The sequence below is a fragment of the Argopecten irradians genome, chromosome 1 (genome assembly GCF_041381155.1).
Source record: "Argopecten irradians isolate NY chromosome 1, Ai_NY, whole genome shotgun sequence".
Taxonomy (NCBI): Eukaryota; Metazoa; Mollusca; class Bivalvia; order Pectinida; family Pectinidae; genus Argopecten; species Argopecten irradians.
This window is the reverse complement of record NC_091134.1, coordinates 34,831,901-34,940,356: the sequence shown is the minus strand read 5'-3', so window position 1 is coordinate 34,940,356 and position 108,456 is coordinate 34,831,901. Positions and strand designations below refer to the sequence as shown.

Here is a 108,456-nt window from a genome sequence, read left to right as displayed (position 1 = left end):
TTGTTACTGATAATTTTTTTTTTGTCGGCGTTTGTTACTGATAATTTTTTTTTTGTCGGCGATGAAACATATTTAACTAAAATTGAAATATCTCAACTTGACAAACTTGAAATATCTAACTAAACCTTGTCAATCATATTGATATTCTTTACCATTGGTGAATCTTCGAGCTAATGTCAACATAGATCTTTACTATTCCCAAGTAAGTTATGTAGTGTTTTGGAGATTTACTGTTTGTTGTATATACCCAGAATAACTTCTAAATGACTTAAGTTTCCTCACTGATGTTTTACCAAAGAGTTTATATGGTGTAAGTTATATGCAGCTATTTTAGAAATGTACATAGAAGATTTTATATTTGTGTCAATTGATATATATTTACTTATAACTAATTCCGTGTATATTTTTTTTAAGAATTAATATTACTATTTTTTTTAATTTCATCGGGGTATAAAAGAAATTTTGTATGCAAACTGTGTGGGATTCTCACAAAAGGTTACAAACAAAATTTATTTCATAACCCGATGAACTTAAAAAATATTAATATCAATGCTTATAATTAATTTTTCAGACTACCTAATAACATAAAATACGTTTGATTAAACGTAAGATTCTATTGATTTTCCAATGGATTACTTTTCTAAATCAATACGCAACGTCGACGCCTCTATTGTGACGTCATAACGTCGGGTTTACGCGACGTTCTCGGACTTTTTTCTTCATAGTAGCATATTTATGTATTACGATTTAGAATAGCTTAAATGAGTTTTGATGAATTTGCGTTGCGAGCGCCCGAAAGCGCGATATTTTGGTGTTTGGGGGTCCGGGGGTCTCCCCCGGAAAAAAAATTACGATTTAGAATGGCTTAAATGAGTTTTACGAGGTATTTTAATGATTATAAAGCGTTCTTAACATGGTAATTTTTCGATTTAGAAATGATAATTGTGTCGCCATAACATTATGCAACCCTACTCGATCTGAATATACCGGCTTCACACCATCGGCACATTGTTGTGTAACATAAAAAAATGAATTAATTGTCTCGCTAAGACATATAAACAAATTGATCTTTTAAGAGACATTTTTTTTAAAAATAGTACATATAATCCCTTGATGAACACTTAAGTCTAGTTCTTGTGTATTGAATTTTTACTATTTAAGGTTTGACATTATGTGCTTGAACGTTTAAGGAAATGCGCCGCGCAGCGGAAAATTATCTAGAATGAAGTACGAAAAATGTGCAGGAGGACCCTTTTTTCTTTTTCAAATAAGCATTTTTTTGAAAATTTCAGTCGGCGAAATGGAGGGGCAAAAAGACATGTTTGCCCCCCCCCCCCGTCCTGGCATTTTTTGAAAATTTCAGTCGGCGAAATGGAGGGGCAAAAAGACATGTTTGCCCCCCCCCCCCCCCCCCCCCCGCTTCCTACGCCCCTGTTTTTGGTGAAAACATATGAATGATTTGATTTCAATTAGCTATTCAATCGAATTCGTTGACAATGACGGCAGAAAAAAAAAAATGGGTATTTAATTAAAAAAATATGCAACTGTTGCGAGAATAAATAATATTCGTTTGTGTGAAAACTGTAAATACAAGGCACAGATTTTATTTTGTTGAGGTTATATGAGGGTTAGCCCGAGAGACTCTGGCCCTGACACCAGACTTAGACATTATGACAGATAGCTATAGTCTGGTGTCAGGGCCAGAGTCTCTCGGGCTATATGAGGGTATAATGATAATGGAGCACTATTATCATTATACCCTCATAACTTCAACAACATATAGACTTTAAAAATAAAAATAAATATATTCCTTAAATAATTAATTTTCTTGGTTTTCATACAAAAATCTGGCTTTCTCACCGGACAATACTTTTTTTTGTTTGCATAACATCCACTATGAAAATAAATCCGAGAATGGTACGAAACCGCGACATTGACGTTGCGTATTGATTCGGAAAAATAATCCCTTGAGAAATCGCTAGAATGGTACATAGAAAACATGCTTTATCAAATAGATATATTTACACTTGCTAGGCTTGGTCACTATACGCTAATACTAGCCGATTTTGTTTACCATAACTGCATGGTAACATTGAACTTTGAACTTGCGTATGAAAATGTTCTGTGCAACGTAAAGGACTACTTTTTTTAAAAGAAACACATGGCTTTGTTTACATTTTGACGCAACATTACGTGTATATTGTTGTTTTTCATAGAATTTTGGAAAAATGTAAACAATATAGGGATTGGATTTCGTTTTTTAAAACCATTAGAGCAATTCCTCGTTAGCTAACGCGCCCCATAGAATATATTCTTCGAGGAATTGCTCCATACAAGCATGGTAAACATCATCCTCGATACTCCAGGGGTTCCGATCACTTACGATCTCTACACCCCTGGACTATCTCATAGTAAAACTGGAAGCAACTGGAAAGAACAGGTAATTTAGTCCTTTGGTGTACATCAAAAGAACCGTATAACGGTACACTGTGGTTGACTGTGTGACTCTGATGTTAGGCGTCGCTCTCTCTGTAGTCTTCAAAGGAAATCTTTGCTGGCCTGTGATTGGTCAAATGTTTTCAGCTGAGCTGCCTTCAATTTCACTATGAGATAGTCCAGGGGTGTAGAGATCGTAAGTGATCGGAACCCCTGGAATATCGAGGATGGGTAAACATAAAAACGAAATCCAATCCCTATATGAAAATTAATTATACGCATTGATGTCATTATTTTATTTAATTTGATTGGGTTATGAAAATACATTCGTTTACAAACTTGTGTGAGAGTCCAAAAATGTTTCAAGAACAAGAGGCCCAAGAGCCTTAACGGTCACTTGAGTACAGATCAGATATAGAATGAAACAAAGACATATAAACACTATGTACTTGCCCTTGATGTCATTCAGTGATTGTACAAATTTGAATTTTTAATCTATGAAGAATATTTCCTTCCATCAAACTTGTGAACTCAGAATTTTTTTGAAATTTTAGTCATTTTGACCCTGTTTTGTCCCGCCCCTCTGGTCCCGCAGGGGGTCAGCGAGGACTGATATGGATATTAAACTTATTTATCTCAGGCTATTAATTACCTCTTATCAAGTTTGACTCATTTCCTATGAAAATTGAGCAAAAAGATGTTCATAAATGTGTTTTTCCTATATATATAAACTAAGAAAACTTGACCCCTCCCCAGGTGGTAACACGAGACCCTGGGTGATATAATTCACAATTTAACAAAACACCTTAAGACCTTTCCATCTACAAAGGGTATTTGATTCTACCAATCCCAGAATTTTAGAAGATTTTTGAAGTTTTAGCCTTTTTGATCCTTTTATGCCCCACTCCTCTGCCCCCAGGGGGTCAACCAGGACCAATATGCATATGATGTTAAAATGCTATCCTAGGCTAATAATTCTAACCAAGTTGACTCGTTTACTCTGAAAATTGAGCAAAAAATGCCCATAAATGTGCTTTCCCTATATAAACTATAGTAAACGATATTAAAAATAATGCTTGAACAGCATTCTCCTCAATCAGGACAACTGTGTGTATTTAAAATGAAAGACATCCGTGTAGGTGAATCAATTGCAACATTATCATTGTAGAGAAACAACGAACGACCTTCAGATCTGGAAAATAATCTCAACCAAATGTTTTAGGTCAGGGAGATCTACATGACGTTTGGGTTTAATCACAGGGAACCAGGCATAAATTTTCTATACTAACATTATTATTACATCAATATAAATATAGATATATTATATACAAAAGAAATAAAGACAATAACGACTGATCATCAAATATATAATATATATTATTAAGAGAAAAAGAATATAATCAACCAACGGCATTTCCTTTCTCGCTAACGTTTTCAGGCCTTTCATCAGGCCATTCTTCATGGCGAATGTTTTATTTACTTTAGCTTTAGAATACAAGATGACGTCATTTAGTAAATGAATGATCGTCATAATAGACAATAACCTCGCAGTGGAGGTAACGGCATGTGTCAGTAAATATAGGTAACAGGTATCACTTATAATTATTAAATTATTATAACTAATCAATAATGAACATATAAATGACCATTCACACAATGGTTTAAATAATTATTATACAAACATAAAAAAGAAAATATGTTTGTAAAAATTATTTAAACCATTGTTGAATGGTCATTAATATGTTCATTATTGATTAGTTATAATAATTTAATAATATAGTGATACCTGTACCTATATTTACTGACAATGCCGTTACCTCCCCTGCGAGTATTGTCTATTATGACGTCATCATTTACTATGACGTCATATTGTATCTAAGCTAAAGTAAATAAACAATCGCCTGAAGATGGCCTGAAAGGCCTGAAAACGTTAGCGAAAAGGAATGCCGTGTTGATATATTTTTTTCTTAATATCTACTGATGCACAACGTCTTTTAAAAGTTTAAGTATATATATATATACACACACACATGTATATATCATATTCATTTTAATATTCATGAAGAGCCATCAGGATAATGGCAAAGTACTAGATGAAGGTCGTTGATATTCTATTTTTATATATTCAACTTCTACATGTACACTAGCCCGAGAAACTCTGCCATGGCCCTGACACCAGACTTAGACATGATGACAGATAGATGTCTGGTTTAGGACATCTACATGTATCTGTCATAAGTATAAGTCTAGTGTTATGGCCAGAGTATTTCGGGCTACACCAGACATCTATCTGTCATAATGTCTAAGTCTGGTGTCAGGGCCAGGGTATCTCAGACTACACCAGACATCTATCTGTCCTAATGTCTAAGTCTGGTGTCAGGGCCAGAGTATCTCGGGCTAGCGTACAGTACATGTACACGTGCTTTTTTCTCGATATATTACTGCGTCGCGACCAGTTACCGTGACTTTTTCGAGGTTTTTTTTACGATTTTGTCAAAACTAGCGCACAGAAGGCGTTGACAATCGACATGAATTATCTTTAATCCAAGATACTTCAGTAACAATAGTCGTTATTTAATTTTGATAACATAGATTTTCATCGGAAGCCATTTATTTTCACCGCTAACTGGTACAGTTGACGATACCGACAGTACCAGTTTACCGTGATTTCAAAATAGAAAGGAAATGCACTTTTAAAAATCTGCTTATTGCATCAAAACTTAGTTTGCGTTTCATTAGACCAACATCTATTTGATATCTTTTAGTGGAATAATATACTCAACAACATTATAGTATATAGATATTGTTGGGTTAGAAATCTGCGACAGGTCCCTAGGTCCCTGTGGGTTTGATAAACTAAATAGATATACATTATATGTAGAAACCACTTAGAAGACGCTGAAATAATGATATAAAACATGTTGCTTGACGACAAGACAGAAAATGTATGCATAATACTATACATACGCTTCATACAATTCATTGAATATTAATTGTAAGAAACAGATTGATAAACAGGTGCATATGGAAAGACAATAATTCTTCATTGTATGCATTAATAAGTTGTTTGGTCTGAATTATAAACGACAAACACTACATTGTTTCCATAATCTTTATTGCACTGGTCCTTGTAGTTTTCATATATATTCTCCCACCATACCACATACTATAATTGTCTCTTGTCCATACATTGTCATTCCCAGTGGCATACTGGTATTTCACATCCAAGAACTAAGCCATACAGGGTATCTATTGAGAGTTTCCAAACTACACATATACTGTTATTATCTTTCTCTAGGAATTGTATTAAAATTAAAATTCCATCAAAAGAAGAGCAAAGAGGCCACCATTGCTGACTAGAGACAAGGGACTGGACCTATCACCTGTACATGTGTAGAACTCAATCCTAGTGTCATGCTATTCATTCCACTGACAATTCCTTAGCCTTCTGAGCAATATTCCACTCAAAGAAATCCTCACTGCAGCAAATATGACATCCAAAGGGCTTGTTCTTCTCTCGGTGATCCACAAGACATCTGCAATCATGTCATAAGGATAAGTGGATTCGATATTATAGCAGAACAGTGACTGCAGTATATTGATTACACAATGATTAACTTCTTCTCTGAAGATGTACAACTTAAAAACCATACTGTAAATCAACTTTCTTTAGCATATGTTATTCACTTTCGCAAATTTCACGATCACAGCAAGTTTGTGAAAGTTTAACGGAATGAATGTATCTAAAAATAACTTGTATTGATACATACATCCATTCAATTTTTAGATTTGCACAATTTAATCTTCACAAAACTTGTTTTCAAAAAGAAATTCCAAAATTTATTAGATACATAATATAAATTGTCTCTATTCAAAAATTTTCAGCTCGGTAGCCTTTGTCTGAGAATTAATCCCAGTCTACTGATCAAATCACCATCTTGCTATCATCTTGATTTTAAAGCTTTGAAATAAGGTAAAATTTATTAGCTGTGAAATAAAGTTGGTGTAAGGTAGACTTACAGGTTTGTATTGTTATGTGGCTCTATTCCAATTATTGGGATCAATTAAAGGTCTAATTATAAGTTTCCACCTGACCATTATTCATCAAAAGAAATATCTACGGAAAGTTACTCAACATATTCTTTTGTGTTTAATTTATAAGGTATTGGCCAACATATTTTTTGTGTTTAATTTATAAGGTCTTGGCCTATCATTTATCACCACCGTTATTCATCAAAAGAAATATCTACGACAAGTTCCTCAACATATTTTTTGTGTGTTTAATTTATAAGGTCTTGGCCAATCATTTATCAAAGGGAAATAACTCTATGAAAATAAATAATTTTGTCATAATTACAAATTTTAGATGACAACTGTAGAAAATGAGACAAAATTTACAACCTTTCATCTATCTTATAAGTGACATTATTCTTGCAAATATGTCAACATAATAATAACACAAAGGTTTCTTAAAAACATTAATAACATCAGAAAATATATACGAATGGCCTAAGATGAGGTTACAACACAAAATATATGCAAGATTTTCAGCGTAATGTATGAAAACAGTGGAGGGTCATTTCGCTGTTTTGCCGTCTTGCGTAGTGATAATCAACTACCACGTGGTAATTAAGATGACGGCGGGAAACATAAGACGACCCGCGTTATGAAAAGTTACATTTTATTTATTTCAATTAAATTATTCAGAAGGTGATGATAAATGTAGTATTAATGGTAAGTTAACAACTTTTGCGACTCCACCACAAAATTATCAATCTCATTTTACATCCAAATTTTTAAATATAAAAAGCCGTTTCGGAAAGGTAGTGGGTCTTTAATAGTTTTTTTCTGTCCTTCTTTTTACTTCTACTTGCATATATTCAGACCTAGTCGTATGAATCCAAAATAGTATAAAGACTTTACATCAATATTTATGGAGTTAGAAAGGTGTATAGTCTAAAAGTCTTTTCAAATCAAGTTATGACTTACCTGTGGTCCTGCTAACAAGTCTTTTTGGTGCCCGTCTGTATATAACAGACGTTACTGGGTCTGTCCACTCTGTCCCCATCAAAATGATACCCCCTTAGTGTCTGGTTCACTCCAATTATAACTGGCATTGATACCCAGCACTGAAGTCAACTGGAAATATACTGTACATATATACATATGTATACATTATTATTCTGTTAACATAGCGATTACTAGATCTCAATGCTATTTTTTAATCAAAAAGTTTTAATAATCAAAAAGACATCTATGTGTCTCCTTCAAGGCCACGGAACAAGAATATTTTAATGTGATTTTTGTGAAGTTACAATCATCAAAAGGTGGAACTAATCAATGATCAATTATACTTTACCCATGTCGTCAGGGTTTTCTCAAAACCCTCCAATTAATGAATAACTTGTTCACAAGGGAAGCAACTCTGACGTAAACGGAACCAAACATGCCATGATGGTATACATCGATTGAACATCTACATGATTGTAAACTCCTGTACCTGTTTAAATTTGGCTCTTATCTGCTGTACAAGTTCAAACAGCTGTGGGTGTGTAGGGTTTGTCAGAGGGAATTCTTCAATCAGCTTCAACACTGTTTTGGGCTGTTTTCAGTGGCCTTCAAACAAAACATGAAATGGAAAATTTTGTATCAGTCAGCATAGTTACAGTCACCATGTAGAGTATAAAATACTTATTGTGGGGTCCTGATATGTCATATACAAATGCATGTACATGATAATACTTCATCCAATTGAACAAGAGATCCCAGAGGGATCTTGGCGCCCACCAAAGAATGATCTATATCTGACAAAGGAAAGATGGATCTTTTCTCTACTTTTTAAACTTTTTCAAACATATAAAATTTGAGACAGATCGCTTCAGTACCTTTTGTGAAATAGCGGTAACAAACTTCAACTATCAAAATCCAAGATGACTCCTTGGCGGCCATCTTGTTGATCAATCGCTCCCAAATCACAATATGCACAACTAGGGCCCTAGGGGAAACCTACATGTGAAATTTGAGAAAGATCCATTAAATACTTTCTGAGAAATAGCGATAACAAACTTTGAATATAAAAATCCAAGATGGCTGCCTGGCAGCAATTTTGTTGACCGATCGGTCCCAAATCACAATATGCACAACTAGGGCCTAGGGGAACCTACATATGAATTTTGAGACAGATCCCTTCAGTACTTTCTGAGAAATAGTGATAACAAACTTTGAATATAAAAATCCAAGATGGCTGTCTGGAGGCCCATCTTGTTAACCGATCGGTCCCAAAATGCATAATGCACAACTAGGTCCTCTAGGGGAACCTACATATGAAATTTGAGACAGATCCCTTCAGTACTATCTGAGAAATAGCCATAACAAACTTAACTATCGAAATCCAAGATGGCGGCCTGGCGGCCATTTCGTTGACCGATTGGTCCAAAAATGCAATATGCACAACAAGGGACCCTAGGGGAACCTACATATTAAATTTGAGAAAGATCCCTTCAGCACTTTTTGAGAAATGGGGATATCAAACTTTAACTATCAAAATCAAAGATGGCCGCCTCGGCCATCTTGTTTTTCCTATCAGCCTCAAAATCTGTATGGCACAAATAGGGACCAAGGGTAAAACTCCATGTGAAGTTTGAACAAAATCCCTTCAGATAGTTCTCAAGAAATATCGATAACAAACTTCAACTGCCAAAATCAAAGATGGCTGCCTGGCGGCCATCTTGTTTTTTCCGATCAGCCGCAAAATCTGTATGGCACAACTAGGGACCAAGTGTACCCTCCATGTGAAGTTTGAACAAAATTCCTTCAGGTATTTCAAAGATAGGCCATGGCGGCCAATATCGATAACCCCCAACAAAACTTTCAACTGCCAAAATCAAAGATGGGCTGCATGGCGGCCATCTTGTTTTTTATCCGATCAGCCTCAAAATCTGTATGGCACAACTAGGACCAAGGGTAACCTCCATGTGAAGTTTTGAACAAAATCCCTTTAGTAGTTCTCAAGAAATATCGATAAACAAACTTCAACTGCCAAAATCAAAGATGGCTGCCTGGCGGCAATCTTGTTTTTCCAATCAGCCTCAAAATCTGTATGACACAATCTAGGGACCAAGGTAACCTCCATAGTGAAGTTTGAACAAAATCCCTTCAGTAGTTCTCAAGAAATATCGATAACAAACTTCAACTGCCAAAATCAAAGATGTCGGCCTGGCGGCCATCCTTGTTTTTCCAATCAGCCTCAAAATCTGTATGGCACAACTAGGGACCAAGGGTAACCTCCATGTGAAAGTTTGAACAAAATCCCTTCAGTAAGTTCTCAAGAAATATCGATAACAAACTTCAACTGCCAAAATCAAAGATGGCTGCCTGGCGGCCATCTTGTTTTTCCGATCAGCCTCAAAATCTGTATGGCACAAATATGGACCAAGGGGACCCTCCATGTGAAGTTTGATCAAAATCCCTGCAGCAGTTTTTAAGAAATAGTGATAACAAGCATTGTTTACGGACGGACAACAGACGACGGACCACGGACCACGGACGCAGGGCGATTTGAATAGCCCACCATCTGATGATGGTGGGCTAAAAAGGCCACCAAATATAAAAATAAGGGGCCGCGGTGGCCGAGTGGTTAAGATGTACCAACATATTACCACATGCCCTCCACCTCTGGGTCGCGAGTTCAAATCCGATGTGGGTGCAGTTGCCAGGTACTGACCGCTGTCGGTGGTTTTTCTCCGGGTACTCCGGCTTTCCTCCACCTAACAAACCTGGCACGTCCTTAAATGACCCTGGCTGTTAATAGGACGCTAAACTACTCAAACAGCAAATATATGTGTTGTCGTGGTTGTGTATATTGTACACCTGAATACACAATATTTTTGTTCAAATTTTCTTCAATGCAAGTTTGTGCTGTCATTAGTACATATATGCTTTGCAATAAGGTAAAGGTAAGTATATGTGTATGTAATGTAATGGATTTTGTAGTAAATATATATATATATTATATATACATACATAAAATGAACAAAAATCTTCTAACAGTCAAGATCATAAACTTATAATTAGAACAAAGAGGCCCATGGCCTTAACGGTCGACTTGAGTTCGAATATAGAATGAAACAAAGATATACAAACACTACATACTGGCACTTGAAGTCAGTCAGGGATTTGAAAGATTTGGCTTTTTTTTTAATTAAAAGAGCTTTAATTTTGCTTCCATCAAACCTGAGAACTCAAAAGAATTTTTTTTTTTTTGAAATTTTAGTCATTTTGACCTTATTTGGCCCCGCCCCTCTGGTCTCCCAGGGGTCAGCAAGGACTGATATGGAACTATATCAGGCAAAGAATTATAATCATTTTTACCTCATTTCCTATGAAAATTGAGCAAATAATGTTCATAAAATGTGTTTTTCCTACATTATATAAACTAAGAAAACTTGACCCCTCCCCACGGGGGGTAACATGAGACCTTGGGTGATAAAATTCACAATTTAACAAAACACCTTAAGACCTTTCCATCTGGTATTTGATTCTACCAATCCCAGAATTTAGAGAAGATTTTTGAAGTTTTAGCCTTTTGATGATCCTTTGGCCCCACTCCTCTGCCCCCCAGGGGGTCAACCAGGACCAATATGCATATGATGTTTAAATGCTATCCTAGGCTAATAATTGTAACCAAGTTTGACTCGTTTTACTCTGAAAATGAGCAAAAAAGTGCCCAAAAATGTGCTTTCCCTATATAAACTATAGATAAACGATATTAAAAATAACGCTTGAACAGCATTCTCCTCAATCAGGACAACTGTGGGTATTTAAAATAAAAGACAACCGTGTAGGTGGATCAATTGCAACATTATCATTGTAGAGAAACAACGAACGACCTTCAGAACTGGAAAAGAATCTCAACCAAATGTTTTAGGTCAGGGAGATCTACATGACGTTTGGGTTTAATCACAGGGACCAGGCATAAATTTCTATCTAACATTATTTACATAATATAATATAGATATATTATATACAAAAGAAAATAAAGACAATAACGACTGATCACAATTATATATATATATACACACACACATGTATATATCATATTCATTTTAATATTCATGAAGAGCCATCAGGATATGGCAAAGTACTAGAGGAAGGTCGTTGATATTCTATTTTTATATATTCAACTCTACATGTACACTAGCCCGAGATACTCTGGCCCTGACACCAGACTTAGACATGATGACAGATACATATATGTAGATGTCTGGTTTAGGACATCTATCTGTCATAATGTATAAGTCTGGTGTTATGGCCAGAGTATTTCGGGCTACACCAGACATCTATCTGTCCTAATGTCTAAGACTGGTGTCAGGGCCAGGGTATCTCAGGCTACACCAGACATCTATCTGTCATAATGTATAAGTCTAGTGTTATGGCCAGAGTATTTCGGGCTACACCAGACATCTATCTGTCATAATGTATAAGTCTAGTGTTATGGCCAGAGTATTTCGGGCTACACCAGACATCTATCTGTCCTAATGTCTAAGTCTGGTGTCAGGGCCAGAGTATCTCAGGCTACACCAGACATCTATCTGTCATAATGTCTAAGCCTGGTGTCAGGGCCAGAGTATCTCGGGCTAGATTACAGTACATGTACACGTACTTTTTTCTCGATATATTACTGCGTCGCGACCAGTTACCGTGACTTTTTCGAGGTTTTTTAACGATTTTGTCAAAACTAGCGCACAGAAGGCGTTGACAATCGACATGAATTATCTTTAATCCAAGATACTTCAGTAACAATAGTCGTTATTTAATTTTGATAACATAGATTTTCATCGGAAGCCATTTATTTTCACCGCTAACTGGTACAGTTGGCGATACTGACAGTTACCAGTTACCGTGATTTCAAAATAGAAAGGAAATGCACTTTTAAAAACCTGCTTATTGCATCAAAACTTAGTTTGTGTTTCATTAGACCAACATCTATTTGATATCTTTTAGTGGAATAATATACTCAACAACATTATAGTATATAAATATTGTTGGGTTAGAAATCTGCGACAGGTCCCTAGGTCCCTGTGGGTTTGATACACTAAATAGATATACATTATATGTAGAAACCACTTAGAAGACGCTGAAATAATGATATAAACATGTTGCTTGACGACAAGACAGAAAATGTATGCATAATACTATACATACGCTTCATACAATTCATTGAATATTAATTGTAAGAAACAGATTGATAAACAGGTGCATATGGAAAGACAATAATTCTTCATTGTATGCATCAATATGTTGTTTGGTCTGAATTATAAACGACAAACACTACATTGTTTCCATAATCTTTATTGCACTGGTCCTTGTAGTTTTCATATATATTCTCCCACCATACCACATACTATAATTGTCTCTTGTCCATACATTGTCATTCCAAGTGGCATACTGGTATTTCACATCCAAGAACTAAGCCATATAAGGTATCTATTGAGTTTCCAAACTACACGTAAACTGTTATTATCTTTCTGTGGAATTGTATTAAAATTCAAATTCCATCAAAAGAAGAGCAAAGAGGCCACCATTGCTGACTAGCCAGGGCCACCATTGCTGACTAGAGACACGGGACTGGACCTATCACCTGTACATGTGTAGAACTCAATCCTAGTGTCATGTGACTTTCCATCTACATTTACATGTGACACTACACTGACACTGACCACTTCTCAGTAACACATTTCGATGGAAAAGACCGTGTTATGCAGTCAAAATATAATACTAATGTACTATAATATGAGTAATGGAAAATTGAACTTAATTTATCTGATATATATACAAATTTTAATGTTCTCTTAGACTGAATTGTCCCTTTAAAGTTTCTCTTTTTTATTATGGAATTGGACATCTCTTCATTCTTCTTATAATTGAAATCCTGACTATGAAATTTTAAAATTGGAGGTCAAATCAAGATGCCATGGTATTCATTCCACTGACAATTCCTTAGCCTTCTGAGCAACATTCCACTCAAAGAAATCCTCACTGCAGCAAATATGACATCCAAAGGGCTTGTTCTTCTCTCGGTGATCAACAAGACATCTGCAATCATGTCATAAGGATAAGTGGATTGGATATTATAGCAGAACAGTGACTGCAGTATATTGATTACACAATGATTAACTTCTTCTATGAGGATGTACAACTTAAAAACCATACTGTAAATCAACTTTCTTTAGCATATGATTCACTGTCGTAAATTTCACGATCACAGCAAGTTTGTGAAAGTTTAACGGAATGAATGTATCTAAAAATAACTTGTATTGATACATACATCCATTCAATTTTTAAATTTGCACAATTTAATCTTCACAAACTTGTTTTCAAAAAGAAATTCCAAAATTTATTATATACATAATATAAACTGTCTCTATTCAAAAATTTTCAGCTCGGTAGCCTTTGTCTGAGAAATGAATCCCAGCTGTCTACTGATCAAATCACCATCTTGCTATCATCTTGATTTTAAAGCTTTGAAATAAGGTAAAATTTATTAGCTGTGAAATAAAGTTGGTGTAAGATAGACTACAGGTTTGTATTGTTATGTGGCTTTATTCCAATTATTGCAATCAATTAAAGGTCTAATTATAAGTTTCCCTGACCATTATTCATCAAAAGAAATATCTACGGCAAGTTACTCAACATATTGACCGTTATTCATCAAAAGAAATATCTACGGCAAGTTCCTCAACATATTTTTTTGTGTTTAATTTATAAGGTCTTGGCCAATCATTTATCAAAGGGAAATAACTCTATCAAAATAAATAATTTGTCATAATTACAAATTTTAGATGACAACTGTAGAAAATGAGACATAATTTACAACATTTCATCTATCTTATAAGTGACATTATTCTTGCAAATATGTCAACATAATAATAACACAAAGGTTTCTTAAAAACATTAATAACATCAGAAAATATATACGGATGGCCTAAGATGAGGTTACAACACAAAATATATGCAAGATTTTCAGCGTAATATATGAAAACAGTGGAGGGTCATTTCGCTGTTTTGCCGTCTTGCGTAGTGATAATCAACTACCACGCGGTAATTAAGATGACGGCGAGAAACATAAGACGACCCGCGTTATGAAAAGTTACATTTTATTTATTTCAATTAAATTATTCAGAAGGTGATGATAAATGTAGTATTAATGGTAAGTTAACAACTTTTGCGACTCCACAAAATTATCAATCTCATTTTACATCCCAATTTTAAACATAAAAAGCCGTTTCGGAAAGGTAGTGGGTCTTTAATAGTTTTTTCTGTCCTTCTTTTTACTTCTACTTGCATATATTCAGACCTAGTCGTATGAATCCAAAATAGTATAAAGACTTTACATCAATATTTATGGAGTTAGAAAAGTGTATAGTCTAAAAGTCTTTTCAAATCAAGTTATGACTTACCTGTGGTCCTGCTAACAAGCCTTTTTGGTGCCTGTCTGTATATAACAGACTTTACTGGGTCTGTCCACTCTGTTCCCATCAAAATGATACCCCCTTAGTGTCTGGTTCACTCCAATTATAACTGGCATTGATACCCAGCACTGAAGTCAACTGGAAATATACTGTTCATATATACATATGTATACATTATGATTCTGTTAACATAGCGATTACTAGATCTCAATGTTATTTTTTAATCAAAAAGATTTAATAATCAAAAAAACATCTATGTGTCTCCTTCAAGGTCACGGAAAAGGAATATTTTAATGTGATTTTTGTGAAGTTACAATCATTAAAAGGTGGGACTAATCGATGATCAATTATACTTTACCCATGTCGTCATGGTTTTCTCAAAACCCTCCAATTAATGAATAACTTGTTCACAAGGGAAGCAACTCTGACGTAAACAGAACCAAACATGCCATGATGGTATACATCAATTGAACATCTACATAATTGTAAACTCATGTACCTGTTTAAATTTGGCTCTTATCTGCTGTACAAGTTCAAACAGCTGTGGGTGTGTAGGGTTTGTCAGAGGGAATTCTTCAATCAGCTTCAGCACTGTTTGGGCTGTTTTCAGTGGCCTTCAAACAAAACATGAAATGGAAAATTTTGTATCAGTCAGCATAGTTACAGTCACCATGTAGAGTATAAAATACTTATTGTGGGGTCTTGATATGTCATATACAAATGCATGCACATGATAATACTTCATCCAATTGAACAAGAGATCCCAGAGGGATCTTGGCGCCCACCAAAGAATGATCTATATCTGACAAAGGAAAGATGGATCTTTTCTCTACTTTTTAAACTTTTTCAAACTTATAAAATTTGAGACAGATCGCTTCAGTACCTTTTGAGAAATAGCGGTAACAAACTTCAACTATCAAAATCCAAGATGACTCCTTGGCGGCCATCTTGTTGATCAATCGGTCCCAAATCACAATATGCACAACTAGGGCCCTAGGGGAACCTACATGTGAAATTTGAGAAAGATCCATTCAATACTTTCTGAGAAATAGCGATAACAAACTTTGAATATAAAAATCCAAGATGGCTGCCTGGCAGCAATTTTGTTGACCGATCGGTCCCAAATCACAATATGCACAACTAGGGCCCTAGGGGAACCTACATATGAATTTTGAGACAGATCCCTTCAGTACTTTCTGAGAAATAGCGATAACAAACTTTGAATAACAAAATCCAAGATGGCTGTCTGGCGGCCATCTTGTTAACCGATCGGTCCCAAAATGCATAATGCACAACTAGGTCCCTAGGGGAACCTACATATGAAATTTGAGACAGATCCCTTCAGTACTATCTGAGAAATAGCCATAACAAACTTTAACTATCGAAATCCAAGATGGCGGCCTGGCGGCCATTTCGTTGACCGATTGGTCCAAAAATGCAATATGCACAACAAGGGACCTAGGGGAACCTACATATTAAATTTGAGAAAGATCCCTTCATCACTTTTTGAGAAATGGGGATATCAAACCTTAACTATCAAAATCCAAGATGGGTCTTGTTTTTCCTATCAGCCTCAAAATCTGTATGGCACAAAACTAGGGACCAAGGGCAACCTCCATGTGAAGTTTGAACAAAATCCCTTTAGTAGTTCTCAAGAAATATCGATAACAAACTTCAACTGCCAAAATCAAAAGATGTCTGCCTGGCGGCCATCTTGTTTTTCCGATCAGCCTCAAAATCTGTATGGCACAACTAGGGACCAAGGGTAACCTCCATGTAAAGTTTGAACAAAATCCCTTCAGTAGTTCTCAAAAAATATCGATAACAAACTTCAACTGCCAAAATCAAAGATGGCTGCCTGGCGGCCATCTTGTTTTTCCAATCAGCCTCAAAATCTGTATGGCACAACTAGGGACCAAGTGTACCCTCTATGTGAAGTTTGAACAAAATCCCTTCAGTAGTTCTCAAGAAATATTGATAACAAACTTCAACTGCCAAAATTAAAGATGGCTGCCTGGCGGCCATCTTGTTTTTCCGATCAGCCTCAAAATCTGTATGGCACAAATATGGACCAAGGGGACCCTCCATGTGAAGTTTGAACAAAATCCCTGCAGTAGTTTTTAAGAAATAGTGATAACAAGCATTGTTTACGGACGGACGACGGACGACGGACCACGGACGCAGGGCGATTTGAATAGCCCACCATCTGATGATGGTGGGCTAAAAAGGCCACCAAATATAAAATAAGGGGCCGTGGTGGCCGAGTGGTTAAGATGTACCAACATATCACCACATGCCCTCCACCTCTGGAACGCGAGTTCAAATCCGATGTGGGGCAGTTGCCAGGTACTGACCGCTGGTCTGTGGTTTTTCTCCGGGTACTCCGGCTTTCCTCCACCAACAAACCTGGCACGTCCTTAAATGACCCTGGCTGTTAATAGGACGCTAAACTTATCAAACACCAAATATATGTGTTGTCGTGGTTGTGTATATGTACACCTGAATACACAATATTTTTGTTCAAATTTCCTTCAATGCAAGTTTGTGCTGTCATTAGTACATATATGCTTTGCAATAAGGTAAAGGTAAAGGTAAGTATATGTGTATGTAATGTAATGATTTGTAGTAAATATATATATATATTATATATACATACATAAAATAACAAAAATCTTCTAACAGTTAAGATCATAAACTTATAATTAGAACAAGAGGTCCATGGGCCTTAACGGTCACTTGAGTTCGAATATAGAATGAAACAAAGATATACAAACACTACATACTGGCACTTGAAGTCAGTCAGGGATTTTAAAGATTTGGCTTTTTAATCTATAAAGAGCTTTTGCTTCCATCAAACCTGAGAACTCAGAAGAAGATTTTTTGAAATTTTAGTCATTTTGACCTTATTTGGCCCCGCCCCTCTGGTCTCCCAGGGGTCAGCAAGGACTGATATGGATGTTAAAATGCTATATCTCAGGCTAATAATTATAATCAAGTTTTACTCATTTCCTATGAAAATTGAGCAAATAATGTTCATAAATGTGTTTTTCCTATGTAAACTAAAGTAAAATTGACCCCCTCCCCAGAGGGATATGTGATACCCCGGGGTCATATAATTCACAACTTTTATAAAACCTTAAGACCTTTCCATCTATAAAAAGTATTTGATTCTACCATTTCCAGAATTTTAGAAAAATATTTTTTTAAGTTTAGCCTGTTTGCCCGAAGGGGGTCGGCCTGGACCAATATAGTTATGACGTTAAAATACTATCTCAGGCTAATAATTCTAACCAAGTTTGACTCATTTCCTATTTGAATTGAGCAAAAAAATGCTCATAAATCTTTTTTCCCCATATAAACTATAGTAAACTTGACCCCCTCCCCAAAGTATTTGATTCTACCATTTCCAGGATTTCAGAAGAAGATTTTTGAAGTTTTAGCCTATTTGACCCCTTTTTGACCCTACCCCTAAAGCCCCTGGGGGTCAGTCATGGAAAATTTGTTCAATGGCTATCTCATACTGATAATTCTGACAACATTTGATTCATTTCCTATAACAAATGACCACATAATGTTCAAAAATGTGTTTTCTCTATATATATAAACTACAGTAAACTTAACCCCCTCCCAAGGAGATAACGAGAGACCCCAGGGTCACAAAATTCACAATTTTTGTAAAGGACCTTTAGGCCTTTAAATCTATGAAGAGTATAGATGTTAGATAGCCTATTTGACCCATTTTGACCTCACCCCTAAGGCCCCTTGGGGTCAGCCATGGAAAATTTGTTCAATGGCTATCTCATTCTGATAATTCTGACAATGACCAAATAATGTTCAAAAATGTGTTTTCTTTATATAAACTATTGTAACCTTAACCCCTCCCCAGGGGATAAGGAGAGACCTCAGGGTCATATTTATAATTCACAATTTTTGTAAAAGACCTTTAGGCTTCCTATCTATGTACTATGTAGAGTATTTTAACCCCCTCCCAGAGGATAACAAGAGACCCCAGGTTCATATATAATTCTCAATTTTTGTAAAAGACCTTTAAGGCCTTTCTATCTATAAAGAGTATACGATTCTACCACATCTGTGAGCGCAGAAGAAGATTTTTGAAATTTTAGTCAATTCTACCCCTTTTGGCCCCTCCCACAGCCCCCTGGGGGATGGGGACCATATAATTCACAATTTTGATTGGCCTTATGCCTTAGAAAGTTTTTGCAAAATTTCACTGAGTTTGCCTCAGCAGTTTTGGAGAAGAAGTCGAAAATGTAAGACACATGACGCACGACGATGGACAAAAGGTGATTAGAATTAAAGGTCGTCTCAAGTCCTAAAAATGTGATATTACATAATACCTATGAAACATTATCAGTAGTTTGAACTGTGAAGCTTACTTACCTTTGCTTGCCTTCAGGGGAATCATTCAATTTCTGCAATATTTTTTGGCAGAATCCAACATAAAATCCCAGCTACAATAAAATTAATAAAGGAGTAAAGAATAAATGTAAATGTAAGGCAAAATAAACGCATATATACATGCATGTACATTGTAGGTTATGTGACTACCCTAGAGAACAGTTTTTCCTATAGCGTAACTGGTGTTTACTTAAAGGTTTTGACCCAAAGAGTAAACAGTTGAGCCAATATTATATATATACATTGACTTGTCACTACCACCATTATAGATGTCTGATGATAGGTTATGTGCCAACCATATACACTGTGTAACACATACATATTTGATTCTATTTGGATGCTGTATGATACGCTCCAATACAAGATCTAACAGCTCTCCATTAGGAATCACCTAAGCATAACATCTGGTCTAGAATCAGAACATCACCGTTTCTACTTCGAAGAAAATTGACACACCAAAGTTTTTATAGGCAACATGTAACAATGTTGTTTGGCTAACCATACTTGGGGTCGTGCTGTGGTAAGTTATTAAGATTTTAATTAGATTAATTGTACAGTGACTTATAATTACCTCAGATCCAATACCTGCCCCTTTCTCCCATCCTAACTGATACCCATCTTCCAAACCAGTCTTCTCTCCAATCTTTTGTCCAGCAGCGAAGCCTTGACTCTGAGATCTATATACAAATATATATATATACTGTATGCATGAATTAAAAGTTATTTATCAACAAGCATTGGTCTTTTTTGTTTTGATTTTTTTTACTTTAGATAAATAGTATAAAGTGATGAATATGTATTTATATGATCAACAAAATGAAAGAAAATCTAAAACACATATGTTGACTGATTGAATTTTGTTTGAAAGGACTAGATATGGTAATGGCTCTTTTTGGCCCCTCAATCTACCAAATTTCAAATAGAGTATTTAGAAATTAAGTTGCTGCGTTTGAAATATTGAATACGCCCCAGATAAAAACTTACCGGTAATGATATTTTTGTTAACAGAAAGTATGTTTTTGCTATATAACCATGGTAACTTTGCATAAATTATGCAAATTTGAAAATTTGTTCAATTTTTGCATATTTTTTGATAGGTTTTTCTTTTAAAAGCAATAGAGTACAAACTTTATATTCTAAGGGAATTACAAGACACGAAGAATACACCATTTTGAGAAATATAAAGTTTGTTCTAGAATGTGCTCTATGTTAACTAGATAAAAAACTGCATAAAAAGGCCAATTTTGATGAAATTTTCACATTTTGCATAACTTATCTACAATAAAAATGGTTGCCATGGCAACTAGAACTGCTATATTACCTAATAACACTATGAAATATGTCAGGTATGTATGTAGTTAATATTTGAAATGCAAGATTAACATCTTAAAATAACAGACTTTGAAAAATAGCGAATTTGGGGGCCACCAAAGACCCTTACCATGCCAACGTTTGACTTAAAAATCATGGCCAAATACTTTTGTCAAATAAAATGTCAAAATTTGGTTAATCCTTTGATGTAATGATCGAAATGTTGCAAATATGTTGTGTATGTTTGTTTAAACACAGCTAAAAAAAGTTGAACAGCAAGTGCAATGCAGTGCACTAGTATATAGCTATGAATGTTGGCCCTAATGGCAATGACGTTTAAAGGGATGCAACTAGAGCTTTCACATTTCGAGATGAAAGAGAGCGTAGTAATTTCATCAAATAAAGTTCGGTTTATTACAGTAATATAGTGCCGTTTTCGACAAATTTCGTTTATTCGGAACAACCGGTTCGACCGTTTGTAAAAATCATTATTTCAAGTATAAATCCTGACGGACCTCCAGTTTATGATACAGACCTGTGAGGGCTTTGTGGAAGCTCGTCTGAAAACAATATAAAATCACCAAGTCCATCTTTAATTGATAAACGAACAACTAGGTTCAATCAGTCAAACCGTATAATCGAAAACGGCCTAGCATTGTTACGGCCATACATGTTTTAAGTAAGAAATAAAAGATGGAATTAATGCTGACTAAAGATTGACACCTAATGTATAATTTCTACATGTATTTGTTTGATATGATCTTAGTGAAATAATGGGACTAATTCACATTCCACGTGATACCCGATAAGGTTTGTGCGGGACTAGTATCTCCAGTGGTGATGGAGCGTAACTTGGTCTCTGTAATCTTCCCGCTGAAATGACGTTATCCCACGATAACGTCATTCCATCACCAATAGAAACTATAGTCCCGCACAAAAGTTATCGGGTATCACGTGGTACGTGAATGAGTCCCATTAAAAGGTAGAATATATTTAGCTATAAATAATAAATTCCTGCTATGAATGTTAGGCCTAACAGCAATGACGCTCAAAGGGAAGCAAATTGTTTGACAGAGTACGGATGACTTCGGTAGAGGCAGGTGTACCTCTTCCAAGCAAGCCGTTGGTTCCCTTATCCTTTTATTATGAGACTTTAATTTTCTCACAACCAACGCACGTTACAAGTCCCTGTGTCCGTCAGTGAGTCAGTCGACTCAACTTTCGAAACAAAAATGTGAATAGTCTATTGAAAGCAAGCCTAATAGAACGAAAGATATATATACTGAGTTCAAACCTTTCTTCAGACATAAAAATGTCATGGAAAATGTCATCATTTTCTTCTTGCCCCTCCATGACCTAGCGTTACAGTAAACAACTCTCGTTCGTTGCAAGCTTGTCATTGACAACGACTAATCGTCGTTCACTAAAATGTATCACTTTCTTTATCACCATTAGTGACAATTATAAGAGATGATTGAATATTTTTTTTTTATATTTAGAGAATTTGAAAATGTTGTTGTGAGTTCATTTTTACCGTTGTATTATATGAAAATACAGGAGAAAATTCAAGCGTTAATGAGACACAGATTTCAATTTCGTGTGGCCTAAGCGACATCCGTCTCTTTTCAAGAAACAACAATCATGAGCGAAGCGGAGAACACCGATAAACCGGGATCACATGTGGCTTCAAAACAATCAAAGGAAACACTTGATGTCGACAAGGTAAATATTTGCAAACAATTTGAGTGGGAAAAGCGTACTGTAGCTCATAAGAATAATTTTCGCTCTATGTCAAGAGACTCGAGCCACAGAGTGCGAACGGGGGGCGGGGGGGGGGGGGGGGGGGTTCTACACAGACTAAAATGACGCTACCCAAATTGGAACACCTTTTGAAGATAATTGTAAAAAAATTCTTACTTGTGTTTGAATCTAGATTTTTTTCTTAATATCCACAAATAGATGCTTTTATTTTTGATTTCATGACTTGTTTACTTGTCAGTAGTGCACAGTTATATTTAGAGTTTGGAAGCCCGGTCCAGCCCTGTGTTTCAGCAAGTTTGAGTACCCAAAATGGAACACCTCCTCAATAAAGTTTGATTAAAACTGCCCATACAAGATAAAAAAATGTTTGAATTCAGCAATCGTTTTTCTTATTTTAAAATATATGGTGTGCTTAGGGTTGTCGAACGATGTCGTTTCCAAAAGTTTTTCAAAATTTCATTATTTTCATTTTTAAATTCTGATAAAGAGCAACTGGAAACAAAATGACATATGAAAATTGTCACAGATATTCATCAGCATCTTAGTTTTTGTTCAGGACAGTTATCGTTAGTTTAGATTGTAAACTGAAAATTCTGTATCACATATTTTAAAAGTGTTCCATTTTGGGTAGCGTTCCGTATCGTTTTGCTGTACAAATATATGTATTGCTAGTCCTGTTAATATTGGTCGCTTAAGATTACAGCGAAACGTAAAACATATGTAATAACTCAAATGACGTTACATCTGTCTTAAACGCTTATTGAAGTTATCTTAAAGGCACACTATACGTAACGTTTCATTTTTTGTGTGTGACTTTGTGCCATTGCTTATAATTTGATTCAGATAACTCACTCAGGTACTATAGCTAATTAGGCATAGATTTCCATAATTTTACTTACTTTTACAATAAAACATATTGACTTGTGGCGCAGTGATGGAAAAATAACCTCAAAAATCTAACCTGTGGAGATGAGTGTAACATATGAAATTAAATTATATAAAAGAGGAAATATAACATCAATAGTTTCTTATTACTTATACCATTTGAGAAATGTTTTATATGTTTAATTAATTTTAACAAAATGGGCTAATAAATAGTAATAAAAGAATTTGTGCCGTCCAGTAAAGTCAACATACATAATGTATATGTAGTAAACATGGCTTTTAAAATCACTAAGATATATTATAAACACAACATATACATTTATTACAAATCACTTTATTAATTCATATTTTGTTTATAAATCATACTTTGAGTTACTTTGCAATTTAGATTATAACCAAGAAACTAATTATTCTAAATATGAAATGTGTTTGCAGAGAATGAAAGTTGGCGGCGGAAACTATGCGCTGGCACCAGAAACATATACTGTACAATATGCACATATGTTTCTGGTAGAATTGAATGTCACAAACATCTAAAATGTACCTACATCTACATGTATACATAGAAAATGTACAAATATACATACATACATACATACAAAGTAGGCTTACTCAATAACGCTACATGTACTTTGTAGTATCTCATTTAATATAAATATACCGTAAGTATATTTTTTTTAGTGCAAGTGTACTCGCTTTATTATTTTTATTGTTGGATGTAGAGTCTGTGTACATCCGCTATATACGCAGATTCCAGCTGCTCACGCGATACTGGGAGTCGGTGTATTACACTGTTTAAAGTCCCATTATGCTTTCACCAAACTTGGCTAAAATATACATGAACATCCCTTATGAAAGGTTCTTCATTTGGTTTCTTTCCAATGAAGATTATTACGCAATAATCAATTAGCAAAGAATTCTTAAAATAGAACGGGTTGATTTGCATAGTTAAAAATACCTCGTGTATACGTATATGTTCGATACCCGGATATAGTAAACAAAACAAGCATGGCCGAGACAGAGGGCAGTTTTGAGGAAACGGTGAGCAATACAATGTTCTATAATTGTTTTAGTATATGATACATTAGATTTCACAGATTATAAATGTGTCCTGTCAAAGGTTACATATAGTTTATATAAAGCTTAATACAAAAATACGTATAATCGAAAAATAGTGGATGTAAATAGTGAAATGCACACATGGGGCACCATATGGGGTATTTTATCGTACAAATATAAACACGTGGCCGTGTCAATTTTGGTGATGATCGGTTGATTTTCTTTCCTCTCGTGTAATAATTTGAGATAAATACAGTATTAATCCAAAACTATAAATAGAAAAATAAATACCATGATACTACTAATCTATTCATAATTTGAGAGTAAAGAGAGTACAGTATATCTAAATACTTAATTAGAACATACAGAATGTACGTAAAGAGGTGGACTAATAGCTCAATTACTATATACATGTATTATAACTTATACATGTACATATAGATGAAGGGGCTATATACCATGCAATACCTGTCGAGATTTCATTTCTGTATAATTAATTGATTAAATGTTTCTAGATTACGTTTCGTGTATTTATAAAAGGATAATTATACATTTCATCAGAGTATGCGTGTATATACATCAAGTAGTGATTACCAGGTGCATGAGTCTTAATTATCGTATGGGCATTTTTAAATATAGGCCAACAATTTTATGTACACGGAGCGAATTAACTAATCAAAGACTCGTATTTATATTAGTACAAACGTCAGTATATATTAGAGTGAACTAAGGGGATATAAATATTGTCAGACAATTGGAGTTTCATCATTAAAAAGACACAACATATATTATTTTGACCCTTGATACTACCTGGTGGACTATCATTTGCCGTCGGTACGTAATTCTTACATGTACGTAGTAAAAAGGAAAAGGGAATTGAAACTGAAATTTCTCTTCGCTGAACGTGAATTATGTTTATTAGCATTCAGCCCATTTGTTTTCACAGGAAAAGTTCGATTTATGGAGCAAGTCTAAATGTTTATGCCATAAATAAAATATGTGAGAAAAAATAAGTTCGTGATGCTTGCTAGGACTTTACCAGTCTTATTTAAACGGATATTTTCCTCATTTTCTCTTCTTTTAATGAAGAACTGATCCCATCCTCGATACTCCAGGGGTTCCGATCACATACGATCTCTACACCCCTGGACTATCTCATAGTAAAACTGGAGGCAACTGGAAAGAACAGGTAATTTAGTCCTTTGATGTACATCAAAAGAACCGTATAACGGTACACTGAGGTCGACTGTGTGGCTTTGAAGTTGGGTGTCGCTCTCTCTGTAGTCTTCAAAGGAAATCTTTGCAGGCCTGTGATTGGTCAGATATTTTCTTCTGAACTGCCTTCAGTTTTACTATGAGATAGTCCAGGGGTGTAGAGATCGTATGTGATCGGAACCCCTGGAGTATCGAGGATGGACTGATCCAGGTTATCTTCGCTTGATGAAATGTATAGAAATCATTAACGGACTGTTTTTATACTCCATTTCTTAGTACTATTCAATCAAACCAAACTATTTTACATTTTGTACATGCATTCCTTTTACTGTCCCGTGCATGCAATGAATTATGAGATAAAAATGAATCATATTGGCCTAAATGTGGTTCATGCACTGGTGTTTGGCTCTATAGACATTTTTCTCTCTTTATATATTGACACAGTATTGCATATACATTTGTACATGTATATATATATATATAGAGAGAGAGAGAGAGAAAAAAGTCTATAGAGCCAAACACCTTTGGTTCATATACATGTATCTTTACATGTACCATAAACATATATTATGTATATATGTTTTTGCATGTAGTAATTACAAAGTTCATAATAATAATCTTATGCTACAATGTGGATTGTACTCAGTTAGTAATTCATGATCATGATATCTTGTCATTGATATATCCGATAATGCCGATATCGTCGTTGACCCTGTTGTCTCAAACACTGGTCTAAGTCTTCGATGGAGTAGAACATGTAGGCTTTCCAGACTTCGTATGTATGTATACATCGCTGTATTATTATAAAAAGAAACAAAGTGTAATATCTATATAGCAGGTAACGACATGGCGTGTTTGTGTTTACTTTCATTTGTTTACGAGTTTGGCGAGTCACCCCGTGGGAGGCCTCATCAGGTAACACAAACGTACATGTGTTCGGTTTCGATGTGTTCAGTTTTGATGTACATTTCAATAAAGCTAGATTAGACCCTATAGGCATCTATAAATCTTTATTACAAAATACATAAGATCAGCAAATACCATTGTAATTATAATTTGGTTAAATGCTTGCTTTCCATTCAAGAACAAACACTTTTTGAATAGTTTTAGCCTAGTTTTATATAGAAACTACATGTAAATACATGCATGTACAACGTGTATTTGTAGGTCCACGCGTGGAATGCGTGGGTTCGTAACGTGCAGTCGATCGAGATCGAGCAATGCAACTTGACCGCTAAATTGTCGTTGTTTGAAGGAACGTGCACGTGGTGAAGAACGGACCCATGTGTGTTCGCTGACACGTATTTGGCGAGTCATCAGTGCGTTCGCCATGCACGATGTTGAAGTTTGTTAGGGTAATTCCACTTTTTTTGTGCCTACGCATGCGTACTAGATTGTTTTGGCTCTGGGGCGGAACTACGGATTTCCCCCTCTCCGAAGAGGGATTTTCTATTGTTTTTTAAAAACATGGAAATGTTGGGCATTTTTATTAGCGGATATTTTCATAAGGATATATGTTCTACTATTCAGCAAAGTTTGGTACTTTATGACGATATTTTTCACCCCAAAACATAATGGGGCTTTAATAGATTTCGCTGTGACACCAACCTTTCAAAAACTTATACTAAGATAAACTTATCAGCGTTAACCTACTATAAATTAAGAACAGTGACATTACACAGTGCTAAAGGCATTTGTTTTGTGTAAACTTTAAGCAGCGTATCATACAAACTCTTGCATCGGTCACGATATTCTAAGCATCTGATCGACTTCAGAAACTTCTGGAACAATACAACGCAAATCAGGTTTAAGTAGTCAATAAAAGAAAGTGACGAAATAACTTTTTTAACGCATAACTTTTAGTACAGGCCACATATTTAATTTATTTCATATCGTCCTAGGTGTACATTCCACAATCACTTACTAAATCCTGTGACCATAGTCCACATTTGCTGCAGTTCTAAGAAATATTTCTAAAATCACACATCCTTGCGTAAGAGATCTAATGTACCCCAGAAAGGCGTTCAAGCGAGGCACAGGTAAGTCGAGACTGGACAGTGTTCTAGTGGACGACTATTTTGAACAACGAAACAAGTCTATTGTATCAATATCTATATAATAATAAACACACTTCTATGTAACAAAGAACACACTTAACAAAGTTCAAAGGTATTTCACATTTAAAGTTCTGACGAAATAAAGGAAAGTATTTAATATGAATCATGCACGGCATGGTAAGAGCGAAGCTCTACTTGTTTATTATATTTTCTAATTCACGTAGAAGACATAATTTAGAAATAAAATAACGTACTTTAAACTATTAAAGTGTATTATAAAATAATTGTCTAACTAATATTAGTCTAACTCAAAGAAATGAACTCAAAGATTCGGATTTCTCTGTGTCCATGCAAGGCCTGAAGTGCCGCGTATGCGAATCCTATGATTTCGCGCCATTTGTTGACGTGATGTGACGTCATGGTTCCTTGTGATCATCTTCGCTTGGTGGATATTTTGACTGCATTCCATAGCTTTTAATTTTCAAAGAGTTATTATTATCATTTAAAAAATGGTTTTAAATTTTTAGGTCATCTGACCCAAAGGGTCAGGATGACCTATTGTCATCATGCACCGTCCGTCGTCGTGCGCCGTCCGCCGTCCGCCGTCCGCCGTCCGTAAACTTTTCATTCAAACGACTTCTTCTCAATAACCGGAAGGCCCAGGGTACTCATATTTGGCCTGTAGGTTGCTGGGATGAAGGGCTACCAAGTTTGTTCAAATGAATGACCTTGACCTTCATTCAAGGTCACAGGGGTCAAATAGGCTAAAATCTTTAAACAACTTCTTCTCAAACACCAGAAGGCCCAGGGTACTGATATTCGGCCTGTAGGATGCTGGGACAAAGGGCTACCAAGTTTGTTCAAATAAATGACCTTGACCTTCATTTAAGGTCACAGGGTCAAATAGGCTAAAATCCTTTAAACAACTTCTTCTCAAGAACCAGAAGGCCTAGGGTACTGATTTTGGGCCTGTAGGATGCTGGGATGAAGGGCTACCAAGTTTGTTCAAATAAATGACCTTGACCTTCATTAAAGGTCACAGGGGTCAAATAGTCTAAAATCCTTTAAACAACTTCTTGTGAATAACTAAGAGGCCTAGAGACCTGATATTTGGCCTGTGGCATGCTGGGATGAAGGGCTACGAAGTTTGTTCAAATGAATGACCTTGACCTTCATTTAAGGTCACAGGGTCAAATAGGCTAAAATCCTTTAAACAACTTCTTCTCAAGAACCAGAAGGCCTAGGGTACTGATATTGGGCCTGTAGGATGCTGGGATGAAGGGCTACCAAGTTTGTTCAAATAAATGACCTTGACCTTCATTCAAGGTCACAGGGGTCAAATAGGCTAAAATCCTTTAAACAACTTCTTGTGAATAACTAAGAGGCCTAGAGACCTGATATTAGGCCTGTGGCATGCTGGGATGAAGGGCTACCAAGTTTGTTCAAATGAATGACCTTGACCTTCATTCAAGGTCAAAGGGGTCAAATAGGCTAAAATCTTTAAACGACTTCTTCTCGAGAACCAGAAGGCCCAGGGTACTGATATTGGGCCTGTGACATGCTGGGATGAAGGGCTACCAAGTTTGTTCAAATGAATGACCTTGACCTTCATTCAAGGTCAAAGGGGTCAAATAGGCTTAAATCTTTAAACGACTTCTTCTCAAGAACCAGAAGGCCCAGTGTACTGATATTGGGCCTGTAGGATGCTGGGATGAAGGGCTACCAAGTTTGTTCAAATAAATGACCTTGACCTTCATTCAAGGTCACAGGGGTCAAATAGGCTAAAATCCTTTAAACAACTTCTTGTGAATAACTAAGAGGCCTAGAGACCTGATATTAGGCCTGTGGCATGCTGGGATGAAGGGCTACCAAGTTTGTTCAAATGAATGACCTTGACCTTCATTCAAGGTCAAAGGGGTCAAATAGGCTAAAATCTTTAAACGACTTCTTCTCGAGAACCAGAAGGCCCAGGGTACTGATATTGGGCCTGTGACATGCTGGGATGAAGGGCTACCAAGTTTGTTCAAATGAATGACCTTGACCTTCATTCAAGGTCAAAGGGGTCAAAAAGGCTAAAATCTTTAAACGACTTCTTCTCAAGAACCAGAAGGCCCAGGGTACTGATATTGGGCCTGTAGGATGCATGGATGAAGGGCTACCAAGTTTGTTCAAATAAATGACCTTGACCTTCATTCAGGGTCAAAGGGGTCAAAAAGGCTAAAATCTTTAAACGACTTCTTCTCAAGAACCAGAAGGCCCAGGGTACTGATATTGGGCCTGTGACATGCTGGGATGAAGGGCTACCAAGTCTGTTCAAATAAATGACCTATGACCTTCATTCAAGGTCACAGGGGTCAAATAGGCTAAAATCCTTTAAACAAGTTCTTGTGAATAACTAAGAGGCCTAGAGACCTGATATTAGGCCTGTCGCATGCTGGGATGAAGGGCTACCAATTTTGTTCAAATGAATGACCTTGATCTTCATTCAAGGTCATAGGGGTCAAATAGGCTAAAATCTTTAAACGACTATGTTGTATTGTACTATTAGTCAGATGACCGTTAAGGCCCATGGGCCTCTTGTTGATTACTCCTATTATGCATTTGCATTAGGTAAATTTATATTTACTGGGGAGAGCAGTACCGGAGCAACGCAGGTTAAACCGGAAGTACGAAAAAAAATTTAGCTATCCATGCATGCTTTGGTCATTGATCTCAATATGTACTTTTGCTTACGTACATGTTACCGGAACAGAGCTTCGATTTTCGACGCGCTTCGCGCGTCGAAAGAGCTTCCCTCTTATTACAATACACCAAGGGTGTAAACCATCTCCTTGCAGTAGTAGAAAAGGAAAATGAGGGAAAGTGCAACATACACGGGGGCACCTGTTGCCAAGGATGATTTCATATTGGAAATAAAGGTTAGGAAGTACTTAGCTAGAACGAATATACGTACCCGGCCTACTATACCTTTCGGCCGGGTACGAATTGGTCCCTATGTGTCATAGTGGAGCAGTGCCTCCGAAAAACACTCGGGCACAATTTTCTATACATGCGTATACAAGAATTTGCATAATATTTTTGTCCAAATTAAACATAACTATCATTCTTAATACATGTATCTACCGTACCGCCCACAAGACGTCAACTTCATAATTTGTAGACTTGCCATATAGATTCTCTTCAGAAAGGCCTTCATATGTATATGTCCAAAAATAATGTTTTGCTGAGAATTACATATTTTTAGCTCACCTGGCCCGAAGGGCCGGTGAGCTTATGTCATGGCGCTGCGTCCGTCGTCCGTCCGTCCGTCCGTCCGTCGTCCGTCCGTCCGTCCGTCCGTCCGTCAACATTTCCTTTAAATCGCTACTAGTCATAGAGTTCTGCATGGATTGTAACCAAATTTGGCCACAAACATCCTTGGGGGAGGGGGAACAGAACTTGTATAAATTTTGGCTCTGTCCCTCCCGGGGCAGGAGGGGCGGGGCCCAATTGGGGAAATAGAGGTAAATCCTTTAAATCGCTACTTGTCATAGAGCTCTGAATGGAATGTAACCAAATTTGGCCAAAAACATCCTTTGGGGAAGGGGAACAGAACTTGTATAAATTTTGGCTCTGGTCCCCCGGGGGCAGGAGGGGCGGGGCCCAATAGGGGAAATAGAGGTAAATCCTTTAAATCGCTACTAGTCATAGAGTTCTACATGAATTGTAACCAAATTTGGCCACAAACATCCTTGGGGGAAGGGGAACAGAACTTGTATAAATTTTGACTCTGGTCCCCTGGGGACAGGAGGGGCGGGGCCCAATAGGGGAAATAGAGGTAAATCCTTTAAATTGCTACTAGTCATAGAGTTCTGCATGGATTGTAACCAAATTTGGCCACAAACATCCTTGGGGGAGGGGGAACAGAACTTGTATAAATTTTGGCTCTGTCCCTCCCGGGGCAGGAGGGGCGGGGCCCAATAGGGGAAATAGAGGTAAATCCTTTAAATCGCTACTTGTCATAGAGCTCTGAATGGAATGTAACCAAATTTGGCCAAAAACATCCTTTGGGGAAGGGGAACAGAACTTGTATAAATTTTGGCTCTGGTCCCCCGGGGGCAGGAGGGGCGGGGCCCAATAGGGGAAATAGAGGTAAATCCTTTAAATCGCTACTAGTCATAGAGTTCTACATGAATTGTAACCAAATTTGGCCACAAACATCCTTGGGGGAAGGGGAACAGAACTTGTATAAATTTTGACTCTGGTCCCCTGGGGACAGGAGGGGCGGGGCCCAATAGGGGAAATAGAGGTAAATCCTTTAAATTGCTACTAGTCATAGAGTTCTGCATGGATTGTAACCAAATTTGGCCACAAACATCCTTGGGGGAGGGGGAACAGAACTTGTATAAATTTTGGCTCTGTCCCTCCCGGGGCAGGAGGGGCGGGGCCCAATAGGGGAAATAGAGGTAAATCCTTTAAATCGCTACTTGTCATAGAGCTCTGAATGGAATGTAACCAAATTTGGCCACAAACATCCTTTGGGGAAGGGGAACAGAACTTGTATAAATTTTGGCTCTGGTCCCCCGGGGGCAGGAGGGGCGGGGCCCAATAGGGGAAATAGAGGTAAATCCTTTAAATCGCTACTAGTCATAGAGTTCTACATGAATTGTAACCAAATTTGGCCACAAACATCCTTGGGGGAAGGGGAACAGAACTTGTATAAATTTTGACTCTGGTCCCCTGGGGACAGGAGGGGCGGGGCCCAATAGGGGAAATAGAGGTAAATCCTTTAAATTGCTACTAGTCATAGAGTTCTGAATGGAATGTAACCAAATTTGGCCACAAACATCCTTGGGGTAAGGGGAACAGAACTTGTATAAATTTTGGCTCTGGTCCCCCGGGGGCAGGAGGGGCAGGGCCCAATAGGGGAAATAGAGGTAAATCCTTTAAATCGCTACTTGTCGTAGAGTTCTGAATGGAATGTAACTAAATTTGGCCACAAACATCCTTTGGGGAAGGGGAACAGAACTTGTATAAATTTTGGCTCTGACCCCCCGGGGGCAGGAGGGGCGGGGCCCAATAGGGGAAATAGAGGTAAATCCTTTAAATCGCCACTAGTCATAGAGTTCTGAATGGAATGTAACTAAATTTGGCCACAAACATCCTTGGGGGAAGGGGAACAGAACTTGTATAAATTTTGGCTCTGGTCCCCCGGGGGCAGGAGGGGCGGGGCCCAATAGGGGTAATAGAGGTAAATCCTTTAAATTGCTACTAGTCATAAAGTTCTGAATGGAATGTAACCAAATTTGGCCACAAACATCCTTGGGAGAAGGGGAACAGAACTTGTATAAATTTTGACTCTGGTCCCCTGGGGGCAGGAGGGGCGGGGCCCAATAGGGGAAATAGAGGTAAATCCTTTAAATCGCTACTAGTCCTAGAGCTCTACATGAATTGTAACCAAATTTGGCCACAAACATCCTTGGGGTAAGGGAAACAGAACTTATATAAATTTTGGCTCTGATCCCCCAGGGGCAGGAGGGGCGGGGCCCAATAGGGGAAATAGAGGTAAATCCTTTAAATCGCTACTAGTCATAGAGTTCTGAATGGAATGTAACTAAATTTGGCCACAAACATCCTTGGGGGAAGGGGAACAGAACTTGTATAAATTTTGGCTCTGATCCCCCGGGTCAGGAGGGGCGGGGCCCAATAGGGGTAATAAAGGTAAATACTTTAAATCGCTTCTCGTCATAGAGCTCTGAATGGAATGTAACCAAATTTGGCCACAAACATCCTTTGGGGAAGGGGAACAGAACTTGTATAAATTTTGGCTCTGGTCCCCCGGGGGCAGGAGGGGCGGGGCCCAATATGGGTAATAGAGGTAAATCCTTTAAATCGCTACTTGTCATAGAGCTCTGAATGGAATGTAACCAAATTTGGCCACAAACATCCTTTGGGGAAGGGGAACAGAACTTGTATAAATTTTGGCTCTGGTCCCCCGGGGGCAGGAGGGGCGGGGCCCAATAGGGGAAATAGAGGTAAATCCTTTAAATCGCTACTAGTCATAGAGTTCTACATGAATTGTAACCAAATTTGGCCACAAACATCCTTGGGGGAAGGGGAACAGAACTTGTATAAATTTTGACTCTGGTCCCCTGGGGACAGGAGGGGCGGGGCCCAATAGGGGAAATAGAGGTAAATCCTTTAAATTGCTACTAGTCATAGAGTTCTGCATGGATTGTAACCAAATTTGGCCACAAACATCCTTGGGGGAGGGGAAACAGAACTTGTATAAATTTTGGCTCTGTCCCTCCCGGGGCAGGAGGGGCGGGGCCCAATAGGGGAAATAGAGGTAAATCCTTTAAATCGCTACTTGTCATAGAGCTCTGAATGGAATGTAACCAAATTTGGCCAAAAAACATCCTTTGGGGAAGGGGAACAGAACTTGTATAAATTTTGGCTCTGGTCCCCCGGGGGCAGGAGGGGCGGGGCCCAATAGGGGAAATAGAGGTAAATCCTTTAAATCGCTACTAGTCATAGAGTTCTACATGAATTGTAACCAAATTTGGCCACAAACATCCTTGGGGGAAGGGGAACAGAACTTGTATAAATTTTGACTCTGGTCCCCTGGGGACAGGAGGGGCGGGGCCCAATAGGGGAAATAGAGGTAAATCCTTTAAATTGCTACTAGTCATAGAGTTCTGAATGGAATGTAACCAAATTTGGCCACAAACATCCTTGGGGTAAGGGGAACAGAACTTGTATACATTTTGGCTCTGGTCCCCCAGGGGCAGGAGGGGCAGGGCCCAATAGGGGAAATAGAGGTAAATCCTTTAAATCGCTACTTGTCGTAGAGTTCTGAATGGAATGTAACTAAATTTGGCCACAAACATCCTTTGGGGAAGGGGAACAGAACTTGTATAAATTTTGGCTCTGACCCCCTGGGGGCAGGAGGGGCGGGGCCCAATAGGGGTAAGAAAGGAAAATACTTTAAATCGCTTCTCGTCATAGAGCTCTGAATGGAATGTAACCAAATTTGGCCACAAACATCCTTTGGGGAAGGGGAACAGAACTTGTGTAAATTTTGACTCTGGTCCCCCGGGGGCAGGAGGGGCGGGGCCCAATAGGGGAAATAGAGGTAAATCCTTTAAATCGCCACTTATAGTCATAGAGTTCTGAATGGAATGTAACTAAATTTGGCCACAAACATCCTTGGGGGAAGGGGAACAGAACTTGTATAAATTTTGGCTCTGGTCCCCCGGGGGCAGGAGGGGCGGGGCCCAATAGGGGTAATAGAGGTAAATCCTTTAAATTGCTACTAGTCATAAAGTTCTGAATGGAATGTAACCAAATTTGGCCATAAACATCCTTGGGAGAAGGGGAACAGAACTTGTATAAATTTTGACTCTGGTACCCTGGGGGCAGTAGGGGCGGGGCCCAATAGGGGAAATAGAGGTAAATCCTTTAAATCGCTACTATTCCTAGAGCTCTACATGAATAGTAACCAAATTTGGCCACAAACATCCTTGGGGTAAGGGAAACAGAACTTATATAAATTTTGGCTCTGATCCCCCAGGGGCAGGAAGGGCGGGGCCCAATAGGGGAAATAGAGGTAAATCCTTTAAATCGCTACTAGTCATAGAGTTCTGAATGGAATGTAACTAAATTTGGCCACAAACATCCTTGGGGGAAGGGGAACAGAACTTGTATAAATTTTGGCTCTGATCCCCCGGGTCAGGAGGGGCGGGGCCCAATAGGGGTAATAAAGGTAAATACTTTAAATCGCTTCTCGTCATAGAGCTCTGAATGGAATGTAACCAAATTTGGCCACAAACATCCTTTGGGGAAGGGGAACAGAACTTGTATAAATTTTGACTCTGGTCCCCTGGGGACAGGAGGGGCGGGGCCCAATAGGGGAAATAGAGGTAAATCCTTTAAATTGCTACTAGTCATAGAGTTCTGCATGGATTGTAACCAAATTTGGCCACAAACATCCTTGGGGGAGGGGGAACAGAACTTGTATAAATTTTGGCTCTGTCCCTCCCGGGGCAGGAGGGGCGGGGCCCAATAGGGGAAATAGAGGTAAATCCTTTAAATCGCTACTTGTCATAGAGCTCTGAATGGAATGTAACCAAATTTGGCCAAAAACATCCTTTGGGGAAGGGGAACAGAACTTGTATAAATTTTGGCTCTGGTCCCCCGGGGGCAGGAGGGGCGGGGCCCAATAGGGGAAATAGAGGTAAATCCTTTAAATCGCTACTAGTCATAGAGTTCTACATGAATTGTAACCAAATTTGGCCACAAACATCCTTGGGGGAAGGGGAACAGAACTTGTATAAATTTTGACTCTGGTCCCCTGGGGACAGGAGGGGCGGGGCCCAATAGGGGAAATAGAGGTAAATCCTTTAAATTGCTACTAGTCATAGAGTTCTACATGAATTGTAACCAAATTTGGCCACAAACATCCTTGGGGGAAGGGAAACAGAACTTGTATAAATTTTGGCTCTGATCCCCCAGGGGCATGAGGGGCGGGGCCCAATAGGGGAAATAGAGGTAAATCCTTTAAATCGCTACTTGTCATAGAGTTCTGAATGGAAGGTAACCAAATTTGGCCACAAACATCCTTTGGGGAAGGGGAACAGAACTTGTATAAATTTTGGCTCTGGTCCCCCGGGGGCAGGAGGGGCGGAGCCCCTCAGGGGAAATAGAGGTAAATCCTTTAAATCGCCACAAGTCATAGAGTTCTGAATGGAATGTAACCAAATTTGGCCACAAACATCCTTGGGGGAAGGGGAACAGAACTTGTATAAATTTTGGCTCTGACCCCCCCGGGGCAGGAGGGGCGGGGCCCAATAGGGGAAATAGAGGTAAATCCTTTAAATCGCTACTAGTCATAGAGTTCTGCATGGATTGTTACCAAATTTGGCCACAAACATCCTTGGGGGAAGGGGAACAGAACTTGTATAAATTTTGACTCTGGCCCCCCGAGGGCAGGACGGGTGGGGCCCAATAGGGGAAATAGAGGTAAATCCTATAAATCACTTCTTGTCCTAGAGTTTTGCTTGGATTGTGACCAAATTTGGCCATAAACATCCTTGGGCAAAGGGGAACAGAACTTGTATAAATTTTGGCTCTGACCCCCTGGGGGCGGGAGGGGTGGGGCCCAATAGGGGATTTTGAGGTTAATATTAAAATTCCTTCAGAAAAGAAACAATGAACCTGTATTCAGAACATTACTTGGCATTACAAACCAGGTGAGCGATACAGGCCCTCTGGGCCTCTTGTATATTGTTCAGTTTTATTGCCTAGTAGGTAAGCAATATAAAACAAGTAAGATAAAAGGCATGCAAACGATATAATATTGGTTTGCATAATCGTTACTTTGCTCCATTAGTAGTAATAGGCACCAATATCTCTAAAGACGACACCAGTTTCTGTCTATAAGTCTTTTGAGCTACAATATTGCAGCTAGTAGTTTGCAAGCACTTATATATATTAATGTCTAAAAGACATATTTCTATTTTTTTTTTTTTTTTTTTTGTATTTATTTTATTTTTCCAAAGTTTTATCAAACAGTTATATAACATATAAACATCATACAACTTTCATTCCTAATACATATTAAGCATGTTTTTTGTTTTACCTTGAGACTTATCAATTTGAAATTAATTATATTGCTATAAAAAGGATTATAAAGCTTAATTTGTATGATTATAATATATTGGTAATTCCCTCCACTAATTAATAGTATGTCTGTATATTATCCTGATACTTGATTAAATGATTTGACTGACTAATTTAATTATTGAATATTTAAAAAAATTTGGCACATACCTATAGATCAGGTTTAATTAGTCGATAAACGTAATTACCAACTGGATAACTTTTTAACTTACTTTGAAATAAGTGGATTGCATACTGCATCAACGTGTAAATGTGTAGACCTTATAACGCTTCGATAATTGATGGTACGGCAATGACGACTGTTTGAAGATGACAGGTATGTTTACAAGACGATTTTCGACTGCTCGATATCATAGGTTTATCTGCACTGACAAATGTTAAAATATACGTCTATCATCTTTATTCTAGGTAATTGGTACAATGTTCGATCATTGTATATGTCTGTGATTACAAAAAAAACTAAAAAGTTACGTATAGTGTACCTTTAATGAATTTAAACAAATTAATGTAGGATAACTTTGATATTTATATATTTATAATTATTTATTGAACTCGTGATACCATTATTCAAAAGTTTGTAATTTCATTAATTTGTAGGTACATTCTGCAAATAGCTGGGAAAAGGTTGAGCTTGGTGATGATGACCGCAAGAAAAAATTCCTGCGGCTTATGGGAGCAGCAAAGGTAATCCAATAATTGCATTAACATCAAAATTAAAAATGCAATTATAATAACATATATATATGTAGTAGATCAGTATCACCCTGGAATCTCCAGGGGTTACTATCATTGACGTCATATCCATACCTGGACTAAGCTATCTCATAGTAAAACTGGGGGCAGCTCAACAGAAAAAGATTGACAATTCACATGCATGCAAATACTTCCTTTAAAGATTATAGAGAGAGTCAAACTCTACTTCAAACCACACACTGTACTGTTATTCTATTCTTTTGATGTACATCAAAGGACCCAAATTATCTGTGTCTTGTGTTGCCTTCAGATTTACTATGACATAGTTATCCAGTGGTGGATATAACGACAGTGATATAAACCCCAGGAGTATCGAGGATGGAACAGAATAGAAATATTGGCAGTTGAGTTATTTCCCACCATATTACATTACATACCAGTTAATCATTATGACATCAATGACCTTTAATAAAATTTTGTATTTTGGACTTTTGACAGACACAACACCAGGGCAGATTTGTAATTGGAGACCAAGAGAAGTCTCATGGTAGAGCAAGTGAGTATTGTTTATTTTGGTATTTAAAAGCAAATACAAAGTACTGATAGTTGATGTAACTTCTTTCGGTATTAATGGTTAAAAACGGCATTACAATAAACCATGTTTATAATGAACACACTAACAACAAAGTCATGGTTATAATATAGTAATCTTCATTTCAAGATTATTATAATATAACTGCAATATGTATATATACAACAAACTATCCCTATGACAAAGACGGTTTACTATATATGTCTGTTACTTCTTTAATTATTAATGTTTACATGGAAAACATTAATTTATTTTTGATACATGATTGAGAAAAAAAAAGAGTTAAAGGGACATTTCAGTCTAAGAGAACATTATAATTTGTACATATATCGAAAAAAAAACCACTATTTCTAATGGAAATTAGATCAGTCAGTTTTACTGTGATATGCCAGAAAAGTCCATGGTGGTGAAATGCGTGTGAAATGTTCAAACTCGCTCGCTGTCCGCCATTACACATTGTGGTCGAATATCTTGTATGCCGAACTCTGTCCCTTGCTCGTAGAGTAATGCTACTTTTGTCTAGAACTGCTCCAATCGCTCTGACAGTTGTGTGTTTGCCTTATTATGTGAATTGACTTGCCTAAAAATCATTTTATCACCTTCTCAGTGGTTATGTAGTTCATTTGTTTAACGTGCATGACTTTAGCTCGGGTATGGGTACAGCGTACATATTGTACCTGCTTAATCGTATTGATCAACGATTTGTAATTACAACGGTATCAATTAAAATACTAAACAATGACGTGGAATTTGTCAATATTTCATGTTATATGTTCCATAAGAAATGTAGAACAATACATTTATGCCATATTTTGCTTCTTGGTTATGTAAAAGAATTAGCCTGAGTGAATTGTCCCTTTAAAACACTAACTGAATCTAATATGTAAAAATAAGAGGAAATGATAAATTTTGTTATTTTATATGTATATATAACTATATGACTGTTATAAAATTATATATACTTTTAATTTGAACTTATTTTTCCTCATTTTTTACAGCAAATGATACAGAGACCATGACAAGCAATCTAGAAAAGCAGTTCACAGGTGGCTTGGAACATAAATTTGCTGGAGGGCCCAGATCTCACATTGGACTTGGATTTCATGGTAGTGATTCAAAAGGGAAAGACTCTGTAGAAGAGAAAAAGTCAGAAGAGAGAGGAGATTCAAAGGCAGCTACAGAAGACAAAGTTGAACCAGATTCATCAAGTGAAAAGGGAAAAGAAGATATCAAAAGTGACGTTACCCCAAAACATAAGTTAGAAGAAACTGCCAAAGATGACAAAGACAAACCACCCATTAAAATGATGAAATTTGTCAAATCAAGTTCCTAAAAGCTTATAAAAGAGAATCTTTGATATATAAGCAGCATTTGAAGCCAACCTAAAGGCAAAAAAAAATTAGTGATAATTGAAACAGAACAATGTATTGAGATATGAATACATGCGTACATATGATTCATTTCCAAACTTCAGATTTTGAAACCAATCAAAGATAGAGATGTTTTGTTGCTTTGAGAATCATGACTTACGGGGGTATGAATTTGATGAATTTGATGATCACTGAAATGGTTTATCACTCGCAAGGAACGCAATTATTTCTTATCAGATTAAATGATAATATCATTTAATTTAAAATGTTATCGATACATCGTCATTTCCACAATGTTGTTCAAAGTTTTTATCAGACGTTGTTTTTCATATAGTCGTAAAGTATACATGCACATGTAGTTAGAAATTACAATTTTTTGTGACTGTATCCAACACATCTTAACCATTCAATTAAATGTCAAACATTTACTTCCATTTCATATGTTTATGGTAAATAAAAAGATATGCAAACAGTCATCTCTTATACTAATATTATAGTGTTAAAGTTTCCTTACATACTGTGTTACGTAGTAGTGACAACTGATGATTGTGATCATTAGATTTGATTGTAACATCATATGCTAATATCCGCTAAATGTTCTAAGCATTAGATCCCATTTTGCTTTCCATTGGTATTATCTGCTAACTTCTTGGCATAAGATCCATCTAGGTTTACTTTTCCATTGGTTATAACTACTAACTGTTCAAGCATTGAATAGCTATTTGGTTTCTGCGGGTAATAGTCCGCTGCTAACTACTGAGCATTATATAACGTTTTGGTTTCCATTGGTAATATTCGCTATCTACTGTGCATTAGATAGCGTTTTGGTTTCCTTTAGTGATATTCGTTCACTGTTCTGAGCGTAAGATCCCGTTTTGGTTTCCATTGGTTATATCCGATAACTGTTCTGAGCATAAGAACCCTTTTTGGTTTCCATTGATAATATCCGATAACTGTTCTGAGCATAAGAACCCATTTTGGTTTCCATTTTGGTTTCCTTTAGTGATATTCGTTCACTGTTCTGAGCGTAAGATCCCGTTTTGGTTTCCATTGGTTATATCCGATAACTGTTCTGAGCATAAGAACCCTTTTTGGTTTCCACTGGTAATATTCGCTATCTACTGTGCATTAGATAGCGTTTCGGTTTTCTTTAGTGATATTCGTTCACTGTTCTGAGCGTAAGATCCCGTTTTGGTTTCCATTTGGAATATCCGATAACCGTTCTGAGCATAAGATCCCGTTTATGGTTTCCAATGGTAATCACTAACTCTTCTGGATTTTATATTCCGTTTTGGTTCCCATTGGGGATATCCGCCAATTGTTCAGAGCATTAGATCCAGTTTTGCTTTTCATTGGTAATATTTGCTAACTGATCCGAGCATTATATCCCGTATTAGTTTCCAATGGTAATATTCGCAATCTATCTGTTCTAATCTGAGCAAAAATGTTAGGTCACATAAATCTTAGTTTGGCCCTAAATGACCTTAGCTATTGATTGGGTTAAAACAAGAGTTAAAGGGGAATCTACATAACTCGATTGTTAATTTAACACGGTAGCAGTTTGAGTTCGTATCTAACTTTAGATATTCCTCGTGGAGGCAGCAAATATATCTTTTTTCAAGACTCGCTTTATTTTATCTCAGCTGAAATGAACGTTCATTTTAGATCATATTTAGACGAAATATGTTTAATCCCCTTTCTATATGATAATTTGAGGTTAATTTCCAGTGTCATTGCTGTTACACGTAGTGCTAAGGTCAACCATCCCCACCACTAGCTGCGATGACGTAGCTCTGAACGACGGACTAAAGATTTCTGACAGATGGTCGGGAACGGAGTGGAGGCAGGGTATGATCATTCGTTCTACCCCACCCCCGGTTAAACTAGTTATATTTTGCACTTCTATGTAAATCAATTTGGCACAAGTGTGTATACATCATATATAACCTAAGGTATTACTGTTAAAGATGCTCCACCACCGACAGGGCATAAATGATATTCATCATTTGAACAATAATTGGCATTTAATCGTGTATATATACGCCTAATTAGCACAAAAAATAACATAAAATAATTTAGTTCGCCTTTGGTGCATGCGCAATCATTACTTCATTTCATATAGGATATAGTGCCACGGAATTTTTTCGGGATGCAATTAATTATTTTTCATATTTTTAACTTGAAGTAAAATAAGAAGCTCAAACTTTTCAATGGTGGTAATGGTGTAAAGTAAGTAACTTTTGTAACTGAAGAAAAATACTAAATCGTCTGTTCCTGTTTTTGATAGTGAAAAAATACCATTTGTCAGCGGTGGAGCATCTTTAACTCGTAACTTGTTATATACATGTAACCCGTGAATTTTGACAAAATATGCGAAAATGTACATTTCGGAAAAACACTTCCACCAGGTTAAAAACATATTTCTATCACCAAATAAGTTTGCTATTATGTTTACTAGCGTCAATAGCAGGAAGAAATATCACCAGTGTTTGACGGGACAGCATGTACACATATGAATAGACATTTATTTTTAAACTGATTGGTTCTATTTCGAAGTCTCTATTTAATTTTTGTATTTCTGTTTTTCAGAATTTCTGTAGGCCATAGATTGTTATTATATATATTTTAATGGCGGACACAGCGTTGTATACTTAAAATGTGACTAATAGACAAAATTGCAACAAAAGAGCAAAATTAGCTTTCCAGCTACATAGTATTAGATGTGTGGTGTCGACATTTGGTTCTTCTGTATAGACCGTTATAGTCATAAATCATATAAAGTGTAATGAATAGGTTGTTTTTTAGTTGAGAAAGCTTTAATTTGTTATCAACCTTGAATATGTTTAATAGTTGTTTGTTGCTAAATTCATGATCAATTACTGTCGTCCGTTTACCAGCTTTCTGCATGTCCTTCAAAATATCAGCCGTCATTGTGCAAGCAAATCGAAATACGTTCGATCTTAGGTACCTTTTATTACACAAAATAGTCGTTAGGACATAGTTATCAGGAAACTGTAGTCTGTGGAGAAGTATGGGTATTTATCAGTTTTAATTTAAAACAAAATTTATCATGTTGAAGTTTTAGGTTACATAGATATATTGGTATTGTATTAAACAATAACTATGGACACAAATTTCTTCTTATAAATAAATAAATCATATCTTGTACTTTCGTAATTTTTTAAATATTTTAATCGCATCCATTCTTTATTTTGTTTATAGGTTCATAGAATAAACAGAGAAAAAAGAAAACTTTAGAATTCCAACTAATTTAAGATTACTCCATATCTTGTAATGTTCTCTACGTAATACTTCTAAGGCCTAAACACTAGTCATGTCCGTATCGAAATTACAAGTAATCCTTTATGATACATTGGATCATTTTAAAGTTTGCTAATTCTTTTACATAACCAAGAAGCAAAATATGGCATAAATGTATTGTTCTACATTTCTTATGAAACATGTAACATAAAATATTGACAAATTCCATGTCATTGTTTAGTATTTTAATATATACCGCTGTAACTATAAATCGTTGATCAACACGATTAAGCAGGTACAAGATGTACGCTGTACCCATATCCAAGCCAAAGTCACGCACGTTAAGCAAATGAACTACACAGCCACGTTTGAGGTGATAAAATGATTTTCTAGACAAGACAATTCACTTAAGAAGGCAAACATGTTACTTTCAGAGCGATTTGAGCACTTCTAGACAAAAGTAGTATTACTCTACAAGCACGGGGCAGGGTTCGGCATACAAGATGTTCGACCACAATGTGTAATGGCGGACAGCGAGCGAGTTTGAACACTCCACACGCATTTCGCCATCATGGGCTTTTCTGGCATATCACAGTAAAACCGACTGATCTAATTTCCATTAGAACTGGCGTTTTTCGATATATGTACAAATTTTAATGTTCTTTTAGCCTGAATTGTCCCTTAAAAGTTTTGTTTTTCAATTTCTATATAGACTGTATCTTTATTCACTCGAATACATTCACAATAAATCAAATATTCATTTATTACTAATTCGGAAGGATGAACTTAATAAGAAAAACAATTCAGAATATGCCCATTTTTTAATATATATGTTTTAGTTTTGAACAAATATTACGCGTTCTGTAGACATATTCATAATTTTAACCATATATTTTGTTGACATTTTATTTCTTAACAACATGACTTCTGTTTTTAATATATAAATGACATTTTTATGAATATAAAGAACAGCTTAATATTTCTTAATCAAAAACAAACATATAAATTTTATTTTATCAATATTGCAACGTTTTAAGTACATATGTACTTTAAAATAATCTTCCATGTTTTATGTTTTAATATACATATTTGTCATAATACATCTTGCACCGGAAAGTTTTTATAAAGTAGTAAAGTATTTTAATTCTAATTTTATTATTTTAATTAAATAGTTAGTTGCTTTACAAAACAAGTGATTATATAAATGATGAAAAGTGATGCTCAGTTCTGTCAGATGACGTAAGTAATGGAATTATTCCGACCTCTCTGAAAATATTCACTTATGTTACGTCAATAGCATTGTTATATTATTTAACGTGTGATTTATCTTTATGGCGTGACGCAACAAAGAACTGAGCGAACCAATTAAAGACGGTTCGATGTAGGGAAACATATTTCCGACTTGTGAGACTTTATAAGGCTCCCGGTGTTTGTTGATGATTCACCTGAGATCGTTACCTGATCAAAATTAATAACTTCGCGAATCGGTGGATCATATATAAAATGGCCGCTATTAGAATTGGACGTGTACGATCCTCTCAGTTCAAATACAAAGTAGCCCTCATTGCAATAGCTATTTTGGTAATTGTTGAACTTACGTGTTTCGTTATATTACATTCAAAACAGGATTTAAAGAGAATTCTTAGATGCAGCGACCGATTGATCTATGGATTTAAACGGAAATTGTTAGGGATGGAAATTAAAAAGGGTTGTACGACACTTAAAAAGCTCATTGAGAAGAGAGAGAACTTGACAAACATAAACAATACCCTACCAAATTGTCCATCAGAACTGCACAATAGAGGTAAGTCTCAACTGTTGTTTTAATGTAAATAAACAATAAGGGTTATATGACAATAATTTAATTTCATATGTTTCACGCATTTTTATTGGTTAGATCTTTGAGGTTATTTTTCCATAGACCAAAAAGTATTTTACGTCTAGTATTATGACGTCATATTTACAAAACAGTTTCACGGATAATTCTAAAAGCGGCAAAATCATTGGCCAAACTGAATTATTGGATACGATATCACTGCGCCCAACTCAATTTGTTTAATTGCAAAGATAAGTAAAATCGCGAAAATTTGCGCCTAACTAGTACATGTGTGAGTTATCTGAATAAAATTAAAGCATTATTTTCAATATCTTTTGGCTATGACTTCATAACCACAAAAGATATTGAGAATAATGCTTAAATATCACGGACAAATTCAACTTTCATGCATACAATAAGATTAGAATTCGGAAAGACAATGTGACCTCATTAGCAACTTTCCCAGTGATACGAAATCGTTTGATAGTGCGACTTTTAAATTAGTATAATAGTGCAAAAAGCATAACGATTAATATTAAAACATTAACAAAAGACGCGTGTTTATTTCATAGAAAGAAAAAAAAATCTTTCAATTTTGTCACTGTTTGAAGTCTATAACGTTTTACTGAATCGTCAAAATATTTGCATTTCTGAACAACTGGTATTTTTTTAGAGTTCTCAATATTAATGCTTTTTATGTCGTGTTATCCCTCAAAGTTGTAATGAACATTCACAGGATATACTCTATTTGTCACACTAAAAAGACAATTTTAATTCTTTATGATGCCCACCACAGGAAAAAGCGGTGAAAATTTTAAACTTGTATGCTAAATACATGTGTAGTGAATAACGCGGCATTTGGTTAGTTAGATACAATCATTCATGGGATTCTAGTACTTATGATATAAATTAAAGGAGAACTACACAACGGGAACAAAATCAACCTATCGTATGAAAGTTGAACCTAACATATAATTTTATTTAGTGAACCTAACATATAATTTTATTTAACTAAGGAAATATTTTTGATCTCTTGGAAGTAATTACAGTGAAATAACGGTGGTCCAAAACGTCGTCGAGTTGAATTTCAATAGAGTTTTGAGAAAGGCCAAACGCCCTGGGCACTTTAAATATCATGTACGATCAGATTGTTTTAAGTAGATACATGTAATGGTATTATATAAATGGAGAAATAGATAGTAACATCTGCATTTAAACAACCCATTATGTACTTCTTGTAAGCAGAGGGAGGAAACTATCTTACATATATTCTATGAATGTGAGCATGTGGATAGATTATGGAGCAGAATTGAAAACTGGATTTTCTCGAAAACTTTTGTGTATATCAACTTTTCAAAATAGAGAATTCCATTTGGCAAGCGTGTCAAACAATACCAAGCTCAAAACACTGTAATGCTGATCGTTAAGTACTATAAATATATATAAACAGCGTGCAAAAGGCAATATGTTGTATATTTAAAGTGTTAGGAAGATATTAAGAATTATCATAATTCTGAAAGGTTTTCCTCCTTGTGCATGGCAAACTAAGTTTATTATCAAATCTGGCTTAAGATCAATGATATGTGAATATAAATGCTAATATTCACATAGAGAAAAAATTACACAAATGCATTGCAGATGCACTACAATTCAATCCAGTATTTTATTACAAAACTGTAATATTAAAAAAAATATTTTAAAAAAATCACGTCTACTGGTGACTGAAACCAAGGCATTCAAAATACATTTTTTACTAAATACTATAACTGAAAAAATGAGAGTGAAAGAGATGTTTCTATTGTATTCGTCTTTGTTTACCGTGAAAAAATCTAATAATAATGTGTTTCAAGTGAAAAAAAATTGCATTTACACATCACGTGATATAATTCTATCTTCCCTTTCAATTTGTCTTTATCATGACGTCAACAAGTCCTACCAAGGCAGTGACATAGACAAAACAGTTATAGTTATACCAAATCAAAATAATGTTTATGTAATGTTCTGAATGCTAACGTTAATGCTATAATTAAAGCATTAACTTTATTCTATAACACACACACAAAATCGTAAATGTGACAAGAAGCAAGTGGAATTAGAGGAATTTTCTTCTTGTTTCATAATCATGTATAGTTCATTGTCTTCAAAGAAACCCGCCTATAACAAAGAAAAGTCGATTGTCCTCACAGTCTCGCTATATGTGGAATGCCTCCCCCCCCATATAATAAGTGTGGATCAAGGAACACAAAACATGCAGCCTTGGAAAAACACTAAAAGTTTGTCCAATAAAATAAATGAATGAATTTGAAGAAACCACCAATGTTAAAAAAATAAGTGTGGATTCTTATTAGGGCTAGAAAAAGCATAATTAAAATCTATATCCAAACTATGACTTGTACCATACAGTAAATGAAAGATATTTATGTAATCAACAACATATCGTCAATTGAACAATCTTAAAGTACGATTCCATTTATCAATTCTATCTTTCGAAATAGAACTCAAATGTACTGCAGCCATGCATTTTACATTTTTTATGACATAATACAACAAATATTTGCAATTTCAGCCATTTACACACGTAACAGATACAAACGCATTAAATATTTGGCCAATGCATACTTGTACAGATAAAGTCACTAACTTGCATTTTACATTTTTTTCTACTTTGATAGCCGTACGGACACAAACAAATTGTACACGAATTCAGTTGTGTAATGACAAGACTAAAAACGCACCACACACTTCCAACACAAATTGTCCATATACACCACCAAACAGAGGTAAGTATGTCTGCAGGTGTAGAACCAGTACTACTAAACTAGTCTACCATAATTACAAAGTGTATCTTTTATTCATGATTTTCATTCAGTACAATTAAACCTACAAATACACTCAATAGACTCTCAAACACATACACACTTACTAAAAAAAACATACACTCATATATCTATCACATGCATATTACATTCACATACATACAAATACGAAGCTTAAATTTCTAGTACATAAGGAGAAACTCCCATACTTGACAGGTTTTCTCTTACCCCAGACAGGGATATTCACAGTTTTACCGGTGTGAGATTTTTCTATCTCACCCTAGGGTAAAGACAAGCTACATGAGATCTTTGCACGTGCCCAACAATGGTATGACGTCACGACAACATTATTATGACGTCGCGATAGTAAACAGTACTATAACGTCACGACAACAATGAAATGACGTCACAAAGACGGCGAAGACGGCGACTCATTGAGGTCACGTCATCCTCGCTTGCATAAGTCACACGTTTATTAGAGACACAAAGTGGTGAACGGGGTAAGAGAAAAAGAATCATTCACCCTCTTTGGGGTGAGACAGGAGATCTCAACCCTCGGAATAAGATTCTTAAGCTGTCAAACACTCGGCACAGCCTCGTGTTTGACAACTTAAGAATCTTACCCCTCTGGTTGAGATTCTCCTGTCTCACCTCAAAAGGGGTGAAAGATTCTATGAATCCCGCGGTTGCTAGGGAAAAGATAACTCTGTCTTTTACCGGGGTAGGGAAAGGACAGCTCACACGCGCTAGACAATGACCTGACGTCATCATTACATGTGGTGTCTATTGTCGACGACGTCATTGATTTTGACGCATTGCGACATTTCTATGATGGCGGCGCTTTTGGAAATGTTTCTATTTAACTGTAGTTTCATCATGTTTCGTTTAAGTATGGGAGTAAAAGAATCTATTATTCTTTCATACCTGACAGGATTATCTCGCGGTTGCTAGGGAAAAGATAACATTATATTTTTCGGGGTAGGGAAAGACAGCTAACACGCGTTTGACAACGATTTCTTCGATGCAAGTGGAGACGCCACTTATTTTAGCGCATTGCGACATTTCTGTGATGTCGACGTTATAAAAATAGTTCCTGATCTGATTTATTTTCAATATATGAGAGAAAAATAATCAAATATGGGTATATCAAGTGGACGGGGATATCTCAACAATCGTGAAAGGTTTTGGACAACAAACCTCGGCAAGCCTAGGGTTGACAGACAAAATCTTTGACTCGAGTTTAGATATCCCTGTCCACTTGACACATCGATGTAAGATTCTATTAATCCTGTAACAAGCAGTAGCATTGACGGGATACCCATACAACATATATTTTTGCCGTATTCGGCTCTAGTGAACAATATGTGAAAGACGAACACATTTGAATCTTTTAATTTTTAATATTGCAGGATAAAAAGTATACAGGATGAGCCTTCGGCCTGTCATAACATCGCCAAAATACAGTTTATGTTTTCAGACACTGATTGTGTATTCTCTGTATATGTATATGTATATAAACAGTAACCAAATTTTCGATACATTGTATTTTGTACACACATGGTTAGGTTTTTTTTCAATATGATTTTATAAATTGTATTTTGTACACACATGGTTAGGTTTTTTTTCAATATGATTTTATAAAATAATATACAAGTAATAAAAAGCATGCAATATTCCATACTTATGTAAAAATGAAGACAATTAACAATAACTTGGTTATGTTGTTATATGAATAATTCATGTTTCATGGGAAGTAAAGTGCAATGTATATATCAGCGAGATTGGTTATCGGCGGTATCTGGCTAGTTGAGAGAGAGTTGCCTTAAGCGAAATTTAATCCGGGTATAGATATAGCGTGCATGTTGTTGTGTTGTTATATTATAATGTATATAATATAGATAAAATCGTATTCAAACAAGTATAATGGTGTATATTTCTTGCAGAAGTGCGTTTACCGTATCGGTTTATGAAATAGTATGCGGCAAGATAACAAACCATAAGCCTTTCTTCGAATTCAATGAATTTAATACATTTGTCGTTATGCGACATATGGTACGTTATCGTTTAAAATATGTATGACTACGTAAACTTGTCGCATACTATTTCTTACATTTTCGTGACTTTTAATTCATAAGATAATTAAATAATTATTTCAAATTACATTTATTTACAAGCTCTAAAATACACTTTAATGTACTTTGTTTGCATCGTCGCCACAACCCGGATGAGAACCATTTAAAAAAACAACATTGATCCGGTTTAATAAATATGTAGATTAATGATGAGCATTTTGTCTAAACAGCTAATAAATCATTATCTTCCGGGTCACATGAGTTACTTGAACTATAGCGATTGCCAAAAATTTGGATAAGAACTTTGTAAAAATGAAATTTAGAAATATAAAAGTTAATTTCCCACTATCCTATCATTGAAATAACTGCAAATTCAATATTTTGTTACCATTATCACTTTAAACTATTGACACATTTAAAGCGGCTATCCTTTGTAGAGGCGCAGCTTTTAGTCCACCAAAGATTTGGTTTCAATCGTAACGATAGACGAAATAGGTAGACTGGGGTCATATTTCGTTTTGTTTATGTTAAACGTAAGTCTACGTACGATATGGTCAATGAACTACAAGAGGGTACATGAATAACCTGTATATTGGTGCTAACAGCTCAATATCCTAAACAGAAGATGTGAAAAAAATAAGCGATGAACTACATTTATATGAACAAAATATTGATTCAAATCCTCCGGTAGAAGAAAACATTTTGTGACAAGCGTCCCAATGAACTAAACATTAGGTAGTGATAGATGACGTACAGTGGTATTGTATGCCTAGAGTGGCAGGGTTTTTATCACTGAATAGACATCAACTTATAATTGTAATATTTACAAGCAAGATAAAATCTTTGATAGCCTTGACTGAATACAAGTTTTTATAAAGAAAATTACTCTTATTGTAATCTGGGAAGGGAAATACGTTTTCATTGACACAAAATCGATGATCATATGAAATTATTCGCAATTAATGACTTTGCAACCAAACATGATAACACATTTTTTTTATTTCGCGCAGAAGATGTGCCATGGATATAAATTACTTATTACTTTTGATGGTGAGGTCAATTGAACGTGATGCTAATTAACCTACCGGAAGAAAATATTCATTCACAATTAATATTCGGCTTCATTAATGTGGGTATAAGCAACAGCTAGTGTTCAACGGCCTTAACATTTAAAGTGCATTATGAGAGCCGCGTTGACCGAGTGGGAAGATATTTCAACATATTACCACAAGACCTCCAACTTTCGGTCGTTAGTTCGAATGTAAGGAATGATTGATTTCTCCGGAAACTCTGGATTTCCTCCACATTCTAAACATGACACGTACTTAATTGACTGTTAATAGTGACGTTCAATTTTTAAAAGCAACCCAAAGCAATAGAAATTTCAAATTACTATGGCCTTAGGACACTGCCTTGTATAATGCCAGAATGGTTTTAGTCACGTCATAAGCACAACATTGACTTATCGTATACGTAGAGGTACATCAATTGAGTGAAAAACAATAATTGGAATGATTGATTGAGTGAAGATCACTAACTCACTGGTCTGGTATGATATGATCATAATGACATTATATAATTGAGTAATACAACACGAAACAACATATTTAACATAATTACGGATGTTGGAAAAAAAGTTTAGAGTTTTGTTTCCATTGTACTCCATTAATATGACGTCACAATATACAATGACTATACTGTCATGACATCATCTAATGTTGTTAAGCATCTGAAGAACATGATGAAAGCGCTAATGCTAAACTAACAACGTGTTACTACTTTTTCTATATGTTTACCGGACACTGAGAATTTAATGTTATTCAACATAATATTATATATACATATTAAAAAATCAAAAAATAAAACAGGTATATAATATTTAGCGCTTTCGCTGCTTCGCTGCTCATCAGCAGATGTTTGATTAATCATCTTCTGATGAGCAGCGAGATGTTTGATTAATCATCTCTTGATGAGCAGCGAAGCTGCGAAAGCGCTAGAGATTACAGACCTGCTTTATTTTTTCTTAATATTTTAATTCCATCACAAGGATATTCTATATTTATTTATTTTAATATATGCATATATTTACCAACTTCTGTATTTAAGTCAAGCCATCCTCGATATTCCAGGGGCTACTATCACTCATTATCTACTACCACCCATGGATATCAATTTGAAGTAAGACGTCTTGTAGAGTTAAATTATATATCTAAGTATCTTTACCATATTAACAGTAATTTTGCTTATCTCTATATGGTTGCGTGCATATTTACTTTTTTATTTATTTATTTATTCATTATAATTTTTTTACAGTTGGTTGCATAAACATACATCCCTATAGTCTACCATTTTCGGAATTAGCAATAATATTAGACCATTTAGAGCCAGGCGGACGTTATTCACCTTCCGACTGTGTTACTAACCAACGGGTTGCAATCATAATTCCATATCGAAACAGAGAGGAACAGCTGCAAAGGACTTTGCTGAATCTACATCTTTTTCTTAGAACACAGCAAATTGATTATGGAATCTTCGTTGTTGAACAGGTAGGTTGGTAATCATTTTGATTTTGATAAATTTCCACTTAAATGTTACTCTGCATTTGCATATCATTTAAAAAAAAAATGTTATCTGTCCGGTCGAGCATATATTGATTGTTAGCGTTTGTAAGTGTAACGTCATATTTTCAGAGAAAACAACGCAATTTGTGCTCATAAAATAATGACGTCACAATAGAAACCTACACGCATGGGAGATAACTCTGTATTATTGAAAGTCATAATACAAGAACGCACGAATAAATGTTCTGATTATTTCGAATATCTTACATTTTACGTGTTGAAAATAAATGAACATACGGTATTATAAATGCGTTGAAAAAATTAGCGCCAATCTACCACAAAATGTGAAATATAAAGCATCCATTTACGGAGAGAAGTAAATGATACAAATTTAATATAAAAAAATCATTGCCGTTTCAGACTGGTTTATCAATTAAATTTCATTAAAATACAAAACTTCAAATGTTAAATGCAAAACCAAATAAAACCCTGACATACTATGGTTAACAAAGGAGCTCAAACTGAGATGTCTCGGTGTCTTAATATCATCTGTTTTGTTAGAATTATTTCCATCTTTTACAGGCGGGACAAAACATGTTCAACAGAGGTTTATTGATGAACATTGGATATAAAGAAGCTATAGAGATATATAATTACACATGTATTGTCTTCCACGACGTCGACCTTATTCCAGAAGATGATCGCATTTACTACGGCTGTGGGAAAAATCCTCGTCATTTATCTGTCGCCATAGATATCTACGATTACAAGTAAATATGTTTAGCGTAAATCTTTTAAAATGAGCTTACTAGTCAAAGTCTGGTTCCTTAACTTGACCGTAGATTTCGTCAGCGAATATGTTGCACTTGCAACTGAATGTGTTTCAATGGCTGGTGTTGGTTGCATCGGTTAATAGATTAAATAACTTGATTATATCAGTAAGTGCTACCATCTTAGCAAGGCAATACCCGCTTTTATCAATATTTCTTTAACTTTTATCGTCTTTTTTTTTTTTACATATGTCATGGTTTTTTTTTTCATAGTTATAGTATAATTGATATCTCTCTTTTATTTCAGAGCACCGATACAATAATTTGATCATTATTTTACGCAGTTTTATCAGTATATTATACGACTGCGCAAATAAATGATTCACCCCTCTCCGAAATTTCTCATAACGATTGTACTTCTTGGTTATACGATTTACCATTCCGATATTTATAGAAAGTTATTAAAAGTCAATTTCATATGTTTTATTCTAAACAATCTGTCATCATTCAAGATCGTGATGCATATATGTATTAAAACATTTTAAATACTCTCTGACTTTCTTTAACAAAAAAAAATCAAAAATAATTTTCGATTGTTGTATGTAAGACATGTATTGCATTGCTTTGTAACATGAAATAAATCTTTGGAATGTTAAAATATAAAATATAAAGACTCATTCAAGGTAAAATTGATTTAAAAGAAATCTTTTACTTTTTGGTATTTTTCAAATTCTATCTTTTTTCAATTAAAGATGCTCCACCGCTGACAAATGGTATTTTTTCACTATTAAAAACAGGAACAGACGATTAAATATTTTTCTTCAGTTACAAAAGTTACTTACTTTACACCATTACCACCATTGAAAAGTTTGAGCTTCTAATTTTACTTCAAGTTAAAAATATGAAAAATAATTAATTGCATCCCGAACAAAATCCGTGTCACTATATCCTATATGGAAGAAATTACTGATTGCGCATGCATCCAAGGCGAAATAAAGCATTTTATATTATTTTTTGTGTTAATTAGACATATATATACATGATCAAACACCAATTATTTTTCAACTAATGAATATCATTTATGCTTTGTCGGCGGTGGAGCATCTTTAAAAAAGAGAATCCAATATTTTCAAAAAAACAATTCCAGGCAATTGGAAAATGTCTTCGGGGGAGTCACTCAATTACCAAGAACTATAATGGAAAAGGTCAACGGTTTTTCCAATCTATACTTCGGATGGGGCGGAGAAGACGACGATTTAGCGGCAAGGTTCGTAATGTCAATTGTATATTAAGGATGTATTTTTCTGAAGTTTCGTTTCGACATAGATAAAAGAAGTTTTCAAATAAAATCTATCAATATCTGTAGCAACTTGCCAGTTACAAATTTGTCAAAAAACTACGTTTCTATTCTGAGTAGATTTTTTATGCAGGGATTTTGAGAAAAGACCTATTAAGCGGCCATTTTGAAAATGTGTCTTTTTTGCTTTGAGTACAGCCAAAGTTTTTACCATTTTTTACTTAAATTGTTTTTATTGAAATTATTATTGCGCCAGTATTTTTAGCTGTATCGAGCTAATTTTTGCTGGAATTCTTAACTAGCTTCGTGGTAATTAAAACATTAAGCATTAATTTGTGAAATGATACATTTTTGTCACTTTATTTTACCATTTAATGGTAATTTTAGCACGTTCATTTTTACTCTAAAATATTGAGAGAGAAAAAAAAACAGATATTGAAATGGGGCAAAAAAGTAAGCACACGGACCCCCATTTTTCTGCCTGATTAAGAGAAACCTTTTCCCTATTGATATGCAAAATGTTTTCAAAAGTTTAATTCTAGAACTTTTTCTATAAAGGGTTAAATCTGGCAAAAATTGCTGGAAATGGTGCATTTTGTAGCTCAAAATTGAGGGGAAGGGGTAGCATGTGTTGTTATTCTGAGTAAAAATATGAGTCTTATTAATCATAGCTGCTATATTTTTACGAAGACCAATGGAAAATAAATTCTGCAAACATCCATGCATATCAAACACTTCATTAGGAAATTTTAGATTTAATCTCTAGTATATATAGTCAAAACGACAAAATTCCCATAAAATCCAATATTTTGTCAATTAGGAATCTTTGATTGACAATAGCTCAAAAACGAGCACACGGACATTTTTTTCTTCCAAACTCTTCTATGTTGTGAACTTCTATTTCAAAATATCTGTATCAGAGAAAAGGTTTAATGCAAGAAAATTTTGACTTCTCAGATGTGTACATCCTTAAGGGAGTAGGCGACTGAGTAGAATAGACGTTATAATGTCGGTGTTAGGTACTTTCTTTTTTTTATCAGTGGTCCAAGTAAGACTTTATTTGGTTTATACATGACATTTATTGTGCAGTGTATATCAGTGTCTGAAGTGTATTTTTCTCCGGCTAATATTGTAATAATTAATTGACATTTCATATTGTATATACCTTAAGTGTCTAATTCTCTGTCTAATATTCTCATAATTTATGGATATTTTCTTTCAGAATAAAACACGTGTCAAGCACGATAGAGATCAACTCTCCTTCCGTATCACGCTATAGTATGATAAAACATTGCCACGAAAATTCTAATCCGCCGAATCCTGAAAGGTGAGTACTAGACCCCTTACACGTGAATAATATTTATAGAATTCTAAAAGGTGAGTACTTAACCCTTGACTGTGAATCACACTTATAGAATACTACAAGGTGAGAACTAGACCCCTAACCGGTGAATAATACTTATAGAATCCTAGAAGCTGAGTACTAGACCCCTTACAGGTTAATAATACTTATAGAATCCTAAAAGGTGAGTACTAGACCCCACACAGGTGAATAATACTTATAGAATCCTAGAAGCTGAGTACTAGACCCCTTACAGGTTAATAATACTTATAAAATCCTAGAAGCTGAGTACTAGACCCCTTACACGTGAATTATACATATAGAATCCTAAAAGGTGAGTACTAGACCCCTTACACGTGAATTATACATATAGAATCCTAAAAGGTGAGTACTAGACCCCTTACACGTGAATTATACATATAGAATCCTAAAAGGTGAGTACTAGACCCCTTACACGTGAATTATACATATAGAATCCTAAAAGGTGAGTACTAGACCCCTTACACGTGAATTATACATATAGAATCCTAAAAGGTGAGTACTAGACCCCTTACACGTGAATAATACTGATAGAATCCTAAAAGGTGAGTACTAGACCCCTTACACGTGAATTATACATATAGAATACTAAAAGGTGAGTACTAGACCCCTTACACGTGAATTATACATATAGAATCCTAAAAGGTGAGTACTAGACCCCTTACACGTGAATTATACATATAGAATCCTAAAAGGTGAGTACTAGACCCCTTACACGTGAATTATACATATAGAATCCTAAAAGGTGAGTACTAGACCCCTTACACGCGAATTATACATATAGAATCCTAAAAGGTGAGTACTAGACCCCTTACACGTGAATTATACATATAGAATCCTAAAAGGTGAGTACTAGACCCCTTACACGTGAATTATACATATAGAATCCTAAAAGGTGAGTACTAGACCCCTTACACGTGAATAATACTGATAGAATCCTAAAAGGTGAGTACTAGACCCCTTACACGTGAATTATACATATAGAATACTAAAAGGTGAGTACTAGACCCCTTACACGTGAATTATACATATAGAATCCTAAAAGGTGAGTACTAGACCCCTTACTGGTTAATAATACTTATAGAATCCTAGAAGCTGAGTACTAGACCCCTTACTGGTTAATAATACTTATAGAATCCTAGAAGCTGAGTACTAGACCCCTTACAGGTGAATAATACTTATAGAATCCTAAAAGGTGAGTACTAGACCCCTTACACGTGAATTATACATATAGAATCCTAAAAGGTGAGTACTAGACCCCTTACACGTGAATTATACACATAGAATCCTAAAAGCTGAGTACTAGACCCCTTACACGTGAATTATACATATAGAATCCTAAAAGGTGAGTACTAGACCCCTTACACGTGAATTATACATATAGAATCCTAAAAGGTGAGTACTAGACCCCTTACACGTGAATTATACATATAGAATCCTAAAAGGTGAGTACTAGACCCCTAACAGGTGAATAATACTTGTAGAATCCTAAAAGGTGAGTACAAGACGAGTAGACCCCTAACACGTGAATAATACTGATAGAATCCTAAAAGGTGAGTACTAAACCCTTAACTGGTGAATCACACTTATATAATCCTAAAAGGTGAGTATTAGACCCCTAACAGGTGAATAATACTTATAGAACCTTAAAAGGTGAGTACTGGACACCTAACAGATGAATCACACTTCTAGTATTATAGTATTTATAGAACCTAAAAATATGAGTATTTATGTAACCTAGAAATGTGTGTACTTATAGAACCTAAAACGTGAGTATTTGCGGAACCTAAAAAGGTGAATATTCATAGAACCTAAAAAGGTGAGAACGTAAAAAGTTAAGACTTATAGGACCTTCAATAGTGAGTTCTTATAGAAAGTTAAAATGCGAGTACTTTTAAAATGAACTTAAAAAGGCGAGTGCTTATAGAGCGTAAAAAGATAAGTACATGTACTTATATAGAACCTAAAAAAAGCGAGAACTAAATAAGTGAGAACCTAAAAAGTGAGTAATAGAACTGTAGTATACCTATCATTTTGTCATTCGCTTATTTACTATATTAGTGTACATTGTACTTTGCATTGTTTCAGTTATAAGCACATTCAAACCTTTATCTGGTAAATGAATACGGGTTCATTTATAAACGGAATATTTTGTACAGTTATACAGGTTGCACAACTTATTTTTGCGGGAACAACTTAATGTCGCGGTTTTCACGGCGGTCTAAAGTGTTCGATTGAGTCTTCTCTTTTTCTACTTTGCTTTTTTTTGCGGCGGTATATTTTCGCGATTTTCACTGAAATATACGAGATTTGCTTATTTATGAATTTTATCATTAATGCTTGTGATGTTTTTTCGTCATAAATCTTATCAATGATATGTACTCATTAAATTCAGTATTGATTAACTTTCTTTTAAAAATCAGATTCATTATAATACTAAGTACTACCAGAGTGCAAGGTTCATCAGCTAGTAAATTCTAATAATGTGGTAAACACATTCACCATCGAACTAGACTTTAATATTGTTTTATTGTACTATGGTTAATGCTAATTTCTCAAATGTGTGTATATTTATTACTGTCCGTACCTTTTGTTGCTTCTGCAGCGATGTATACCTATTTTCTTGTAACTGAAAAAGCTCATTCTTTTTCAGACATGCTCTACTGAATGCCGCCACTCGCCGGTTCAAATATGATGGGCTGAGCGGTCTAAGATATAAACGGTTACACATGGAACGAAACAAACTTTATACAAATATCACAGTTGAATTTCACTTAGATGATTATCGACAATTATTAAAAAGATCGCTTGCTCACGTTAAAAAAGGTAAACGTAGAAGATTCGGACATTCTATCACTAGCCCTCCACCTCTAACACCTAGGAAAAGGGATAAAGGCGTCTGACATTCTGCCACTTGAACTTGGATTGTGTGAAAAGGGAGTTAAGTTGTCGGACATTCTATTTCCAGCCCTTCACCTCTAAATCCCCATGATAAGGGGTATACGCCCGCCACCTCTAGGACTTAGTGAAAAGGGGTCTATGTGTCTGACTTAGTATCACTAGCCCTTCACCTTTAGAATCAGTTGAAAAGGAAAATAAGGTGACTGACATTACACAAGCGCACGCGTTTTGTTTTTAATAAAGATGTTATCATCGATGTAGTATTCTCTGAATATATATATATATATATATATATTACCAACTTAACATCAAGACATGCGGTCATATTATTGTTTTTAGTCTGCAAATGCCTGTGTGACATTCTATCACTAGCGCTCGAGATGAAAAGAGTGGTCAAGGTATCTGACATTCTACCAACAATCCCCTACCTCTTGGACCCGGTGGCAAAGAGCGGTTAACATGTCTGACATTATACTACTTGCCCTCCACCTCTAAGACCCGATGAAAAGGAAAATTATGGTACCTGCCATTATACCAACATACGTCTTTCCAGCTGTATGTATCACCAGTGGCAAGTGGAGTATAAGATATTGGCATTTTGTCACTCACCAATGTCCCTTATCCAGTAGACCTTTGTGGGGTATATGCCCATCGTAAAAAAAACCAGCTTTAATTTTAACAGCTGATCTTAACATGGAGGTGGTTATTAAAAGGTTTTTTTTTTTTTTTTTTTTTTTTTTTTTTTTTTTGTTTACCCTAATCGAAAGCCGCTTGGGCTCATTTTGGTTGAAGAAAAAAATTCGCGTGATTACGCGAAACTTTCGCGTTATTACGCAAAAAAATATTATATATAATTACATTGTTTGAGCCCTCGGATGCCACATTTGGATTCCAGAAGCCATATTTAATATGGACGAGCAAGAACTTTGTCATTTATACACATGATGAAGTTGTGCGGAATGCTGAAGTTCACTCAAAATAAATGTTGAAACATCGTGTAAGTCTGAAAACTGTTTTCATCTTGTTTTAAATTCCAATTGATTTAGAGCTTACAGCTAATTTGCTTTTAATAACTTTCAGACGTTAAGCTACAATATACTCACGTACTCACGTGCATCCACATACTTTTCTCGCTCATTTTAGAATAGGTTCTGATTACCATTTTACACACAATATATAAGAAGCATATTTTCTCTTTGATTGTCTTTATACTGTTGCTAAAATAACTTCCATGAGTATCTATACTTCCTAACAAATCCATTGATGTACAATGACTTTTATTTAAACGTTTGCGTTAATGATAATCACATTTTATTGTTGAAATCCAAATGTATAAGACAAAAATTTCCACTAATCTCATGGTCACGCGGAAGTCGATGTATAGCATATGGACTCGGATCATTTTTAGAAACATCAGTTTAATATTAATGTTGTGACGTCATAGTTGCATCGATATTTAACCTTTAAATTCCACTATCCAAAACATTGAGTTCATCAGGGTAGTGTCTTATGGCCATCCTTTTTCTTACTAACAAGTTCCTCAAATAATCCTGTTGACATTTTTCAGAAAAAAAAATCTTATCTCATACAAGTTAAAGGCCTTTGATTCGCTTAATGTGCATATAGGTGTTATACTGCCCCGGTAAAATATATATATATATATACTAAAAAAAAGATTATGTAAATTGGGGTAGTATAACATGATAAAAACAAAATATTAATTGTTTAAAGTTTCGTGTAATAACGCCAAAAGTTTCGCGTACAAAGGGATAATTTCGCGTAATTACGCGAATATTTTTTTCTTCTACCAAAGTTAGCCCAATCGGCTTTCGTACTAATACATGTTCCCATAGTGTCGTGATGTATATAATAAACTTATCAACAATGTTCCCATAGTGTCGTGATGTATATAATAAACTTATCAACAATTTTAGTTTTAGTATCTACTGATGCACAAGATATTTTAAAAGTTTTAGTATATATACATTCATCGTCGGCAACCCACGAGTCATCGCTTTATCTTTTGTATCATAGATAGAATATACCAGTCTAGCCCGAGATACTCTGGCCCCGACACCAGGCTTAGACATTAGGACAGATAGATGTCTGGTGTAGCTCGAGATACTCTGGCCCCGACACCAGGCTTAGACATTAGGACAGATAGATGTCTGGTCTAGCCCGAGATACTCTGGCCCCGAAACCAGGCTTAGACATTAGGACAGATAGATGTCTGGTCTAGCCCGAGATACTCTGGCCCCGACACCAGGCTTAGACATTAGGACAGATAGATGTCTGGTCTAGCCCGAGATACTCTGGCCCCGACACCAGGCTTAGACATTAGGACAGATAGATGTCTGGTCTAGCCCGAGATACTCTGGCCCCGACACCAGGCTTAGACATTAGGACAGATAGATGTCTGGTCTAGCCCGAGATACTCTGGCCCCGACACCAGGCTTAGACATTAGGACAGATAGATGTCTGGTCTAGCCCGAGATACTCTGGCCCCGACACCAGGCTTAGACATTAGGACAGATAGATGTCTGGTGTAGCCCGAGATACTCTGGTCCCGACACTAGGCTTAGACATTAGGACAGCTAGGTGTCTGGTCTAGCCCGAGATACTCTGGCCCGACACCAGGCTTAGACATTAGGACAGATAGATGTCTGGTCTAGCCCGAGATACTCTGGCCCCGACAGCAGGCTTAGACATTAGGACAGATAGATGTCTGGTCTAGCCCGAGATACTCTGGCCCCGACACCAGGCTTAGACATTAGGACAGATAGATGTCTGGTCTAGCCCGAGATACTCTGGCCCCGACACCAGGCTTAGACATTAGCACAAATAGATGTCTGGTCTAGCCCGAGATACTCTGGCCCCGACACCAGGCTTAGATGTCTGGTGTAGCCCGAGATACTCTGGTCTCCGACACCAGGCTTAGACATTAGGACAGATAGATGTCTGGTGTAACCCGAGATACTCTGGCACCGACACCAGGCTTAGACATTAGCACAAATAGATGTCTGGTCTAGCCCGAGATACTCTGGCCCCGACACCAGGCTTGGACATTAGGACAGATAGCCCGAGATACTCTGGCCCCGACACCAGGCCTTAGACATTAGCACAGATAGATGTCTTGTCTAGCCCGAGATACTCTGGCCCCGACACCAGGCTTAGATGTCTGGTGTAGCCCGAGATACTCTGGCCCCGACACCAGGCTTAGACATTAGGACAGATAGATGTCTGGTGTAGCTCGAGATACTCTGGCCCCGACACCAGGCTTAGACATTAGGACAGATAGATGTCTGGTCTAGCCCGAGATACTCTGGCCCCGACACCAGGCTTAGACATTAGGACAGATAGATGTCTGGTCTAGCCCGAGATACTCTGGCCCCGACACCAGGCTTAGACATTAGGACAGATAGATGTCTGGTGTAGCCCGAGATACTCTGGCCCCGACACCAGGCTTAGACATTAGGACAGATAGATGTCTGGTCTAGCCCGAGATACTCTGGCCCGACACCAGGCTTAGACATTAGGACAGATAGATGTCTGGTCTAGCCCGAGATACTCTGGCCCCGACAGCAGGCTTAGACATTAGGACAGATAGATGTCTGGTCTAGCCCGAGTACTCTGGCCCCGACACAGGCTTAGACATTAGGACAGATAGATGTCTGGTCTAGCCCGAGATACTCTGGCCCCGACACCAGGCTTAGACATTAGGACAGATACTCTGGCCCGACACCAGTCTGGCTTAGGACAGATAGCCCGAGATACTCTGGCCCCGACACCAGGCTTAGACATTAGCACAGATAGATGTCTGTCTAGCCCGAGATACTCTGGCCCCGACACCAGCCCGAGATTAGACTCTGGCCCGAGATACTCTGGCCCCGACACCGGCTTAGACATTAGGACAGATAGATGTCTTCTAGCCCGAGATACTCTGGCCCCGACACCAGGCTAACATTAGACAGATAGATGTCTGGTCTAGCCCGAGATACTCTGGCCCCGACACCAGGCTTAGACATTAGGACAGATAGATGTCTGGTCTAGCCCGAGATACTCTGGCCCCGACACCAGGCTTAGACATTAGGACAGATAGATGTCTGGTGTAGCCCGAGATACTCTGGTCCCGACACCAGGCTTAGACATTAGGACAGATAGATGTCTGGTCTAGCCCGAGATACTCTGGCCCCGACACCAGGCTTAGACATTAGGACAGATAGATGTCTGGTCTAGCCCGAGATACTCTGGCCCCGACACCAGGCTTAGACATTAGGACAGATAGATGTCTGGTCTAGCCCGAGATACTCTGGCCCCGACACCAGGCTTAGACATTAGGACAGATAGATGTCTGGTCTAGCCCGAGATACTCTGGCCCCGACACCAGGCTTAGACATTAGGACAGATAGATGTCTGGTCTAGCCCGAGATACTCTGGCCCCGACACCAGGCTTAGACATTAGGACAGATAGATGTCTGGTCTAGCCCGAGATACTCTGGCCCCGACACCAGGCTTAGACATTAGGACAGATAGATGTCTGGTCTAGCCCGAGATACTCTGGCCCCGACACCAGGCTTAGACATTAGGACAGATAGATGTCTGGTCTAGCCCGAGATACTCTGGCCCGACACCAGGCTTAGACATTAGAAGTGTCTGTAGCCCGGATACTCTGGCCCGACACCAGGCTTAGACATTAGGACAGATAGATGTCTGGTCTAGCCCGAGATACTCTGGCCCCGACACCAGGCTTAGACATTAGGACAGATAGTGTCTGGTTAGCCCGAGATACTCTGGCCCCGACACCAGGCTTAGACATTAGGACAGATAGATGTCTGGTCTAGCCCGAGATACTCTGGCCCCGACACCAGGCTTAGACATTAGGACAGATAGATGTCTGGTCTAGCCCGAGATACTCTGGCCCCGACACCAGGCTTAGACATTAGGACAGATAGGTGTCTGGTCTAGCCCGAGATACTCTGGCCCGACACCAGGCTTAGACATTAGGACAGATAGATGTCTGGTGTAGCCCGAGATACTCTGGCCCCGACACCAGGCTTAGACATTAGGACAGATAGATGTCTGGTCTAGCCCGAGATACTCTGGCCCCGACACCAGGCTTAGACATTAGGACAGATAGATGTCTGGTGTAACCCGAGATACTCTGGCACCGACACCAGGCTTAGACATTAGGACAGATAGATGTCTGGTCTAGCCCGAGATACTCTGGCCCCGACACCAGGCTTAGACATTAGGACAGATAGATGTCTGGTCTAGCCCGAGATACTCTGGCCCCGACACCAGGCTTAGACATTAGGACAGATAGATGTCTGGTCTAGCCCGAGATACTCTGGCCCCGACACCAGGCTTAGACATTAGGACAGATAGATGTCTGGTGTAACCCGGGATACTCTGGCACCGACACCAGGCTTAGACATTAGGACAGATAGATGTCTGGTCTAACACCAGATTAGATGTCTGGCCCGAGATACTCTGTAGACACCAGGCTTAGATGTCTGGTCTAGCCCGAGATACTCTGGCCCCGACACCAGGCTTAGACATTAGGACAGATAGATGTCTGGTCTAGCCCGAGATTACTCTGGCCCCGACACCAGGCTTAGACATTAGGACAGATAGATGTCTGGTCTAACCCGAGATACTCTGGCCCCGACACCAGGCTTACACATTAGGACAGATAGATGTCTGGTGTAACCCGAGATACTCTGGCACCGACACCAGGCTTAGACATTAGGACAGATAGATGTCTGGTGTAACCCGAGATACTCTGGCACCTACACCAGGCTTAGACATTAGCACAGATAGGTGTCTGGTCTAGCCCGAGATACTCTGGTCTCGACACCAGGCTTACACATTAGGACAGATAGGTGTCTGGTCTAGCCCGAGTTACTCTGGCCCCGACACCAGGCTTAGACATTAGGACAGATAGATTTCTGGTGTAACCCGGGATACTCTGGCACCGACACCAGGCTTAGACATTAGGACAGATAGATGTCTGGTCTAGCCCGAGATACTCTGGCCTCGACACCAGGCTTACACATTAGGACAGATAGATGTCTGGTCTAGCCCGAGATACTCTGGCCCCGACACCAGGCTTAGACATTAGGACAGATAGATGTCTGGTCTAGCCCGAGATACTCTGGCCTCGACACCAGGCTTACACATTAGGACAGATAGGTGTCTGGTGTAACCCGAGATACTCTGGCACCGACACCAGGCTTAGACATTAGGACAGATTGATGTCTGGTGTAGCCTGAGATACTCTGGTGCCGATACCAGGCTTACACATTAGGACAGATAGGTGTCTGGTGTAACCCGAGATACTCTGGCCCTACACCAGGCTTAGACATTAGGACAGATAGTCTTGTCTAGCCGAGATACTCTGCCCGACACCAGCTTGACATTAGGACAGATAGCCCGAGATACTCTGGCCCCGACACCAGGCCTTAGACATTAGCACAGATAGGTGTCTGGTCTAGCCCGAGATACTCTGGCCCCGACACCAGGCTTAGACATTAGGACAGATTGATGTCTGGTGTAGCCTGAGATACTCTGGTGCCGATACCAGGCTAAGACATTAGGACAGCTAGGTGTCTGGTGTAGCTCGAGATACTCTGGCCCCGACACCAGGCTTAGAAATTAGGACAGATAGATGTCTAGTCTAGCCCGAGATACTCTGGCCCCGACACCAGGCTTAGACATTAGGACAGATAGATGTCTGATCTAGCCAGAGATACTCTGGCCCCGTAACCAGGCTTGGACATTAGGACAGATAGATGTATGATCTAGCCCGAGATACTTTGGCCCCGACACCAGGCTTAGACATTAGGACAGATAGATGTCTGGTGTAGCCCAAAATACTCTGGCCCCGACACCAGGCTGAGACATTAAGACAGATAGATGTCTGGTGTAGCCCGAGATATCGTATCGGACATCAATCTGTCATATTTTTCAAGCCTGGTGTCAGGGCCAGAGTATCTGGCATTGTGCTAACGCGAGTCCTAAAGGTATTAAAGGATTAAAAAATAACTGTAATTTTAAAGTCCCATTACCTTACCGAGAAACAAGTATTTTAATTTTCTTAAAAAACAACAATAACATAAGAATGTATTGATGATCTAAGATGAGGTTACAAAACCAAATAAATGAAAGATTCCTTCCGTAGTCTATGAAGTGAAGTTTGGCCGTCTGTTGCACCGATAGTCAGCTAACACGGGGCAATTAGTACGAAGCAGAAAACAACATACGTTATGAAATAAACATTTATTTTATTTATTTATTTATTTAATTCAATTGTTCAGAAGATGATTTTGAGTGAAGTATTAATGGTAAGCTAATAAAGTTTGCGACTCTACAAAATTATTAATCTCGTTTTACATTTCCATTTTAAAAATTATAGTCGTTTCGGAAAGGTAGTGGGTCTTAAAAATAAAGGTAAATGCATAATGGTATGAATCCTTCTACATGTTGTACATGGTACGTGTAATATAAAGATGGATGTCCATGATCGACTTTTTTGCTTATTTGGCTCATTCTATATCGTACACTCGCTTCCCATTTCAGAAAGTTGAATAGACAATAGCACTCATCATTGTATTAATCAAATGTTAGGTCTAGTTCACGTATAGTATAACGAAATTTTCCAGTTTTATAGACACAGCGTTAATTAACGAATACAACAATTGCTCTACGAGTGATATTTTGATAGCTGCAATATCGTAGCTCAAAACAACTTTAGGAGATAGTTCGCCTTTAGCTGGTCGACAGGTAAAGTAGGCCAGGCCTATATTCGTTTTCATTTTCCGATTGCTTTATCAATTTCCAAATGTTTTATCAGTATATATTAGAAAATGATTAAGAATAGTCGAAAGTAAAATATGTTTATCCAAATCGATATTGTGTTGTTTTTATTGTTATATCATGAATTCATACAGACAAGAGACAATGCCATGAGACTGGAACTATACCGAACAATTAGTTAATACTATCGTAAATTCAAAGAAAACCAAGCTCTATTGAAATTTCAAGAAGAATTCCCATACATGCTCGATTTACATCGAAAACAAAATTTGAAATCATAAATTTACCTCTGTCAGCAACGTTTATTTGTCAATGTTCTCAGGATTAAGCTTTTGTTGCTGATAATTTTGGTGGTACTGTATTTGTTTGGTTCCACAACCCTTCACAATGTATCCCTAGGTATATAAGTCTTTGTTTTTGTAATCGATTCATTAATAATGGTGCTTGCCAATCTACACGATGCATTACCATGAGGAATGCTTGGTATAGTGTTTCTAAATCATCCCTCAATTCTGCTGGGGTTTTTTTTCTTTGTGACTCAACCAACTCCTTCTATTATAATGTATTTCTTCTCTTATCCTTTCAATTAGGATGTTTCTAGAATCTTGGTTGGAACCGACAGTAGTGATAGTCTTCCCATTCTGATAGCCTTTGAGGGGACAGTTGTTTAAATCCTTAGACGTTCAAATTTTAGTGTCTCATAAGCCAAATACGGCTGGACATCATATATCTTTTTAAAGTTGTATGTGATGATTTTTATTGTACTGTGATTTTTAGATGTGTGACACTTAAATAAAATAATATTGTTATGTATTGTATTGTAGTATTTTAACTTTATTTTCAGTATTGATTTATTGATATAGTACACGTTTGTAATTAACATGTTTACAGCAAATTGATACCTATGACAGCAATTTCAAGTCACCGCCATGATTTCTATAAGATATCTGTAATGGTTTCTATAAAAGATTTGTAATGTGTGTATAACAAACTATGCTTATAACGAAGCTATTCCATTGGTCCCCAGAGGTTTGTTATAACCATGTTTTACTGAACCCTATTTGAAACAACTAGACATTTCTTTTCATCAAACCGAATTGAAAGAAAACTACATCTAGATATATAATCATTATAAAACTTTTAATATTAAATCTTCCTTTTACACAGAATTGACATACAGGTCTATTTTTAGACAAATTTATTCCTTTGAAGAAATATTGTGACTATGCACTGTAATCAAAAAGATAAAAGTCTAGTTTTCCTTTTTTTCTATTATAAGAGATATCACAACCCTGAAGTAAAAATTGGTAAGGAAGCACTCAGCCTCATGCTAACCAGACTTATTTTAACATTAGGGTTGAGAACCATCTGACCTTTAACATTTGACCTTGACTGATGACCCCAAATAACTTAATGAGAGTAAAGTTGGCTGAGTGATATTAAGATATGAAAATAAAATAAATCTTTTTGGATGAGTCAGTCATCTCCACTACCACACAAGCTTTGCCAAGGACTCGACAATGACCCATTGAATGCACGTAGATTCACTCACACACTTTCGTATGTAAACAGACACTCACAAAGTTATTTATTTCATACTATACAGCCTCTCTTTACCGAGTAAAACCAGTTACTGAAACAATTAGAGTTAAAATGTCTTCATAGCTACAATACATCAAATATCGAATTAGTTAAAAACAAGCAGGCCCAGAAGGGGCTGTAACCCCCTCCAACACAGAGGTCTTGTAATGCCCAAGTAATTGATCACTGAATAACAGCTCGTTGTTTTCTTTTTCTGAAGGGAAATTTTCAATATTAACCTCTAATCCCCCACTATTCGGGGTCCCCCACCAACACCTCCCAAACCTCCCCACGCCCCCAGGGGGTCATGAAGCCAAATCTTTATTAACACAAGTTTTCTCTGTATCCCCTTTCTTCTCAGGACTTTAATGTGCCAAAATTATAGGTTACCAATCCCATGCAGCACTCTATGACTTAGTAGCGATTTAAAGGAATTACTGCTAATTTTCCCCTATTGTGCCCCGACCCCTCCATGCCCCCAGGGGTCAGAGTCCAAAAATATTATACAAAGTACTGTTCCTCTCCATCCACCAAAGGATGACTCTGTGGCCCTAAATTTGGTTACAATTCCATTCAGTAACCCTATGACAAGTACCGATTATTAAGGCATTTAACCTCTATTACCCCTATTGGGCCCCGCCCCCTACCTGCACCCCGTGGAACCCAGACAGCAACACATTTCAATACAAGATTTCTGTTCCCCTTCCCCAAAGGATGTTTGTGGCCAAATTTGGTTACATTCCATTCAGAACTCTATGACAAGTAGTGATTTAAAGGATTTACCTCTATTTCCCCTATTGGGCCCCGCCCCTCCTGCCCCCGGGGGACCAGAGCCAAAATTTATACAAGTTCTGTTCCCCTTCCCCAAAGGATGTTTGTGGCCAAATTTGGTTACATTCCATTCAGAACTCTATGACAAGTAGTGATTTAAAGGATTTACCTCTATTTCCCCTATTGGGCCCCGCCCCTCCTGCCCCCAGGGGGTCAGAGCCAAAATTTATACAAGGTCTGTTCCCCCTCCCCCAAGGATGTTTGCGGCCAAATTTGGTTACATTCCATTCAGAACTCTATGACTAGTAGAGATTTAAAGGATTTACCTCTATTTCCCCTATTGGGCCCCGCCCCTCCTGCCCCCAGGGGAACCAGATTATAAAAAACTTTTAATATTAAATCTTCCTTTTACACAGAATTGACATACAGGTCTATTTTTAGACAAATTTATTCCTTTGAAGAAATATTGTGACTATGCACTGTAATCAAAAAGATAAAAGATTGGTCTAGTTTTCCTTTTTTTTTTCTATTATAAGAGATATCACAACCCTGAAGTAAAAATTGGTAAGGAAGCACTCAGCCTCATGCTAACCAGCCTTATTTTAACATTAGGGTTGAGAACCACTGACCTTTAACATTTGACCTTGACCTTGACTGATGACCCCAAATAACTTAATGAGAGTAAAGTTGGCTGAGTGATATTAAGATATGAAAATAAAATAAATCTTTTTGGATGAGTCAGTCATCTCCACTACCACACAAGGCTTTGCCAAGGACTCGACAATGACCCATTGAATGCACGTAGATTCACTCACACACTTTCGTATGTAAACAGACACTCACAAAGTTATTTATTTCATACTATACAGCCTCTCTTTACCGAGTAAAACCAGTTACTGAAACAATTAGAGTTAAAATGTCTTCATAGCTACAATACATCAAATATCGAATTAGTTAAAAAATGTGTATGTCGTATCAATATCTCTACATTATTACATATATGACAAATGAAGTGACAACAATGCCCTAATATCAATGGGCTTTGCCATCACAGCCAAAGGGATAGCTATCTGACTATCATCAAAATTAATTTTCAAGTAAAAGTTTTGATGCAGAGACCCTTTCACTCTATCAATGTTTATCTACACTATCATGTTTTGACAAAATACATTCATATCTGCACCATTACATTGGTGTTCTGTAAATAAAACACTTATTATTTTCATAGTTTTCAGTGTACGTAACTGACATATTAATTGTCATGTCCAGTATTATTCAGCATTTGCACATTAGAGTTATCTGCTCTTGTGTATAGAGTATTGATTCTGACGTCATTATTTTATTAGTAAAATCTTATATGTTTTTAAGTAAATAACACATTATTTTTAATCATGAAATAATGACTTACTATTGACACCTAACTGCAAGGGCAGATAACTCTATAATATGAAAGACAGAATAGACTTGATCAACCACAGTTTCCAAATCCTAATACTAGAACATACATTATATGCATCAGTAACAATGACAGACGATTTTATTATCCGTTTTTGAAGACCTAGTAAATGATTTGTTCAGACTGCAGTTCCTCTCTCCAGATTCTGTTTGATCTCTGCAGTGTAAGTTCCATAGAATCTCTCCAGCTTCTTGTTAAACTTCATGTTACGTTCGTTGATATAATCAATGTCAGCATCTTCATCAAATGTTCTACGACGACTGTACTTCTCCCGCTTCTTAATCCTACAAAGGTCAAGATAGATGTCAGAACATATATTAAAATGAATAATTATGTTTTTCGGCACAAAAAGTAACTAGGACTGTAAGCCAATGGCTAATTGATACCACCAACCCCACTCGTTATCCCTTATTTCAGAACATGGAACCAAATGGTTCTCCATTATGTTTCCACGGCAACATTATTGAAGCATGTGAGTGTCAAATTATACTTATACAGTTCAGACAAAAATATGTTACCCCAATTGGTCAAGTTTGAATAAAATTCATCAAAAACCTATAATGACAACCAAAATTTTGACAATAAATAACTTAAATACATATCTACACATGGTCCCAGACATTGCTGTGAAGTTTCATTGAAATGGGTCCAGTATTTTAGAACATTTTTTTCTACAAACACATGTGTTTAGTGACCTGGTTACCATGATTATCAAAATGTCGACCAAAGAAACATACTTGCACATCTACACACAGTCCCCTTGATTGATGCATCATTAAATTGATCAAGCAGTGTAGGAAGAGTTGTCAGATATATTTTTTCTATTGGCAGACAGACTGGCTGATTCTAGTATTAGTTAGTCCCTCACCAAAATTTGGTGTGGGTGTAAAAAGATATCAGGTAATAGACAAAAATATAAATCTAACTCGTCACATCAGCAGAGTATCATACACCAGTAGTACTTACTGTTTCTCTAGATCATTTACCATCCTGTCCACGGCTTCCTCAGAATCTTTGCGCTGATTTAATCCCAGAGTATTACCAGTGGCATAGAAATCTTCTTCTCTATTTAAAAGAGTAAAACATTAGAAATACAAGTTATATTCTCAATATTTAATTCATAATATTTAAACTAAAGAGCATTAAATGAAGTTAAAAGGAGGGGCGAAAAAATTACGTAATTAAGTATGTCATACTCTACTGCAACAAACAGTAATCTCATGAAATACTTTCTTAAAAGTTTATTTCTGATAGCTTACCACATTCTGATAGTCTGAGCATTTCTAAGTCGATTCTATTAAGGTAGTATAGGTTATCTCCCTTTACTTACAATTTTTCTTTTTGCCGATTGTAGTTGTCCATGTCTGGTTTCATGTTTTTGGTGAGTCTGTCATACTGTCGCCGTGTTGCTGCTTCATACCCTAAAATAACAAGCCAGTTTGTATTACACACATGTGTCATAATGAAAATTGGTATATTGCTGATCTGATGGTTTCAGTTTTTGTATTTTTTGTATTTTTTGGGGAGAGGGGGTGGAAATAAGTATTATCATATTAATCAATGATAATTTTGGCATACAATATACTTTTCTATAGTTCATTCACGGACTTTAACATTTTTGATAAAGAGTGATGCTTTTGATAATACTTAGCAAGTTTTCAGAAAGCACATAACGTTTGTGCTGGTTCAAACATAAAAATTCATCAGACAATCTAAACTGTTTAAAGTTACGTCTATGTAGATAATAGAACAAACCAGAAAATCCAGGATCAGGATTCTTCTTTTTCTTTTTTCGTTCCCACTTTTCTGCCTCATCAGCTCCAATTTCTAGCAATTTTACTCTGTCATATTCTTCACCTTTGGCCTCAGCCTCCTGCAAAGCACACAAATGTAGAATAGAGTATTTAACATTCTATCTAAGACAAGGCCTAAATATATGCCATACCCACAGATTTTAGTATTTTTTCCCGGAGATAGTAAATAAACACATAGAATTATGGATTAAGTTTCAAAAGAAAGGACAAAGATCAGTGAGGGCTTTGAACTTTCATATTTGCATAACGTTAAATCAAATATGATTTATAAACTAACTAATTACCAAATGCATGTACTAAATTCCAGTCTTAGTACACTAAAATTTATGAGGTCTTTTAAATGCAACTAGTGGAAGATATGACCTTTTTCTTTTTTTCTTCCTCTTCTTCCCATTCTATCCGTTTTCTTTTTTGTTCAAAGTTTGCGGGCAGTTTCTTTCTTCTGTCCTCTTCAACTACTTCTTTGTGGTTCAGCTTTCTGGCTTCATTCTGTAAAGAGTGACAAATTCATTTGAGGAAACAAACCTCCCATCAAATATCACAATTCAGAAAAAGATATGTTTCATATTATGTAGATATTAGATTATAATTTGTATAACATTCCTTTCTGTAACAGACACTTACCATGCGCAATTCCAAATTTTTCAATCTGTCCAATCGGCTACTCTTTGATGCGCTCCCTTTGCTACTTGATGGTTCCATAAGTGACTGAAAATATATGTACATTTATCAATATCATGAATATATAAGTAACAAGAGGCCCAGAGGGCCTGTATCGCTCACCTGGTTTTTTGTTAGTAATTATCACAAGACTCTGACAATTAGAAAAATAAGCAAAATTGACTCCCAAAGTTTAATTTTGAATCACAACCATACAATGATGCTATTGATACCATACAAATATGCTATCCAATACATAGGTTCAGAGACAAAGTAATTTATATGAAAATAATAGCCTAATTGATCTTTTTGACCTCGCATCTATTGCCGTTTAAGGCCCCGGGGGTCAGCCCTATCATTTGTACAATTTCCAATCCCAACCCTATTAGGATGCTACCATTGCATTATAAGTGCTCTTCCATTCTTAGTTGCAGAGAAGAAGTCGTTTATATGGAAATAGCCAAATTGACCCCTTTTGACCCCACCCTTCAGGCCCCCGGGGGGTCAGCCCCATCATTTGCAAAATTTTGAATCCAAACCCTATAAGGATGTAACCATTGCATTATGAGCGCAATCCCATGTTAAGTTGCAGAGAAAAAGTCTTTTATATGGAAATTGACCACTTTTGACCCCGCCCCTCAGGCCCCCGGGGGTCAGCCCTATCATTTGCTCAATTTGGAATCCCAGCCTACAAGAATGCTACCATTGCATTATGGGTGCTATACCATGCTTAGTTTCAGAGAAGATGTCGTTTATATGAAAATAGCCAAATTGACCCCTTTTGACCCCGCCCCTCAGGGCCCCCGGGGGGTCAGCCCCATCATTTGCACAATTTGGAATCCCCACCCTATAAGGATGCTACCATTGGAATCCCCACCCTATAAGGATGCTACCATTGCATAATGGGTGCTATACCATGCTTAGTTGCAGAGAAGAAGCTGTTTATATGGAAATAGTCAAATTGACCACTTTTGACCCCGCCCCTCAGGCCCCCCGGGGGTCAGCCCCATCATTTGTACAATTTTGAATCCCCACCCTATAACGATACTACAATTGCATTATGAGTGCTATCCCATGCTTAGTTTCAGAGAAGAAGTCGTTTATATGGAAATAGCCAAATTGACCCCTTTTGACCCCGCCCCTCAGGCCCCCGGGGGGTCAGCCCCATCATTTGTACAATTTTGAATCCCCACCCTATAAGGATGCTACCATTGCATTATGGGTGCTATCTCATGCTTAGTTTCAGAGAAGAAGTCGTTTATATGGAAATAGCCAAATTGACCCCATTTGACCCCGCCCCTCAGGCCCCCGGGGGGTCAGCCCCATCATTTGTACAATTTTGAATCCCCACCCTATAAGGATGCTACCATTGCATTATGGGTGCTATCCCATACTTGGTTTCAGAGAAGAAGTCGTTTATATGGAAATAGCCAAATTGACCCCTTTTGGCCCCGCCCCTCAGGCCCCCGGGGGGTCAGCCCCATCATTTGTACAATTTTCAGTTAGTAGCCCATAAGGATGCTACCAGTCAAATTTTGTTGAAATCCGACCAGCGGTTATGGAGAAGAAGTCGATTGTTGAAAGACGACGGATGCCGGACGCTGCGGTATCCCATAAGCTCATCTCGGTCCTTTGGACCAGGTGAGCTAATAATATATAAACAATAAATATTCAAAAGACATGTAAACATATCCATAGATCACTGTTTCACATAAGTATAACTGCTAAATCCGCTCCTTTTACACCACTCGCCTGTTTTTCTTAAAATTTCCTAAAATCAACCAGTATGTTCCAACCACCTAGTTTCCATGGGTTATTTAGTTGGGACTCCAATTTACTGAATGGAGCTAGAAGAACATGAAAAAAATACACATTTCTGTCAAGTGTGGCTGTGCCCCGATCCTGACAACAAAACCCAGGTTCCTGGTGTGAAAAAAATGTGGCTTCTTAAACATACTGAACCAAGGAAGCATGCTGAGATTGTATTTAACACCTAATCCTTTTACAGTCTCCTATATATCTAAATCTCTGAGATCTATAGGGCTAAAAATAGAACAGACGAAAAATTTCACTCTACCATGGCCTTTTACAGTACCAGTATGTCCTAACATAGAATGTTATCAATGGAGAACACATTGATATAAAGCGTCATCTTACGAGTTACGACAAACTCAGACAATAGAAATCAGTAGGTCACTGGTCAGGTGCAAAGTTAAGATATATACATAATATGTATATATATATATATGCGAGTCTTTTCGAAATCAGTTGTAAGGCGATCTTAAAATCATGCTGTCCTTTTCATACAGATTCTTTATCAACAGTATGTGATGTGTTTATTTTTACTTAGCCCTGCATTTAGGTGTTAACTCCAAAAACTACATTTGTAGACTAAGAACTGTCTATGATCACATGCATAACTAGTACTGTTAGTACTACCCATGCCCAGAATATCAGTATAATCACAGGAGTTTGACATTCTTTCTATGATTTATAGTATAAATATATATATATAAAAATACCCCTATATACTACTACTCAGTATAGTATATAGGGATATTTTTATAAGGGCGCAGCCCTTCGTGCCGGACACAAAGTGTGAAGCACTTCTAAGGTAACAGATACACGAAAATATAAGAAAAAGCACAATCTTCAAAATTCAATCCTACACACTGACAACTTCAGTTTGCGGCCGCCATTTTTTCATAAATATTGGGAGGTTGTGCGTTGCTCCGGTAGTTGGCGGTACTGCTCACCCCAGTAAATATATATTTAACTAATGCAAATGCTCAACAGGAGTAATTAAACATTTTTTATTATTTTTTAAATAATAACAATGACACTCTGCAATTAAAAGCTATAGAATGCAGTCAAAATATCCACCAAGGCAAAGATGAGCACAAGAAATCATGACATCACATAACGTCAACAAATGGCGCAAAATCATAGGATTCGCATACGCAGCACTCCAGGCCTTGAATGTACACAGATAAATCCGAATCTTTGAGTTCATTTCTTTGAGTTTATGCTAGACAATTATTACATCATATACTTCTATAGTTTAATCTGTGTCCTTTTATTTCTAAATTATGTCTTCTACAGTACAGAAGTAGATCCTAGCAAGAACCAGAAAAATATTGTGAAAAGAGCAGCAGACCTGCCAGAAGGGAGGTGCTCCGATAGAAATCTAATATCACAACTGCGAAGCAAGATAAGAGAGTTCATCTAAATAAAACTGAAAAATATGTGTCAAAGTCAGTTAAACGGTTAGATTACAATTGAATATGATACCTATTATTGCAAAAACTAGTAAACTACGTTTTACTTACAGCCATTGTTGATATCTGTGTCACGAAGACGCTTATAAAATTATAATTTCAGACATGGATTATACAAAAATTCCGGATTATAATCGCAAAAAATTTGGGAACTGGTGGTTATATACAGTACGGGTTTAGTCATATCATTTATATAGATATAAAGACATATATTTACAAAGGTTCTCAGGGCTAGTACTAAAACAGAAAAAAATACAGATCATATGGCATTTTTTTTAACCATCGGTACATATATATATCTATGAATATTTTGTTCATCAAAGACTCACTGGAAAGATAATTTATTTCTCTTTAAGGTTCCTACCTTAATGTTTATAGAGCCCGTCTGTTTAAAAAATCACGGCTTTTGAAAAATAGGTCCGTTTTCTCTACTGCCGAGTTCATACCCTTGATACTATACTGTTGGTTTACGAATTTCGTCCCTAGTCCTTGTGCTACAGATTCATTGAAAATCTGAGATTTCAACCTAAAAATTTAGAAAAGATAATATAAAAATATATCGTGATTTTACGAAGACAGTAATTATAAATTTTGACAGCCGAAATGTTGCGATAATTGCGAGATAAAGGCGCAAAGAACACTTCAGTTGACCTATAAGCGAATTTCCCCTTCAAAATACAAAATCTCATGATGGCAGGATGTGACAGTGAAGATGGAATGAGTGCAGATTTGGCAGCTGTTTCTCGGAATATAAAAGAATTTTCTGACAATGAAGTGGATGAGGCACTGGAAACATCGGTTTGGGCTATTTCAAAGGCTGTATCAAAGAAGTTGGGGATTCCTACAAAGTTAGCTGTAGAACTGAAATTATATATGACTATAGGATCGCTGCGCCACAATTAAAGGATTTGTGCAGTCAAAAATGATAATTTCAATTTATGCTGGAAATGGCTTTAATAGACCATGTAGAAACCTCTCCGTGCCGCGCGCGACCGGAATAACCTGTAAACCGCCGATATCGAGGTCAAATTTTCTGACCACCCGATTATGCATATTTTCTAGCTCTAAACCGTGTGACGTCACAATAGTCCGTGGCTTATAGCTGTACTACAATTGATGTGCTATCACTTACATCGACGGTCACAGGAAAAGCCGATCAAAGATTTTTTTAATGATTACTTTTGAGTGAAGTTAATCGTACAATAACTTTGGCTCGAATTTTTATAACTAAATAAGTGAAATTCGATGTTTCAAATACTCTAATTTATGCTCTAATAGCAAGTATCTTCGTGTAATAATGAAAGAAAATCCACACAGAAATAAAAGTTTCAGATTTTTTTGTCGAGGAGTTCAGCAACGAATAGGCTTTATTTAGATAATATTTTCCTGTAGTCGGTATCTTTGATACATTGTGAATTGCAAAGTTTGTGACAGTAAAATGAAATTTTACGTAACAATATAAGAAATCCTTGATTAAAGCATCAAGGATATGATGCTTGACATACGTACACACCGATGATTCATCATTACAAACATTGTATTGTGTGTTGCTAACCGAATAAATCGAGATACATTTATTTCAATACCGTAAACCGTTTCAACATGTGGTAGAAAGAATTTACTTTTGATATTATAAAAAATCAAATAATCGAGATATTAAGCAAAATAAACTATTTTTTCAGACCGTGCTGTTGCTTTCAATTTTTAATCGATATACGAGTAGAATCACCGATATTATAGATATATAATTAGCCATGCCTTTGGTTTGATGGTTATGTAATACCTTGACCAGGATGTTGTTTACCTGTACACAACGCCATTCATCGAACTCACCTGTAATTATCTGGCCGCGGGCAATTTGCTATTCGGTGGACTATACCGGGTATTTGCTATTGTCTTACTGTCAATCAGGTTAGGACACCAGTTAATTGGATTGTGATTTCAATTATGGAAACCCCGTCCATCTATGCTCTAGGATTTTTATTGTCACCTCCATTTTTAAAATGAAGATGTAAAAGCAAATGGAAGTAAAATATACCAGATCATGCCTAGGAGTATATATTACATACACACATATATATATGTCGTACACAGGTAAAACAAAAATAGAAGGTGACTTATTCAGAAACAAAAATGGTTCTAAGAACTATTTCAACTAAAGGTTTAACCTTAAAAATCATTCCAGTCTAGAGCTGTAATTACGGAATCGTGGCATATAGCAATCTTCCGTAATTTCTAAGGTATTAGTAAAAATTCTAAGCATGTATTTTCACCGTTTCGAATCTAAATGTACATGTATAGTCATACAAGAAAGGTTACAACATTATCACACTAAATATGCTTATTTAAATATCACTTAGTATTTTTTTTTAAAAAGGTACAAGATATTATATCTATTTATAATGCCTGTATACAAGTAATTTCAATTTTCATTTGAACACTTTATGTGGTTACTTTTTGGATTATACGATAAATGTTCATATATCATACTATTAAATCACGGTATGATATACAAAACGGTCGACAATGAATATACTATTTTAAGGATTTAGTTTAATTTTGAAATAATGAATTTAAATCTACACTTAAACTGTGATTTAGGAACATATATCAGAAATACCATTGATATATTTCTGCTTTTTAGTAAGCGTTATGGATAAAGTTTCAAAGGCAACAATATAGATATACATATTATTTTCGGTATAAGTTCGGTACTGTTACTCCAATATCACATAACTGATAACCGTCCATATTTTATTTTTACTCAAAAACTGTGCCGTGTTTGCATCGTTATAGAAGAAGTTTGAAATAAAAACACGGATTCTAGATATATTCATGCTAAATTTTGTCTCAGTCCAGACTGATCCGAACATCATTTTGATATCGCTATCAAACTGGACTGATTATCTAATCTAAAGTTAGATATATGCTTGTCTGAATTTTTTAAGTGGTGTAAATGGAATGTTTTGAAACTGTAAATGTCTACATCATAAAGCTAGAATAACCATTTACTCGAAAAACTCAAATTGTAGATCTAACGTATACGTATATATGCTGTAACATGTATAGTACTAGGCTTACCTTGTGTAGCCGCGGACTACTCTGACATCACAAGACCACGTGACCACCTAGCTCATTATCTCTGAACCGTAGTCGACACTACCCGTAAATCACGACCAAAACCAACGGATAGAGCTAAAAGATAGGCGATTCGTTGGGTGGGACTTAATTTTTCATTCATCCAAAGCAATATCCTGACGTATTACAAAAAAAAAAAAAAAAAAAAAAAAATTGGGCTGCACAAATCCTTTAAGGCAAAAAAGCGAAGTACAATATATGTAAACCTTCATTGAATCTAAATGTATATCGATTCTCTATACCCTATCTTACATCCTATAGACCTCTACTTTATCTAAGGTCATGAATATAGATCTATACTTTTATTCATAAACTTTTAGATTTTTTCTTTGTCTCGGAAACGCGAACCTTTAGGCGAATAATAATTTTCAGTATCAACTGCCATGCTATACTTTTAACAATTTTTCTTGTTTTAGTCCGCCTTTTTCCGTTGTAGCAATATTTTCTATGTGTTTTGAAACATCATCTTATGTTCCAAATAGCACCGATTTTGAAGTACATGTAAGTTTGTAGTACATCTAATTTGACAACATAATGTTTAAACTTGAACTCATAGCCTGCCTCTTGAAGCTCTTGAATAAATCGTGGAAAACCCAGTATTCGGGGTATGCTTTTAAAGATGGTTAATTTAATTTTGATGCATTGTCTTCCAAATTTAAACTCTTATTTCTATTTTCTATATTTAATAGAAATAATTTTCCTGGAAACAACCAAAACAAACAACCAAAACCCTATTTAAGATCACAGGGATCTGAGATTACAGATTACAGTTACAGATTACATAATCATGGACCCACCAGAGTGCCCTAAGACCATTTTTAGACGTTTAAGAGGTCAAGATTAAAAACGGTAAAAATCATACCGATTTTTACCGTTTATAATTTTTACCGTTTTTTGATCTAGACCTCTAAAAATGGTTTTATGGCACTCCATGATTATATAATCTGTAACTAATTCTCAGATCAATGTATTTAAGATGTACATTATTTTCACATCATCGGCTCCATTTCATAATACTATTTGTAAGATTTTTTCTTGATGAACGCAAAGAAAATGTGGAAAACTGGCACTACTAATGCCCCTAAAAGCTCTCTAATACGCAAAACACAATGTGTTCTATTGCTTTGAGGCCTTCTTTTAAAGAATGATAAGGGTCCATTTAGCTGTACATTTTCATTTTTCTTCTGTTTAAATATATCCCCCTTCTTTTCTCCTCATAAATTTTCTTTCTTTCTTTCTTTATTTAGTTCATCTCTTCCTTCTTTTCTTTCTCCTTTCACCCTTTCTTTTTTCTCCCTCCCGTTTTAGGGGGTGGGGATGAGAGGGGCGTACATGTACGCCGCCCCCCACCCCAAACCCCTCCTGAATCCGCGCCTGTCATTGTTTTTCACCTCACGATGGCAGTTTTTTCCACCACCATACACATGTACATATACAGTCACAGTTATGGATACACGTACAAAAATTATCCGAACGGTGTCGGTTTTAGGGTTTTTAGATAAAAAAAAACATCGGTAAAATCGAACACTTATAAATCATTGATCAAATGGAACCATCTAGAGCATTAGGTAATTTATATTGGAAAGTTGGAAGTGCGAGGATATATAATATATCTTACTGCGATAAATCCACAGTATCTAAGGCCTAATAACAGGTTTTACTGAATATATATCTTTTTTTTATTGGATTAGGTTTCCGAAATATGTCCGGTTTTAATATTAGAATGTTCCTTCATAATCTCTTTTCAAATTCGCTTTTTGACAAATATTTCGTGCTCAAATGTTAAATCAACAACACTAAACAATTTATTTTCATTCTAAATTCAAACAAATAGAATGTATATAACCAAAATACGATAAAAAATAATATCTATAAATACGAAACTACGGGGTTAATAGTTGTCAACTCGCGAGTGACCTCTTCCTTGGCAACGTTTATACTATGGTACACTGTCGCGCCGACATGGAGTCAACCACTTAGTGTCAGTTGTGTTTGTAGCGATGAATTATGCATTGTAACGCCGGAGGTATACATTAACTTCGCCAAAATGACAGAAGTGATGCAGGGAATATTGGCCGAGGCCAAGAAAAACAGATATTCACAGATCAAAGACACATTATCTGACGATGGTAAGCATTGATAGGCGACGGAAGCCATTTTCTTTTTCCTCAATACATTTTAAGATATCGATTGATATCAATTTTATATAAAACATTTATGGAAAGTGTTTAAATATTTCACTTCACACATCCTTATTCATCTTTCAGATGTTGCAGCTGTCTGGGAGAATGTTTCTTCATTTATTGAGAAGACAATGTCTCAACAAAAGGTACATATCAAGTGACAAAACAGTGGGAAGTGTCACCTTCACACTCTCTTATAAAAATAACAACATAATAAGCCATAATAAGCCAAACCTAGTGCTATGACATGTCATATGTAGCATCTGCTGACACACATATACAAAAGTATTTACACATCATTCTACTGTTAAAATAAATATTTCATGATGTATTTTGAATTGAACATAATGTCACTGATAGTAATTTTAAATCGGTTTGTTTTCCACACTGACAACAGTCAACGTGAATAGGTAGTAGGCATTTCGTTAGTACTGTTCTATTGTTGCAGTTAATGTTATCTACTGTATATCAAAGATATAAAAGATACTACATGTATTCTATTAGAAATTGTAATATATATATATATATATAAATTCTTCTCTTTTAGGGAGTCATTGTACAAGGCTTCGGAACTTTCACATTTACACAAAAGAAATTGGATATTGGCAACAATAAATTCATTATGATGCAAAGACCTGTATTCACACTGTCAGAAAAATTTGCACAAACTCATGGTTTGCAGCATCCAAAGTATCATGTCCCAGGTAAGTACATTGTACAAACACATGTACTGTCAAAAGAATTCTTATGAAAAAGAATTGAAAATTATCATCCCATTGAAGAATTCTTAAATCCATGGGGTGTTAATTTGTGTGTACTTGTTAGTGAATGATCACTTATCCCATCAGTTAAGGTTTCAACCAAGAATTTAAGGTTTATCTGACCCCAAACCGATTCAAATTTTTTCTGTTCCATCACTCCTTACACGAAACATCAATTCCTTAAAGGGACGGGACAATTCAGTGAGGGTGATTCTGTTACATAAACATGAAGCAAAATATGAAATAAATGTATTGTTCTATGTTCCTTATGAAACATACAACAAGAAATAGACAAATAACACTACATTGTTAAGTATTTTGATTGATACCGTTGAAATTTCAAATCGTTGATCAATACTATTAAGCAGGTACATCATGTATGCTGTACCCTTAACTGGGCCAAAGACACGGACGTTAAACAGATGCAAAACATAACCACTGAGAAGTTGATGAATTTTTTTTAGATAAGAACATGCATCTGATAAGGTAAACACACTACTGTAAGAGCGACTTGAGTAGTTGTAGACAAAAATGTCTTTACTACACTGGCAAGGGCCAAGGTTCGGCATACAAGACATCCGACCACTATAAGTAATGGCGGAAAGTAAGCGAGTTTAAACATTTCACATACATTTCACTACAGTGAGCATTTTTGGCCAGTTAAACCAATTTGTCTAATTTCTATTAGAACTGGCTGTTTCCGAAATATGTGCAAATTTTAATGTACTCTTAGACTGAATTGTCCCGTTAATTATAATGTCAAAATAAACAGAACAGGTATTTGTCAGTTCCAATAAATCAATTACTGATGATTCATCTTATTTAATATCTTTCCCCTTTCCTGGGCTTATATAGTCGCACCTTTCTCATATCAGCATGATCTGAAATGTGATAAAGTAGGTTGATTACTAGGTATAGCAAAAATATCATACCCTGCCTTCACTCCATTCCTGATGACCATCTGTCAGAAATCTTTCATCCTTTCACAGCTAATTACTAGATAGTTGTATATGATTCATTTCCAATATGGATAAATGCTAATTGATGCCCCAGATAAATATATTTTTTTAATTTCTGAAGACAAAAAAAAAATTTACTGCAAGAGATTTTAATAGTATGTAATATCATTATGAGATATTTGAGACGTGACAATACTTGTAATCAAAATAATTCTAAGAATTGTAGTTTATATAAAATGATATTGATACAGACTTGACAATGGGACCCAATTTCATCTGAGAATGACCCCATTGAAAAACACATGTAACACAAACCCTGATTGTTTTAAATACTTATTACTTTATTTTCATTGTTACAGTTTCATTAAATTCATTTCCTATTTGTTTTCCATGTATATATATACCAGTTCAATAACACACATAATATATGATAGAGGCAAAAGCTGAATGCGAAAATAAACTTGTGTAAATGGCCAAAATTGGCAATAGAAAAAAACAGTGATGCAAATTGAAATAGTCTCTGATAACCATCCTCAATATTCCAGGGGTTCCGATCACTTACGATCTCTATACCCCGGACTATCTCATATAGTAAAACTAGAGGCAACAGAACAAAATAGGTAATTTAGTCATTTGATGCACATGAAAAGAGCCGTATAATGGTACACTGTGGTTGACTGTGTGGCTTTGATGTAAGGCGTCACTCTCTCTGTAGTCTTCAAAGGAAATCTTTGCTGGCGTGTGATTGGTCAAATGTTTTTTACTGAGCTGCCTTCAATGTTCACTATGAAAAAGTCCAGGGGTGTAGTGATGGGAACCCCTGGAATATCGAGGATGCTTATAACAAACTCCATGTTCAATCCAAGAGAAAATTTTGATGTATTGTTTCTTAGGGCAGTCAAGTGATAATGCCCAGGTATTGATCATTTTTTGTTAATGGTGGTCACCACAGTCAGCGGTTAATAAAACGGAATCCATTCACCTTGGGCGGATTGATGTATTGATGTATTAAATACCAAGAGAATGGAGAAGCAGGAAATGGCTGGGCCATTTAAATGCTAGCTAGTGTATAAACTGATAATACTCCAGTGTTGAAACATTGCTGATAAGAAGAGAGAAACTCACAGACTAGTATCACTAGGGATGACTGTGCTTTATAAAGTCCACAACAACTAGTATATTAATAATCTTTGTTATCAGGTTATTGATTATGAAACTTCTGATATTGGATTGCTGTCACAGCATTTTCATCGTACTATCTATATACATGTGTAAGGATTGTTTTAAACGGTTAGGAATCCCCACAGCATTAATAGGTACTACAGTGGAACTTGGTTGATAAAAACTCGGATAACTTGACAACCCGGCTTAATACAAAGTTCTTTGACTGTCCCGGCAAAATGCTCTCTTTATATTTATTTAAAGAACTCGGATAATTCGAATTATGAAAACTCGAAGAACTCGGATAATACGAAATAAATTTTGGGTCCGAATGACAAAAATCCTACATAAAACATTTTTATAACTCAAAATGAGATTTTTTGGACAACAAGATCGCCAAAAATGCCAATTTCTTTTTCATAAATCTGCCATAGAACGGCATTTCAAAATATATGTCTAGGTTTTCTTGTTATAATTTTGCAACTACCTTTGGCGATTTTGACATCTCTCTTTTCCACATCCTTTTACAACATGGAACTAGTCTATATACCTAGTAAAGAGATAGTCATTAGACATGAGAACTTGCTTAATTCGAACACTCGGATAACTCAAAGTTTTATCTCGGTCCCTTCGAGTTTGTATTAACCGAGTCCCACTGTATATTAGGTATTACAGTTAAGTTAAGAATATTCCGAGATTTTTAAAAAAATTTTATTTGATAATTTAAGTTAATTAAAGTGAATCTCCTTAAGTTAAGGAAGATTCATGGAACTGTGACTAACTTTCATGATGAAAATATGATTTATGATACAATTTTCTAAGTTTTTGTTTATAATGCTTAAGAGTACAAAAATGATGCTTAGCTATTTCTTTTATTTTTGATAAAATTTAAACATTTTGTATTTCATTTTGACATTTGTTTGCAGGTCAGATTCCAGTGGTTCAGCTTAATTTTGCTGCCATGTCATTTGAGAGCCCGTTTGATAGGGATACAGTAGAAAATTGTGTGAAGGAAATTCTAGGAGCTGTGTCTCGGGCTGTTGGAGCCAGGAAAAATGTTGAACTCACCTTTACAGGAATTGGGCGTTTGTCCATCAGAGATTCCAAAGTCAAAATGAGGTTCTATAAAGAATTCATCAACCAAATGGATGGCACAGGCAAACTGGTGACATCTATGCAAAATGTAAGTTATGATAAATAAATACCATATTCCACCCAATAAGCGCCCTTGTCCATATTAGCACCCCTTCCTTTTTTGAGGCCTCATTTCAAATGCCCAGGCATAAGACCAAAACTATCAAAACTGTAAGGGTTTACAATAATTTGTTCTTAAGCACCTTTTTGTTTTATCAAAATGGGCGCTTATTGGGCTAATATGGTACTGTATTTTTTTGATATTTTTTTTTCATCCAATTCATAAAAATTACCACATAACTCAAAAAAAAAAAATAGCTGTTACAAAAGGGTTAGCAGATAATGCAATGCTCTCAAAGTGGGAATTATAGCTACTAAAATTAACATTAATTTGCCCAACTTCTATTTCCACACAGAATTTTAATAGTATAGTTCTTTAAAGACTAGATAACATCAGGAAAGTGGTCATGCTAGCATACTACTCATTTGTCATGGCATGTCAACCCTGTCTATAAAGGACACCAAAGGGGCACATCAAAATATAGACATCTTTATTGACAGGTGTTCTTACAGATCTAGATAAATAAGATAATAAATTGCATTAGTTGGGGTTGATTAGTCTGTACATTTTAGACAAGTGTCCTTTACCTAGAGATGTCCTTTATAGCAGGTTCGTTCATAGAAATGCCCATGGTATTGATTAAATCAATAGCTAATGATATATATTTATACAGAAACTTTTGGTAGGTTTAAACTTTTAAAGACAACATCTTATATTCCATTGGTATGTAGTCAGATAGCTATTCAGTTTGATCCTTTATAAATAAAATATAAATTATGATTTTTCTGTATTTACAGAGACCAGGAACAGTGGATTCAGTTATGTCTGATCGCCCTATGTCTAGACCAGGAACTAGCTCAACAGTCATTTTACCCAAGTAAGCTTCTAAACTACAAACTATGAATATTTCATATAAACAATACCTATAACTATCTAGAATGAACTTTTTTTCTTCAGAAATTGTTTGATTAAATTTCTGTGCTGTATTGGGTCACAGGTACCTGGCTCGGTTTTTTAAATGGCATGTTCTAGTACATAATATATTATGTACTAGAACATGTAATTTTTTTTGAAAAAAGGAGCCAGGTACCTTTGATTGGGTATAGACCTGTTGTCATTCTGATTCACCTTCCAGACATACTTGTTATTAAAATTAAAAAATTAGCAGAGATTGATCAACTTTTATTTGACTAATGCTGTTGAAATCTTTTTTCTGGTGGTCACATTTATAACTGCCTAAGAACCTAAGCCAATACTCAATACTCAATGTCTCAATACTTTTATTTATTAAGACGAATATTCCCAGTTTGCTTGTATTGTGGATGCAAAAATAAATTTCATTGAAATACATTCGTATGTGCATTTCCACTCTTGTCTATGTTTGCAGAATTTCCAGTACCAACCTTGCATCAGGTGGCCTAGCACCTGTGGCAGAAGAAACCAATGAGGCCAACCCTGTTGACCCTGCCCTGGTAGGTGACGCCCTCCATGAGCCACCACCTATACACCCTCTGGACGCCCAGGCCTTGGAGCCAAGCTATGAGGATCCAGAAGTAACCACACCAGTACAACAGGAGACCCTTGCCACTTTGAATCAGAAACAGGAAGTGTTTGAGGGCAGGGATGTTGAGGACGAGCAGACGGCCACCGCCATTAGAAACATTGAGTTTACCGGAGAGGGTATGGACCAGCCAAAATCCTTTGAGCCTGTACAACCTCCAATGCCAGATGAATTGGAAGATAAAGGTAAGCACAGAAATCTTTTTATTTAGTCGGAAGGGACAACTCTTGGTTCAAGGGTTGATTCTTATAATAGTGATTTTTATCTACAATCAGGGTTTGTGTCCCCATGTCCTTTTTTGAAGCTGGAAAATGAAAAAGAGATCATTTTTTCCAGAAAGTTTATACCAATTATACAGACCCCAACAGCAAATAAGACCATTCTTCAACCTGTTGGGGGATTGACTGCAAAGAAGACACAAGCCCCTCTCCCACCTATTTCCCCTGTAAATATAAAAGTTTCAAGAAATTATTGTGTAACTATTGTGTGCTTTAGATGGGGAAATATACTTATTATATGGCGGTTTTACAGATTAAATTCAGAGAATGCTTTGTTAAGGAAGCCAATTTAGAGTAAACTGTCTCTCTCTTCTTTGACAAAAGTGATAACTGTACTGGTGTAATGTACACACTTGTACAGTACATTCATAAACATAATTGAAGAAAAGCATTGTCATTAAATTTTTAAACCCTATAGAATCAAACATACATTGGTTCATTATGCAGAAAGCTGTGTTTGGTTATTAACTCCAGTTGGCATCTTGATGTGAGCAATTTCCATTTTCATTCCACACCTATTTCTTTTCACTCCTCCATTACTGCCAATATAGAATTTCATTCCTGCTCTTTTTTGTTGCTAATTTCTTCAAGCCCAAGTCATTTCCTTTTTCATAGTTCCCTTTCATTTTTCCACCTAAATATTTATGAAATCCTGAAATAAAGATTGCATGTTATGAATTCCTAGCAATATATATTCATATATTTGCTAATTAGGGAGGAAATAAGGACAAAAACTAATTTTCTTTGCATAAATTTTTTTAATTAAAGTGGTATACTACCTTTGAAAATCCTCAAAATATGATCATAATTTTCAGGCCAAGTTAGCCAACAGAATAAATTGTCTTCAAAAATATCTTATTTTATAAAGCATAGAAATTTGATTTGATTATTGTTCAAAATTTTCTAATTTGGGATTGCATAAAAGTGAGAGGTTCAGAGCATAATGTCGTCAGGGGAATATTCTTATAGAAGATAAAATGCTAATTACTGTGCACTGTTGTCCCCCTCCAGTGGAACCTGCTGGTCGAATGTTCCCAGATATAGATGAGCGTAAGTACAGGAGGGAATGAATTTCCTGCATGAGTGATCACACAAAAATAATGGTTGCACATTAACTCACCCCTGCAGTTTGTGTTTGTGTTTGATTTAATCTCCACTCATCATATAAAAAATATACCCATCACAAACTTCAAACATAGCTTTGTGCTTTAATGAGGGTTTACAATAAGTTGAAAAACATTGAAACATATAAGCAGATGAGCAGTGACCACTCAAGGCTCATCATTGTAAAATTTTCAGTGGTATTAATAAATGTTTGACTGTTACTGTATTTATTTTTCTATTGACAGCTTGAAATTTTGACCTTTTATCTACTTTCTCTCGTGAAACATTTGTAAATGATTACTATCAAAGTTTATGATAGAGTGATAGCAGAATAGTACCAAATACCTAATGAATACCTGTGTAGTTCAATGTATTATACAGCTGCACATTTATTCTTGTTGTCAGGGACTGCAGTGCTAACTTATTGATAGAGGGAAGGGTTTCTATACATGTACATGTAAATCTTAATGCATGCCTCTGTTTGATACATGCACATTATGAGTATGAATTTCCCTACTAGTAAATCCTTGTGAAGTTTCTTAAACAAATGAAGGGATCAAAATTTGTAGCTGTTTGAATGAAATTTTGTCTCTTTATGTTTCTTTATTTATTTTTTTTAATAGAAGTTGTGTGATGTTGTGGTTTGTCTGTTCTTCTGAGTTTTCATTAACAGTGAGTGATTCAATATGTTTCAGGACTTTCTGTAACCTGTTAGTGTTTAAGAATCCAGCAACTTGAATAGCATTTTAATGATAAACAAATCATATTATTCCAAAATAAATAATGCAATGTTATGATTTTCTCATTGTTTTGATATATAAAAAGATCATATTGTTTATGTTTCATATTCATTTTCATATTTTTAAACAGACAGGTTTGCTCTACACAATACTTGTATTTCTATGGATTGTGGACTGAACATCTTAAGTAACTGTGTTATGAGCCGATTTCCCATTTCTTTTCCTTTCATACCTGAGATAGCATTTACTAATCAATCAAAGCCATATATCTTTAATATATTTTCCATATCTATATCTATTTTTCATATCTATATCTATTTTTCCACTTTTCAATTTTTAGAGGCTAAGGGCTAAGGATTTGTCTGGTGAAATGTCTAATAGTAAAATTTTGCTTTCACACTGGTTTGACTGCTATTGAAGCTGTTCATGATGAAGTGTCCAATAATGCCACTCCATTTTCTACTTCTTCTTATTGAGGTCAGGGGTAATGTGTCCAATAGCAACTGGTAATGTGTCCAATAGCAACCCTTTGTTTTCTTCAAAGTATATTTATTTTTGTATCAGGAGTCTGGGATAGGGTTTGTTGAGTGATATTTTTGGTATATAATTTTGTTTGGTTTTAAACACACGTTGCACATTGATATTTTTTCATCTCACAGGGTTCACACATCTTTTATCTACATGTAGTTTGTAATACAAACATTTGACCTCCCTTTATTAAATCATAATCAATCATACTGTCATTTTATTTTGTGTCCCAATATTCTTTTATATTGGTATGTCTTAAAACCAAAAAATTCTTTATTCAGCTTTGCTGTTTTGGCAACTAAAGCCTTTTTCTTCCCCCGGTATCAATATCCCACAGCACACTTGAGGTCACAAAAAGGGAATTTATCTCATATTTTTATTCAGAGAGGCTTTTATCTAGTTCTCTATTCACTTTTACCTGAATGCTTGAGATATCGTCTCCTGGGACTATGTATTGGGTGAATTCCTTATCCGAATTTTCGAATAACGACTAGGTCAGCTAAGATTATAGTAAGAAACAACAGAGAAAATCACCACAACAAACGGTTGGCATTTATTGTGTGTGTAGGTGTGTAAGGGGCTGGCCAATTAATATTGTATATAACATGTCATGGGTCACCTTACAGTAAGGTGAAATTGGCTGTTATACAATGAATCAATACAATCATGTCATGCCATCAGATAGGGATCTACTTGGGAAGTGTAATTACATCAATCACCAAGGTAGTTATTTGTCTCGAGGGACGGCATTAATCATTAAAAATTGGACAGAGGATTTTATGTCAAAGGTGACAAACAATTAATAAAGGGAAGTGCTGATATAGCTACCCATCATCTATATATAAATGGGTGGGCATCCCACTAGCTACGCAAGAGTATATATATTAGGTTAAACCACTAGGTACATATGAGGATATATTGGGTCACTTTAGAGAGGATATATTGGGTCACATTAGAGACACAAGATGGTGAACATCACACTAGGTACATATGAGGATATATTGGATCACATTAGCTACACAAGAGGGCAAACATCACACTAGGTACATATGAGGATATATTGGGTCACATTAGCTACACAAGAGGGCAAACATCACACTAGGTACATATGAGGATATATTGGATCACATTAGCTACACAAGAGGGTGAACATCACACTAGGTACATATGAGGAACTACGAGGTACATATGAGGATATATTGGATCACATTAGCTACACAAGAGGGTGAACATCACACTAGGTACATATGAGGATATATTGGGTCACATTAGCTACACAAGAGGGCGAACATCACACTAGGTACATATGAGGATATATTGGATCACATTAGCTACACAAGAGGGTGAACATCACACTAGGTACATATGAGGATATATTGGATCACATTAGCTACACAAGAGGGTGAACATCACACTAGGTACATATGAGGATATATTGGATCACATTAGCTACACAAGAGGGTGAACATCACACTAGGTACATATGAGGATATATTGGATCACATTAGCTACACAAGAGGGTGAACATCACACTAGGTACATATGAGGATATATTGGATCACATTAGCTACACAAGAGGGTGAACATCACACTAGGTACATATGAGGATATATTGGATCACATTAGCTACACAAGAGGGTGAACATCACACTAGGTACATATGAGGATATATTGGTCACATTAGCTACACAAGAGGGGAACATCACACTAGGTACATATGAGGATATATTGGATCACATTAGCTACACAAGAGGGTGAACATCACACTAGGTACATATGAGGATATATTGGATCACATTAGCTACACAAGAGGGTGAACATCACACTAGGTACATATGAGATATATTGGTCACATTAGCTACACAAGAGGGTGAACATCACAGGTAATATGAGGATATATTGGTCACATTAGCTACACAAAGGGAACACACTAGGTAAATGAGTGAACACACACTAGGTACATATGAGGATATATTGGATCACATTAGCTACACAAGAGGGTGAACATCACACTAGGTACATATGAGGATATATTGGATCACATTAGCTACACAAGAGGGTGAACATCACACTAGGTACATATGAGGATATATTGAATCACATTAGCTACACAAGAGGGTGAACATCACACTAGGTACATATGAGGATATATTGGATCACATTAGCTACACAAGAGGGTGAACATCACACTAGGTACATATGAGGATATATTGGATCACATTAGCTACACAAGAGGGTGAACATCACACTAGGTACATATGAGGATATATTGGGTCACATTAGCTACACAAGAGGGTGAACATCACACTAGGTACATATGAGGATATATTGGGTCACATTAGCTACACAAGAGGGTGAACATCACACTAGGTACATATGAGGATATATTGGATCACATTAGCTACACAAGAGGGCAAACATCACACTAGGTACATATGAGGATATATTGGATCACATTAGCTACACAAGAGGGTGAACATCACACTAGGTACATATGAGGATATATTGGATCACATTAGCTACACAAGAGGGTGAACATCACACTAGGTACATATGAGGATATATTGGTCACACATTAGCTACACAAGAGGGTGAACATCACACTAGGTACATATGAGGATATATTGGATCACATTAGCTACACAAGAGGGTGAACATCACACTAGGTACATATGAGGATATATTGGATCACATTAGCTACACAAGAGGGTGAACATCACACTAGGTACATATGAGGATATATTGGATCACATTAGCTACACAAGAGGGTGAACATCACACTAGGTACATATGAGGATATATTGGATCACATTAGCTACACAAGAGGGCGAACATCACACTAGGTACATATGAGGATATATTGGATCACATTAGCTACACAAGAGGGTGAACATCACACTAGGTACATATGAGGATATATTGGATCACATTAGCTACACAAGAGGGTGAACATCACACTAGGTACATATGAGGAGTATATTGGATCACATTAGCTACACAAGAGGGTGAACATCACACTAGGTACATATGAGGATATATTGGATCACATTAGCTACACAAGAGGGTGAACATCACACAGGTACATATGAGGATATATTGGATCACATTAGCTACACAAGAGGGTGAACATCACACTAGGTACATATGAGGATATATTGGATCACATTAGCTACACAAGAGGGTGAACATCACACTAGGTACATATGAGGATATATTGGATCACATTAGCTACACAAGAGGGTGAACATCACACTAGGTACATATGAGGATATATTGGGTCACATTAGCTACACAAGAGGGTGAACATCACACTAGGTACATATGAGGATATATTGGATCACATTAGCTACACAAGAGGGTGAACATCACACTAGGTACATATGAGGATATATTGGATCACATTAGCTACACAAGAGGGTGAACATCACACTAGGTACATATGAGGATATATTGGGTCACATTAGCTACACAAGAGGGTGAACATCACACTAGGTACATATGAGGATATATTGGATCACATTAGCTACACAAGAGGGTGAACATCACACTAGGTACATATGAGGATATATTGGATCACATTAGCTACACAAGAGGGTAACATCACACTAGGTACATATGAGGATATATTGGATCACATTAGCTACACAAGAGGGTGAACATCACACTAGGTACATATGAGGATATATTGGATCACATTAGCTACACAAGAGGGTGAACATCACACTAGGTACATATGAGGATATATTGGATCACATTAGCTACACAAGAGGGTGAACATCACACTAGGTACATATGAGGATATATTGGATCACATTAGCTACACAAGAGGGTGAACATCACACTAGGTACATATGAGGATATATTGGATCACATTAGCTACACAAGAGGGCGAACATCACACTAGGTACATATGAGGATATATTGGATCACATTAGCTACACACAAGAGGGTGAACATCACACTAGGTACATATGAGGATATATTGGATCACATTAGCTACACAAGAGGGTGAACATCACACTAGGTACATATGAGGATATATTGGATCACATTAGCTACACAAGAGGGTGAACATCACACTAGGTACATATGAGGATATATTGGATCACATTAGCTACACAAGAGGGGTGAACATCACACTAGGTACATATGAGGATATATTGGATCACATTAGCTACACAAGAGGGTGAACATCACACTAGGTACATATGAGGATATATTGGATCACATTAGCTACACAGAGGGAACATCACACTAGGTACATATGAGGATATATTGGGTCACATTAGCTACACAAGAGGGTGAACATCACACTATGGTACATATGAGGATATATTGGATCACATTAGCTACACAAGAGGGCGAACATCACACTAGGTACATATGAGGATATATTGGATCACATTAGCTACACAAGAGGGAATCATATAGAGGATATATTGGATCACATTAGCTACACAAGAGGGTGAACATCACACTAGGTACATATGAGGATATATTGGATCACATTAGCTACACAAGAGGGTGAATCACGCTAGGTACATATTTTGAAAATATTAGAGAGGTCTTATTAGCTTCTCACAAAAAAGTGAGACATATGAATTACAAAAGAGGTTTAGGGACATGAAATTCTTCACAAGATCATATGGGACTTGTTTGCTACAAAGAAGGGTGTGGGTCATGTATCTACATAGGAGGGTATGGGACCTGTTAGTTACACAGGAGGATGTGGGACATGTTAGTGTTAGCTAAACAGGAGGGTGTAGGACCTGTTAGATAAAAAGGAGGGTGTGGGACATGTTAGCTACACAGGAGGATGTGGGACCTGTTAGTGTTAGCTAAACAGGAGGGTGTAGGACCTGTTAGATAAAAAGGAGGGTGTGGGACATGTTAGCTACATAGAAGGGTTTGGGACCTCTTATCTACACAGGAGGGTACTAGACCTGTTAGTTACACAGGAGGGTGTGGGATATGTTAGTTACACAGGAGGGTGTGGGATATGTTAGTTACACAGGAGGGTATTAGACCTGTTAGTTACACAGGAGGGTGTGGGACCTGTTAGTTACACAGGAGGATGTGGGACCTGTTAGTTACACAGGAGGATGTGGGACCTGTTAGTTACACAGGAGGATGTGAGACCTGTTAGCTACACAGGAGAGTGTGGGACCTGTTAGTTACACAGGAGGATGTGGGACCTGTTAGCTACACAGAAGGGTATTGGACCTGTTTAGATACACAGGAGGGTGTTGGACTTGTTGGTTACACAGGAGGGTGTTGGACCTGTTAGTTACACAGGAGGGTGTTGGACCTGTTAGTTACACAGGAGGATGTGGGACCTGTTAGTTACACAGGAGGATGTGGGACCTGTTAGTTACACAGGAGGGTGTGAGACCTGTTAGTTACACTGGAGGGTGTGAGACCTGTTAGTTACACAGGAGGATGTGGGACCTGTTAGCTACACAGAAGGGTATTGGACCTGTTTAGCTACACAGAAGAGTGTGTGACCTGTTACATACACCAGAGGATGTAGGACCTGTTAGTTACACAGGATGGTGTGGGACCTAATAGCTACACAGAAAGGTGTGGAACCTGTTAGATACACAGACGGTTGTGGGACCTGTTAGTTACACAGGATGGCGTGGGACCTGTTAGATACACAGAAGGTTGTTGGACCTGTAAGTTACACAGGATGGTGTGGGACATGTTAGCTACACAGGAGGTTGTGGGACCTGTTAGTTACAAAGGATGTTGTTGGACCTGTTAGTTACACAAGAGGGTGTAAAACTTATTAGCCTCACAGGATGGTGTGGGACATGTAAGCAACACAGGGGGGTATGGGACAAGAGGGTGTAGAACTTATTAGCCTCACAGGATGGTGTGGGACATGTTAGATACACAGGATGGTGTTGGACATGTAAGCAACACAGGGGGGTATGGGACCTGGTAGTTACACAAGATGGCGTGGGACCTGTTAGTTACACAGGATGGTGTGGGACCTGGTAGTTACACAAGATGGCGTGGGACCTGTTAGTTACACAGGATGGTGTGGGACATGGTAGCTACACAGGAGAGTGTGGGACATGTTAGATACCCAGAAGGTTGTTGGACGTGTTAGTTACACAGGAGGTTTTGAGACCTGTTAGCTACACAGGAGGGTGTGGGACCTGTTAGCTACACAGGAGGATGAGGGACATGTTAGCTACACAGGAGGTTTTGAGACCTGTTAGCTACACAGGAGGGTGTGGGACCTGTTAGCTACACAGGATGGTGTGGGACCTGTTAGCTACACAGGAGGGTGTGGGATCTTCATAAAAGGGCGTTGGACTTGTTAGTTACGCAATATTGTGTGGGACGTTTTAGTTATACAAGAGGCTGTGGAACCTGATATTTACACAGGATGTTGTGGGACCTGTTAGTTACACAAGAGGGCGTGGAGCCATTTAGTTCACAATGAATGTGGGACCTGTTAGCTACACAGGGGGTCCGAGTTCTGCTTTTCGCGGAAGGAGATGACCCATGTGGTTCCCGTCGGCTACGCATGGGGGTGTGGGTCCCGTAAGCAAGAGAGGGTTTGTCCAATAAGAGGGAACGGGGACAACAAAAACTAGACAATAAACGATATAAAAAAATCAGTTGTCTGCAGTCTATCCTTAAAGCATAAATTAATGATAGTGGGTACCAGGGAGATGGCATGTGTATAGCCTCGGTATACGTTATTTGATTCAGTCTGTTCTGCTATTAATTAAATATAGAATAAACTGCCGTTCTAATCAATAACCGCAAGGTAAAGATAAGGGAAAAAACTACCACCCATCTAACACCCCATAAACTATATGGGAACCCATCAATTATGCAGTCTTGTTATTGGCCAGACAAATCATGTTCTAATTTATTAGTTACAAATTGACACTATTAGACATGGAATAGTGCATCGATCCCGAATTTCCCATGGAATAGGCTAGTCACTGTCTCATGGAGATGTAGGGCGAATAGGTATAAGTTTGTCTAAATAAGGATAAGGATACCTTTTTAATGATTTGTTCCCACGTATTTGCACTCAGTTTTCGCTATTCATGTTTCTTATTTTTGCTTTGATGGTATATATTATGAACTTTGGATTCATACTAAATTCAAAACGGGAAAATGAGAAATAAATAAAAGATTAGATATTATGTCTTCATTATGAGTTTGAAATAAATCTGTGAACAATAAATTACGTTTTGATAGCTTATGGCTTTATACTTTGAGTTACATTCTAACCTGCTTAAATCAGAATGAAATGAGCTGGTATTTGGTAGAACCTACCGCTATTAGTAGGCGGATGGTATGGTAGGGTTAGGCAGTTGTCTTAGAATAAATGGTATCAACCACAGAAGGATGGTAGAGGTTTTCTTTAGTTAAAATGGGAATTAAGACTTTCAAGAACATGAAAATTAGTAATATTCTCTTTAGTACATTTATGTAGTTTGAGTTGATGGGTAACCAACCAAACACAAAGATAAGCAGCCAAAAGAAAAAGAATCTGTGTTATATTCAATTTCAAAATGTACAAATTACCTTGATTTTATGGTATTTGAGAAAGTATACGGTCTATGGAAATCATGGTCTTTAAATTTTATTATAAAAAAACATGGCTTAAAATTAAAACAGTTTTAATAACGGGTTTACTCTTATATCTGTAATGTGGTTTGTTTGATATTGATTTCCCTTAACATTTATCGTATAAGATGTAGTTGAACTTAACAAAACGTGAAATCAAAGCAAATAATTCCTGTAGAAATTACGATATGATGCTTTCTTATCTTAAGACTGCTACAGCTTTATATAAAAAGATACTTGATTTTTAGTATGATAGAATAGAATATTATTGAACAGAAAAATGAGGATTAAATTGGAGAAACTTTACGAGATACAAACCTGCAATATGAACACTTGTGTATTGACTGATAACGTGTACGAATACCTAAAGTTGCAGTACAAACTGCTACTTCACATTCCACTACTGAAAAGTTCGCATGCCTGTCGTCATTCAGTGGAATTAACTTGGTGAAATTCATTGATCTAGCCGCACACTTCCTGAGAATAAAAAGAAAAAGAAATTAATTTTGCATACTTACAGAAAAAACGGTGGCTACTTTGAAACCAAAAAGGCTATGACCACTAACTTTGGTTTCGAAAAAGGAATCCTTCGGTTACTTCTAACTTAATTAGTTTGTTACAAACCAAATTTCACCTAGCAACGCATCGCAATGCTGTAGTCTAATGTGTATAGGATTTTACAACTGTCTATAAGCCCAGTACCAGTATTCACCTGTGGGAAAGCCGGCTAAACACATCAATTAGTCATGATAACTCAGCGTATGGAGGGACGCGTCATCATTTTGTTGTCATAGATATTCTTTATGAATTAGTGATGAATGCTAAACAAACTAATGCTGTGTTCCTGTTGTGTTAATGGATGGAGATGTATCAGATCTAATTCTTTTGGGCTCTGGATAAGATTAAAACACTTAAGGCATTGCAGATTGTACAGATCTTTGATTCACAATGTTTTCTGGAGGCATTTTCAAATCTGGAAATTCATTTTATGATTATTGTAAGTAATTGCTGTTTATTTACTTAGGGATTGCTGCGACGTTGCTTGATTTTGACATTACATTGAAATGTCTTGATAACTACGGTATTTGTTATTTATACGTATATGCACTTAAATGTTATATATAGAAACATTTTAATATGTTTTATAGATCTCGGTAGTGTTTAAAATATAAATTATCTTTAAAATCTATTTAGACTTAATTACCTTTTCAAAAAATGTTTGCTATTTGATAAAAAAGTAAAGGAAATTTACACAACATATTCTTAATTGTACAAACTTGTGTGTTACATACACATGTTTAAATGATATCATTTTTTTTCAGTGAAGTTAAAATATCAAGCATTTCATTTTAAGGATTGGTAGTTGAAGAAAGGTTGGAATTGTTATAAACATGGAACCTCGTAGGTTCTTTAATCGCAATAACTTTAATTCCCTGGAGATAGATATGTAGACATTTGAATACAAATGTCTATATATCTATCATAGACAAGCTTTTAGTTGATTGGTTGTAACAATCAATGGATACCGTTGTATAATGAACTGTTTCCATTTACAGACCAGAAGAAGGCACCCATGGCACCAAGCCGTACGGGGTCAAGAATGGCCATGCCTCTTGCTAAAGCCACTGGTGTTAGTCTGCTTGACGACCTGATCCCGTCCTCGTATACCCCAAAACCTCCTAGCCCTCTAGGACCTATTCAAAAGCCTATACCTTCACCTCCTCGGGACCTGGCAGATGGGTAAGTCTTTTATGGTTCATGTTTTACTAACCAAATAAGTTTATGAGATATGATTAGATTTTATTTCGCTACGGTATGTATCATTTAACAATCTTTTAAATACTGTTTGGTATTCAAAAGATTTATCTTTATAATGATACAGGTAGTCAAGATACCATCTTACATTTGAATTGCAAAAATTCAATTCAAACCTGTAAACATTTAACTACTTTTACCTGCAAGAAACATTACACCAATTTATAGCTATTCATAATATAGTTATTGTTGGCCATGCATATTTTACAGCAAGTGTCCAATAGATGTACTTAATTAAAAGTTTGGTATATATGTATCAATATTAACTTAAGCTCTTTAATCGTGTTTGTTTATGTAAATATTTGTTTAAAATTTAGTCATGGTGGATGAAATTAAATTTGCTTTCTTCAAGTAGAACGTGAATGAATTTCAATGAGGGCTAAATAAACGCGATACATTTAGTGGTGTACGTAACTAAGTACCTACGTTGTCGTACAGCTAGTTCTTTTGTCGGATTCGCGGTACATTGCTATGGCCACGAAAATTTGGTCAGCGAAATATTAAGAAATTGATAAAATAGATAATATACTCATACCATATATACGTGATATTTTATAACTGCAAAAATATTTTCCTTTTTTGGCAAAATCGCGAAAATTTTGAACCTCGAAAAATAACCGGTAATATGTTATAATGTTTGTGACACTTATAAACTCTCATTAGGTATGCATCATAAATTCGTCACTGTCATTCTGATTAGGCTAAGTACAATGTACCACAGGTCCCGTGGAATAGATTTCAGTCGGTAGTTATTGATTTCACATTACACCTATCCTTAATTGAACTATATATCAACATTTCGTTTGCATTTAACGTACGAGCTATCTCTGATATATACCCACTCTCAAATGGATTTTAATTGGATCGCGTGATGAGAGGTTGAAATGAAGTTTCACATCTCTAAAATTGTGCCATGACCAGTTATTTGGTCTGACTATCAAACAACATTTGACTAATTAATTAAAGGGAAAATTTTGTTCAGGCTCGCATGTATTTAATGGTTCTCTTTGATTTCTTTATGAACTCTCGATCTATATACTTTCAAGCAGAACACTGATCAGAGCTACTTTTACATAGATATGAAATTTTTCGGAATAGTGTACGTAGGATAGTTAGGCTTGGCTAATCATGTAGAGCGAGTTTTGTTTCTGATCACTAGGCTATTGGTATAATCAATATATATTAACTGCGTATTGTTACTGAGTACACCATTAACATTAAAAGTGATGAACTATGTTGCTGTGTCGTAGTTAGGAACATGATATCAAAAACTATAAAAGTACCCATTATTTCCTACCACTCCTCGCTTGCTGAAACTCTGATTCAGTCTCTTTTCCTCAGCATCATTGTCACTATTAACATAAGAATATCTCATAGTCATTTGAATTTCGCTTAAATCAACAGCCTTTGGTAGTCTCTCATGTGTGCATGTTACAGTTACATAAATCAAATGGATGCTTGGTTGAATAGCCATATGACTGGAATATTTCCTTTTACCAACCAGTAAAACTTGGTTACCATGTAGCAAACTCAATATAGGACATAATCGATTTCATCATTTTCATTTAAATCATCTAGACAAACCTTCTGAAGTTTTATTTAAATGTTATAATAATAGAAATGAGAGAATGTTTTTTTGGGTTTTTTTTTACTCATAAGTCACTACTTTAAACGATGTTTTTTTTATATAGAGGTACATGTTTGATATTTTTACCTGTAGACAAATTCAGCCCATGAAGCCTCCGTCTCCCAAACTCTCTCCTCTTCAAAGAGCACAGAGTGTGGACCAGATCCGATTGGGCCAGAGAAATGCTGCTCTCAACCCTCCAATGTCGGCCTGTGGTCATCCCAACGCTGGCCAGGAGCTGTGCTACCTATGTCATCAACGTTCCCGCAGGAACATCCCTGTTTCGTTTGCTGAGGAGAGGAAGCGCCGAGAGGAAGAAGAGGATAGACTTCTTCAACAGTTTCAGTACATGAAAGATGCTGAGGACACACTCGGAGAACAGGTACTTTGGTTAAAACATTGGTACATTTGTTCAACAAAATGAGTTCTTTTATGATAACGAAAGCAAGTTCCATCGGTGTTACCTACCTTAGAGATCAAGAGAAAATACTATTTAGGTTTGTGACAACACACCCAAGAAAAATTTCCTTCTAGTTCATAATTGATTAGCCAGAATCTTTTCAGAAATAATTTTGAATTCTAGTTCTTCATTCTAATTTCCATTTCTTTTACAGGAAACTCTTCTCGCCAAACGCCATGACCTTCAAAAGATGGCTGCCTTTAACCTAGGAGTATCTGAAGCTGTGTTATCTAAAAAGAAAGCAAGAGACTTAGAATTCCATGTAAGTTCTTCATTAAATACAGAATGAAAATGTGGTCTCCGTATTAGATTTGCTGTGTTTTAGATCATTGGAAACAGGATAATCAGTACATGTATACACTGTATATTTCTTTTATTCTGTATTGTTTTCATGTTTTCAGAAATCCTACATATTTCAAAAAAGGCCTTTAACTCCACCGAAGATTTACAAACAAGAGGAATACTCCAAGGAGTTAGCCGCACAGGTAAGCTGTAGATCATAACTGAATTGATATTATTTTTATTATGAATGCTCTTAAACTTTTCTCGGAATGACGCAAAGCCGATTTTTTGGAAAATATTTATATATGCCTCTACCATAAATCCAATAAAATTCATTGGACAAAGTTATATAAGTACACGAAAAAAGACGTAATTGAATGATTGTTTATTTACTTGTATACTACTTTATTTTTTTACTAAATAACTACATGTATTTATTCATGTTAAAGAATCAATTCCTCACCTTTAGAGTCTATAATTGTACTTTCTTTGTTTAAGGTGGATGCCAAGTCGTCCACTCACAAGAAACACCAATCAGATGAAGAGTTCCTCGAGAGATTAGAACAGGTTCAGCTGGCCGAGGAGTAAGTTGAAAACATTTGAAACGGATAAATATCCATGTAAAAGTTTTATTGAGTGACAAAACTCTGCAAATTGAATCCTTATAACGGTTCAATATATTACAATTAACTCATTATTGATGCCATAAAATGATAAAAATAATGTATAATAAAGATAAGTTGTAATAAGAAATCTAAATTAGGTTATAACTACGAACATTAAATAAAGTTACAACATGTTGGGATGAAAGCTCTTTTCACACTTAATTATTTTTATAATCTTTGTCATTATAGTCTGGCTGCTCAGCGTGAACAGTTCCTAAAGGATAAGAATGATCAACAGGACATGTATAAGAAAGCTCTGGAGGTTCAGGTAAGCTTGCTTTTTTTGTGTAGTAGTCTGCATGTATCCCTAGCTTGTTGTTTACTTAGAAGCATGCCTTTGAGTAGCGCTTGTAGCAATTTCGTAATCAATTTTCATATTATGGCCACATCAATATCACTGTTTTATCGTTATAGGATTTTGATTTCAAAATGTTTGACCCAATAAAATTAAGAGTATGGGGAAGCAAATGTGTGCTATGAAATTGGTGTCTATTGTTAAATTGCTGATATTGCATTACTTTCATATTCGCTGCTTTTGTAATTTTCTGAATTCGTTCACTGTTCATGTAATCATCTGTAGCTTTCAGTTCGCTGCTTTTGTAGGCAGCTAACTTTGTAATCAAACATAATCAATCTTTGCAGCACTGGAATTATAGTATTTCTGCTTTAACTATGTAGTGACTTACAGTATTTGTGCTTTGGTATCTAATTGCTGGCTCACTTATTTCCTTTAACTTTAACTCGTGTATCTAATTGCTTACTAATGTATGCTTGCTTAATCTCTACTGCTGTGAATACATTCTTTACACTTTCTGTACTATTTTTTCTGCACTAACACTTTAATACAGATTAAGATCCGCAGCCGTTTCCGGAAGCCAGACGGTTTGCTTCGTACTCCTGATCGTCTCACTGCAGTGTTGCCAAGGCGACAGACAACCTCCGAGACTAAGCTTCCCCTAATCACACCTCCTCCCCACCACAACTTTAGCACCTGCACCCTTCCTATGATTCCAAAAGTCCTATCCCCCTTCTCCAACTCTTCCAAAGACCGTCTCAACGAGGAACTCCCACGGGTAGATAGATTAACAACAACCTCACTCAACTTTTCCAACTCCATTTATCTTTGCTTATTTTGTCGAAATTTTCGTTTTTTCGAAGTACACTTTTTTTGAACAATATTCGCTCATCTATTAGAAATATACTATCTAAATCATTAAATCCAAATATTAAAGAAATTGTCCAGTTTTTTGTCAAATTTTGTTGGTATTAATAAAAGCATAACGAGAAAAACCGCCAATTTCAAGAATCCAGCTTATGCCGTTGGTTAAGATTTTAATGGAACAGTCTATGATTATAATTATGATATCGGTAAAATTGGCTTATTCCCTTGGAAAAATTCATTGAGGTATTGAGGTCATTAAGTGCTTCTAAATCTGACTATTGCTTGACTAGCATGTGGTTTGCTTGGACATACTTGCTTCAATGTAATGAAATAATGTTGTTGATCAAGCGAATTATGTTTTCTGATGTAAACGTATAATTGATTTTGTGTTTGTCGTGATAATATAGTGAATATAATCACACATGAAAAGACGACCCGGAAATTAGTTATTATAGAAAGAAATGCTACACGCTCAAGTGCAAGCACAAATCAGCTATTATGTAAGCAGAATATAATAGTAAAATTTCTATGTAAGACAATTTCTTTCGTTATCAAAATGTAGCTATTAGAAAACATAAGTTTGAAAAAATGTTTAAGATAAAAAAAAACACCAAAAAACAAAAACCCAATGTATTCCTTTCGAATTTATAGTTGCGGTTTAAGCCCCTACAAGTGCCACCCAGAGAACCCGACAACGAGGTATTCGGAAAGAATGATATGACCAACGAAAAAATGGCTGCAAGGAGATCCCGTGCATACGATTTGTTCCGTGATCAACAGGATCTAGTCGCCCAAAAGAAGAGGGAGGCCATCTTGAAACGCCTGAATGATCAGAAAGAGGAAGAGGAGGTGTTGGAAAGGACAAAGAAAGAGTAAGTGGTACTGAAACTAAGGAGGAAATCAAACTGTTTTCAAAATGGAAAAAAAATAATTGAAAGCAGGTAATTCAGAAAATTGATATCCTTATTGCGAATATGCGGTGTGCCAATGTGGCTGTCCATCGACGGGAATTCAGCAAAATAATATCTGGTGATATGGCGATCAGAGTATAACTGATTTCTCTATTATTCATCATTTCGCAAATCGAATTTTTCACCATTGTGCCGCGAAATCGCGAGGTAAACGCCTTCTAAACGGAAATGCGACAGTATGGATTCATAGAATACTGAACCTTCAGAATGAAGTATTGATTGACTTTATGATTAACGGTTTCTTCTGTTTAACTATGTTAATACAGTATTTGCCATTATTCTACAAACATAATTGATCAAAAAACATTTTAGATTTTAACAATTTCATTAATTTTTTTCGTTTTCGTTCGCAGATTGCTGGATGATCGTGGCACAAGATTTAATAATAGATATCACCTGCGTAAACGCTTAGAGACCGACTGGCAGAAGGCCGCAACCATAAAGAAGAACAATGAGATGGAGGAGCGCTTACGTGCACTTAGTCCTAGTCTTCTTGTACACGAACAGTGCGATAAATACAAACGGTGTGGCCAGTGTAAGAGGAAAATGGTTAACTGTGGAGAGTCTAATATCTGGAGCGAATCACGCTATATTCCTGGATCTCGACTCATGGTGTAGGACTGTATAATAAAACGAAAACATATTCTCTTTGATATTTGAAAACTTTTGATAATTTCTATCTCGAACGAACATAGATTATGAAAAATTGTGATATGAATGAAAACTTCTAGCTCATCAGTATTAGCCGACTAGACCACAACTTTTTTTCCCTCATACGGCATTATTAAAGTGGTTTTCAAGCATATAAAACATGGCCTCAATGTTACAAAATACTTGTATGTGCTATTTTGTCTGTAGATTTGTGTTCTCTCCACTGTTACTGCACCCTGTTATGTTCACCTAGCACAAAACAGATTTGGTACTAGTTTTTTTTGATGGGAAGAATTAATATTCTTTTAGCGCTATTTATCTTTACTTCTTGGGAGATTTTTTTCACGGAGTTGTCAAACTTTTACCCGTTTTGAATTGATACTCTTTTTCTTTTACATTCTTAATCTAATATCAGATTAAGCAAGTCAATTTTTGTTAATACATGATTATGCTTACTCGCTTTGTATCATGTGTTGAACGTCGTAGATACCTACTAATCATCCAATAAACGATTAGAGTTTATTAAAACTAATGTAATGAGTACCGGGATTAATAAATCAATTAGGAGGGATACGAAGTGGAGTTGTTTGTATGTGATTTACTGCTGAAATCATTTACAACGGTTTGTTCATAATTATTACATAAGTTGTACTGAAGTTTTTAATCTAAATGTCTTTCACTTTTTATACTTATCTCTTCCCTTTTCCATTTAATTGTTTAACAATCATTCCAGATTGAACGTATATGTTCTGTCTATTGTGTCATTTCATACATTTTATCCACTTCGTTTATAAGCTAATGTGGAGTTTTTAGAAAGTTCTATTGACTGTGATATATATTTAAAGAAAGCGTTAGTTTTCATTTATTTAAATCATGTTATGTATATATAATGTCTGTTGTAACATTGCTGAAGCAAGGGAGTAGATATATAGATATATATATAATTTTTGTACAAAAACTGAAGCTGTTACCAGATAGACACATTTATCATCCTGTATGCTGGTTTACGCCAAGCATTGTATTTCTTGAATGCTTCTAAGTCTGTGATTACCCATTTTGAATAAACTATTCATGCTGAACATCGGTCTTTACGATCTTAAATGTATTATTCTATATAAAATTACAACTTTATTTCGCAGCTACTGAACTTCTCGATATAAATTTCGAGGTTTGCGAAGATTACTATTCGCGTATTTTTTGCGGATTTAAAAATCGATTTGGAAATCCTTTTTCATAGTAAGTAGGGTTGATAATTCGTTCAGAAGAAGTTTGGGAAATCTATAGTAATCTGGAAAATCGCGGGAGTAAGTCGCACGCGAAAGAAAGTTGGTTACAGTATAAAAACAACATTTTTTAGATGAATGATAACTGTGTCATTAATTTATTTGGGTAAATTCATTCGAAAATGTGCTTAAATCATAGTAAGGTGGAGTGGGGTACTTTTTAGCTCGTCTCTCGAAGAGAGAATTTACTTTGGTGTAGGCGTTGGAACTCCCAGGTTATGGTTTTGGTGTGAGTGTTGAAAAACTGTTATCTGTCACAACTGATTTTATTTCTACAATCATTTTGGATTTTAATTGTTGCCATGAATATGGACTATCATTTTAAGTAGCCAACTGATGACAGTTGAGAATTTCAAGAGGCCCAACGGACTGAATAGTCAGGTTAATGTTTTGATGCCAGTGTTGTAATACTGTTATCCGTCACAACCGATGTTGATTTCTATAATGATCTTGAATTATAATTGTTGTGGTAAGTATGGGCAATGTTGAGAATTCCAAGAGGACCAATGAGTTGGAAAGTTATGTAATGACATTGCTATATTTTATAATACTGGTAAATTACAAGGAACCTGAATTAGAACAACAAAATTCCAGAGGCGAGCGGTGTTATAATACTTGAAAAGAAGTTGATGGAGGGTGTTAAATTGAAATCTGTCTGCCTGTCTTGCGTCCACAAGTCTTGTCCGAACAACACATCTTAGACCTATGGACAAAACAGATAAATATACACAGGAATAATGGGACCATTGGTAGATGTGATTTTAAAAAACGAAACACAATGATTGGTTGTTTTCAAACCAACAGATGTCATTTGGTTGCCATAGTTACCAAAGAAACGTAAAAATGAAGATAGATGACATTTGTGTAGGACGGGTTGGTGTGCTTGTTGGTTTTGAAGAATAACATATATAATATTATATAATTGGAAAGGCAATTCGGATATCATGGTATCTAATGAGAGGCATACGTAGTCATTCTTATATTATATATAGGAATGTAATAGAGAAATTTTATGTTATCAAATGGAACGCTTAATACAGAATTTTACGATGAAACAAAAATATTTATTCTCCTAAACATTGTGTTAAAACGCAAGGCTCGTGTTTTTGTCCCTAACCGAGATGCACCACATTCTATGAAAGTGGAAGGTTCTGCCCTTGCTTGGTGCTCAGCATAAAGGAAGTTAGCCCGTTGTCAGTATAATGTGACCAGATGGAGTGTGGTTCTGTGTTTCTGGCAACATACTTCAATGAAACAGCTATATAAAAGGACAATGTTTCCACATACTGCAGTCTCCCAAAATACGCACACATTTCACTCACAACACATCGCATACACTAGAGGTAGGCCTTAAATGACCCTAGCTGTTAATATAAATGACCCTAGCTGTTAACATAAATGACCTAGCTGTTAACATAAATGACCCTAGCTGTTAATATAAATGACCCTAACTGTTAACGCTTGACCTTAATATAATAATTCTGAGTGACCCCTAGCTCCATATTGCCTGTTGAATTTGAACATCGTTTTGTCACAGTGGTCTCTTCTATCATGTCCATCCTTATTCGTTTATCAGGGAGTTGTGTTGGTCATAAATCAAGAAACTCTTCTGCGCATTTTGGCGATATTACTAGTTTGATGGCTCTTCGTTAACCAATTTTCTCTTTTTAGGTCATCTGACCCGAAAGGTCAGGATGACTATAGTCATCGTGATTCGTCCGTCGTCGTCCGCCGTCAGCCGTCCGCCGTGCGTCCGTCGTGCGTAAACTTTTTCCTTTAAAACACTACTCCTCCGCTACTTTTATATAAGTGAAATAGGTCCGACCCCTAGGGGATGAGGGGTGGGGCCCCTAAAGGGCAATTTTTCTTAATTTTAGCTTTAAAATCATACTCCTCCTTCATCCTTGGATGGATTTCATCCATATTTGGTGTGAAACATCATTGGGGAAGGACAATCAGATTTTATATAAATGAGCTTGGTCCGACCCCTAGGGGCTGAGGGGTGGGGCCCCAAAAGTGCAAATTTTCTTAATTTAAGTTTTAAAATCCTACACCTCCTTCATCCTTGGATTGATTTCATCCATGTTTGGTGTGAAACATCATTGGGGAAGGACAATCATATTTTATATAAGTGAAATAGGTCCTACCCCTAGGG

At 36.4% G+C, this 108,456-nt stretch overlaps 4 protein-coding genes across 11 annotated transcripts; 2 read left to right on the top strand and 2 right to left on the bottom strand.

Moving 5' to 3' along the window:
• Window positions 1-5,845: 5,845 nt before the first annotated feature.
• Window positions 5,846-22,054, bottom strand: LOC138325479 (protein LTO1 homolog). 3 transcript variants are annotated; one of them, XM_069271175.1, is made up of 6 exons: window positions 21,931-22,054; window positions 19,897-20,002; window positions 19,308-19,378; window positions 15,406-15,520; window positions 14,895-15,044; window positions 5,846-5,972 (listed from the first exon to the last, which is right to left on the bottom strand). In XM_069271175.1, exons 1-5 carry the CDS (start codon window positions 21,987-21,989, stop codon window positions 14,973-14,975), a joined length of 423 nt encoding a protein of 140 aa, XP_069127276.1. In that variant the 5' UTR covers window positions 21,990-22,054; the 3' UTR covers window positions 5,846-5,972; window positions 14,895-14,972. The 3 variants fall into 3 exon arrangements, with proteins under 3 accessions (XP_069127276.1, XP_069127284.1, XP_069127268.1); XM_069271183.1 differs by lacking the exon at window positions 5,846-5,972 and adding an exon at window positions 13,251-13,530 and having other exon boundaries at window positions 14,895-15,055; XM_069271167.1 differs by lacking the exon at window positions 5,846-5,972 and adding an exon at window positions 13,251-13,530.
• Window positions 22,055-22,207: 153 nt separating this feature from the next.
• On the top strand, window positions 22,208-59,556 carry LOC138325465 (beta-1,4-N-acetylgalactosaminyltransferase bre-4-like). 2 transcript variants are annotated; one of them, XM_069271148.1, is made up of 6 exons: window positions 22,267-22,358; window positions 52,207-52,439; window positions 53,037-53,224; window positions 54,372-54,491; window positions 55,744-55,848; window positions 58,556-59,556. In XM_069271148.1, the coding sequence occupies exons 3-6, from the start codon at window positions 53,049-53,051 to the stop codon at window positions 58,803-58,805; spliced, it is 651 nt and encodes a 216-aa protein (XP_069127249.1). In that variant the 5' UTR covers window positions 22,267-22,358; window positions 52,207-52,439; window positions 53,037-53,048; the 3' UTR covers window positions 58,806-59,556. The 2 variants fall into 2 exon arrangements, with proteins under 2 accessions (XP_069127257.1, XP_069127249.1); XM_069271156.1 differs by lacking the exons at window positions 52,207-52,439; window positions 53,037-53,224; window positions 54,372-54,491; window positions 55,744-55,848; window positions 58,556-59,556 and adding exons at window positions 37,871-37,957; window positions 38,465-38,522; window positions 39,557-40,404 and having other exon boundaries at window positions 22,208-22,358.
• A 9,793-nt stretch (window positions 59,557-69,349) lies between these two features.
• LOC138325448 (pre-mRNA-splicing factor SYF2-like) lies at window positions 69,350-76,294 on the bottom strand. Of its 2 annotated transcripts, none has more exons than XM_069271129.1 (7): window positions 76,230-76,294; window positions 72,865-72,948; window positions 72,604-72,729; window positions 72,182-72,299; window positions 71,757-71,847; window positions 71,393-71,491; window positions 69,350-70,710 (listed from the first exon to the last, which is right to left on the bottom strand). In XM_069271129.1, the coding sequence occupies exons 1-7, from the start codon at window positions 76,233-76,235 to the stop codon at window positions 70,545-70,547; spliced, it is 690 nt and encodes a 229-aa protein (XP_069127230.1). In that variant the 5' UTR covers window positions 76,236-76,294; the 3' UTR covers window positions 69,350-70,544. The 2 variants fall into 2 exon arrangements, with proteins under 2 accessions (XP_069127230.1, XP_069127237.1); XM_069271136.1 differs by lacking the exon at window positions 76,230-76,294 and adding an exon at window positions 74,426-74,546.
• A 1,633-nt stretch (window positions 76,295-77,927) lies between these two features.
• On the top strand, window positions 77,928-106,097 carry LOC138325430 (coiled-coil domain-containing protein 81-like). 4 transcript variants are annotated; one of them, XM_069271111.1, is made up of 17 exons: window positions 77,928-78,089; window positions 81,315-81,445; window positions 81,584-81,645; window positions 82,047-82,203; window positions 85,307-85,563; window positions 86,373-86,452; window positions 86,963-87,321; window positions 88,426-88,464; window positions 98,942-99,125; window positions 100,921-101,209; window positions 101,442-101,549; window positions 101,689-101,772; window positions 102,068-102,153; window positions 102,424-102,502; window positions 103,083-103,307; window positions 104,048-104,268; window positions 104,721-106,097. In XM_069271111.1, exons 2-17 carry the CDS (start codon window positions 81,364-81,366, stop codon window positions 104,983-104,985), a joined length of 2,577 nt encoding a protein of 858 aa, XP_069127212.1. In that variant the 5' UTR covers window positions 77,928-78,089; window positions 81,315-81,363; the 3' UTR covers window positions 104,986-106,097. The 4 variants fall into 4 exon arrangements, with proteins under 4 accessions (XP_069127212.1, XP_069127203.1, XP_069127195.1 ...); XM_069271102.1 differs by lacking the exon at window positions 77,928-78,089 and having other exon boundaries at window positions 81,224-81,445; XM_069271094.1 differs by lacking the exons at window positions 77,928-78,089; window positions 88,426-88,464.
• The last annotated feature ends 2,359 nt before the right edge of the window (window positions 106,098-108,456 follow it).

Bases quoted from the DNA above. Each gene is read 5' to 3' on its own strand.
- LOC138325479 (XM_069271175.1), bottom strand. From the start codon at position 21,989: ATGGAGGGGCAAGAAGAAAATGATGACATTTTCCATGACATTTTTATG. The intron at 20,003-21,930 runs GTTTGAACTCAG...ATTTGTATATAG, and splicing joins ATTTTTATGTCTGAAGAAAG to ATCTCAGAGTCAAGGCTTCG. The intron at 15,045-15,405 runs GTACATGAGTTT...GTATATTTCCAG, and splicing joins TAAGAGCCAAATTTAAACAG to TTGACTTCAGTGCTGGGTAT.
- LOC138325465 (XM_069271148.1), top strand. From the start codon at position 53,049: ATGTTCAACAGAGGTTTATTGATGAACATTGGATATAAAGAAGCTATA. The intron at 53,225-54,371 runs GTAAATATGTTT...AAACAATTCCAG, and splicing joins ATAGATATCTACGATTACAA to GCAATTGGAAAATGTCTTCG. The intron at 54,492-55,743 runs GTTCGTAATGTC...ATTTTCTTTCAG, and splicing joins GACGACGATTTAGCGGCAAG to AATAAAACACGTGTCAAGCA.
- LOC138325448 (XM_069271129.1), bottom strand. The intron at 72,300-72,603 runs GTCATATCTTCC...TGTGCTTTGCAG, and splicing joins AGGAAGAAAAAAAGAAAAAG to GAGGCTGAGGCCAAAGGTGA. The intron at 71,492-71,756 runs GTAAGTAAAGGG...TCTTTTAAATAG, and splicing joins AATCGGCAAAAAGAAAAATT to AGAAGAAGATTTCTATGCCA.
- LOC138325430 (XM_069271111.1), top strand. From the start codon at position 81,364: ATGACAGAAGTGATGCAGGGAATATTGGCCGAGGCCAAGAAAAACAGA. The intron at 99,126-100,920 runs GTAAGTCTTTTA...TTTTACCTGTAG, and splicing joins CCTCGGGACCTGGCAGATGG to ACAAATTCAGCCCATGAAGC. The intron at 101,773-102,067 runs GTAAGCTGTAGA...TCTTTGTTTAAG, and splicing joins CCAAGGAGTTAGCCGCACAG to GTGGATGCCAAGTCGTCCAC.